Genomic DNA, 136,117 nt, shown 5'->3' on the forward strand with positions numbered 1-136,117 from the left:
ATCGCAACGAAAGGTTGATTTGAGGGCAAAAATACCAAAAAATGAAAGGTAGGGACGTTTTCTACAATGAAACTGAAAGGTAGGGACGTTTTGCGCCAATTATCCATTGGCAATCCCATATAGCTTTCTTGTTTTCCAAGTGATATTTGTGTGTGAGTTTTTGCCTCAGTTTGCTCGTGGACGACCATCTTGGTCTGTATTTGTTTGATAAGTTTGCTTATTTTTTGTTCCACCAGGTCGATTTACCAGGAATTTTATCGATAACCCCCCTCCCTTTGAGTCAAGGTGTTCTCCTTTCTCTTCTACAACAATTGTCTTGCGATATTAGCAAAGAGACACCTCGGAAGCTTACATGGATGCAGGAGATTCTATCTGCCATAAATCCTACTGACCCAATGATTGTGGTGCACATCCGTCCCATATTCGAGCAAGTATATCAAGTATTGAATCACCATCGCAACCTTCCAACCACTAACGGCTCTGAGCTTGCCAAGATTCGCCTGATCATGCATGTCATAAACTCCATGCTCATCATGACCACTAAATGATTACAAGGAAAAGCACCGTGGACTTCTGGAAAATCAAAATATATGTACAAAATTATAGAGAGATTCAAGACAAAGGAACAAGGTGTAAAGCTGAACTTTCTTTTTCGATTTCTTTTGTTTTTCCATTTCTTGCTTGAAATCTGTACAAGACCGAGTGGCCGTTGGGGTTTGTTTTTTCTGTCAGAAATTTGGTTGGATAATGTGCAATTTTTTACTGTATATAACTTTTCCTTTGCAATTTTGTATGAAGTTGTGTTTTTCATTCAGTTTGCAGAATTGCTTCGGGCACTTGGCACTGTGTGCTATTTGCTGAATTGATGAGAAAATGAAAAGCTGGGAGTCGTTTTTATACACTATAAATTTGTCTTCACAGATTATCATATTATAAATATGCAGGCAACACCACCAGCATTGGTCCGTCTCCCACCTCCGGGTTGGGAGAAATCTCGGTTTACCCTGTCGTTACCCGACGTTCAATTCCAAGTCGTAAACTGCCGTCGAATTCTGATCCAACAATGTGGAGTAAGCGTTATGGATCCGACAAAGTCACGGCCATCAGACGAAGTAGAAACTGATGAATTCATGAAATGGGAGGCGGCATCGGGGTGGTACAACTTTGCCAGCATACGGTACGCCGTTTTGATCTCCAATTTTGTCGCATTTTGCTTGACCTTCAAAACCTCGTAAAGGTTCTTCTTGTCCACCACCGCAGCTGAAGACGACGGCGAAAACAAACGTGGCGGCAGTGGGATCGAAAGCTAAAAGAGGATTGAGAAGGAAGGGATAGAAGTGTTTTCTGGTGACCTTTTGTGCCAATATCCCGACTTCTCTCTCTTTAGTCTTTATGCTACTCTTTAAATTGGAAAATTTACTTTCAGGTCACCAACCTTTATGATAAAGAGAAATTGAGTCCTCAATTGTTTTTTAGACCTTAATATCTCCAAAGTTTGTGAGATTAAGCACGTATCTTGCAAAAATTAAACATTGAACATGACAAATTTTCAGTTTTTTTCCTTTGAAGCTACTAAAGGTTAAGACTACCTTTTCTAATTAGATGTGCAGAGGCCATTTTGCGTTCGTATGAAAATGGTGAACTCAAGGTTAATCACTGAATTCTTGGTCAATCGGCTGGTTTCTAGGTAGATTCTGACAAAATGGTTCTAGTGCTGCATATTTTTTGCAAGTATTTGGGATGACGGTAGAAACAAATAGAAAGTTTGGGACCTGCAAGCACCTTTTTGAAAGGTTTGGAATCATGACTGCAATTTTCAAAATGGTTCCCAAATTTTATTCTTTTTTTTTTTTTTATATCCAGGTATCACAGCTTACACTAGATTAAATCCTGGACCCTCAAAACCCTTGCCCCTAGAACCTTGGAGGGGGTAAATCGCGGGTTATGTTTCAACTGGATCACAGGTTCCCCTCACCGCCAGTACATTTCTGCGCACAAGAGATTCTCCCAAATTTTGTTCTTAGGATTATGCTATGTCGTCAATCGTGTTAAGCACTGATTTATGTGGGAATTATATGACATTGAATAATAATTTCATTTAAATACAAAGTCATACGATTCATTTAATTGAGTTTATAAAGTGTAATTACCTAAAATGATGCTCTCAAGTATTACGGTGTTAGATAATGTTATTTAGTGGGGGTGTTTGAGAGCTATTTTTATCTAAAACTGCATTTTAGAATAGTAACTTGATGGAAAGTGTGTGATCGAAAAATAAGGAAAATTTTTTTATTTACGTATAATATTATTTTAATAAAGAATGTGGTTGAAAAAAAAAAGAAAAAAATATATTTTGAAAAAAATGGATAACAAACGGGGCTTTAATGAATAGTGCTGCTTGAACACAGGCTTTTAAAAAGTGTTGCGTTGGTGGCACTTGTGTAGCTCTTTTTTCTTCAAAATGTCAAATGAAATTTTGTCACGTATTCCCTATTTTTAAATCTTGTCATTGAGCAGTATGTGTAACAAGATTGTTTTATAATAATCTTAATTTTGATAATCTATCCTTAGACTACGATAAGATTGAAATACGGTGCGCTATAACTACCGGACACGTGTACACAACATGTTGACACGTGTCGTCCGACATCAATTATAAGAATCAACTGGATTTTCATACAACTCTATCAAAACTAGAAGGCTCAACTAATAATAGACGACTATGGCTGAAGGACAGCAGCTCATAGAGGCCGGTGGCCATCGTCACACCTCCGGAAAAACAGTTCTCTATGCATCACTCGCCGGAGTAGCTATAGGTGGCCCACTTCTCGGCATGATGGGATTCAGTTTCCTTGCAACTATGACGTTGCTTCTAGTAACTTCACCACTGCTAATTTTATTCAGTCCGCTGATATTTGGCGCCGCCTGCGTCGTTGGTTTTGCTCTGTTAGGCTTCGCGATGGCTGGCGCTATGGCGATTGCCGGGATATCGATCGTGTCGTGGGTTTTTCGGTCGCATACTGGCAGAAGGGCTGGGGGGTACCAGGGCGGAAGCGCCGGTAAGTTGTTGGAGGCGGTTGGTGCTGGGAAGGAATGGGGTGGATACTTGCAGCCCAAGAACTTGATGAATCGAGGCTAATCCATTTAATTACGTGAAGAAGTCTTTTTTCCCCTTTTAAATCAGTGATATGTAATATTAATGTTTTTTATATGGTTCTTGTTAGTTTCCTTTTCATTTTGTGGTGCTATAAAATGGACAGTATGAATATGGAACGGTGGAATAAAATTGGATAGAGTTGAGCTTTCGGGATGCCCCTAAACTTTTTTTTTTTTTTTTTTTTTTTTTACATTAATAATTTAATAGCATTTTCAACCACAATTGATTGAGATTGTTCATTTTGATGTTAGAAAGCCAGAATTCAGTTGACGATGAGTGTTACTTTGTTTTTATTTAAAATAAAATGTAAATAAAAGTCAAAGGAAGAAAGAGAAAAAAAAATGGGGACATAAATTAGGGTAGACGAGCCATTGATCGAATCGGACCAACATTGAACCAGGCGGTCTAGTTAGGTTATCTTCTTAATTTAAATTGAATAATGGGTATTGGAATTCAGAATTTAACATATTTTATGTATATCAAGATTTATCCATTGAATAATATTTGGTGTAGAAAATATTGAAACTATGATGAGGACGTTTGAATATATAGCTTTATACTTTTATTACATTGGTCGTGATTTTAGACGTTTTTGTTGACTCGGCTAAAGTTATTAGATTGAACTAAGAAAGTTTTTATTTTACAATCTGAATATGGATTAAATCCAAATTGCTTATGTCAAAATGAGAGTTTTTGAGTTGATCCAAATAGCTATAAAGTAATCCTTCATTTTGAAACAAATGCCACATGGTAAAGTTGGAAGTGGAAATTATAGGAATTCAAGTATCTTTAATACCTCAATTTACAATTAAGAGTTGCAACTTTTTCTTTCAAAAATTAGATATAATTAAAATTCTTAATATTAATAATAATATTATAAAAATTATTTTATATATTTACCCTCACCACAATTTTTCCTTCCAAACCCTAATTATTTTCCAATCTACTCTCTATATTTCACCATTATTCCTTCTCTATACCTTTCACCACCATTAACCACTCTTCTTTCTCTTTACCTTCCATCACTGTCGACGAGGCACTTTTCCTCTACGCTCCACATCGAACACCACAATTTTTCCTTCCAAACCCTAATTATTTTCCAATCTACTCTCTATATTTCACCATTATTCCTTCTCTTTACCTTTCACCACCATTAACCACTCTTCTTTCTCTTTACCTTCCATCACTGTCGACGAGGCACTTTTCCTCTACGCTCCACATCGAACATGGACACCAAGCAAGCAGTGCCGATTATGATTCTTCCTGCTACTCGTGAAGATCCAATACAATGGATGGTAGAGGGTCCATGAGCTTCTGCACCAGCTCGTGCGCCAATTGTGCGCCTCAAAGCACCTTTGTGTAGTTGAATCGGGAAGATGATGTCGCTGTCGAGCACAATGTCCGATGTGATTGCATCGCTGTTTCTTTGTTCGATTTGTTTTGGATGTGCTATTTCTTCCTCCAATCTGCTTTGAGGGTGTTTTTGGCGTGCTTCACTTTTATCTGCTTTAGGTGCTTTAGTGGTATTCTGGTGTCGTTGTGATTTCGTTGGTAGTGTTTGGTTGGTGGTGATGGTGGTTGTGATGTTGGCGACGATGGTGAGATGGTAGTGGTGGTAATGCGAAGGTCGTGGTGCCACAGTGGTGGTGGCTATGGGGTAGTCTTAAGAATGGCTGGAAAATTGATCCTATTTTCCACAATGGCCTTTTCTGTTGAAAGTACTATTTAACCCTTACTATAATTATTTATAAGATGTCCCTGTATCTTTAGAAATTTGTTAATAATGACCTATATTTATATTTTTCAATCTTTTAAATACCTTTAAATATTCTTTATATTTTAGTAGTTCTTCAAAGATTTTAGGCTGATCTTTCTTGGTTATATATTCTCGAACTAATTCTTCTGAAATTTCTTCTTGTATATCTCTATATTTAGTTATAATATCTTCTACTTTTCTTATTTCTCTGCTAGTTCCTACAGAATCAAATCATATATTATTTTTACAATTATAATCTATATCTCTATATATTTCTTCAATTTTTTCTTTGCCAACAGGAAATATATCTTCAAACTTTTCATCTAATTTAAATAAAAACGAAACATCTTTTTCATCTAAAAATAATATGAGATTATTATCATTAGTGGATGTGGATGCTTGTGAATTGTTCATCAGAATAATTAAAGCATAAGCATGTAAAAACAAGTAAATAACTTACAGTAATCAAATGGAAGTAAACAGACTTTCCCTCCAGTATGCTCTTATAGATGCTTTGCATGTACTTAATCAATTTTCTGAATCAAGTAAAGGTTTAAAATATTTTTTGAAATCATTTGGATCCACAACTGCTTCCGCAAAAGGCTTTTCAATTAAGGTTACATTTCTCACTCTAGAGAACTAGTCGTGTTGCCACAGACGCTATCTCACAGTATCCAGAATATCTGTTTTCACCTCTATCCAAACTCTTTTCAAAATCAAATTCTTACTTGGAATGAAATTTTAAAAGATAACTTACACACAAGGTGCTACAATTTTATTAGAAAACCGTCTTTTTCCCCTAAACCATTCATCAAAGACGGGTACTTTGGCATGGCTAACATCCATTCAAAATCAATGTTTTAAAAATCTTTTAAAATCTCTATCTGTACTGCCGAAAAATCATGAGAAATTTAATGAAATCCTTTTATGAAAGTTTTGTTGAACATAACAAACTTTACTTTGATGTTCATAAACTGAAATTGTACATGCTTACAAACTATATTTACATACCTTTGGTACTCACCTTATGAAGTTTAGAACTCCATAAGTGATTACCTTATTACACGCTTTACTATCTTCAAACTATCTAATATTTTTCTGAATACAAGTAGTGTATACAGATTACAAAAGATATCTCTCTAAGATGTGTTTCCTCAGAGTGTTTTGGAGATAAGTTGTTTCGAGATATCTTCCTTCTTCCTCCTTGCCTCCTTTTATAGAAACCTTTGGGAATCTTATCTTGACAGATGTTTTCCACCTTTCTTTGTTAAGTAGTTAAGCCATCTTATCTCCATCGAATTTTCCATTATTTTCTTGCTAGGTGGACCTCTCCTTTTTGAAATCATATGCCTTATTTTTTGAATTTGTCTGCCACTTGTGACAATTGGTGGGGAGTAGTCACAATTATAAAGACTTTTTTTGCACTATCTTCTGTCTTTTAATAGCCACGGTTTTTTTAATAAATTTCTTTATTAAAGTAGTGATAAAGGGCTACTTTTGTCACCATTACTTTTCCATTTTTGAATCAAAGAATTCTGTAGGGAATTCTTCATCATTAAGGGATGCTTGACTCATATCTTCAACTACACAGTATTCACAATGGTGATCACTGTAGTTCCAAAGTAATTTGCATAATTCTTTAGCCATATCTTCCGATTCATGCACTTGGTTAGAAATAATTGCAGATAATAAATGGTCAAGATAACAAATATCTTCTTCCTTGGTGGCCATCCTTGCATTGGAATAGATAATATGATTTTCAGATGGATAAACCCATATTTTTTCATTCTTAGTAATTATCTGAGTTACATGTTCAAATATTTCTTTGTACCCTTTTACTCTTCTGTAGGGCATCATATTTAGAATATCATGAGATCCATTTTTTGCAACCTTTTGATTTGTTGGTAAAAAATGTTGATTTGTAAGTCCCATTTTTATCACATGGAACGATGGATGCATATATTCAAGAACGGGATCCCATTCCATGGTTGTTGAATGGAATCTGATATATATATTTGTTGTCTTGACGACTTCAGTATATCTTTAAACAGCTTTCCTGATATTGGTTGGAAGTTGAGCTATTTTTTTGAGATCTTTGCTAGGATATATAAAAAGTATATTTCCTATTTCAAAACAATTTCGTACCCAGTTGGCTGGTGCTCCTGGATAAAAATTTATCTTGTTGTATTTTGAATAGTGGAGAGTCTTCATCTACTTTCCAATCTCCAGATATCAATCTGATAAAATATTAAAAATAACAATAAAGAGTGTTACTTCTTCATGGTTATCTTTTTTGGAAATTTTTGCTTCATGGCATATCTTAACAATATCTTTTGGATTTATCCTTTCAATAGAAAGTTTAGATTGAGTTTAGCTCTATGAAGAGCTACCTTCTCTTTTGATATCTTGAATATCTTTATTACCAGTAATAGGTTCAAGTTTTCCCTGTGAAGGGGTTCCTGTTGGGAATTTACTTAAACATGCACAGCGAAATTTAACAAATTTCAATTCACATTCAGGATTCAGCTCTGTATTTAGATAAAAACTATGATAAGAAATATACCTTTACTTGTAATTTGCAAACTCCTTCGCGTTATTCCTTTCCAGCAGCTTGAATCTACCTCCCACAGCTGTCCAATTGTCCAACTTCCAATGAAATCCACACAGAGAATAGACTACAACTGCTAGGGTTTCTCTCTTGTGCCAGCATAAATAATGAAAACCTTATGGACCTCAAACCCTAGCTGTGTATATATATAAACCCAAACGGACCCGGTCCGGTCCAATAATTAATTAATCCAATTAATTAAACACAGTTCGTGAATTAATTAATCCAATTAATTAATTCGAGAATATAAATAAAAAATTCAATTAATTAATTTATCCAACGATTGTTAAATTAATCGATTGACAATTTGCAATCTTCCAATTCTCTTTTATGTGCAACCCATTAGGTTCCCGACCACGATACTTAACGTCGTGAAATATTATTTTGATCTAATCAAAATTGATAAATTAATACACCCTTTTAATTTATCGTTAATTCACACTCGCCGTCCCTAATTGACATCTAGCAATGTGTCAGGGCAATACATGTGACGGGAAATGTCACGTGGTATGACAAAACCAAATTCGTTCGTTTACCGTGAAACTATTATCCCTTCGTCAATACGATCCGATCAATTACGAGATATGGAATTGTGTCAATCTCGATCATTGGTCATATCTTTCACTCCACTATTAAGTCAATATAAATTGAAAACTCCTTTTCGACTTATGAGTACACCTTGACCAAGGATTTCATCATCGACTTAATTGAATTGAACGCAGATCATAATCTCCTACTATCTAAGAATGACGAATCCTTTATTGATCAATCACAACCTTCAAACGATTCTTGACGTACCCGAACGATTTCGTATTAGCGGCCCCTTTCAGAGCAACATCCAACACCGTCAAAGTATGACCGTACTCATATAAGGTACCATGACGACCTCAAATCAAAGGACCAATTCCACTGCTGAACATTAGAGATTAGCCACCAACACTCAAATAGTTATCCATGTGGAATCTCTTAGCGGGTCTCCAATGTTTTGTTCTATAACAAAACATCCACGTGTTCGTTTAAGTGTCACCACACTTTAACTCGTGAGATCAGCTACTTATTTCACAAGTAAGAAATGTCACACGTGATGGTCTAACTGTATTAACGATATCCGTATCTCGTTATTACTTACGACCATGGTTTATTCAAGATCCAATTATATGTAATTTGTATCTCACAATCACAACTCCTTATGATTAACAGATTACCTAAAAATTGGATCTTCGGATTCTATTATTTAATATTATTTATTACAAAATTAATTTAAATAAATAATAGATCTCGCCAAAATCAAATGCATTAAATATATTAAAAGCGTTTACAACCTAAATCGATTGGATCTAGGGCATAACACTTACAGTTTTAGGAAAATATGTTAAGTTTCCTCTTATACTTTTAGGAGAGGATCAGAAAGAATATACTAAAAAAATAATTCTATATAAAGATGAATTATATGGAGTAGATCGTTCACCTATTCTATTAGGAATGAACTTTCTTGAGAAATATAGTCCTTATAAAATATGCCAAAGATATTTAAAGATAACAGTTGATGATAACCCAATCATCATATCAAGAATAGATGAAAATATGAAATCATTTTTATCATGGAAAGAGTAATAAGTACTAATCCCATGAGTCCATATATTGAAATTACACTTAATATAAAAAGCTATTGTAGAATTAAATTTCATGCTTACTTAGATACAAGAAGTACAATAAGCTTATGCTTACCAAATGTACTACCATCTGAATACTGAATATACAACTCAAAGAAGATAGTCACCGCTACAACAGCAGGTGGAAATAAGGTAATATACAGTAAATATGCTACGCAAGTACCTTTTCTAATTTCCTTTAGAGAAGTATTTGTTGATACAATATATATGTCAACCACAATTGGATGTGATATTTTATTAGGACAAAATTTCCTATTAAAATATGCAACATTTACACAATATATTGAAAAGTATATGTTCACAATACCTTGTGTATATAAAATATTTACACCTAAAATAAATAAAGCTGTTACAATAGCATATACAGATATAAACCATCAGAGTTCCTCAATCCAGCGTGGTGGATGTTGGAGTACAGAAAAATTTAAACCAGTTACAGTCTTAAAAATGGCACCGAAAAATAGGATTGAAAAACTGAAAAAAGAAATTTATGAAACATATTCCGAAAATCCATTAGAAAAATGGAATACAAATAAAGTAAAGGCAAAGACAGAATTAACCAATCCAGATACTATTGTTAAAGTCAAACCCATGAAATATAGTGTTGATGACCAAAAGAAATTTAAAAACCAGAGAAAAGAATTGCTAGAAGCCAAATTAATTAGGCCTAGTAAAAGTCCACATAGCAGCCCAGCCTTTATGGTTAGAAAACATAGTGAGATAAAAAGAGGAAAAGCCAGAATGGCGATAAATTACAAAAAATTAAATGAAGTTACTAAATTTGATGGATACTACTTGCCAAATAAGAACACCCTTATTAAACAAGTACAGAACAAAAAGATATTTTCAAAATTTGATTGTAAGTCAGGGTTTTGGTACTAACATAATTATAGAAAAAAGTAAACCACTAACTGCATTTAGTACTTCCAATCCTTTAGGACAGTGCAAATGGAATTTAATGCCATTTGGATTAAAAAATGCACCACAAATATTTCAAAGAAGAATGGATGAGGTAATCAAACCAATCACTCATTTCTGTATTGCATATGTAGATGATTTACTTATTCATTCAAATAATATTAATGACCATATTGAACATTTTGAGAAATTTTGTTATATTATGAAAAAACATGGTATTACACTTTCTCAAAAAAAAAGTTGAGATAGCTATAACAGAGATAGAATTTTTAGGATTATTTATAAAGGAGAATTGCAATTGCAATCTCGTATTGGAGAAAAACTTCAAGAATTTTCTGAAAAAATCAAAGATAAGAAACAATTACAAAGCTTCCTTGGTATATTAAATTATGCTAAAAGATTCATTGAAAATTGTGTCAAATTAAAAAATTATTTTCTTCCAAAGTTAAGAAAAAATATTATGTGGTCTTGGGAAGAACGAGATTGTGAAAATATAAGGAAAGTAAAAGAGGAATTAAATGTATTGTCCAAACTTGTAATACCACAAGAAGAAGATTTTTTTATCCTTGAAACTGATGTTTCGAATTATTACGGGGGGCAGTATTAAATGTTAAAAAGAATCATAAAGAATATAAATGTGAAAATGATTGTTCTTATCCTAAGATACTTGCAGGATATACATCAGGAACATTTAAAGAAGTTGAAACAAGGTATGAGATGAACAGAAAAGAACTCATTGCTGTCAAAAGAGGAGTTCAAAAATATGAAGATTATTTATTACCAAAGAAGTTCTTGATCAGAACTGATAATACTCAAGTTAAAGCATTTTTGAAAAATAATGTTGATCCATCTATTACCAATAGATATATTATTAGGATACAAATTTGGTTCTCATATTTCAAATTTGATATTGAATACATAAAAAGTAAAACTAACTTTCTTCCTGATTATCTTAGCAGGGATGAAGTTAGAACAATTAAGGACGAAAGTCCAAATACTTGAGATAAAACTTTCCTATTTGGAAACACAAATTCAACATATCTAAGATAGCCTTCGAGGCAAAAATATATCCCTTGAGGCAGGAGTTATTTGTACCAAGTCTAGTATCCCTTCGCAGGGACTTATGAATACTAGCGCTCTCCCCGAGGATAAAGGGAAAGAAAAGAAGTTACCTGACTTTTATCTGCTCCAGTATCTATGAGGACAAGAAGATTCTTCTTAAATCCTTCTTGATTTACATATCTTGTCTTAATGTAATATTGCGAACTTGATGGTTCAACAATACTTAAATTCTTAAGTCTGCTTATCCTAGAGTCTTGTCTAGAGGGAAATCTTGCAATAAGATTATCACCTTCTAAGCTGACACTATTTTTTCTTATTAATTTTCCTTCAAAATTAATTTCTCTAGCTTGTTTATGGAAATCAAGCATTATTTGCTCTGGTATAGTGACTTCATGTTCTTGGTATTTTCTAGGAGGTATATATTGTGCTAATTCTTCAAAATCTTTATGTATGATAATATTATCAGTTATTTTTCTTAAGTTATTATGATGGCTAGTACTAAAAACAAAAATTGATTTTATGCTTATACTAATAGCCTTACTTCTTCGTAACATTTTAAAGTTTCCAATTCTATAGTATAGATTAAAACTTTGGTCAATATTTTTCATCATTTAATGATATTGCACAATTTGATTTTACTGTAAGTATTATCTTTTGATAGACTAAGTTTCCTACAACTGTTCCTAATAGAGCATCTAGAGGATCTTGTAAGATTCTATTGTCCATACAGTATATTTCTGTTGGTATGTTCATACCTTCTCTAAAGAATCCTTTTATCATTATCTGGACTCCTCCTAATTCAATACATTTTAATTTGTTTCTTACGTTTTCTAAAATTTTGGATAACTTTTGTTTTACCCATTCTTTTGTAATTATAGGAATCCTCGCTTTTCCTATAATATCTTCTATATTGATAGACATTTCTTTATAATTCATACTTATAATTGTTTTATTTACTCTTGGTAAAATTACTAAGAATTCTTGATGGAATACATCTTTTTCTAGTAGGTCTAATATCTTCTTAGTGATTACTGTGTATTTTTTAATATGAAAGGTAATTTCTTGATTTATACCTTCTATAGAGTCTTCAACTTTTTCAGTTGTTTCTATTTCTATTTCTGATTGTTGTATCTCTTGATTCATATATATTATCTCCTCATAATCTTCTTCTGATGAGGATATATTTAATTTATAAATGCTACTGCATTCACTACTTAGATCTTCAAAATATTCAATTGGTTCTATGTCACTATCTTCTTGAAATTTTTCATAAATTCTAAGAGTTTTTATATTCTGTCTATATTTCTTTTTAGGACATTGAGGGGAAATGTGTCCTTCTTCATTACAAATAAAACATCTACATTTCTTGATTTAAAATTTTTATTCCAATTTCTTTTCTTGAAATATTTTTTATGTGGTTTAAAATTCATCTTCTTGAATTTTTTGTAGTTTTTGAATTTTCTTTTATATTTCTTCTTATGGCATCCAAATTGTTCAACTTGGCCATTATCTTTGTAACAACATAATGAATTCTTTCTTATTTTATATGCTTTTTTATTTTCTAAAGCTTCTTTACACCATATGCCTATCATTATTTTTATAAATTCAATTCTACTTTCAAGACTATCTATTTTTACTCCTTCCTCTTCTCCTAGAGGTAATAATTTTTCATATTCTTTTAATAACTTAATTCCCCAAGGGAATGGTAAATTAGTAAAATAAGACCTTAATATAGATTTATTTTCTTGATAATCTCCTTAATTTAGTATATAGTATATTTTTTCGAATTTACATGTTTATCTTTCTAGCTCACACAATCACATATCTTTAAATTTTCCATTGATATCATTCCTTGATTATATTCATCTTGTTTTCTTTTTTCATCATTAAAAGTATACATATCTCGTAAGAATTCTGTTCTTAAGATTTTTTCAAATCTTTTTAATATTTCCTGAATATTTTGTTTATTTAAAGTATTTCTATTATCTAATACTTCAGTTCTTCCTGCTCCATACTTTATTCTTCCTTTAATAATTTCTGGTAATTTTCTCTACCATTTAGAAACAATTCCTCTGAATGTATGTTCAATAAATCCAAAAGCTGTATATGTTTCCCATTTGTTAAATTGTATTGCTAAATCTAGACTTTTCATCCATGTTTCAATAGCTTTATTTTTATCTACACAATCTAGATCTAACCATAAATCTGTAGTATGGATTGGTTCATTATAAGATTTCATTGGGTTTATTTCTTTTATGGATTGTTTTCTTATATTTTCAGTATATCTTTTCTGTGTTTTTCTATATTGGTAAATACCATCCTTATCAGGTATTGGGGTACCATAAGGATAATCTTGTTCTTCATCACTACTGAATTCTACTTTTATATTCTGACTTGAAGATGGATTAGCATTCATCTTTGTATTTTCCATTTTTTCAGTTAATTCTTCTAACTGTTTTTTATATTCTTCATACTCTTCTCCTGTAGATTCTAAGAATTTTTATTCTATTTCTTCTACATCTGTAATCATATATTGTTTTTCTTCATGTTTTTTCCCTTTATTATTTTCCTTTTGTGTTATCCTAAAATCTTGAGGTGGATTAATTATAATCCTATCTTTTCCTTTAAATTTTTTATCTAAAAGAGTGTTTCCTACTTGTAGATTATGTTCTAGATTTTATAATATTTTGTGTATATCCTCAAAACTTTCATTTGTGGTGTTTTTAGGTAAATATGGATAAATAGGTTTTTTTTTTTTTTTTTTTATGTTTTTCAACTTTTTTCAAAAATTCTTCAATTATATTTTTTCATCTACTATATTCATCATAATTTTTGGTTCGTAACATGGCTCTGATACCATTTCGTCGGGTTGTGCAGCGGAGGGGTTAAGATTTTTGAGCCAATTAAAACCTTCATAAGGATTTAAAATATCACAATAGAATTTATAAAATTCACTATTTTTTATTAATACTTTTTCTTCAATAATTATATTTAGTTCTTTAATTCTTCTTCTCAGATTAAGAATTAGTTTATATATATCATTTTCTGTTTTGATTGTACTATTATCTATAGAAACATTTTTATTTTTTAATTTTGGATCTAAATATTCTGTAAAGAAACCGTTTAGATCTTCTTCTAAATATTTTAATTCATTTTCTGTTGCATTTTTTAGATCAGTAAAATTTTGTATAATATTTGGGTTTAAATTTATTAAAGATTTTTTATCTATATTTCTTTGAGGACCTAATTGAAGTTTTTTATACATTGTAGTGGCTTTGGTTGCAAATTCTCAATGAGGTGTATTTTGGGAAAGATTATTGTTAAAAGGCTATTTCTCAGATGATTATATTTTTTGGTCTAATCTTACAAACCTCTCTTGTATTTAGGCTATCTATATGTATTTCCTCGGTGGCTATGCGTGGGATGAGCTGGGAGGGTATCTGTGTCCAATTATTTAATTGATTGTAATCAATAAATTGGTTAATTTATGATCAATAAATAATATGTGATCTAAAAATGATGATTCTGACTCACAATTTATTAAGTTATGATGATAAATAACTTGCCACTACTTAATTTAATAATTTTGTGATTGTTATATAAGTTGACTTATGAAATTTGTGATTTGTGACTAAGAAATAAATTGTAACTTATAAAAAAATTTTATTTTGTGGCTGATGAATAAATTGTGACATAAAATTTTTGATCGAAAAATAATTCGTAATTAATTAATTTGATAATTTGTAATCAAATTGTAAAGAATTGTGACTTTAATATATTTAATTAACAGTATATATAAAAAATAATTCATATTTGATTTTTGAAATTTTGAACTCTGTTTATTGATTTTGAAATGAATAATATTTAATCTCTCCTATATGCAATTTTCCCAAGTTGAAGTCAGATCAGGCCCATCAGGGACATCAATCCATCCTACAATGCCTAGATGGCCAGCTAGTAATGCTTAAAGGGAAATTGACACAAATAGCACTAAATCAGGTTCAAGTTGCGGATTTGTAGTTTTAGCACTACTTTGAGTTATTATGTTGGCAAAATTAACAAGTTCATTTGTATGCTTATATAACATCTTCAAATTCATTTATGGCCTTTTTCTCTCATAAACTGGAAAAGAATTGCACGGTTAACATCATTCAATTGATTCCCCCTTCCTATATTTGTCCCCATCCCCTTATTAGTGAATCTTCTATGTCAAACAAGTTTTAGCCTTATCACGTCGAGTTAGCTCTTCCTTGAAGAGTAAAATGGAAAACACGAGGTTGCCACGAATAAGGAATAGCCTTTGCTCACCTCATGGGAAAAGGTTGGACCCTCGATCGTTTCTGTTGTCTCCAAATCAATACCAAACGTCATATAGAGAGAAATTAGATTTTTGACATAATGAAAAAGACATATACAATTGAATTATAAATATAAACTAGGAGTCTAAACAAACCATGTGCATTTATCTCTCAAAGTACGATGGACGATATTGAATTTTCTTTATTTTAAAAGATACGACCTTGGTCCCAAATCGGTATGGTGGTCCTTGGTGCAATTAGAATTAGTCCCTTTGCCCAAAATTTAGCATATTGAGGCAGGAAAATTAGGGGGCAGAAGGGACTCATTGTGATGTCCCTTTTGAAGCAACTGTATAACATTGGATGTATTCAAATCATTTTGTTTGTTCTCTTGGACTATAGTGTGAATTATATATTATAATTTACCATATGCTTCATATCTATGGCTACACGCTTTATGTTTTCTTTTTCTTTTTCTTTTTTAATTGAAAATTTATATTACAAATCTTGCTAGAACTGCTCGTTTTTCATCTAAAGTTTGTGATTTGGCTTCTTTAAGTAGAATGTCTTTTTGAGTGAGTGCAAAAGTTTGGTTAAAGCAAGAAAATTCTTTAGTCTGGGAAAAAATCTAGGAAATTAATTAGGTGTAATGATGTAAGTCAATTAATCTTAGTGTTTTAAGTTCATATTAGTAATATATTTGGCACATTAAAGAAACATTTAAGCATTCGTCTGGCAAAATTTATAAATCATTAAAATGTCAAGCTTCAATTTTAATCAAACATTCCAGTATACACATAAATATCATCTATAACTTATTTCTATCTATTTATAAATTAAATTATTTAGAATTTTTAAATAACCGAAGGCTAAAATGTTACTTTATTGATCTATCTAGTTTAGTGTAATGAATACTACATAAGATATACTAGAATTAAATGCTACATTAAATATTTAACCTCTTTGTCTTTAGTATTAATTAAGATTAGAGAAATTTTCAATTTTGCTCCAATTAGCAAAATATTCCTAAATTAGCTTTTAGAAAGAATCAAGTTAATCCTCATAGATGCATTACAATTGTGTTCTTAATGACAATCATTTTAATTTATAAATTGTTGAATGACTCTCGTAAGTCGTAACGACATGCTCGACTATAAATATCTTAAGATTAATTTCGTAAAGTTAAGTATTTGAAGTTGGACTTCACTATTTGTACATTCGGGTTGATACCCCCGATGACACTTTCCTCACAAGAGAGGGACCTACAATTATTTTATTATGTGTGGACCCCCTCTCTTGTGAAGGGAGTGTCATCAAAGATGTCAATCCCGAATATACAAATATCTTTATTGTTCGAAGTTTAACCCCCTCGCCTCCCATCCCTGCAAATTCTAACTTTTTTCACAGCGTGAAACCCGAAATGCCATTGTCGGCGACAACTCGTGGGGGCATTTAATCATGAATCATAAACATTCCCAGTAATTAATTATTTTCACTGTGAATTATTACTTAATTATTATACACAACCCAATTAATTCCCTCCAATAGGGACCTGTGAAAGTGATATAGATTCAGCCAAAAATCTCTGTTTTGTCCGGTCTCTTTCATTAATTACCCTACCCCTACTCCAACGCTACCCCTCAAATAATTGTGCGTTTTTATATTAGTTGTTGAATTTTAATCCTTTGACTAAAAATCAAATCTTGAGTAAATTTTGATTAAAAAAATATATGATCGAAAAATCGATAGAAATTGTGGTCACATAGGAGATGTTTGAGCCACATTATTTTGGTAATAATGCATTCTTGAATAGTGTATTGATAGGAAATGTGTGGTTAAGAAAGAAGGAAAATTTTTTGATTTACGTGTAATATTATTTTATTGAAAAATGTATGGTTGAAATGATGTCAAATCACTATTTAAGAATGCATTTTTTGAAATAATGTGGCTCAAAAATGTGCAAGTGAAATTGAATTTGAGAAAATGAGTTTTCAAATATTGGGACCAAACATGGGTTTTATTTCATTTTAGATTAGTCAATTTTACAACAAATGGTTTTAGAGGTTCATGTCCATTAATTTTTTTATTTAACGTAAAAATGGGAATAAAAAATATAGTCGTTATGGATCCCACACAAAAAATAGAAAGTTAAATATGAGGCTTGATATGATATATAAATATCACATTTTTCATTTTAATAGGCAAATAATGGAGAACAAATGAGGGCTTAATAAAAGTTCAGTGATTCGCCCCCTCTAACCCCCTTAACGTGAGAAAAGAAAAAAAAAAACACTAGCTTGTTCTCGGTAAAATTAGAACTAGAATTTAGGTTGATAATCATATTTTTTATCTTCACATTTCATAAGACTCAAAATTTATCACTCACTGAGTCCCTATTTGACCCTCATTTTATGGGAATCACAATTTTTATTAATTTTTTAATCATACATTCATCAAATATTATCAAAATTTGCTAAAAAATAATGTTTAACTAAACCAAATACAAGCTTAATATCACATGTAAAAGCACTACGAAACAAGTCCTCCATTACCCATTTGTGAGTGCAAGCATGGATGAAAATGACTAGATAACCGTAAAAATTAGTGAGCCTACTATGAAAATGACTTGTCTATGTTTTCCTTTTCGTAGGGTCGCAATCTGGAAATCTTGCCGCTCCATGCTACCTTAACCTTTTGTCCCTTACAGTACTGGATCACGTTTCAATGCTTTTTCTGTAGCAAAATATTAAAAAATCTTGGAATTTGTATAAAGCTATATTTTTTTTCCTTTCCCACTCTGCTTCATTTTCGTCTCTTTTTGAGTCAAAACGAAAAAAATAAGTTGCTTTTTTTCTAAAAAAAAAAGGTTTAATTCCAACTTTAAGAGCTCCCACCGCTCCGTTCCTAGAGTTTTTGAGGGAAGTAAATCGCGGGATGTGTCCCAACAGAACAGAGAACAAAAACTGCCTGTATACTGCGCCTACAAGAAGTTACTTTTTTTCTAGCCATTGAGAAGGATGGGTAAAAGGCAAAATAATTTTTCAGAATTGAAGTAAACAAAGGTTAAAGGTATCATTTTAAACCACTTTCCAGTTAAATTAAGAATAACAAATAAGTAAAAGTGGTTCTTCTTTTTCTTTTCTTTTTTTCAAAACATTTACTTTTTAGTTTTTAAATGCATTATAAATAATTATCAATTTTGATCAGTGAGAAATTATTTATGGTGCCAAAAATAAGTAAGAAATTATTTATTAAAACTTATTTTACTAAAGAGTTAATATATAAGTAAGGTAAATTGGCACAAACAACCTTATCTTTCGCATGTTTTGCGCAAAATAACTCAATTCTTCTATTTTGGCACCATAGCTCAATTCAAACAAACATTGTACAAAACGTCCATATCCTTTCAATTTGACGAATTTCACACTTAGATCAAGTGAACAATGTGAAAATTATCCTTGCCGTTAGGAAAAAAAAATAACAAATTTAGTCTCGAAATTTCCAAAAAGTGCAACCAAGTCTTAAAATACTTGCATGAACAACTCGATTCTTTACTTCGTTTGAGTCGTATAGATACGAACACAACTCTTCTCTCTCATGTCCTTTTCTGTTCTTCGTATAACGCAAAACCTTGTAAATCAAATCCATGTATCTATTTTTTACACGCACTCCTTTCCAATTTCGTTTCAGCTGTGGCAGGCACGAGCAAAAAGTTGAAAATGAATGTGAAATATTTTTATAACATTTATAAACCTAGGAAGCGTCGATTGACTAAAACACCTTCTGTAAAAAAATAAAATTCAAAATAAAGTGCCCCAGGGCATAGTCCAGTGGTGCAAAGGACAAGAGTAAGGTTATCTCACGCCTTGTTGGCAGCCGCAGTGTGGAGGTTCGATTCTCAAGACATGGAATTGGACTTCTTGTAGGTGCATGTACATGCAGCTTTTGTTCTCTGACCTATTAGGTCACATCCCGCGATTTACCTCCCTCACAAAGTTTTAGAGACGGGGTGTGAGGGCTCTCACGGTTGGGGTTCAACCTTTTTTTTTTATATATGTAAAATTCAAAATAAAGTGCATTTGTCCTTGCCGCCAAATTTTCTGATGGGAATTCAGATTTCCACTTTTCTGTTTTCTGCTGTTCTTTGTTCACAGTCTAGGGCCCTTATTATTCCTGTTCCTTTTCAATCGAGGGTCCGTTTGAGAGACATTATTTGAAGGGGAAAAAATGATTTATTTATTTTATTTTTTATTTTTTTAGTGGATGTGTTTAAAAAAGCAAGAAAAAATTGTGTGTCCAGTACAAAAATATTTCATTAAAAAAATATAAGATTAAAAATAAGATTAAAAAAATTGATTTTCAAATAATTTTGTGTCAAAGAAAAACTGAATCTAGTCAAAAGATTTCTGTATTCTTCAAGATTCTGCTTTTTATTCTCCAAATGGGATATGTAACTACAACTTTATGGACACAAATGGATTTTCATACCAGAATGATTTGGATCAACTTTAGTCATTGTGCCTTTATCACATATAAAACTTGTTTGGGAGTAATTTTTCGTCTCAAAAAATTAATTTTTTTTATCGTTATTCCACTATTCCAATCATAAAGTTTGACTTCTTCTTTTACAAGTGGCCTCCACTTTTTTCCTAACAGTCACAAAATCAATTATCACAATCACTCCCAAATGGGACTATAATTTTGATCGTTGTATGACATACCAACTAATTATTATATCACATTATTTAAAATGTAAAAAAAGATTTTTAACTCTTTTAATAGACTTTGTCAAAAACAAGCCTGCCCGTGCCTAGTCCGTAGCTGTAAAAAAAGCCTGTTAAGCGCAACGACTTTTATCCTCTGACCTTTTTACCCAAGGGTAAAATGGGTAAAACACTGCCATGCCTTATATTCTTAGAATAATGCTATTTGCAGTAGCTCACTGCGACAGTCGTCCTACGTGGCATACATATGACAAGTGATTATTTGATACTTTAATGAATAAAAAAATTACCATATTAATGTATCAAATAATCACTGTCATGTGTATATCACGTAGAGCGACTACAAATAGCATTACTCAAATTCTTAACAGAGATTCTGACCCCTTCTATTTAATGCCATTTTCACGTCCGCTTTTCTCGGTACCACTAAAAATCAAAATTAAAAAAATAAAAAAGCCACGTAAGAGAAGATAACCGAACAAAGGCTAATGCGAAAAGTAACGTAGAAATGCTGGAAGCTCTACAAATAAAATGTATACAAACTATACATACCCTATATACCTAGTTGTGTATATGAATATGATATAAAAAACATCATCAGATTTTTCTTTTTCATTCGATTTTTTTTTAGGAAAGTTTCTGGCCAACTTTGTAAATTTCCAGGTTTGGGCTGTGTCGTATTCTGCATTTTCAATTCAATGAAGAACAGGGAATCAATGTAATAGGAGGTTTCGATCCGGCTCGTATTGATACCTAGTTTTTTGTAGGTTCCTCTCTTGTTTTTGCGATATTCATACTAATAATGTGATCGATTAATTGTGTGAAAGCGTATGTTTGCGTCGGTTCATGGTTTGGTAGAATTTTTATGATTGAATGTTCTGTGAGATCTGAGGAAAAATTATTGACATTGTAGAATTTTATGTTACCAGGAGTTGGTGATAAACGATAGGGAAGAGAAGGAATGATTATTCCCATACTCTAATTTTACCTGCAATTTGTGTTTGTATTGTTTTATGAATACCTGTGTTTACAAAGTTGTTGTAATTTTGGATTTTTTTGGATGAATATTTGGCAATAAGAAGGGTTTTTAGCTTATTTTTCAACAGACTATGCGATTCTACATATCTGCTGATTTAATTGGATCGTATTAATTGGACAAATGCCAAGATAGTGACAGGAAATATTAGGAGAAAAAAAAATACGTAGATGAACCCAAGAAAGCAAGCAAAGCTTTGAGCATTTGCTGACTACCCGATCTGTTATGGTTTTATTTACCAGAAAAAAGTAGAAGTTTGGAGAATTTAGTTGGATAAAGAGATATGTACTAGCAAAAAGGGAATTTATAACTGTACTTCTGAGGGAAAGTTTTGAGTTCTCTCTTAAATTTCTTGCAAAGCTATTTGGAGAAGATGAAAGAGAAAAATGGAAGAAAGGGACTGTCTGAGCCAATGACTTGAACCATCGTAGATAATCTATTTATGTTTTGCATTATGTAATACCATGAGATACTAAACCACTTATTTCACTGATAATGCAGGGAAACATGTTGGGGAATTGTGTTGCTTCTGCTCAACTTTGAGAGTTTTCTTCTTCCTATAGCCTCCTCCTTCAAAACTTGTTTAAAATGTCAGGTATGTAAATTTATTCTGTAACGTCAGCCAGTAAGCTATATTATCAGCTGCTATTCACTCTCATTTGATACGACTGTAGATAAAATCATTTCTTATCAAAATGAACACTCTTTTTTTTTTCTTTTTTTCTTTTTTTTTTAACAATACAAAGAAATTTGATTATTGTTAATGAATTACATAAATAGGTGATATGTTAGGCCTAGAAGGACTAGAGGCATATGATGAAACCAAGGACAAGAGGTCAGATTTTGAAAACTCTGAAGATGAAAGACGGCGATCCAAAATTGGGGCTTTGAAGAAGAAGGCAATAAACGCTTCAAACAAGTTCACTCATTCTCTTAAGAAAAGGGGGAAAAGGAAAATCGACCACAGGGTTTCTTCAGTTTCCATCGAGGATGTGCGCAGTTCAAGAGAGGAGAGTTCTGTGTATGATCTGCGTCAAAAACTCCTTCACAAGGATTTGTTGCCAGTTAGCCATGATGACTATCATACTTTGTTGAGGTGAATGAGTTTTTCCCCCTTTTTTTTTCTTTTCACCTTAATATCTCCTATCATGTCAGTGTATACATTGAGGTAGGCAAACTTTAATGAATCTCTCACATCAATGGATGCTGGCAGCTGGAATGAGGGCACTTGGCTGTCTTCGCATATGTTAGGCTTTTTGTTTGAGAAAAAATATATGACAAGAAGGAAACTATCAGAAAAATGACAGAAACTTCAATATTTGTTTTATGCATGATCTTATGCAATTGTTTGTTTAGCTGCTAGTGGCATTTGTATTTGTATATTTGTTGCTTGATTTCTAAGTTTATTTCGTCAGGAACCAGCAGTTGAGTCTTGAGCTATTGATTTGTTTTAGGTTTTTGAAAGCAAGAGAGTTTAACATTGAGAAGACCATCCAGATGTGGGAAGAAATGCTTAACTGGAGGAGAGAGTATGGAGCAGATACCATATTGGAGGTAATTTTATGATTATGTTTACAAGTACAAGTACTGGGAAGGGGAGTTCTTAGTAAGTCTTGCATAAGAACTATCATATTTCATTTTCAAGACATGCTTTTATGCCTTCTTTCATCATATATAGATAAAAGTCCTGAGTTTTCAGTAATTCGTCCTTTTAGGGATTCCAAAGTTCTCTTAACTTGCCTCTCTATCGACTGTGATTCTCCAGGACTTTGAATTTGAGGAGCTGGATGAAGTGTTGCAATATTATCCCCAAGGATATCATGGAGTTGATCGGGAAGGCAGACCTGTTTATATTGAAAGGCTTGGGAAAGTTCACCCCAGTAAACTAATGCGCATTACCACAATTGAACGATATTTAAAATATCATGTCCAGGAGTTTGAAAGAACCCTTCAAGAGAAGTTCCCTGCCTGTTCCATTGCTGCAAAAAGACATATATGTTCAACAATCACAATATTGGATGTCCAAGGACTGGTAAGATTTGATTATCTGATTTCCCAAATTGAATTCTTTTTGTTCATACAATTGGTCTTTCGGCAGTTTCTTGTCGGATTTGTGGGTAGTATATTTATCTCTTCACTTTTTGTCAAATTCGACTTCCCACTTTTCTGTGTTTACTTAGTGTACCACTTCATTAAGCTTCGTGTATTATTATTAGAAGATGTCAGAAGAATGCCATTCTGTTGGTTGAGTTGTACATTATCCAGAAGTTTGTTTTGCTCTTTTCTTAATTATTTTCTCCTCATTTATGGTAAGTGGTAACCTATCAGTGTGGTATACAATAATGGCTTGATTTTTTGATTGCAGGGGATAAAGAATTTCACGACAACTGCTGCGAGTCTATTGTCAGCCATGGCCAAAATTGATAATTACTACTATCCTGAGGTATAATTAGGTTGCAAGGGTCGATTCTCTTTTGAAATCATGAACAAAATTTTGGATGCCACAAATAATCTATTTGCCCAATACTTGGCAGACACTCCACCATATGTACATTGTCAATGCTGGCCCTGGCTTCAAGAAGGTGCTTTGGCCTGCAGCACAAAAGTTTTTGGATCCAAAAACTACTGCAAAGATACATGTGAAGGATATGAACTGGCGTTTAATTTTTTCCTTTCTTTTCTGTTTCTTCCGTATTGCAGCTTCAACTGTTCTCGCAATCTATTTACAGGTTTTGGACGCTAAATCTTTGGGGAAACTACTTGAAGTCATTGACCCAAGGTTGAATTCTCTCTTATGTTTTCCTTTAAAGTGTTTCAAAAATAAGACCATCTAATTCCTTGGTCGTTTTCTTCCAGTCAACTGCCAGACTTTTTGGGTGGATCATGCTCTTGCTCTCTCGAGGGAGGTTGCCTTAGGTCTACTAAGGGTCCCTGGGCTGATCCTGAAATTATGAAGGTACTTATAGTATGTACAGTTCTATATAACTGCAAATAGGATTAAATTTCCTGGTTAATCTAACGTAAGATTTTCTGTCCATTTGTAGCTTGTGCATAATGCAGAATCCACGCTTGTTAGGCAGATCACCCGAATAATCAGTGACCAGCAGAAAGTTAACTCTTATATTCAGATACGCCCATTGAAGGTAGTCCGTGTTTAGGCTTTTGACACATTAGTTATACCATCTTTGACTTTTTCTCTGTATCATCAGGGGAGAGGCAGCGATAAATCAACTGTTGAATTAGGATCAGACATCGAAGATTCTTGCACTCCAACAAGACGAAATAGATCTGTGACTTCACGACTGGCCATTGTTCATGAAGACGTAAGTTCAATTCCATGCAATTTGCGACAATCAATTGTCAAAAACTATCTTTCCAATCTATTAAGCTACACAGACTACACATATTCTTTATTCTGTGATGTAACTATACTTCTTTCTTCCCTCCATCTGATTGCATAATCAATTGTCAGGAATAATCTTCCCAACCTATTATGCTACACAAACTACACTTAAGTTCTTTACTGTGTGATATAACTGTATTTCTTCATTCTTCCATTTGAGTCTGTCTCAGCAAGTGCACTTGACACACGCACCCTCCTCTATCCAAGGCATGTGTTGAATCAATGCATCAATTGACGATATTCAACTTATGCAGGCAAAAGCATTGGATCCATGTATCTACTATGATTGTGAGGATCATCTTTGGCCAGTTGATGATGATAGTGACTGCAAGCAAGGAACTGCCAACCTTCTGGACCAGTCTTTTGAATTTGACAATGCAAGATATTTGAAAGCTGATGGGAGAACAAATCTAGAAGGTATTTTGACATTATTATTCTTCTCTTCACCAGTCTCTCTCTCCAACAACCCCCTCCATGGAAAAGGAAAATGAAAATAAGTTTGTGCATTTAAGTAACCTAGGCAATTTAGAAGGGGTAAATGTCTTTTTCTGTTATGAATTTATGGAGACAAAAATCTTGTCTGAATTTTTCTACATTTTAACCAAATTATTTGGTATAGATCCCTGTATTTGGGAATCATATCTGGTGACTGTTTAGCTCTCTCGTACTTCACGTTCTTGGGTTCATATCTGATTTGATTTGTCTTCTAGGTAGTCTGGTATTTTATTGGCTGCACATCATCCAGGAGAAGGTTGTTAAGAAAAGTTTCCTGTATATGGCGAGAGCATTAGTGTCTTTCACGACCAAGCTTTTTGCATTGAGCCCAAATGTTCCCTTTGCATATTGGAGAAGACATGCCGACATTTATCCATCTAATGCAGTGGAAGATGGAACTGAACACTGCAGGCTCTCAACTGTTGATGCTGAAGCTGTAAGTGAAGAAGACAGGGTACTTCCATGCGTACAGCGACTCCAGAGGTTGGAAAGTTTGTTAGAAGAACTCGAACAAAAGCCTGCTGAAATTCCGTTAGAAAAGGAGCAAATGCTACTGCAATCTTTGAACAGGATTAAAACTGTAGAACTTGACCTCGAAAAAACGAAGACGGTAAATTATCAGTTGTATTTACATGATTTGTTCGAAACTTTAAACCTGGAGAAATTGATTTATTCTTGTGTCTGTGGCAGGTATTAAATACTGCAGCTACAAAGCAGCTTGAGATCGCAGAGTTTTTAGAGAATATGCAGGAATCCAGATTTCGCGTAAGTCATTCCTGTAAAAAACGTTTCCTGTTTTTCTGGCTATTTTCTGGTATGTCATGCCTTGTGTTCATACAAAAAAAATTTCTTAGAGCAGCTCTTTTGGCATCCACCTGTCTCTCTTCCCTCTTTTTCACGATTTCGTTTTTGTCCCCACCAAGGTGGCTTCTTAGAATAATTAAGATGATGCAGCACAATATAGAAAATACAAGAATATTAAAAAGAAAAAAATCGCACATAACATAGAGGAATTGAGGAGGATAATCTCAATAAATTTGTATTCAGTAGTCCATAGTCAGTGTAAAACTCAAACCCCTACTCCTATTTATACTTACCATGTTAAATATAGACACATAACATAAAAGAAACAAATCGAACACGTGAAAATTCGCACTAAAAGCATCTAATCTTGGCAAGTCTTCAACATAAATCTCAATCACAAGTTGTTTGTGCTGCTGTTTGGTTTCATGATTCCCAAGTGCACTGCATTTCTATGTTTTTCTTGCAAATCAATTCTAAAAAGCATAAAAATTCCAATCTTTTGTTTTGCAGCAACGAAAGTTATGCTGTTAACTTGTCGATTGTAGAGAGTAGGGAGATCCTGCAACCACTCAATGCATAATATGCCCTTTCGGGAGTCTTTAGCCAATCGTCATGGAAGAAGTGTGTGCAGATCAGCATTTTGTTTCCTCCCTCAGTTTTCCTTTCATTCCACAATCCATGACAAATCTGCCACGCAGCTTAGCAAAATGTTTATCTCAAAGTCTGAGATGGTGTAGAACAGAGAGAGCTTCAGTGTGGATTTTAGTCTTCTTCCTAGTGGAACTATTTGCGGCATTTTTCTTGCTAATTGTCTAATACTCTGTGTAGTTAATGCATAGAGATAGTCAGATGTAAATGGATACTGAAATGAATTTAGGAAGTCTCTTTCCTTTAAATTGAGACTGACACTTGATAATAAACTGATCTATTGACTAAAGTGAGCTCAACCACAGTCGAAAACTTGTGTTCGTATGGGTCGAGTTGGTTGTTTTTATAGAATTACTCGACTCGAGATTATCTCGACTGTGGTTGAATTGGTAGTTATTTAATATCTTCATTATCCTAATGATAAATTGCACTAATTTCTCAAAGCTTGAGGATAAAACGTGACAAATAAAAGGTATGGTTAAGTCTTCTACTTTCCCAAAGGTTAGGGAGGAATAATGCAATTTACCCTTATCCTACTATTATTCCATTTTTATGGGCTTGGGCGGCTTTGGCAGAATGAAAAGCTACTTTAAAAAAATAATAATAATAAATAAATAAATAAATTCGATTCTACAGTGGTGGAAAGTATTTTTTCTGTTTTAGAAAGATAATTAAGTATGGATTGATCAAATATGTCGACTCTCATTAATTCTTAATTATCGATTCTTTGATTTAACCTGAAGGGTAACTCAGTGATCGGGTCTTGGGTTTGTTCCCTAATAGTCACCAATTCAAATACCTTCAGAACCACTGAGGTGAGTACCTAACTGTAAACTTCAAAGTCCCGTGAGTAAGTCAAGGTGCGCGTAAGCTGACCTGAACACCCATGATCATTAAAAAAAAAAAAAGAATTAAGTATTGGTTCATTTCAATTAAGCGATTAAATTTTAATAGAATAATGCTATTTAGTGAGGTCGTAGTCCCAATCTAATTGGCGTTAATGTGATATTAAACGTAAGTAAAATTAAATAACTTATTTAATTTCACCTTTTATTTAGTTTATCATCTCACGCCACTTAAATTAGGGTGGTAACTTCAGTAGAAGTCATTTAATTCCACTTATCATTTGATACCACATCAACGTTATCTAGATTAGGGTTACAACCCCAATGAAAATACATAGTATTATTATTATTTTATCAGTAAATGTGAATTATATTGATAAAAATAATTTACAATTACATAAGGCATATCCGGACTAACATGTCCCATCAAATCCACATACAAGCGCATCGGGCATTCTCGGGCAAAACAAACAAAGACTATAGCATTATTCATATTAATCTAGGTTGAAGTTATTATTATAACGGATCAACGGATTGAAAATTACCAATGACTATGGCAGGTTAAAATTTTTAAGTTGGAATATTATTCCAACATTAAATGATTAATATATTTATTTTTATCCACAGAATACAACTAATAATTAAAAATTATTTTAATTGATTGTTTTTTTTAAAATAAAAAAAAAATCACGGAAGAAAACTGTCAATTAGAAGATAACAATTCAGAGTTTTTTATTCGGTTTTATAATTAAAAGAGTGAAAAATAAAGTATTTTCTATATTTTCAATAAACTTAGTAATATTAATTTTTATTTATTTGATGTTAAAGTTTATGATAGGAAAATATCATCCTTTAAAGAAAATAATGTTTAACAAAAAAATAATAAATAAATTGTAAGGTAATATAGGGTGTGATTTATTGTTTCAATAAACAATACTTTTTGTAACTATTATACAAAATGTAGCGTATTAAAATATAAATATATAAAACACAGTTTCAGCACGGAAATTTCCCTTGTAAAATACAAGTTCAGCAGTTAACCCTTTAATAAAAGTGAGAATATTGTAACTTATAAAATTAATTATAAGTAACTTCTCAAAATTCGGACAAGAAAAACTTTTCTCCGCGTGGAGAATTGGCACCGTGCTATCTGCACTCCATCTGTATCTGTTTCCAGCTCATATTTCTATTACTACATAGTGGTATGGTACATACTTGAAGTTGAAAAACACAGATCTGCATGAGAAGTAGAGGAATTGAACTCCGGTGAGAGTTTATGTAAACGAATTTTGCAGATATTAGTGATTGAATTGCTTATGTGTGCGAATTTTAATTTTAGAGATAGAAATTGATTGATTTAGATCCGAAAAATTATGGGTTTGAGCAATTTCAAGTGTTATTTGATTCTGGCTGTATTTCTCTCCCTCTTCGCTGGCCTCTCTGCTTCTACTTTCATTTCAGGTTTCTCCCTCTGCATAAATATCTATATCTATGTATCTCTGCGAGTTTGTAGACTTCTAACCCCTTTTTTTTTTTTTTTTGGGTTGCTGTAAATGGTGCAGATTCTATTTTTGGATCATCGGGTTCAACTGGAAGGAATCTCCTTCAGGCTAAGAAGTGTATGTTTTTCAGTAATCTTCCTTTTTGTCTCCCTAATTTATCATGAATTTGTCTTCCTTAGAACTTTTTAATTTGAGGTTCTATGTTTTGTGATATAATTCTGAACTCCATGATTATAATATTTAATTTTTCTCGAGAAATTTCCATGAACTTAGTAATGTTAGTTCTTGTTGCCAACAAGAAGTTTTACTACTAATGAACTTGGATTCGATTATATAAAGTTATGAACTATTTTTCATGTAGATGTTCGATCCAAATCGGGTTTTCCATGAAGATCCAATTAAACTAATTCTTTTGCAACAATGTTAGTCATGTTAATTTCGGGGCTAAACCTTCATTTTTGTCATGCTTTCAATCACAATAATGAATATCCTTGATGAGTTCATTTGTGACAAACAGTTTTGAAGTGCTTAAAAAATTTTAAAGAGTTGGAAAATATTAATTATGATGAATTTGAATATTTTTCTTCCATGCTTCTCAAAACAATTCACTTGAATTTTCTGAAAATTCTTTTGAGTGCAAGATTTTGATGAAAGACTCCCAGCATAGTTTCTTTCACATTCTTTTTATTTTTCCTGTAGTTTTGTTAGAGAACCTTTAGTATAAAATGGAACGTGGACCAAAAATTTCGAATTTGAAAAAGTTTCCGTTCGATCCTCTTACTTGATTTTTCGAACCGAGAAAAACTGTTCTGTGTAAAGGTGTTTGATGCAGTCTTGCAGCTGTTATGCAGAGCCACACTTTGGCCTAGTTGTATATCTTGACACTCGGATTTTTAATTTGTCACCTTGACCTTCCAGGCGAATTTTTTGTCATGGCACATATATATATATATATATATATTTCGAAAAGAAGATTTGCTCTCTAACTGAGCCTATAGTTTTGATTTTCGAAGTGTACTACATAAATTGCCTCGTAATTTATGGATAAGTCTTGGTGTACCCACCCCATGTGAGGGGTGTGGATGCACCTATGTACACCAAGAACAACTCGTAATTTATCTGCACACTATTTTCAACACTATGAAATGCTGAAATTATCTCTCTTATAGAAGTCATTAAACTTAAATTATATCTCTAATAGAAGTCTTTAAACTTACTGATATCTATGCAGCTATTATAATTTAGTGTGCTTTACTGATTCTATTCGAGCTCTCTTATGTTGGAACATGATTCTAATTTCGTAGAGGTTTCTCAAGAAGTCTGCATTATCATCTGAAAGTCAGGTTTTGAAAGAAATGTTCATTGAATATTTTCCCTTTGGTTTACAGCTTGCCCAGTCAACTTTGAGTTCCAGAACTACACTATCATCACCAGCAAATGCAAGGGACCACTCTACCCTCCCAGCCTATGTTGTCCTGCTTTCAAAGATTTTGCTTGTCAGTTTGCTGATGATATAAATGATTTAACAAACGAGTGTGCCTCGATCATGTTCAACTACATTAACCTCGAGGGGAAGTATCCACCAGGTTTATTTTCTAGTGAATGCAAGGAAGGGAAGCAAGGGCTCGAATGCCCTGCACTACCACCATCAGAATCACAATCAAAATCAGAGAGATCTAAGGGATGTTGGACAGTAAGCAAACCATTCAGAAGGATGATTCTTGTAGCAGTTTTTCTTGTGTTGCTGCAATTTATGTGAAGTTTTCGCGAAGTAAAATTTATCGGTAAAGTCGAGCCAAAGCCGACATATATGGAACATCCATAAAAGCAAGATTCTTAACTCTGCAAGAAAAACTAATGTATTCACCTTTATTAATTTGCAATAACTGCAAAAAGTTTATCTGTAAAGGCCTTTATTTGCACACTGACACATGATATAATATCTCTAATAAAAGAATCGAACTCCATGTTTATATAATATGGTTTTCGAATATATTATATAATGCTTGAAAATATTTATAGCTGGCATCAAAGAACTCCTTTGTTTCATTAGCTTTTGCAACTTAGTTGACTACAGCAGATGAGGGAAAAGTTTTCACCACATTTGCTTGCGTCTGGACCAATGTCGAAATTGCTTTTTTGTCACGCACCAAGATCCGGTAAAGGTACTCAACTGTATAGAAACAAAAGAAAATTAGATGAAGTGGTTAGACTACACATGCAACTACAATTCAAGTTGATTTGATAAATGCTACCACTGTATTAATTTATCAACAACTACATTAAGCATCAAGATTGAAATGTTGTACTCAGAATAGCGAGCAGCAGCATACATTGCTAACAAGCTTTGCTCCAAACCATGCGGAATCGACGCCATATGGAGGTGGAATAACTCTGATTCCACTGGACATAGATGTTGGGAGATATCCGCGGAGTTCTTTCTCCAATCTTTCTGTTAAAGCAATGAATGATGTCAACAACTTCGCTACAAATTACATGCATCTAATTGAAAATATCGCTCGTTGTTATAATTATTTGAGATTGTTATAGATTCTTCTTCTTACTAATCTAGCAAAACAGACTTTATAGTCTCCATCAACAAATTACAAACAAAATGAGTTGAAGATAGTGGCTCAGACCCGATAATCCTGGCAAGCATGCACTGCCCCCAGCCAATATTACAGTTTTGTACCAATTGTTGTCGCCTGTTAACTCAGCATCTTGGCAGTGATCCATGCATAGTGCCACTGCCTGTTGTAAAGCCATTGCCTGCCTGTAAAAAGACCAGAAGACACAAATTAACCATGATATAAAAGAGCTAAAGGCAATAAACAGGTGTCCACAGCGGATAAACTTCTTACCAATTATTAACATGAAGTCTCCTGAATAGATATTATCCAGAATCTTGAGGTATTACCCTAAATTTATTTTTACATCATCTTAAACTACCATTTATTTCTAAATATATCTAGACGAACAAATACTATAGGAAAGTGCTTCACCAAATCCTGGAAGTTCCGGAATAAGGAGACGTGTACATACATGCCTGCAATCCGAGGCTGGAACAAAATCTCTCCTGTTTGAAACCGTTCCTTTGAAAGTGTGATCCAACCTTCTGATGGAACTCGAAAAGATGCTCGAGTATCTTTGGAAAGTTCAGCTTTGTAATCAAGAGCAACATAGCATAGGTTCTGCGAGTCAATGTAACCAAGAGTATCTCAATCTACAAAGAATTAATATAATAATAAAAAATAAATTCACACAGCCATGTTTTTGAGAATCATTTCTCCCACAGTGACACCCCTCCAAGCAGAAGATACGTTTGGAAGAAAGATTTAACAAGTCATGGCTTCACCAGAGATATGAGACAACAAGGGTTATAGCCAATCAAGATTCTACACAAGTCTAATCAGATCAGATAACCACACAAAACCTTCTCTTCCTCCCATTCCCCTCAAATCCCAGGGAAAACATAGCCAACAAAAAAGGGGCATAGTAAATGTGGTTTACAGAAAAGGAAAATGGATATTTACCTCTTTTAAGGTGCGCACGGTATAGAGCGATTCAAAGTTAACATTATTCTGTTGCATCTGCTCCTTGAGGAATCCCGTAAGTTTCAAAGCTCCAATTCCTATCGCTTCCACACCCACCTTGTGCATAATTTTACCATTTAAAACTGTCAAACAGAAAAACCAAAAAGTTAAGAGTCTTGTTAATCCTAGGAAACTTGAACTTTAAAGGGTACAAATATATTAGTAGAAAAACATGCAAAAATGGAAACAGGCAAAAGATATCTCCCCATGCTTGTTCAATTGCTCAAAAATTACTATATGTAGAAATAACTGATTACGTTGCAATTATCCTTGTTGGATATGAACTTAATCTAATGAGAAAATCATTATAATTTAGGTCTACTAGAGAACATGAAATACTTCTTAAAAACAAGTATTGCATCAAGAAGAAAGAACTTACTCGGAACAATAGAAGTTTGATGGAAACCAATATTCACAACAATTCCCGAAGTGTGTCTTGCCGCAAATAAAGCTAATGTTGCCTGCACCAGTTCAAAAGAAATCATGAGGTAATTAATTATAACACAGCAAAGAAATCATATTGCCAATTTACAGAGACAATTGATCAAATTCACACTTATTTTAAATTGTTGATGTCCTGTCATTTGAACTCAAGCATTAGTGATGGTTATATGCAATAATAGTTAGCTCATTGAATTTCGGAAACATTTTTGAAAACTAAGCTGAAATTTTCCAATGGGGGGCATTGGTGATTTTGCTAGCAATCAGGCTAATCACGCAGCATTCTATAAAGTTTTTGACGTCCTTGCATGAGGTGCACATCCGGGTAGGAGAGGATGATTGTAGCAGGTGGAGGGTGGCACGAAATAGTATTTTCTCTGTTCACACTTATTTTAGATCCTTATTGGAACTTGTGGAGAGTTCATTCCCCTGAAAGAGGATATCGCAATGTAAATTGCCTCCACAAGTGGCATTTTTACTATAAAAGGTTGTGAGAGAGCAGACATTAGCGGTGGATAATCTTCGAAAAAAAAGATGTTATGTTACCGAGTGGTGTTATATATGTAAGAGGGATGGGGAAACTATTGACCACTTGTTCATTCATTGTGATGGTGTTCGTTCGTTGTGGAATTCTGACTTCCCAACATATGAATTAGGTACTGTCAAGGTGTATAGAGGATGTGGAGGAGAAAGCTTCGAGATAAGAATAGCAAGCTTATTTGGGATCTTATCCCAGAATGCATTACATAGTGTGCGTGGACGGAAAAGAACAACTGCTATTTTGCAGATCAAACACTAACGATGAAGCAGTTTAGAGAATTATTTTATCCAACTTGTATATTTGGTTTATTGCTGCGGATACTAATCCGATATAAGGGCCGCCTAATTTCATGTTGTTTCTATTTTGTTTAAATTGATAAAGCACTTCTTGTGTATTATTCTTTGATGAATAAAATTACTTGATTACCTATAAGAACAAATTTATACGAAATAGGCAAATAGAAGTACTAGCTCGTTGAGAGATCTTTTCAAGGAGATATGCCATAGATCATGACATATTAATGTTGCTCATGATAGCGTTCAAGCAAATATGGATATTTTCATGGTCACAAATTCGTAATTCAAAAGATTGGTAATTCCTTTTTAACATGCAATTCAATTTATAGCTTTCAGGAATGCTAATGCAATGATTCCACCAAAGCTTATTAAGAAAGTGACATATAAACACTACCTGATTGATGGCACAAACAGCTGGAACGTTCATATCAAATAATGCAGAGTAGATGGCTTCCTTTAGCTGTCTCCTAGAACCTTTTGCAAACTCAGTATCTGAAACATAATAATAACAGAGAGAAACAAATATCACTACATGTAAAGTTTATCAACCAAACTGTTAACAGAATTGGCCAAAAGTTGAGCTTTGGAAATTTTCTTTGTTATATTTTCTAAAAATTAATTAACCAAAATACTTGCTTAGTTCTATAACTTCCACCTTTGGGATGCAAATCACGGACTTATACATGATTGAAAACAGTCAAAAGGAACATAAAAATTAAAAAAAAAAAAAACAAAATAAATGATTCAAAAGTCTCAAAGTAAAGAGCCAAAGTGGAAATCATTTTCATACACCTTTGAATTCAACGAAATTGATTATACTGAAAAGCATCACATTTTGGACAATAAGTTGACAATCTACAAATGTAACATTTGAGAAAATTATGATGGTACACATGAAAGTCAAGAGTATATGAAGTTGAAGCTAACCATCATAATGGCGAAGCGGTATTGACACAATGATAGGTTGTGTGAATGTTTTCAGCTGCATCCTGCAAATCACAAGAGTCCAAGTAATTAGCAAAGAAACGGAGATGGAAGGTTAAACCTGCAAGTACCAATGGAATATAACAAACACAATTTAATTAGGCTCAACATTTCATGATGAATCTCGCTATATTAGCAAATCACCAAGCTATGCGATTTTATGCAGATTCTTGAGGGAGGTGATTTAAATATGAAATATCAAAACACAAGAAATAGGCTTTTGACATTCTCAAAGGAAAATCTAGATTGTAGTTGAATATGTATAAAGATGCAGGAAACTAAACACTGCATCATTCCGAAAATAGATCAATAACTGCGAATTTTTGTTATAACTGCGAAATACTAGAAGTTGGTGGTGATAGTTATAGAAAGATAAACCTGCTGCAAATTATTGAAAAGAAGTGTCTAAGTCTAGAAGACATCGGAGACTCAATGTTTCCAAATTCCTGCATTGTGAAAGAACTTCAAAATGAATTAAAGATTGAAGACACCAGTTTTGGTCAGAGACCACAGCATTGTTTAACAACAAACAGAAACTCACCAAAAATGTTGCTGAACGCCCAGATGGAGCAGAATACTTGCTCCACCCATATTTGCAATAACCGGAGCCACCTATGATAAAAATAAAAGTGGAGACAAATCGGTCAAATGTAGCAAGTTAAATCTTAGATGGATTAAAGGATTTCAAATCTTTTGACTGGAAGGAAAAAAGAGAGATAATAAATGACCAGAAAGCAGAAGCAGGAGAAAAGAGGTAAAAGAAACGCAAAACCTGCTTTTCCCAGTTTGGAGGAAATATTAGAAATTCTATTGCCTTTCTTATATCTTTCTCATTTTCTTATGGCTGAAGAAATTCACATCATATTTTGTTTGACAAAAATAACAGCCGATATTAAATACAAAGGCAAAAGTCTCTCCTAGCAGAAAAAAGTATGCTGTGTAAATACGAAAGGCAATTTTGTGAAAGTAGTACAAGAACAACAAGCAATGGATACACACCATCAATTATAATAGCTCCAGGAACCTGTACACGTTGACCATAAATGTGCATAAATGACAGATCAGGCGCCTGAGTAGGAAATACTCTGCAATTACATAATGCAGTATTAATGGTCATCGTGCATTTATAATGATCAGCCCCTACACCTGTTCTACTCTTCCCTTTCTATCCCAACAATCAAGTGAGAGTTTCCATTATACAACAGTCAAAATACCAGCATCAAGCCTCATAGTATTAATCATAAGTCAATGGAAACACAAACAAGGCCAAAGCAACAATTGATTGCATAAATGCAATTTTTCTACAGGTAATACTAGTTGAAAATATCATTTTTGAGCAATTACCCTGCCAAAGATTTTGAAAAGAAAAGGAGTAACGAAATAATGGAATAAAGAAGGAAAAATCAATAGCTCAACATATTTGCGATAAGTAATGCTACTTGTATATCATTGTGTACAAATTGATGATGTGGATTATATTAACCGACTTTCTTTTCTTTTCTTTCCTTCTCTTTTTATTTTTCTCTTTCTCTCTTCCACATCATCAATATGTACACAATGATGTACAAATAGCATTACTTTATTCGTGATAATACTTCATTGTTTTTTAAAATATGGCAGACATCAAAATCAGGAAATCATGATCATTGACTACCATGCATTGGTTCTACCATGATCTTTATGAAGTAATCAACAGCTACATAAAATTATTCTTCCTGTGAAATACAAAATATCAACAGTCCAATTCACCTCCTGCCACCTTCTTTGACACCATCATGAGTTAATCCAGCCCATCACCCGAACCACCAAATAATTGTTACAGTCCAAATTAACGCTTGAGTGAATTCATACATATCAAATGGGCATCAAAAGATTAAATGAATTACATCAGTGGTATTGCACATGGGGCATTGGATCTAACGTAGACATTTAAAAAAGTTATTAGGTATGCCACAATGGTTATATTGAAACTTAAAATAATTGGCCACAGTTGTTAAAACAAACATAGTACGAGATCCTAAATATAACTCAATCCTAGAGCAATGAGTTTCAACAGAGTTAAGTTCGCTAAATCGACTTCTTCCTTTATTAAGGCCAATGCCATAATGTAGTTATGGGTCATAATTGGTGAATTTCAAAAAGAACAAGAATCGAAAATTACTTTCAAAGTAATATGATTTAAACAATCATGGGAGTGATAAGAGAGGTTAGGCCGAGTTAAATTAAGTGAAAACATATTATCAATCACTCAATATCATAACCACGTAATTAGGCAATTCAAGTATACAAAAATAGAATCGTAAAATAATATTAAACCCTATGCTTGTAACCAAACTTCTATAATCATATCAATTTCTCGCTAAAAAATGTAAATAAATAAATATAACTTACTGTAGGGGAAAGCCGGAACGCAAGTGAGTTTCGGCAAATAAAATGGAATCCCCAGGCTGCTCCTGGTTCTGTAAAAAATACATCCAAAGCTCGTTATCTGAAACAATATATTTCCACGATTTACAGACGGCTCTGAGCTTGGCCGACTCTTTGGGGCCAAGAATTTTGAGAATTTGGATGAAAATGTCAATGGGAATCCGATCAAATTCCCCAACTGATGAAATCTGAATATACATCATCTGCTGGAAGCGATCGATTTGCGGATTGGAATTGGACCTGGAACTCGAACCCGGCCGGTGGGAAACGGATCCAAAGACCTTCCGAAGCAGCGTAGCCATGAATTTTCAGCGGTGTGTATTTTTTTCCCAGTTGAGTTCTGAATTTTGAGTATTCGTTGGGCGGCATTTTGACTATAGTGGTGTAGACAACGAGCACGTGGCGATTTATTCATGGATATTCTACAATTAACAAGTTTATCCATTGAAATTTGAAAGTATGATTAATTATTTACATGGGTGGTTTTTGTAATATTTTTAAATATGAGGGGGTCTCTTATAATTTTGCACTTGAATTTCGATATCGAAATCAGGAGTAAAATTCTGGAGTTATGAAAATTAGAGTGTGTTGATTGGCTTTATTTTTCATAAAAAAATGTCATTTTTCCATTCATTTTTTTTTTTATATTTGATTGATAATTTTTTCGTGGGAAAATATTTTTCAACGTTTAGTAATGTAATCATATTTTCCTTAAAAATAAGAAAAATATTTTATTTAAGGAAATGATTTTTATTTTTTAAGTTCTCTCTCATCTATTCCCACTCACTCATCTACTTACTAAAGAGTGAAAAAGTATAACATTTTATACGTTAAAATTAAATCAATCAAACACATTTAATTAATAATTTTTATACAAATAAGTTATAGGCAATTCTATTGCCTATAATTTATTTTCTTTCTATAGAAATTATATATTTTCAATCAAACGCACTTTTAGAAATTGATGAGTGTAATTTACTCATCGGACATATACCTCTAAAATATAGTTTTTAGTTTGTTCTTGAGCACTTTTGAGTGTTTTGATATGTTTGTTCACGTTGTTTTGTAGTATGGGTAACTTGGAGAAAATGGTATATTTCGGAGCTTGGAATGGAGCTATGCTGTTGATCACAAGAGTGGGCATGGAATGAAGATGAAAGAAAAGAAAAATAAAGTGGAAAACAGGCTAGAACATGAGGTAAATGAAATGAAGAAAACATATGGGCACCATGATGCCGCAAATGTGCCCAAGAAACTAGCGATGGCAAAAAAATATCCTTTAAAACCAAATATCCGCGGGTTCCCGCCCCCATTTAATTTTTTTTTAAAGATTCAATATTTTAAATGAAAAAATTCAACGAAATTCTATTAATTCTATTAGAAGATGGCAACTAAAATTATCCAAAAAATATGATAAACCTTAGTTTATCAAATATATTTGAATAATTTAACTTTTAAAAATAAATTAATTAATTAAATTTTTTAATAACTATATTATTGTCTCGCTTGAATGAATTGGGACAATAAAATAAATTATCAAAAACAATAAAAAAAAAATTAAACGGGCACATAAATGGATAATGGAGCGGGCAAATGGCTAGGGGGCGGAGGAGCTCAAACTCGCCCCATTGCCAACCTTACAAGAAACAACCCAGGAATCAGCAGAGAGCTAAGCATTGTGCGCCCAACTGGTAGAAGAAACTTGCGGCGCCAGCAAAAGAACCCATTGTGGCGCTACCACCCGAGCGAGAAAATCAAAAAAAAAATTTAGAAATTTTTCGTCCCCAGTTCAACTCCAATTCTTCTTGAAACTTTAAGGGATTATAAATACAAACTAGAATCCTTACTTTAATGGGGAAAAGGGCTCAAGAGGTAAAAGGAGAAGAGATTGATTGAAAGCAAGAACGACACCAATTAGGAGGAGAATTTAAGCGGCAAATCAGTTTTTTTCTTATTCTGTTCTTCTTTGTATCATTTCTATTAGATTGGATTATGTCGTTTCTCTTAATCATGAACTAAAATTTAAATCTAGGGTTTGATATAACCTAACTTGATACATGTTTGGATGCTAATATAGTTTTTTCTCGTTAGTTTAATTGTATTGATTATTGCGCATTGCTTTTAATTACCTGATCAATAGTTGAAAGATTTGATACTTTAAATTTCTATATTCAAGAGAGAGAGATATAGGTGTGATCTAGGAATAACATAACTTAGATTTTGCAGGCTTCAATAAAAATATGAAATCTTTGAAGCTTATCCCATATAAGAATCAAGTACTTGATAATTTTTATATTCTTAATTTAGAATAGAAATATTGGAATTAAAATGTAGAGATATGTTCTATTCGACACTCGATGGAGAGAATATAATTAATCTAATACTATTGCCTATAAATTTAGGAAAATATGATAGAAGTAAATATAAAAGTTGAAAAATATTGTTGATGGTGCGATGAAATCATTCTCTAAGATTTCTCATATTGATAAATCTTTTGTAATTTGTCTTATTTTACTTGAACTGTCGCTAAATCCACATTAGATTAGTATCGAAACATCGATTTTAACTTAATTTTCTAAATAAAGTAAAAGCTAAAATAATTATAGTACTTAATAGAAATTAAATATCAATTCCCGTCGGTTTAATACTCTAATCCCTTCATGTATTAAAAAATGACACCGTACATTTGTCGTATAATTTACATTGTACAAAATGCATAGTAGAAATTAATTAATGAAAAGAAAAGTGAAAAATATACCGAGGGTAATTAGCAAAAAAATACCCCTATTTATTGTAAAAATAGTTCTTCATTTCAAACGTTTCTTATGAAATTGGTAATTTCCGTCATGTTCCGTTAAATCTTTTTTGTGAAATATAGGTACTTTCGCATGAAGTTCCATCATTTTAATTTTGACATTTTATAACTCAAATCAGCATTTCTTTGCACAAAAGGTTCTTATCATCTATTTTCCTCATTAATGTATTGTAAAATGACTAATTTATACTCTTCAAATAAACAAATAGAAAAAATTACATTTAGAGTTCCAAATTTTTCAAAAAATTCAACCGAGTCTGAAGTAAAATAATTTAAAATACTATAAGAAAAGAAAAGAAAATTATCTTCTTCCCAATTGACGCACATATCCCTACCTCCATCCCCTACCCTATGGCGCTACCACCACCATAATAATTAGAAAGATAATGAAAAGTATAGAAAAGGTGAAAAAATAAAAGAATTAAAAACAGGGGGAAAAAAAAGAAAAAAAAAATCAAAATGGTGCTTCTTTCTCATATAAATTTCTTTTGCCTCATACATAAGAATTTATCTATTCTTTAACAAACTCAAAAAGAAATTCAAAATATAATGCAATGAGTTTACATGCGTGGATGTAATCAACAAGAAGAAGATAGAAATAAGGATTTGCTGAAATAGCTAAATTTTTCTATTTGTAATTTTTCTTTTCTTTTTTTATCGTTTAATTATCTTTTTAATTATGCTGGTGATCGTGGTAGTGGGGTTAAGGATGGGCTTAGGGTAGGCGTGTTAATTAGGAAAATAAAATATTTTTCTATTGTCACAATATTTTAAATTAGGAATAATTGCAATAAATAACCTAAATCTTTTAAACATTAGCAGACTTTCTTTAAACATTTGATTTACTGCAATCTCACCCCTAATCTTTTCAAACGTTGCGGGTGAGGTCTCAATTGATGGAAAATATCGAATTTATAGTTAGTTGATAAAAAAATTGAGTTTGATCACATTTTTAATATTTTATAAAGGGCAAAATAGTAACTTTTTATTTACCAAATTAAATAAAAAAAAAAGAAAAAAAGGGGGAAAAATCGTATCTTCTTATGACAATCTGCTGAGCTAATGTTGGATTTTCTACTTCCAATGCTACCGGAGGTGGTGGCGGACCATATCTAGTTTTGAAGTCTCTAGTGGTTTTTTCCCTTCTTCTTTTTTCTTCGGAAGTGGGTTTTTCTCTTCTTCCTTCTTCTCTTTCGTTGCCCCTTCGACTGCCTTTTTCTCTGTCCTTTCCTCTTCTTTCTTCTCCCCCTCAGCTGGCGGTGAAGTGGCAGCACTCCTCCACAAGCGGCGACTCCTCATCTACAAGCACAATTCCCCCTTTAATCTGAGAGAAAACACTTCTCTTCTCCATTGGATAGTAAATCAAAGGCACTTCTTCATCGGATATCTCAAAAGTGCTCCAAGCAATTTTCACTTTTCCAAGAAAAGTGCTTCTTCTCACACTCTTTTATCATTGTACACGTTGAGCTCCAAACATCTCCGACGCCATGGATTCAACATCGTGGACAAAGAATTCTAGATTCTCTCGCCATGAAGGATTGGGATCCCGAAAAATTGGCTTCGTACAGTGCTGTCAGCCCTCAAAATCCACGATCACATGTGCACTGGCCTTGCTTTGGCCATATTTGGGTATCAGATTCTTAGTCAATTTGGGTCAGGGAGGGATATCAGATTAATTTTGAGAATTCATTTTGCAGAACTGATTTGGGAAAATTCGATTTGAGAAGTAAGTACTTGAAGAAGACAATGAATTATGGTGTTGGGTGACTAGAGGGTGAAGGATGACGGGAGAGGTGGTGGTGGCGGTTTTGGTTAGGCTGGGGCTGGGCAGGTTGGAGAAGAGGTGGGAGGAAAAAGATACAAATTTCCCCCCTTTTTTTTCCTTTCTAATTTTTGATTTTTAAATTTAATCAATATAATTATTTAATTTGATAAATAGAAAGTTATTTTTTGCCTTTCATAAAAATATTAAAAATGTGATCGAACTCAATTTTTTGGTCAACTAACAGTAAATTGGATGTTTTCCATCCATTGAGACCTTACCTGCAATGTTTGAAAATATATGGGGTAACGGTTACAACAAATCAAAGGTTTGACGAAAGTCTGCTAACGTTTGAAAGATTTGGGATCTCTGTTGCAATTATCACTTTAAATTATTTCATTTGGGACTCATTTGTATTTTAAAAAAAATATGAAATCTCTAGATGCAATTTTGATACTATTTATTTATTGACTATTTAAAGAGGGGGAGGATAAATTAGTCATCTTACAATGTTTTATTAGAGAAAATGGACAGTAAAGATCTTTTGCGTAAAAAAAGATCGATCTAAGTCTTAAAATATAAAAATTGGAAACAATAAGAATGATTTGTGCAATGATGGCAAGGGATAGAAACTTTTAGAGCTAACTACCTATATATTGATGGACGGATTTAATGGAACATGATGGAAATGACCAACTCCGTAAGAAAGGTTTGAAATAGGGGTGTAAATGTCAAGTTTAAAATGACAATTGAGTACAAATGATAATAATTTTTCTTTTTTTTCCTAATTAAGTAGCTTTTTGCTTCAGTTCCTTACGATTTGGGTCTTCCAAGACTTTATGTATTGGGCTGGTAACCTAATCTTTGGACTGGTTATTGGGATCCAGCCCAACAGTGAAAACAATGCACTAACACCAAATTACCAGCGACGTCAAATCAGACAGAAGATTGAAGGAACGTCTTCAACCTCCGACCAGCATCTCTTGCGACTCTTCTATCCTGTACTTCCATCGACACACTGGACGGCGAACCGAAGATTGTTATTTTTTAACCGGTATCCCACCTTTTGCACCTAAACTTGTCGAACAAAAAGCTCATTTTTTTTCGCTAAAGCGTGTTGTTCTGTGGGTGTTCCTTCGACACTTTACTCTCCAACTCACCGACTTTCCGTGGTCACTTATTCCATTCCATAGGTAAAGATTATTTCTTTTATTTTTATCCATCGTTTGAAGGGGTTGAGAATGTGGGTTTTATGTTTTCGGTGAGATTGATAGAATTTCAATGTATTTACCTTTTGCAATTTTTCTGAGAATTATGTAATTTCACTTAAGAAAATTGTTTAATTGCTTGACGGGAATGATTGAATTTTGATGCATTTTCTTTTCTATAATTTTTTTTTTAATGACAAAATAAAAGTGTGCAGATATTGGGTACTTTTGAGGTTTTAATGAAAATTACGAAACTCAGTTGATTGTTTAGCAATGAAGAACACAATGGCAGTTGTTACTGTTTCTGCACTTTTTCACTCAGGTTTTGATTTGTTTTTCACGGGAATCAAACGAAAGGAATTCATATTTTAACTATTTTTCCACCGACTTGGCTAAAACCATTCAAGTTTAATCTCAATTGTTTTTAATTTTTTCTTCCCTTTTCTTTGCATTTACTGGACTCGACAAACTTGCCGGGTGCATAACTGCCAAAAGGAAAAACTTATAGGGCAGGTTTGATTTAGATTTAGATTTTTCGAGAATAAATTTTGTGAAAATTGATTCTTTTGAAGAATGTATGATTAAAAGTACGGAAATGTTGTTGGTCCATGGGCAAAATCATTTAATTGGGATAATATGTGGTTGAAAATTTGGAAATAATGAATTTTAAAGAATTTGTACGATACGTTAGCTTATGATCCATTTTTGTTCCAATTCTTCTCTGGCCCACTTAAAACCGTCCTCCCATAGCCATTCTCGATATTTGGTGTTATCTCTCTCTGCATATATATATTAGCCTATGAGCATGTGTCAGTAATTTTTTTCTTTTTCTTTTTGGTTATTTTGGAAAACCATTTTTAGTGTTTGTATTTGCCGTAAATTAGGAACGTTGCTATGGCGTTTGAGTTGGATCCTTTGGACGATATATTTGCTGAAGACACTGCGAAAAATGGTAAAAGGAATTCTGTTTGTTTAATATGCTTGCTGCTTTTATGTTTTCTGAGTTGCTAATACGAACGCAAACAAAGCTGCAGCTCGGGTCGGTGGTAAGTTTCAACCTAAGGCAAAGCAGAAACCATCAAGAAAGGGCTCAGCTGCAACCTCGGTTTCTTCCTTACAGCCAGTCCCAACCACTGATGTCATTGAGCACGAATCAAGTGTGATTCTCAAGACCAATAAACATTCAGAGCACTGTGAGATTTTTTTTCCTTTTTTAAATATTAAGTATGTGTGTGTTTGAGCCACATTAAGAATGTATTTTGAAATAGTAGATTGATGGAGAATGTGTGGTTAAAAAATAAGGAAAAGTTTTGAATTTACGTGTAATATTATATTACTGAAAAATGCGTGGTTGAAATGATGTCAAATCACTATTTAAGAATATATTTTTTCCAAATAATGCGGTTCAAACAAGGCCTATATTAGAATCGTTTATCTAATAATGCTATAATTTCAAAAAATTAAGAATAACATTTATAGTTGCACTGGTTTCTTGTATTATAGGTTTCCATCGAGATGATCAAAAGAACTCCATATCTGTCACCCTCTCATCCCAAAATATTGTTACAATAGACAGAGCAAACACCACTGCTGGCTTGGTGTCAGATTCAGATGTTTTCATGCCTGATGGCAATTGTAGTTGGCAATCTAACTTTGACAAATCAGGAGAGGTGGGTTTTTGTTTCTTGCTGATTGGTCTGTTGACTCAATTTGCCTGATGCATACTCTTTTTAATTTCAGAATGGAGACATACTTCTTGGGTTGGAATCACTAGATGATTTTCTTCCTCATGCTACGGCTGATATGGGTGAGCAAGATGCTCCTTTCTTTTGATGCTCTGTATATTCAGTGTTAATGCATATCCTAGCCTATTTAGATAAATGCTCATAACAATACTTGCTGCAGAAACCATTGCAGACGGTTCTACTCCTTCAGAGGCAGCATCAGCTGATGTCCCTTGCACCAAAAATGCAGGACTTCCTATTCCAGTTATTTCCTCTATCAATGCTTCCACCTGTCCTCAACAGTCAGCGGTCCAAGATCCTTTAACTGGTGGGGAACCTATCATTTCAATTAGTTATGATGGTGATCACATGGACAATAGAGTGGTGGAAACAGAGGTGAGGATTTATATATCTTTAGACACCTGGATTTCTCCCTTCACCACGAAGTTGAATACGTATCAGTTGACTAATTTGCATTGCGGGAGTTGGTCAATTGCAGGAGATGGATATCATGGATACTCAAGTTTTGTCTGACTTAGCAACTAGTTTTGGTACATATAAAACTGTTGTGTCTACATTGTAAATCTTGCTCATATGTTATTCTTTAAGATTTGACCTAGCTCTTTGTGACCAGGACGGTGCAGTAGAAAATTTCAACCAAAGCCGAAAATACAGATGCAGAATAAGATACATGAAGCCAGCACTATCAATGCTGATGGATTGGAGTCTGCATCATGTCTACAGGATTCACAGTCGATTCCTTCTGAAATTAATTTTGGGGATAAATGCTCAAATCCTGCATTTTCACAGGATGATATTCTGGATCTTTCAGCTGTGGGATTCACTCATGCTATTCCCTCAGAATCTATGGCTGAACTTATTGTGGATGAGGATCCAATAGATCTCATGGAGACTTCTCAGTTGAATCCTGGCTTCATTAGAGACCATCCAGAGTTTGTTCCAAAAATGCCAGCGGAGCTTGTAAACCATTTTAACTTCTGCAATTAGATGGCACACATGTTTGCTATAACGTGTTATCTGTTCCTTATGATTTATTGATCCACCCTTTTTCTGAATATTATTTGGTTATTTATATATAGAGCCATGCACGGACTAGAAAAAGTAAAGCTCGCACCCCAATTCCTTCTCCAGAGCAGCAAAATGCATCCACATCTGGCCAGGAGAATGAAGCTGGTAGATCTTTGAGGCCACGGAAAAATAAAAGAAATCTATTCCAGCTAGTAGATGAATTTGATGACGAGTTCCATGTTGATGGAGAATTTCCAGCTGAATGCCCTAGCAGTTCTGTTGCAGGTGAGGACAACATTTCTGACAAGAAATTTCAAGTGGAAAATGAATCCCAGAGAAAAAAGGTGAAGAGGAATTCTGTGAAGCCCATTAGTGATAAAGAAAAACCAGCTGGAAAGCAGAAGAAGCCGAATGAAACATTGGATCAGGCAGCAAAATTAAAACCTAAAAAGTTCTCTCACTCTACACTTAAGAGACGACGAGGTATATGCAAGATCTGAGCGTTGAGAGCTGCAGCATATTTTGTTTCCTTTTTAGGTGTTGACCATGAACCTTTTATGGTTTATAGTGGACAAGGTTTTGCTCGAAACTCCTGAGGATGAGATTGACTTCCAAAAGGTGCCTCTTAGGGATTTAATTTTGCTTGCGGAGCACAAGGAGCAGCTGCAGGTATTTTCTGTGTGTGTTTTATAGCAGTAGCTGCATTTGTAGTAACTGTAGCAGCAGCAGCAGTACTACCATTTCTGATATCTCTTGTTCACCATAATGCAGAAAAAAGAGGCAACAACTGGAGTACCCTCTACTAATCAGAGGTAATGAAATTTTCATTAGATATCCCTTGTGTTCAACATATAGCTTTCCTCATCCTTGTTGCAATGACTTTGTTTTTATCTTTTGTTATACTGTTACTAGGATATGCCAAATTGACAATTCCCCCCTATGCCACCAAATTCCAAGCCAGTTCTCTTTGCATTTAGCACAAAAATGTCTATGCAACAAAGAATTTATGATATTTTATGTTGAAGAAAAAACATGTTCTCAATTCTATATCAGGAACTGGTAGTAAGCAGAAACGGATGCTTGAATGAAATGATTGTCACGGGTCCAGTGAGGATTAAGCTAATCGATCAATTTCTGGAGAAATTGTCCATGAGAAATGCAGTATATTGTTTTACATATTGGCGTTGTTAGCTTAAGTAAGATTTAAGCATGTACAAGTCAGAAGATTGCATGTACAGCAGCCATAATGTTGAGACTGTAATTCATTGATCAAACGCTGTAGCAGTCAAGAAAATATCTATTTCGAGTGATAACTTAGTCAATTGAATTCTTGAATTTGCAAGCAATATGTGTTTGATGTATGAAGTTCCTCTTATATTCTACTAACCATAAATACGCATATTCAGTCATAATAGCATCCTGAAGCTTTTACGCCTGTCAATTCTTTGTATCCACTTCTAAACTGGTTTTCCTTGTCTGTCATTCATGCTTGACTATATTTTGGAACAAGATTTAGCCCCCGTTTGGCCCCCATTCTTTCCAAATTTTAATGGTTGAAATAGTGTTTTTTTTTTAAAAAATGTGTGGTTGAAAATGAATGAGAAGTTTTTGATTTTTGTGTAATATTATTTTATGGAAGATTGTGTGGTTGAAAATGAGAGAGAGAAAAAGAATGAAAAAGAGAATGGGGGCCAAACGGGGGCTTAGTGTCAGTAGCCTAATTTTACATTTTAATGATATCTGATTTTAAATATTAGTTGTGCTATGTAGTAATGGTAATCCCTCGGAGAACTATAATGAGGATGAGCCCTTTGCATCTGAACGAGATGGAGAATATGACCGTGAACAAGAAAGCCAAAGGGTTGAAGAAAGCAACATATACTTCAATTATCAGACTTACATGGACAGGACTCCTAGAGTAAGATGGTCAAAACAGGATACAGAGTTGTTCTACGAGGTATATTGTGTTGTTTGTTATATATGTTTGTAGGAGACTAGAGAAAATAATGAAATAAGTCAATTGAACCTAAGGTCTTCTGCCCCATAACGAGTCTTAATTGCTAGTGAGTACCTACTCGGCTATTGAAAAGCTTACCGCCATTTCTGGTGTTGTAGATAAGTAAACTAAAATGCTTCCCCAACTTAGAAATTAGGAAGCTAGGGCATCATGGAAAAGAAAATTCTTCCCATTTATCTTTTCTGATATTGACAGATTTGTACACTTTGCTGCCTAGTTATGGAATCTCTCAATGCCATTCCATACTTCGTCAATAGATCTTGCACCAAAGCTGGTCTTAAATTTGTCAGTAGGGATCTTAATTGTCCGTGACCTTTGATGCTCGGGCTCTTCAAAATAATCAAAGCACACGTGTCGGATACCACGCGACATTGGTATGGGTATGGGATATGTGTCGGATCCTCCAAATTTCAACCGGACACTTCATCGTTTTTGCTTCTCCTTCTTTCTCTCTCTGTAACGGTGGTTTAGGGTTTCGTTGGTATAAAATGAAAATGGGTTTCATATAGTGCTACTTAGTGTTCCACTAGGTCCAAATTGCAATCAAATCTCTATTTCTATTTTATATAATATTTAGTAATTTTCATGATTGAAAATTAAACTCCAAAATTCTATTTTATTGGTCTTAACACATGTTCAATACTCATTTCCTTTTTTTGTTAATAATTTAATTTGGTCTATTCAACTGACATTTTGGATTAGTAAAAAAATTAAAGTTTGAAAGACGTATTCACGTACCTGTATTCAAAATTTGGATTCTTTTTAATCATGTCCTGTACCCTATATTTTAGAAAATAAAAGATATGACACTTAGATATGTACCCGTACCCGAGTCCGAGCATCATAGGCCGACTACTTCCTGGGTTATCATGTTGATAAATCAATTAGACTTTTCACAGCTATTCATTTAAAATATTTTCATTTTGTTTCATTATGTGTATGTGTGATCTATACTGTAACCCTTCAAATTGTAGGCAATACAGCAGTTTGGGACAGACCTTTCTATGATACAACAACTTTTTCCTGGTCGTACCCGCAACCAAGTTAAGCTGAAATACAAAAAGGAAGAACGACAGCATCCGATGAGGCTTCGTGAAGCTCTGACTAACCGTGCTAAAGGTCCATTCATGTGCTACTTATATCTTTGCCTACGAGATTTCACCAGTAAAATGAGTCTGTTTTGTGTTCTCATTTTTTTTGTATTTCAAATGTCTTTAATGAGAGTGATTTATCTTGCAGATCATTCCCATTTTGAAAAGGTTATTGAGCATTTACAACAAATTGCTGCAGAGGAAAAACAGAACAGCAATAAAGACGACTCCATAGATTTGACTGGCAATGAAGATGCTGAGGAGGGAAGTCATGAAGCTAATGTATCGACCTTTCTTATGCATTGTTTTCTTATGCTTTTCCATTTAAAATCTTGTGCCATTTATTTTTATACAGCCCAAGTATGTGGGAAATCTGTGTTTAGTAATTTTCATGTCAAGAACCTGTATTTCTCAGGCCTGTGCACGTGTTGCGTCTTGCTTTCCTGTTCATGTCAATTTTAACCCCAGTGGTTTTTCGAATCAAAATCACATCCCTTAGTGATGAAACTTTCTAGTTTTCTGGAACTTGACGATGCCGTAACTGACACATTTTTAATGGTTTCTGTGCTGTGCAGGAGGAAGAACTGAAGGTGGAACGTGAAGGAGGAGAAAATGAGTATACGGCTCAAGAATTTACGGAAATTCAAAGTCCTGTGAAGTCTTGTGATAGCGAAGATGATTATTATCTATGGAGTCAATACAAGAGTGATATATGACAAGTATTGACAATATTTTTCTATCTTAAATGCTACATAACGCAATTTTTTTTTCTTCGCTTGTGGTTCTTGTTCATGATTTGTAATCAAATGATCTTCGTACATTAGGTCCAAGATCAGAAGGACATTCGAACTCCCAGAAACAGGCTGCCGAGGTGGTTATTCTCTCCTTAAAAGTATTTTTTTTATCAACACCTTTGTTCATCATTCCGTGTCTCCTGGGTGATGGTTGCAAAGATCTGATGTTTACGCATTTTCTTTTTAGACATACCATGTTCCAATGGACTAGAGATGAGCTGTGTGTTCAAATCGATTCAATTGTTTTTGTGGAATTAATATTGACACATCACTGACATTCTTCCTCAGCAAGAGGACTAGAGTCCGATTATAACTTCATGTTAGAATCTTTTACTCACGACTGCTCTTGGATGTTCATGACTGCATGTAAGTACTCTAGTTGATATTTTGTTGTCTTTTGTTCTTTCAAAGATGCAGATTCCCATTCCCTCGAGATGGAATCTGCCTTGCTTCAGCAAGAAGCAATGAGAAGTTATTCAGCTTCAACAGAAGCAGGCACATAATTTAAAGTTTCCTCAGCATACGACGTCCCCATATAACCCGATGGATAAGTTTTTCCAAGTCAATCGTGTCCGAGGGAAAGGCAATGTATTCTTGAAACAATTTTACACTGTCAACTGATTGTTTATAGGTTTAGTCCAGGACTCTATCGGCTGTAGGGTCGTTACTACATTCATGTAACATTTTGTAGGATCTACAAGTATTATTTACTTTTTCACTGCTCATTTTTATGTGTTTATAAACATTACCCATACATACTAAGTCTTCAGTCTCAAGTAATGTGCCAGTTTGGTGGTAGTAATTTATCTGCAGCTTGTAAATTGTTAACTTACTTTGTGATGGTAAATGGTTGATTAGTTCCCCCACAACCCCCACAATAGTATGCCAACATAATATTTTCAGGTTTAGATGCTGGCCAAAAATAAGATAATCTCGAACTTGTATCAATTAATTACTTGAATACGATATCGTTGTTCTCAAATAATATTTGCCCATTCTCCTATGAATTTGAGATGCTTGGAAAGTTGTTGGCAAATGATTTGCAGGATTGCAACAAGCCTTGCAAGGATTTAAACACCAAAATACAAGTGCAATATCCTAGAAAATTTGAAGAACACAAAGAATGAATATGACTTTTAAAGACTTTGATTTTGGAGTAATATGGAACCTTGATATTTTGTAATATTTTGCCTTCAATATGGATCCATTATTTATAGGCACAAGTCACATTTACGAAATAATGCCAAAATATAACCTAAAAGTCATTAAAATTGAACTTACAACAGCCAAAAATCGACCTCAAACGGTCGGATTTTTTGTGCCATGCAACCGCATGGTACAAATTCATGCGGTCGCATGGTTAAACTCAAATCGGGCCTCTAAGTTTCAGTAGGTCCTTGTGCGACCGCAAGGTTATATGCTTGTGCGGTCGCACTGGCCACACTTGGGGCCACCATTTTCAATTTCATTCCAACTTTTACTTCCATTGATTTATTGATATTGAACAACAATTATCAACAATCCCTCACTTGTTCAATATTCAATAAAATCTCATATTCACATAATACGATACTCATGCTTAAAGATTAGATATCTTTCGATTTGAATCTAACCACAGTGTAATTCCTACAAAGGAAAGTCGGAATCAAAGGAAGCGTGTAGCTTTGAACCAGTTATTCCATATGACAATACCGGTAAGAACACACACGAGTACCACATGTTCTCAAATTCATCATAACTCGCTTAGCGCTTTTATGGCCTTGCGCTTATCATTTTCAACAATTTTTTAAGAGAGAAACTCCAACCCTCTATTAAGGCTGCACCACCTTGAAGATTTTTTAGGTAAAATTCTTCCAGTACCTTTGTTACCTTTAGAGGTACTTATATTTTAGCATTGAACTTCATTAAGAGCTTAAAGCTCATCCCTCATTTCAGTAACAACCATCATTAATTTAATTAGGATATGATTATTGTGGATTTTTTAATAGTGCTGCAACCATTCACATATCGAATGATTTGTTGTTACCATTGGAACCCATAAATTACCTTTTGAGTAATGACAGATAGGGTTGCCGTCATTGGTAAACCTTTTTAGTTAAGGAGTTTCAACCCCATCCTACTCGAAGTAGATACTACTAAATCTCTGTTTAGAGGTTTAGTCAAAGAATTCGTCAAATTCTCAATTGACCTTACATAATTTAGGGAAATTATTTTATCCTTAATTAACTTCCTTATATAGTCATGTCTAAGACTCATGTGTCTAGACTTTCCGTTGTATACCTCGTTGTATATTTTTGCTAATGTGGCTTGACTATCACACATGATAGGTATTGAAGAAATGTTCATCGATCCCAAAGGTATCTCATAAAAGAGATTCTTAAGCCACTCTGCTTTTTTCCCGATATTTGATAGGGCTACAAATTCTGATTTCATAGTTGAGTGTGTTATGCATGTTTGTTTCTTTGATTTCCAAGAAACTAAACCTCCTTCTAGAGTGAACACCAAACCTGAGGAGGATTTACTTTCACCCGTGCTAGATATCCAACTAGCCTCGGGAAATCCTTCCAATATTACCGAGAATTTAGTATATTGCAGGCCTAAGTTCTTGATTTTCTTTAAGTATCCAAGAACTCTCACAATGGCCTTCCAATGATTATTACTCGGATTGCTAGTAAACCTGCTAAGTTTACTTTTGGCATAGGCTATGTCCGGTCTTGTGCATTGAACTTCATACATAAGACTTCCCATGACACTAACATATTCAATTGAGCAATTGCCCTTCCATCATTCTTTACAAGTTTTGAACTTGGACCAATCGGGATACTATATTCTTTTATGTTCAAGTGTTTGAACTTGTTTATCACATTCTCAATATAATGTAATTGACTTAGGTGATAACCCCCACTAGTCTTCGTAACTTTGATACCTAAAATGGTATCCACTTTACCAAAAATCCTTCATCTTGAATGTGGAAGATAGAAATCTCTTTTTTGCTTCTATATCGTCCATGTGATTACTTATAATTAACATGTCGTCAATGATAAGTGTGTTTTTACACACTTATTTAGCTCATAAACATGACTTAAACATGAAAAAAGTAGTTGAATTGTGATTTAATCTCGTTAAATTCATGCGATGTAGGTGTTTCTATGGAAAAGATGGAATTCAGAAGAAAAGAGCCGAAAAGGACCAAAACGGAACAAAGCGATATTTCGGGAACCAAAGGTGAAAATATTGGAAAGTTGAGCTAAAGTGCAGAACGAGAGTGAAAATATGCCAAGTATGATATTAAGGACGATACAAGACGATCGGAGGAAGAAAGAAGTAATATTGGACTGAATTGAAGAAAAGTGAAAGATGAAGGACTAAATTGCAATTAATCAAAAGATGAGCCGAGCAAGTGATCAAGGAATCGATTGACCAAAACGTTAATTAGGAGTCAATATTTGATGATGGAACAAAGGAAAGAAAGAAAAGAGGAAACGAAGTTCAGGGACAAAAACAGCAAGGTTAAAAGTTACAACCATGCGGCCTCACAGAAGGTTGCAGGCATTTCATAGAGCCATTTGACTTGAACCATGTGGTCGCATGGTTTAACACCATGCAGCCGCATGGCTATAAAAACCAAAAAAAAAAATTCTAAACTTACGTTTTTAATTGAAACTCTTTCGGGGTTCCGTGAGGACATGATATAAAAGCCAAAATTTATCAGAAATAGGGTAGAACGTCCATGGAGAAGAAAATTATAACTTTTGGAGGCAAGAAACACGATCTTGAAGCCGGTTCCACAAGAATTCAAGCGGGTTTTCAAGGCTTTATTTAAGATTTCAAGAAATTTTCATTCGGATGCTATTCTTTCAATTTATTGATTTCGTTTTTTATTCTATAATTATGAATATTCTAGGCTAGGTTTTCAATTCACTAGGTGATCGATGAACCATTGTTTGTTATTTTAATTCCATATTTCATGAATTTAATATAAAGACTCGTTTGGATAATTTTATTGGTTTATATGCATTGATTTTCTTCCGCAATTAGTGGCCAATGATTGTGTGAGTGTTGATGACTTATTTCTTACATTCGAGAGAAGTGAAATAGGTTTGATAAGGTATAAATCAACATAGGATCTGATATGGGATAGAGATATACCCCTATGCTTTATGCAATTCTCTAATTGTTCACAAAATCACATGCATTCTTGTATATTTGTATCATCCATAGAGATATAGGCTGGTGGTGTGCAAGAATAGGTCTAATATATATTGAGAGAATATGTTGGATAGATTTAAGAACATTGAATTGGCATATTTCCATCGGGTTATTAATTTTATGAAATTAGGGTTTTTATAGCTTCAATTGGGGATTCGTGATCCTAGTGACTTTATTTTGATTCATTTCCATAAATTAACTTTTCAATTTGCATAATTTTATTTACTAGAGTGTTTGAGTCGTTTAATTAGATAAATTTCGAGATTAGGGTTTCTAATTGAGAAATTAGGGTTTTTAATTGAAATTAGGGCCTTTTGCATTTGGACCATATTTTCACTCAATTAGATTTGGTTAAGGCTAGATTATATAGAATTGAACTACTCAATCTCTGTGGGACAATATTCGGACTTTTAAAAATCCACTTTATTACTTGTTACGATTCGTACACTTGCGATAGTTTTAAATCGAAAGAATTATTTCGTGAACAGCCAACATATAAACATATAAATGTCACATAATCATGATACACTTTAGAATATAAATATCTATCTACGCTATTATGTTTAAATCTGAATGATGTTATAGCTAAGTCAAACTTCTCATGTCATTTATAAGGTGTCTGCTTCAAACCATATAAAAATTTTACTAACTTGCATACCATATGTTCATTTCCAGGTAGAACGAACCCTTCGGGTTGCTCCATATAGACCTCCTTATCGAAATCCCCATTTAAGAATGCCGTCTTGACATCCATTTGATGAACATGCAAGTCATATATTGAGGCCAATGCGAATAATATCCTAATCGATGTTATTCTCGCTACCGGTGCATAAGTGTCAAAATAGCCGATTCCTTCCTTTTGTCGATATTCTTTTGCTACTAATCTAATTTTGAAAGTATTTAGAGAGCCATCAACATTATATTTCCTCCTAAATACCCATTTACATCCAATAGGTTTGGATCCCTATGGTAGATCGACAAGTTCCCAAGTTTTATTAGACATTATCGAATCCATTTAATCTTTAATTGCATCTTTCCAAAAAATGCTATCATGAGAAGCCATAGCTTCTTTATAGGTTTTAGGGTCGGTTTCCACTTGTAGAACAAAATGAATTATTCTTACAACATTCAACTCATTTCCTTCTACTAAGTAAAAGGAGATAAGTTGAGAATCAATTTCATCTGGTCCCAAAGACTTCTCAACTCGAGTTCTCTTGCTTCTTCGTGGTTCACTAGATTCGTCAACATTTTTAGAAGACATTTCATCACGTGTTCCATTTGAGATAGGGATGTTTTCAATATTTTCCTTTAATTCATTATCCGACGATAACAAATTTTCAAAGAACTCTACATCACTTAATTCGATAATCACATTGATCTCCAAGTTTAGCAATCTATAAGATTTGCTATTATTAGCATATCCAACAAAAGCACATTTAATGCCTCTTGGACCGAATTTGGTCCTATTAGGATTTGTGTTCTTGCAATACTTTGAAGTATCCAATGTTCGATTTTCTTCATTTCCACAATTCATAGGGAGAAACCTTTGTATGTTTAGAAGGAATTCTATTGAGTATCCTACATGCACTTAATAAAGCGTTACCCCATAAATTAAACGGAAACTTAGCAAATATAAGCATGTCATTAATCATTTCTATTAAAGTTCTATTCTTCCTTTCAGCCAAACCGTTTTGTTCAGGTGTCCTATGTGCAGAACATTGGTGAATTATGTCATGTTGTTCACAATATAAATTAAATTCACTAGAGAAGTATTCATCACCTCTATCGCTTTTTAAGGTCTTTATTTTCTTATTTAAGTGATTTTCAACTTCATTTTTATAGGTCTTAAACAAATCAAAGGCCTTATATTTATGTTTCATCAAATAAACATAAGTATATCTTGGGCAATCATCAATAAATGTTATGAAATATCTATTTCCACCTCTTGTTAGCATGTCATTCAATTCACATATATCGAAATGAATTAATTCTAATATACTAGAAGTCCTCTTAACGCTTCGATAAGGCTTTTCAACCATTTTTGCTTCTACACATGTTTTGCATTTAATGGCATCATTTTCATCATATGAAATTAAGTCACAATTTCTCATGCGTTTCATGGTACTTTTATCTATGTGACCTAATCTAGCATGTCAAAAGAAAATAAATCAATCATGTAAACAAAATCAACTTTATTTATTTCATTGTTAATAGTACAAAATTTGACATTTCCTTCACATAAATAGCCCTTTCCAACAAATTTCCTGCTAAGTGATAATACAAGTTTACCGTACTCAAAGACACTTTTAATGCTCGATTTTCCCAAAATATTTTCACTCACTAAGTTCCTATTAATATCTAGAACATGTAGTATATTTGTGAGAGTAACATTTTTCCCAGAAGTGAAGATAAATTCTACACTTCCTTTTCCAATTACTTTGGACCGCATCTCATTACCCATTTGGATCTCTTGGTCTCCATTCACTTCATTGTATGTTTTGAACATAGATTTGTCATATGATACATGCACCGTGACACAAGTATCATATCGTCAGTCAGGAACCTTTCCCTTAATTGCATTTATTTCGCTTACGGTGGCCACAATCTTATTTTGTTGGATGGAATTCACTTTACCCTCGGAGTCGTTGTATTTCCTGTGTCTACAATCTTTTGCATAGTGTCCAGATTTCTCACAAACAAAGCATCCTCCTTTGGTCTTCTTCTTGAATTTATTAAGGTTCCTTGAAGGCTTCCTTTTGTTGGATTTTGTTGGCGGTTCGAAATTTTCTACAGCATTTACTTTGGAAGTGCCCTCATGAGAAGCACTTTTATCACGTATTCTCGACTCTTCCTCAATCCGAAAATATTTTTGCAGTTGTTCCAAAGAATAATCTTCGGAACTATGCATTATCTTCTTCCGGTATCCTTTGCAAGTTCCGGGAAATTTGGCAATTATAGCCCTCACTTGAAAGGTCTTTGGTATTTCAATTTTCACCGCCTTCAACTTATTGACAATTACTCGCATTTCATGTATTTTGGGAAGAAGGGGAATATTCTCTAAAAATTTAAAATCGAAGTACTTAAAAATTAAAAATTTCTTTATACCTTCTTCTTCCGCTTTGTACTTGTTTTTGAGCACATCCCAAATTTCTTTTGTTGAAGTTATGTTTGTATATAAGTCATACAAACGATCCGATAATGCGTTGAGGATGTGACCGCGACATATTAACTCATCTTCTTGGCGCTTTTGTCTTTCATTCCTCACCGCTTCGATTTCTCCATTTGTTGGTTCCGATAGTGGCGCCAATTCTAAATCTAGGATGTAGAAGATCTTTAGTGCGGTGAGAAGAAACTTCAATTTGTCTTTCCATCGATTGTAGTTCGTTCCATCATACCGATCTAACCGCACCAAATCTTGATTCATGAGTTTGATTGTCGCCAACGTTGTCTCGCTTTCCATTGCAGAAGTATCGTTTGAGATTGTTGGAGAAAATTCACCGGATTGGAGTAGAGATCACAAAATATGAACCGAAAATGCCAAAAACAAGATAATCTCGAACTTGTATCAATGAATGGCTTGAACACGATATCGTTGTCCTGAAATAATATTTGCCCATTCTCCTATGAATTTGAGATGTTTCGAAGGTTGTTGGCAAATGATTTGCAGGATTATAACAAGTCTTGCAATGATTTAAACACTAAATTACAAGTGCAAAATCCTAGAAAACTTGAAGAACACAAATAATGAATATGGCTTTCAAAGACTTTGATTTTTTATTTTGAAAGTAATATGGAACCTTGATATTTTGTAATATTTTGCCTTCAATATGGATCCACTATCTATAGGCATAAGCCACATGTACGAAATGGTGCCAAAATATAACCCAAAAGTCACCAAAATTGAACTTACAACGGCCTAAAACCGACCTCAAACGGTTGGATTTTTTGTACCATGTGACTACATGGTACAAATCTATGCGGTCACAAGGTTAAACTCAAATCGGGCCTCTAAGTTTCGGTAGGTCCTTGTGCGACCGCAAGGTTATATGCTTGTATGGTCGCACAGGCCGCACTCGGGGCCATCATTTTCAATTTCATTCCAACTTCTACTTCCATTGATTTATTGATGTTGAACAACAATTCTCAACAGGCGATACACGTGTTATTACCTAATGGTTTTTTTAATTTTTTTTTCTTTTGAATTTGTTGTCTTTTTTACTCATTTAAAAATACGAGGGATTAGTAAATCCTTTTATGCCCTCTAATAAAATTATTGAACGAAAATCATAATTAGGGATTCAATATGTTAATTAATAAAATTTTGAAGAGAAGAATATGACCAAAAAAATTTAAGAGATATAAATGTAGTAATGAATAAAGGGTAGATTTTAATTACAATTAAAATATGATGATATAAACAAAATTTGTGGGGCGAACATAATTAATAACCCTTGAAAATATATTTAATTGTAGTGAATATAAGGAATAGATCATGAGGAAATTACTCAAAACCCTAGTATAAAAATCTTGAATTCTAAAATCAGGGGGAACTTTCAGTTTTCAAAAATCATATTTTTTATTTCAATTAATTTTTTTAAATAAAAGAAAATATGTACACTCCAATACACACAAACCCTAATTAATTCCCACTCTCTCTCTCTCTCTCTACATTTCTCCAACAATCCAGTTGCCTTCCTCTATTGTGGTGTGACAGTGTGGTGGTGGTGGTGGTGGATCTGGCGGTGAGGTGCGGCGATGGGTTGTGGCGCAAAGTGGTGTTGATGGTGGCGAAGCAAATCTACAACCTGCGTGGGCGAAGTGGTGTTTTGTGTGGTGGTGGTAATGATGTTTGTGTGGTGGCGGCTGATAGTGTCGGATTTGGTGGTTGTGGTGATTGATGGTATATCTGGCGATGGTGGGTTGCAATTCAAAGTGGTGTTTTGTGGGGGGTGGTGGTGATGGTGTGTTCCTTGTGTGGTGGTGAATCTGACGATTGTGGTGATGGTGGTAGATTTGGCAGTATGGTGCGGTGGTAGCACAGGTGGTTGATGGCTGGTATGGTGCGATAGTTGTGGTGATTTTGGTCATTAATAGTGTGATGGTGGCAACTTACATGTTTTGAAGGTGGCGGTGGCGGTAGACGACGATGGTGCTGTTGGAGCAGTGGTTGTTTGGTGGTGGTCACATATTAATTGGTTGGTTGTGTCCATTAAATTGATTCATTTGTGACCAATAAACAATGTATAACCAATAAAAATAATAAATTGTGACCAAGAAATAATGTGTGGCCAAAAAATTTAATAATTTTTTACTATTTAATAAGTTGTGACATATAATATTTGTAATCTGTGACCTATAATTAATTATGACGTATAAATTTTTTATCTGACCGATGAACAAATTATGACCTGAAAAATTTTGGAATTGTGATCATAAAATAATTTGTGATATTAGAAAATTCTGATTTGTGATCGAAAAATAATACGCTACTAATTAAATTGTAAATCTATGATCAAATTGTATGGATATATGACTTTAGTATATTTAATTAATTAAATTATAAATAAATTTTAATGAATATCTAATTTTAGAAATTTGAAACTTTTATTTTTACTTTTAAAATGGGCAACAGTCATCCTTATCCTTATGAAATTTTCCCACAGATCATTATGCACATATACAACAAAGGAATGGCCCAATTGTAGTCACCCTGATCCATCACGCATTGTCCCGTTTTGAATGGTAAACCTTGTCGTACTTGCCCCTAAATCTCCTAACACGTTCTAAATTTTTTTTATTTAATTATTATATTTTTTTTAACTTAAAAACGATATTAATAAGCAATTAATTAATTAAATTAAATAGTAGATGTGAATTTTATGTTCCTGCCCTTCCAAAGTCTCTGATGGGACGGGAATGGTAATAGGCTAAGAGCCCCTCCTCTTCATCCCACTTGTATTTTAGCATTAGGTAGGTTGAAAACATAATCACCGTTGTAGATCTAAAGCTAAAAATTCTTCTTAGTTTCTTTTTCTATTAAAAATTTCAGATTAATTTCAACTCATTGTTTTCTAACTGAGAAATTAATTTCAGAAAAATGTGATTAAGATAAAATCACTTTATACAAAAAGATAAAAACATGAACTTTTTAAAATTATAACGTTGGTCACTTAAACAAAGGTCTATTAGAAAATCTGACGAGAATGTGACATGCTAACAACAAAAATGAAATTTTCCTCATGTACAGAAGTAGGGTTCACAGAACCCGACTAGGTAACTAACAAAAGTGGGTCCACCTGAATAAAAAATGGCCAAAAATTAACCCACCCCTCATTATTTGTGACTTGTAAAGCACTCGTGAAAAGCACCCCTATCCGCCAATCATCACTCAACAAAAATTGTGTGAGAATAAAGCTAAGGTTTGTGTTGTTGCATATTTGATTCCACTTGTTTAAACTATTACAAGTTGAAACAAAGGCTTTAATTGAAGCTCTTTCAAAATCCTAATGGTCGATAAGTAAGGTATATCTATGGTTTGTAACACTACCTAGCAATATTAAAATGAGTGAGGTCTTTTCAAACAGAGAAAAATCAACAAAATTTTGAAAGATATACACTTCATATAATCTTTACAATATGAATGAACACAGAAATTTCGCTCTACACAAACCCATTGGTTCTTTCTCCATTCTTAGCAGACCTTTTCTGTACGTCTGCATCATAATGTGCAAAGGCAGCATCTAAAGCCTGCATCAAGCAAGTTTTTAATGTAAACCGTGGCTACAGAAATATCTACTTATGAGTAAGGCCTGCATAAAAAGAAACATGTTATGAATTAATTGAGAGTTAGCTAACAAAACCTGAAGCATTGGATGGACAAGGAAACTTCATGCCGGAAATCTGACTGCACAGATTCCTTAATTTCCTGGAATTTGATAAAAAGATACGAAATATTACACACGTATACGGGAAACAATTGTACATACCGCTGATAACAAAAGATACCTGTAGCTTCGGATATACTTGTGACAAGGCATCTTACAATCTGGTTACCTGTGAACGAGTAAACTGTTTTAAGATAATCAACAGAATCTGAAGTAGCATTTCAAGTGGAATTGCCTTAATATAGTCAAGCAAGCAATATTTACAATGTAATCAGCAATTTTATGCAATTTCTGTATTGAAGATCAATAAAGGTCGCCAATAGAGGTGGAAATGTTTTTTTTCTAGAAACTGAATTTTTTTCAGAAGGTTTTAAGTGTTGCTTACTGTCATCATTTTCAAACATGAAAAAAAGGGCATAATTACCTTTGTATAAAGATACTTTGTTGTAATTGGATATGATGACCAGAAATGTTTCAATAATTCCTGGATAGACGTCCAATGCTACAAAATAACAACTACATTTAGGAAACATCATTAAAGAGTAACATACCAGAAATGACCATGGAAGCACTACATGTGTTCGATCAAGTACCAAGTATTTGTGTGCACTCACATGTAAGAGATCCTCTCTAGTAACTTTTGGCAAACTATCCAATACGCTCTCATGTGGGTTCTTTCCAAGATGGTATTTGGTGCTCGATATATTCTGGGTCAAGCCACTGAGAACCTATATAATAGTAAGCAGTTTTGTTTTCCAGAATAAACATTCAAATGCCCACAACATATTTTCAAGTAAATTACATCATTAGAAGTTTATACCCACACAAAATATACATGTGAAAATGTAATACCGTAAAAGCAACTTCTGGATTTGTGATTGGTTCACTCAACCCCCTGACTCTAATCTCAGATACAAGTTCCCTTAAAGAACCATAGGCTTCAAGTGGGCTTACATTACATTTTAATGTCTTCAGACCAGAACCAGTATCTCCTAACGCCTTTAATGCATTAGCTTGCTGAGAATCGAAGTAGTCCCCAGGATCCTGTTTAAAAAGTAAGACTTAAGATGATCAACAGCATTGTTTTTCTTTTTAAATTTTCCTGAGTGTCACTTTATCAATAAACTTAGATGACATATATTATTGATATACCACTGCAAGTAAAAAGTAAAATAAAATAAAATGCAATACTCAAACCTTAATACAGAGGTGAGCAACTGCAGGGTCTCGAGGCCCCTGAAGATCATCCATCTCGGCAATTCGAGAGATCCTGTGTGAGAGATCTATTTCTGAATTCCCTTCAGATGCTTCATTTGCCAACTCAGCTGCAAAGATAGTAGAAAATCAGTTGCTCTATCTTTTTAGTTTCACAAGTAAAATAATAGCATACATATTGCCATTAGTGAGGGAAAGAAGCCCTCCTCTGACCTTGTTTTGTACGAGCAAGTGCTTCAGCCACAGACCTTGTGTCTCCAAGCTCAACATCTATTCTCAGATTGTAAAAACAAAAACAAAAACAAAAGCCATTAGCCTGTCATACATTACACTTATGCCACAAATATTTGTGTTAAAAATAATTCTCAAGCAATCCTCAAGCTCTTAACAAGAATTCATAATTAACTATTATTATTTTTACTTTTCTATTTATTCCACCGGCCTACATTGGTTAACAAGGGATGGACATTGAAATTGCAATAGAAGTCAATAGAGAACCTGCTTTTATTGGATTATTTCTTACGAATTTGAGACTAGATAAATAGCTTATGTATCAAACATGTATGGCGGAGAATTAAAATTCGGGAAGGAGGTAACGTATGAACCATCACCATCTGCTACATACAATTACATCTCCCCCCTTCCCCCACACCATGCACACACATGCGCTTGTGAACACGAACAATTAAATGCAAGCAACAGACACCATCATGTTGAAACTTTGACATTCAGCATGAATTACAAGACCACTAGCCAATGTGACAACTCCCATCCCGTGACATAAACTAGTTAATCTGCTCTGTTACCAGCAATAAAAAAAAAAGGGAAAGAAGATCAGAAAATAGACCACCAAGCCACACAACAGAATGGTGTTTGAATAGCATGAACTCTTCATTGTAGTAACATAAGCCAGCTTTGGCAGATAATCTCAAACCCCTAGGCTTCATGTAGAGACTGTACTCTTTTAAACAAAGTTAATTCGTCAACAAAATGTATCGCTTCTTCAAAATGAAAAGCTTCATCTATTTGATGAATATGCCTTAGGTTTACAGAAGGACCAACCTACAACTCTTCCTTGAAGAACAACTGCAGCATGCTGGTTGAGATCTTGCGAGAAATATCTTCTGTATGGCTCATATTGCGAGTCTAAAACATCCTTGCTCTCTTCACGAAGTAACCCATGATCCTATATGCCACAGAAGCATAACTTTAAGTGAACAGAAAATGCAAAATCCTTATTAAATAGGCTGTAAACACCGAAGTGCAATCTAACATAAGACCCTGTGAATGAATGTGATGTTTTCCAAAGAGCAGTTCAGGACTACAATATCCATAAAGGGAATGGAGTTGAAATCACAAAGAATAATGTCATTAACACCAATGACCTATGTTTATAAACACATTAGTTGGATACCAGTTACTCTCTATATTATAATAATAAATATCAAGAACAAAGTGAATGAATCTAGCAAAATTTGTTAACGAACCCAAAAATATAAGACTGCAGTATATAGATGACCAAACATACCAGGAGATGCAAGTAGTCATCGCCTACATCAGCTTCCATGTCCAAAGTGGGATCAACACGCCTGATCTGGAAGAAGAAATGATGTGGAAAACAAGTTCAAGATTCCAGTATGAGTTTGTTAACTTATGGAAAATAATAAGTGCACACTTCAAGTGTAAATCACCTTTCTACGAGCTTCATTTGCCAACATGTCATCTTGCTTCAGAAAAATGGCAAGCTCCTCATCTTCAGCAGCCTCAGCTGCAGCGGCAACTACATTTTTGGTACTGTGAAGATATTCCGCTCTTGAATATTTGGTCCAGAATTCCTTTTCTGACATCTGTATTGAAAACATTTCATTGTCAGGGATTTCTAATGGCTATGGAAGTTCTTCTATGGAGGTTCCGACAAGTAACAGTACACCTTGTATATAATGATCTATAATGCATCTAAATACTATCCTTCAAGTTGTCGCACTTCAATATAGATTTAAACGTCTAAAGATGATACTTCTTAGAAGTTTATCATACATTTAGTTTCAATAAATATCTTTCATGTCATTATATACCCTTAAACAAATATCCTATCTTGATATAACTTAAGTGACTTGACTAAACTCATTGTTTTCTTCAAAAAAATAATAACAATAATAACTCACAATTTTCATGTATTGTGAAGACTCGTGCGTAACCCATTCTTACTATTTAAGTGACACAAAACTATATTAGTATATACAGTAGCGTTCCAACATAGAGAACATTGTCTTTCAAGGTTCTGTCAACCAAATGGATCAAGAAAAGGGGGTGTAATTGTACAATTTCAAAATCATGTGGGGCCAACTACCATTTATTTAAACATCGGGGAGTTCATTTGATTTTTATTACCATTGCTGCAACAAGCAATTATTTTCACTCAGTAAAAGACAGCAAAAGGTTCAAGGAAATTATATAAAGCCTAATGGAATCCAGTATTAAGCACTATAAAATCAAGGAATCCAATTGAAAATAAACATAATATTGACAATCATCATAATTATAATCATGGTCACATAGGCAAGCTGATAGGATATAAATGCGCTGAGGAAATATGTGAGGACAGAACTTTCCAAGAAAGGAAATCAAATGTTGATATTCTACCCTACCTTGATAGGAACACACTTCAAATATGCTTGGCGAACAGCCGGTTTCTCAGCAAATATCTGCAGTAAATTTTAGGGTGTCAACAAGGCTGACAATTGACAATATGAGATATACATACATCCAGTCAACTAACAATACATAAAAGAAAAATAATGTTTTCAACTACAAATTACTCTAGTGGAGTGAGATTTGTTCTTCCATATTTAGGCTTTACTTATGGAAAGACAAGGTGAGTCAAAACATTATTGGATGGTAGCTTGAAGTAATGCATAAGTCTCTGAATGAAAATAGTTTAAATGGTTGGTACTTCCTAATAAGCCATCCAGGGCACAAAGTTGCACAATGGCTCTGTCATTTCAGTGGGAAAAGTTGAAAAGATATGAAAAAATTCGTTGGAAAACAATAAACTTACTGGTTGTTTGGCTCTTCAAAGACATGCATGTATTAATGTTGAAGACCTTGGGAGTTTTGGATGGTTATAAATATCGTTTAGAGATTTCTTGGAAAGAATTAAATTCGTGTTTTCCCCCAAAGTTTTCTTTCATTTGGGCCACTTCCCTTGTAACAATCACCATATCAGTTAAAACTTAAAAGGACTATCCCATATAAAGTCTAGCACTGAAAATAGCTAAAAAATCGTTTATTGTTATCTATGTTAACAGACTAACTTAATCAAAAGGAAGTCATTTATCTGGTTCACAAAATTTGAATAAAGGAAGTGTACCTGAAGAATAATCTCTGGAGTCAAGTTGAATGTAACTCTGTTAGACTGGAAATACAACAAATAGAGACATGGCTATCAGGTTGCATGTTGAACAATTAAAGACCAGTAAAGAAATCTCAGTTTGTGTCACAAACAGATTAAAGCAAACTTCAAAAGGACTTTGGGGGGTTTTTTGGTAACATGCATGTTTCCTGTTCTTCTCTGTTTTAAAACTTTGAAGACATTAAAAAATGACTTCAAGTTGTTGTTTCAATTTATAATCAGTCGTTTAAAATCAGATGCAAAATGGTTGAGTTCAAAAAAAAAAGAAGAAGAAGCAAAAATGGCTGAAAGGACCACAAACAGAAAAAGGAGCTTTGCATTACTTCAGAAATACCTATATTTTAATGTTCATCAAACATATTAGGATGTTAAATCTTATGGCTACCCAAAAAGGGGTTCCAACTTCCATCTTTATCACTGCCCCCAAACAATCACAACACTGCTGATCTTCTCCCATCAACCACGACAATCATGAGTCCTCTTCATGCAGTTTCCTTACAAACAGCCAAATCTTCACGCCATCAATGTTGTTGGAATCACTGACACCTATGATACCACTGTCTCATCATCAGCCCCCCCACCCCCAGTCACAGCAAACCACCACAGCCAGGACTGAAAAAACCCACAAACCACCATCCAGAAATGCATGCAATATGATGTCAAATCATCGCCAGAAAAGGTTGAACCAAATTCTGGAGAGCCCAGCACATTGAGATGCACATTTCCCTTTGTTAGACACCTCCACCAATTCGCTAACTCTTGGTGCTTCTTTCCTCTAACTTTTTCGTACATATTGAGTTACAAGTCTGAATCACTTTCGAATAGTGAAATAGATAACATCCAAAATTACTGAAAAACCTTTTTGTTTTGGTTAATATATGAACCAAACAACTTTTTCCTCAAAATTGTAAGTTTATCTCTGTGTTACTGAATATGAGACCGGAAACAGATGAATTATCCAGCAGGCACTACAAATAACATTCCACGTTGAAAAGCATGGGCCATAACACAGACAATGCAGCCTCACAGCACCATCAAGATAGGCCCTTCTGCTGTCCACAGGAATTTGAATGGAATCTAAACCTCAACACATGCACACCAAAACCAAATTCCATCTCTCATGGGACTAGGGTCTTGCATTCAGGAGTCAGGACCATAAAATTCACCTGGATCAAACAAATCCAGTTATGTTGACAAACAATAAGGGAGCTTTCTTATACCTGACCATCCGATAAGGGTTTCACACTCCACATTTCATTTTTTAAGGCCACATGCTGCTTTGGCATTCTTCTGTCATTCTGATCCAGTAATTTCTGCACTTCAATAATGAATTGATATTATTTATCATATAATTCTATCAGTAGCTTTAGACCTACTAAATGCAGAGCATGTCTGTCGTTTTCAATTTTTAAAAGCCAGCAGTTAATTAAAAGTTTCTATAATGATATGTCAACCAAATTGAAACCATTTATCTCAAACAGTTTACAGAAAATTTGCCTGTATAATGCTCTTCCAATGTGTTCTCCAGAACTGATAGAATTTAGTGTGTGCGTATTGTGTCATTAATTATCTAACTTTCTCAAATATTTATCAAACAACTTTGCTCCAAAATAGAAACATGTGAAAGCTGTCCTCTGGGAAACGCTAATTATTATTTAGTTGAAAAAACTAGGATGGAAACAAGGCAGGATAAGCGACAATTGTTTCATTTTTTCATTATTTTTCTTGCAAACAATTGAAATAGACCCTGACGTTCAAACTGCAGTAGCTAACCTTCCTTGTGGCCCAAAATTCAGCCTCTGTCAAGATACCTCCAATAACAAATTGTTTATGAAGCATCTGCAATTCGCTGCCAGTTATAGTATCTAGTTATACAACCTGTAGGTGAGATTTAAAGTAAAAAACCTATCTATAACGAATTCAGAACAAAATAATCCAACAAACTACAAAGATCAACTGAATTGCACAGTGGTAACCTCATAGAAGGAATATCAGCCTTTTATGTTCATCATTTGTAAGAGAAAATATAGGGTTGAAAAGGCAGCCAAGAAATTGGAATATAACAAAATCTTAAGTGGCACCAAACTTGACTTCCAAGCACAAACTCCAAAAGAACTATTTAGCTTCTATTTAAATATTGAAATAAACTATAGAGGATTAAAGTAATCAATTTGATGCACAAGATATTTTATTTGACGACGACTTGAAAGAATGCACTGAACATTTTGTCCATTGAGAAGCTAGTTGGTTTGAATGATAGGTGATGCAGCACCAATAGGAATACCCAATGAAGAATGAGAAAACCAATCAATAGGAATAAGAAATCAAGGGAAGGGGTGACAGAATAAGAAAACAATAGAAGAGGAAGAAGAATAATGGAAGAAGAGAGGGAAAATTGCCACAAGCCACCAAATACTTTTATTCAATCATCAACTGAAGGAAATTACATGGCAAATTAGATTTAAATAGTAAAAACAAAATTTTAACTAGAACGGGCTTGGACCAATACAAGCTCAATTACATAAATAAGAATTCAAAAAAATAAAAAAATCCAACTAAAAATAAATAAAAATAGATGTCCTCATCAACTCTCTCGGGGTGGGAGAAAAACTCAACCCTATCAAGTGGATAAATCACGAGAGACTGCAGTCAATCCCCCAATTAGAAGCTACGTAGTTGGGCAAGTCTCTTCCGACGTCTGTAAAAATGTGTCGATAGAAATCTGAATCTAGTGTCCTCACGAACCCCCCTGAGTGGATGGGAGACGATATGGGCCAAGGAAGATCCTGCTAACTCCAATACCAAATTTGATGTAGCACCAATAGGAACACCCAATAGAGAATGAGAAAACCAATCGACAGGAATAATAAATCAAGGGAAGAGATGACAGAATAAGAAAATAATAGAAGAGAGAGAAGAATAATAGAATAAGAGAGGGAAAATTGTCACAAGCCACCAAATACTTTTATTCAATCATAAACTGAAGGAAATTACATGAAAGTTGTCGATGGGAGGGGATTTGAGGGAGTGCCGGTGAAGATGCAGCGTTGCTGGCGCTGGCGCTGGCGGTGGAGTGATAGGTATGAATTGGAATTGGGTTGTGGAAGATAGAGATGGGATGGGCCGTAGGGTTGGTGTTTGGGGAGTGGGCCTAAATAATGGGTTGATGTTTTATTTGGGCAAGAAAGAAACTTAGTAATGGGCTAAGTGAATCGGGGTTTGGGTCAATTGAGATTTGAATGAATATTGGGCTTGAGTAACGGGTTAAAGATTTGGAGAAAAGAAAATTGACCCCAACTAAGTATTGCATTGGGCTGTTATGTATTAGGACTAGGGTAAGGAACATCAACTTAATTGCAGCAAATTAAATTCGAGGCGGCAGTAGTTTCTTTTTTTTTTTAAACTGTAGAAAATACTAAACTGTTAAATTCTTTTCGCTCATGCTGTTCCAACAAATTTTGGGAAGGAAATAGGAAGAAATTTTGGAGTGTAGGAAAGAAATTACCCAAGTTTCGACTCTGATACCAAATTTGATGCAGCACCAATGTGAATATCTAATGGAGAATGAGAAAACCAATCAATAGGAATAAGAAATCAAGAGAAGAGATGACAGAATAAGAAAACAATAAAAGAGGGAGAAAAATAATTGAAGAAGAGAGGGAAAATTGCCACAAGCCACCAAATACTTTTATTCAATCATCAACCGAAGGAAATTACATGGCAAATTAGATTTAACTAGTAAAAACAAAATCCTAACTAGAACGGGTCTTGGCCAATACAAGCCCAATTACATAAATAAGAATCCAAAACAAAAATAAAGTGCAACTAGAAATAAATAAAAATAAATGTCCTCATCAATAAGCCTAAACAGCCGTCTGCAAATTGCTCACAATTTATTTGTCTCCAAATCAGCAATTTCACATCATAACGTCGAGATAACTGTGTATTAACTAACCTGACTAGCTCTCATGGAGCCAATGTCATAGTTAGAAAAACTCCTATCCACGTAATACTATATGTATCTATAGATTGTGGAGGCACTATCTTATGACCAACTCAGTTGCAACGAGATTTAAGTGCATCATGAGATAATAAAATAGTCAAATTAAAACAGCAACATATGGATAGCGGTAGCCTTTGTACCACACTTGAATGAGATTTGAAAAAATTATTCCAGCCACTGAAAGATGTATGGACTGTGCAGCAAATCATAAGTGGCCAAGTCACAATTTGTAATTAAATATTAGAAAGAAAATTTACTTGTCCTCCTGCAGTAGCTTTATCCGATACTCCATTTCTGCCGTGCTAAGCTGCTCGCCCTGAAGTGGAGCAGCAGGCTTCTCAGAGGTAGCTTTCCCTGTTTCACCATGAAAGGCAATAGCTGCAGCTGTTCACAAGTCACCAGATACAATATCTTTAGGTACGTTAGCCCCTTATTTCCTTGAGAACATAAATTTGAAAAAATAATCCAACATAGATACACTATGTTCCTCGATTCCCTGAGAACATAAGTTGAAAAAAAACAATCCAGCATAGATACACCATGTTCCATTTTTATCAACTTTGGTCTGAGCATTCACCCCAGTCACCGGGTCATTAGTTCAAGCAACAGTTCATTGTGCGGTGTAAAGCAAAATAAAAGATATTTACATATTATAATGTAATAAATTAACAATAATTTTTAAAAAGTTAAGTCATATCATAAGATCAAAATGTTTATGCGAGATAAGTCTTAAGTAATCAAAAGACAAAATACTCGAAACTAGCTTTTGTTTTTTCAAAGCAAATTAGAGATATGATATAAGTTTTTTCTCTTTCACACTCCCCTCTTTCTGTCAAGGAAATTTCGTTCATTCCGAATTTAGATTTGATTCTAATCTTTAAAATATAGAAATTAACCAATATCATAGCCACCAAGTTAGCCTATGTTTTCAACCAGCCATCAAGTTAGCCTATGTTTTCAACCAGTTTAGCCGGTTCTGGCTGGCTCTTGACTGATTTAGCCTATGTTTGGTTCATGTTTATAAAGGGTTTGTGAATACTCGTGTCTTTTTTATCCACACATTTCGAGGAGCCACGAGTACTACTCACTTCTATACCACTCATTTCTAACTATTTATTTATAATGTAAATCGTTTATAAACACTTCAAACATGCTTTTAATTGTAAACCAGTCCATTCAATCTACCTAGACCAGCCTTGGGTTCACTTTTCAGGTCGGACCCACTAGTCCAGTGATTCAGTATGGTTTCAGTAACTACCATTTGTCCTATACATTCTTAATTTGAAGATTTTGAGCTAAAATTAGAATGGTGATCTACATGTAATGACCACATTTATGTTAATAATCAGCTTTTGCAAAGCAGCACGTGGTATAAATTTCATAGGCCAAGAAAATCTCAAACATGCTCACTAGGTGGCAGACTTGTTATCTAAAATGTAACTAGTGGCACATCAAAAATCCCACTAAAGTCAAAATTAAGATAAAGGAGATAATTAATGTCAAATATAAAGTCAAAATCCTAGGTCGAATATAAGCAAATGGATAAGAAAAATAGAAAGAAAAGCCGCAAAACCTTCACGTGAGATTATTTGAATCCAACACAAAGCATGGTGATATCCAAGTTCAACCAAAGGTGGTGAATAACTAATGGCTGTGATAGTGACTTACCCACAAATTCTCGGAAAATATCACGATCAGCAAAACTATCAAACTCTAATATGTAATTTCCACCCTGAAATAAAGCAGAACTATGCTTGTTAATTGCACAGAAACTAGGCAGCAGAAAATACATTGCTCGTGTTGAAGGATATTTGCGGAAAGTTTTGCAAGCACGTATCAGCTTAGTCCACAACTTCATACATGTTCTTGAGTAAGATTAAGAAGGGCCTGCCCACTGGAACCCTCCTTGGTAAATTTATGCCCTGAAAAAATGGAGATAATAGCAAAGATATCAATAAAAGCTCTACAACAGAAATATAACAAAGAATTTGAATAATAAAGGAGAATTGTAGACACTCCAGAAGACTGGTCATTTATTTTCTCCTTCTTTGGTCTACCTATAATTTTCAGGGCAGTTATGGAGTACGAAAGAGGTCAGATAAAATAGAAAAATTACTTTTGTAAAGAAATCGACTCGCCAAACTGAACTATATTAGTCACTGATGCTTATTTTATTTCAAATAACATCAACTGCAACCCTTAACACATGGAATTATAATTAAGAAGAATCTACGTATATCCTGGTAGAGAAGGGAAAGGTAGAAGAAAAGGCACCTTTAATCGTCCTAAACTCAACATTTAACTTTCTGGACGAATTTGGATCATTTGGCATGAAAACAAATCTTTCCCTGGTCTGCAACGAGCAACAGATAGAACCAGATTAATACATAAGCTGCATTTTTTACTAATTAATAGCTCTGGTTCTTAAGCCACTGTTTGACAAAACTCTTTTTTAACATTCTCATTTTCAACCACGCATTCAACCAATAAAATATTAAGCATGTAATCCCAAAACTTTTCCATACTTTTTAACTGCACATTCCATCAAAAGGGCTAACAATAATCCATCAATCACCAAATAGACACCATCACAGCTCTGTTTTTCCAAAAGAATTAATATAAAAACATGAAAAATCACCAAATTTGATTGCACAGCACAGTGGAATCGATGGTGAAAGATGCAAGAAATCATTGATCAGTCTTGCATTACTGGTGCATTTGATTTATAGTGTACGCAACTATCAGGGTATACTCAATCCAGCAGATAATAATCCAGCAAAATAATTCAGGAGAACGAGCCATACTGACATCGAAAATAAGTTGGAAGCTGAAACACCGATATGAGAATACGCGTGCTCAGTTTATTACCATTTTGAGGACGCCAGGAACTCCGGGGTCCTTGACCGAAGACTTATACTTGGCACGCTTCATCACCTGCCCATCCGCCATGTTTGATAGCTCAAGTATAGGCAATCAAAACACAAATACTCGAATCGTTACTAAAATAATCGATTATAATAGTATATTTATCCTGTTTATTATGAACTCAGCTTGAACGATCTAAGGCAACACCGAATTAGTTAGTTCTAGCCCCTGTTTGATTCTCATTAACGAGGGGAATAATAATTTTTAGAAAAAATGAGTGGTTGAAAAAGAATGAAAAGTTTTCGATTTACGTGTAATATTATTTTATGGAAGATTTTGTGGTTGAAAATAGGAGAAAAAAAATGTAATGTAATGTAATTTAATTTAATGGGGATCAAATAGGGGCTTAATGCACGCAAAGATCTAGTGCTAGTTTGGATGCGATTTTGTTAATTGATTTTTTGATCGTCAGTATAAAGAGAATAATTTAAAAATTCGGTCAACTAACGGTCAAATTAACAGTTTCCATCCATTTCGACTTCCAGTTCGAGTTTTTGAAAGATTTGGTATCGTGGACGGTACAAACTAAAAGTTTGGGTAAAGTCTGTTAATAAACGAAAAGTTTGGTACCTCGACTACAATTTTCTCTAAATTTTATTATCGCAATCAAACGCACCATAAATATTAAATGACTATTTTACCTTCTTAAATATGTTAAATTAGGATAAGTCGTTTGACTTTCGATCAACTTACATATTTTTATGAAACCGTTAGATGTCATTCTATTGCACATTTATCAAAAATATGTGAAATGTATCTGCCACGGTATACATTTTTTTGAAAGGATTGAGACTTTTGGTACAAAATTTCCTCAGTTTTATATCAATTCAAATATCTTGACTATATTACTTCTATGCCAATTTTACTGCATTATTAGTATGATAATTTTTTATTCATAATTTATACAAATTTGAATATTTTTATTGATAATATTGATATTTTATTTTCTTCTTCAAGTTTTTCGTAAAAGAGAAAAAAGAAGAAGAATTAAAATAAAAATCAAAACGAAAAATTTAAAGATTATACATGAATACTTGAAAATTTGTAAATTGCAAAATGGAATAAACATGACCACAACGTAAAATATATAAGAAATACATTTTAAGCTGCGAAATAATAAATAATATCACATAATAATTTATTTATTTATTGAAAAATTACTCATTGAACATAACTTATTTATTAGAAAATTAATGATATTCATTGATCTCTCCGTTCAATAATGTAAAAACTAAATAAAATCAAATGAAGTTTTTGTTATTATTTCAACATTACCAATTTATTGGAATTTATTTACAAATCTTCAAGTTGTACTGTTGTAGTTTAAAGAAAATGAAGATCATAAACTTATAAAAATTATTTATCATCTTTTAAAAAACATTTAATAAAACATCACGAGTTTTTAATAATTACATTTTAAAGAATAAAAATTTAATTTAATTTAATATGTAATGTGTTGTATAATTCATTAAACAATGTGTGATTTCTTATTTGTTATTATCTCTTCAAACTCATTTTGATTATACATTCTATTAAGAAATACTATTGCCCATGGATTCACATTTTTTTCTTAACTTTTAACCATAATTGTTTAAAAAAAAAATTATAAAAAGAATCTCCAAGTAAAAAATGTAATTGCAATAAGGAGGGTGTTAATTTTCCTTTTCTTAAATATCTAACTTAGACTCTATTTGATGGCCATTATTTGACAAAAATAAATTAGACTCTATTTGATGGCCATTATTTGACAAAAATAAAATTTTAAATAGTGAATATTTGAAAATTTTGTTATTAAAAAGTAGAAAATTTTTGAATTTAAGTGGAAAATATTTTATTATGTAAATCTATAATGGAAATGAGTATGTTGAATAAAAAATTTTGAAATAATGATTATCGAGTTAATTGTTCCAATGGTTACTGAACTTAAGTTTATGTCTTTGACTGGTCACTAAATTTTAAAATGTCGAGTTTTGGCCACTGAACTTAGGTACATATTTTTGATTGATTACTAAACTTTAAAATATTGAATTTTGACCACTGAACTTTGAAAAATATCCAGTTTTGGTCATTGAACTTAATTCAATATCTTTGATTGCTCACTGAAATTTAAATTGTCGAGTTTTGACCACCAAATTTTGAAAAATGTCGTACATTACTCATTGGACTTTGAAAAATATTGTGCAATACTCACTGAACTTTGAAAAATGTTGTACATTATTCACTGTAAATTCAATATTTTTCAAAATTCAACAGTTATGCTAGTGAGTAACGTAAAACATATTCCAAAATTCAATGATTAAATCTCGACATTTTAAATCTCAGTGAGTAATCGAAGATATGGACCTAAATTCAGTGATCAAAACTCTATATTTTAAAGTTCAGTGACCAATCAAATACCCATCTTAAGTTCAGTAATCAAAACTTGACATTTTTCAAAGTTTAGTGACCAAAACTCGACATTTTAAAGTTTTGTGGCCAATCAAAGATATGGACCTAAGTTCAGTGACCATTGGAACAATTAAATCGACTTAAATTGAACAAAAAATTAATCAACTAATATTTTGTTTGAAGGTCTCATTTTTTATGAATTAATTGTTTCAATGGTTACTGAATTTAGATCCACATCTTTGATTGGTAGCTGAAATTTAAAATGTCGAATTTTGGTCACTAAATTTAGCACCTATTTGGCCCCCATTAATTTTCATTCTATTTCATTTTTCTTTCTTCTATTATCAATCATACAATCTTTCATAAAATAATATTACACGTAAATCAAACAAATTTCATTCTTTTTCAATCACTCATTTTAAAAAAAAAATTATTTCACCCATTTTCTAGAACAAACGAGCTCAGATTCATGTCTTCGATTGCTCATTGAAATTTAAAATATCGAGTTTTGGCCATTGAATTTTGAAAAATATTATACAATGAAGACATGAATCTAAATTCAATGATCAAAATTATTTATTTTAATCTTCGTAATCGATAAAGACATACACCTACGTACGTTCAGTGACCATTAACTCTATTTTTGACATTTTTTTTTAATTTTTGGAAGACGGGTCTTTCTTAAAATAAAAATAAATAAGTTGAACCCCAACTTTGAGGACCCTCATCGACCCACCTCTGGAGCATTATGGGGGAGGTAAATCGTGCCTCAACAGGCCAGAAAACAAGAGTTTGCGCGTACACTGGTACACACAAAGAGTTCAGTTCCACATCTCAAGAATCAAACCCTCAAATTACGATTGTCAATAAGGTTGAGACCATAGTTATAAAATCTGGACCGGACCGGCCGATTCAGTCCAGAAACCGCTGAATCGGACCCAGGTCCGGTCCGAGCTCATTGAATTTAAAACGGGACAGGTAACCCGACTTCAACCCGGTTGGACCGTCGGTTTTTAAACAAACCCGTGCACCAATTTTTCGTGAGCCGACCGGTTAAGTAATTACAAGGACTCCCTTCAATAAACTTTCCCCAATCCCGTTTCTACCCCAATTCTTAGAAATTAGGGATTCTTCATGCTTGCGAAATCAATCAACTCGGTTGCCGTCTCCATTTTCTTGCAATTCGACCACTCCCAAAAGTCCAAATACCCATGTTTGAGTTTTAAGAGATGGAACTCGAAGAGCAGGTCAGTCTATTTGATTTTTTTCTACAAAACTCGACCAAAATTGATTTTATAGTTAAGCTAAATTTCTGAATCCCCCATATATGTGTTCTTCTGTTTTTTTTTTTTTTTGTTCAAATATATTACAATAAGAAATTATTGTCTTGTTTATTTCGTTGGTCGTGGTGATGGGAAATAGGCTTTTCATTTCTGTGGTTAATTCCAAAATTGTCACTGGGTTTAGTTTGAGCTTGCATGAATTGATTTTGCTTCTGGTTGAGTTTCATGACAAGTTAATTCCAAAGTGGTCACTGGGTTTAGTTTGGGTTTGCATGAATTTATTATGCTTCTGGTTGAGTTTTCATGACAAGTTAAATGATAACAGAGTTCCAATTTTCATGAATATAGAATAATGAAGTGGTGGACTTCTGATATCTATATTAGTGTCAAAGATAAATCAAATTTACATGAGAATTTTTGTTAGATAATACGAAAATAAAAATTGAAATGTGAGGTCTAACAATCATGAATACGAGGAATGAATGTTAGACCAGATTCTTGCCAATGAGAGAAGGGCATGTAGTGGGTGGAAATTCTTTATCGTTTAATTACTCTCTCTTTCATTTCAACCATTACTGATGCCTGCATGAATGTTCTTCTATATTTGAACCATCACATAGCTACCAATTATTTCTTCGATTATGAATTTTGTGTTAGAGAAGTCAGGCAGCCAACTATTTCCTTCTTGTGATAACTATGCTTGGAATATTAATCTCTATGGTAATTGTTTAATGGATGAGCAAGAGCATGCTGTATGAATCTGCCAGAGTTAGATTCATTTCCATTTTTCTCTTGCCTTTTTCTTTCGGTGAAGCTGGAGTTCATGAGTATGCTGTTACATACTGTGATGTTATAACTTTTATGTTAATTGTCGTGATGTTTTAATTTGAGGCGAGGTCCCAGTGAGAATGAGTTCCTATAATTCTATTTCATTATGAACAGTAAGTAGGTGTATTGATGGTTGTAGTTTGAGCTTTCATTAATTTATTATGCTTCTTGTTGAGTTACATGACATGACATTTATCCAATTGTTGCATTATTTCGTATATGTATTGTAGAGTTATTTGGAGATCAAATTAGAAAAAAACTAACCGTTAACTTGAAATTAATAATCTTTTCTGACTTTAGTCTAATAACTCATTAATACATATACATAGAAAAGTCCTAGATGTATTGATGTCTGTTGAGATTGACGTCGTATGTCAAGTCTTATGAAATTGCCTCAACTTCATGTACATTTCCTTGATGTTAATAAGAAATTGCTTGAGTTGCCTATGTTCATTAATTTTTCAATGGTGAACAAGCATGATGTATAGTTTTTTTTCCTTTGTACAGTTCACTGGTGACAATAGTACACCGCATAGTTCATCTCCACCAAAGAATCGTGCTAGAGGAAAAACAGATATTGTACGGGGTCATTGTAAAGAGATATTAGAAGCTAGTAATAATGGAAAAAAAAACAAAAAAAAAACTCGTTTGCTTGTATTGTGGAAAGACTTTCGCCGGAGGTGGTATCAATCGAGTCAAACAACACTTAGCGGGAATGAAAGGTGACGTTAATTCATGTCGTAAAGTACCTCCGGGTGTTAGATTCAAAATGAAAGAAAACTTGGACATCTTTGCTGCAAAGAAGCGTAAAACTCAAGAAATTCTTGATGCGTGTAACCCACATAGTTCTTACTATCGGGAAAAAGAAGAGCAAATGTATAGAGATTTGGGTGATGATGACGATGTTCAAGAAATCATCCCTCCTAATTCTAAAGGAAAGGGTACAGTTGTTGTGAAAAATGAAAGAAAGGAAAGGGGAATTAAACACTTAAAGCAACAAAATGGAATTGGTTCTTACTTCATTCCAAGAACAGGTCCTGGTAACCAACCTACTATCAAAAGCGTTCTTCAGAGCAAAGAAGCAATAAAAAAGTGTGATCTTACTCTATCGAAGTGGATGATTGATTCATGTATTCCTTTCAATGCTGTAAATTCTGTGTATTATCAACAAAGTATAGATGACATAGCTAGCATGGGCCCTGGCTATAAAGGTCCAAACTTTCACAGTCTTCGAGGTTATTTGTTGGCTAAAAATGTCAAGGAGGTGCAGAATTACATTGAAAGCTATCATTCAACATGGAAGGCTACAAGTTGTACAATTATGGCAGACGGTTGGACAGATCAATGTAGAATAACTCTCATTAATTTTTTAGTTTATTGTCCAAAAGGAACAATATTCTTAAAATCCGTAGATGCTTCAAATGAATCAAAATATGCTAACATGTTGTACAAATTATTTCGAGATGTTGTGTTATTTGTAGGTTCGGAATTTGTGGTCCATATAGTGACAGACAACGCTGCAAATTATGTTACCGCTGGTAGGTTATTGGAACAAGAGTTTCAAACATTATTTTGGTCTCCATGTGCAGCTCATTGCATTAATCTAATGTTTCATGATATTGGTAAGCTTGATGAAGTTATTAATATCGTATCTCAGGCATCAAAAATCACAAAATACATATACAATCATTGTTACTCATTGCATTTGATGAGAAAGTTTACTGGAGGAAAAGAAATACTTCGACCTGCTCCCACTCATTTTGCCACCAATTTTATTGCTTTACAAAGCATTTTGATCCAAAAGGATCCATTAAGAGCAATGGTAACATCTAGAGAGTGGACATTATCAGCATATGCAAAAGAAAGTAAAGGAAAAAGATTCGTTGATGATGTACTTGATCCAGTATTTTGGAAAGAGTGCGCTACTATTGTGCAGCTCATTGAGCCCTTTGTTCGTGTTCTACGCATTGTTGATAGTGACGAAAAGCCTTCAATGGGCTACTTGTATGAAGCTATTCATGTGGCAAAAAGTGAGATGGAACGCAGATTTCAAAGAAGGAAAAATAGAATTGCTCCTTATTTACAAATTATTCAGAACCGATGGAATAGTCAATTGCGTAAGAATCTTCATGCTGCTGGATATTGGTTAAATCCTTCTTTTCAATATGATAATCTTGATATGGAAAATCATAAACAAACTATTTCAGGACTTTTAGATTTAATTGAGAGATATGCTTACGATCAACCCGATTTAAGAAGTAAATTGACGGGTGAAATGAAACTATTTAGGCAAGCACAAGGTGATTTTAGACGTTTATCTGCTGTAACTGATCGCCATAAAATGGCTCCTGGTAAAATTTTATCCTCATATTATGTACTTTGTTATATTATATAACTCAAAATTTTAGTTTATATAACGTCCATTTATTTTATTTTTATTTTTTAATACAGATGAATGGTGAATGTGTTATGGTAATAGTGTACCAAACCTACAAACACTTCCAATTCGAGTATTAAGTCAAACATGTAGTTCTTCAGGATGTGAGAGAAATTGGAGCATGTTCGAACACATTCATTCAAAAAGAGAAATAGACTCGAGCATCAATGGCTTAATGATCTTGTTTATGTTCACTACAATTTACTATTGCAACAACGATAATATTATGTCAATAATTGTTTTCATCATATTGTGATTTATTTGATTTTAAGATTTTGCATTCTTCTGCTAGAATAATATTTGATTATTTATAAAATGGATTATACACTTTGTACAGGAATTATTTCAAGAGTCGAAATTATGATCCTATCGACTTTGAAAAGTTTGGCATCTATGGTAATTGGGTGTTAGAGGAAGAGCCACCAACTTTGGTAGAAGATGAGTTGGAGGTATTTCGTCGTGAATTGGGTGCATGTACTATACAAAGTGACATAAATGACGATAATTGTTCGATTAATGCTAATGTTTCTTCTTCATATGAAAGTATATATGATGTAACATTGAATTTTAAAACTTTTTTCCAGATGAATTACATTTTGATGATCTTGATCTTGATGATTGTGAAAATTTTGGCAACGGCAATGAAAATACAAGTGATACAAACAATGGAAACGATGATTTTAGCATGACTGAGACTCCGTCATTTATATAAGGCGAAGGAATTGAAGAATTTATATCCGAGACCTCAGCATAGATGCGCTCCAACTCTTCTTAATTAAGAAAATATTGATTTATCTCAAATAATTTAATTTGTCGACATGTTCTTTATCCACAAATGACTTTTAAATGATGGTTTTAATTTTGCAAGCATATTTGTATAACATATGAAGCTATCTTGTTTAATTTTGTTAGATAAAGTCTTTTTTTTTTGTTATTTTAATCGTTTTAAATGCATATTTGATTAGACATGATTTAGAGTTTGTGTTATTTGGGATACATATTGATCTTTAGTTAACAAAATGATACGAGATGAATTAGTTATTTGTAGAAAATGGTAAAATTTTATTGTTCAATGAAAATATTTAATAATATATTTGATAGATATTGACCTGTCGGTTGAACCACCGGGTCACCGGTTGAACCACTAACCCATTGACCCGGATGTTCAGGTCAAGTCCGACAACCATGATTGGACTACCTCCCTCGTACTTTAAAGTACTGAAATTATGCCTCGTGGGGCAAGGGTCTTTCTTATTTCACGCTTTGGGGGTGGGAAACGTGGCGTGGTGGCAGAAGCCGACTCATTATCTGCAATGTTGAAGCTGCTTTCATGGCGTCGCTCAATCCTTCAACCTCAGCTCTCAAACACCAATATTACTCATTTTCCGTCTTCATTTTATCTCATTATCTCTCGTTTCATCAGCCACTGTCCACATGAAGAGGACCTTTACGACCCCCAATTTTCCCCGACAAATTTCAACAAAAATAAGAACAAACCTAAAAATACTCAAGGAAGAAAGCTTTCAAAAAAAGATACCAAACAGTTAACGGAAAATAATGCCAATAATTTTACGGTGAAAGCCGATTTGCCATTTGATTTCATGTACTCTTACTCGGAGAACAGCCCCGGTGTTGAGCCCATTGGGTTCCGCGAGCCTGCTAGATTCTCTCCATTCGGGCCTGGTCGGATTGAGCGGAAGTGGACTGGGACTTGCGCTCCGGCTCAGGTGAAGGTGGATTTGGACAAATTGGACGAGGAGAGGAAAAGGGTCCTTGGAGAACCGTTGTCGGAGGAGGAAATTGTGGAGCTCGTAGAGAAGTATCGTCACAGTGATTGCTCGCGTCAAATCAATTTGGGTATAATCGTCTGTTCATACGAACTTTCTTACTACCCTGTCTGGATTTTTACAAGAATTTTATATGCACCGAGTAGTTCTGAAATGTAGAATTAAATATGAATCATTTGTAGCATATTGGCATTTCATTTGTTCGCTGTGTAGAAGATTGCTCTGTGTAGATTCTAATACAAATGCATTCTGGATTGTGTAAACTCTCCATGATCATGGAAACATATGCTTCAGTATGGATGTCGAAATAAGAGCATTGGCAATGAAAAACTGTAGTTTTGTGCTGCCAAATGTCTAGAGTCTTTCATGACATTGAAGCTTTAAATGGGCTTGACATGTCAGGACTTGGCTGGGGCAAAGCTTGTTCAACAACAACTCGAGAATTAACTAGCCAAGCTTGAAATTTGAGCTGTAAACTTTTTGGCCTGGCTCATTTTAGTCAAACTATCAAGTACGATAATAGCAAACTAAAGTTGCTTGAGCTCAAAAGGGGGTTTGGTTAATAAAAGCCCATTCAAGAACAACTCAAAAACAAAAAGACCCAAGCTTTAGCAATACATTAGTTTCCCTTATATAACCGAAAGCTTTGTTAAAGATACTTGAAAAACATTCTCAACACAGAAATGCAAGCATACCTTTTTGCTTCTTGTCTTCTTACTCTTTTAGCATAACGTTTGAACTTCTACATAATTGATAACATTTCATTTATAAAACTCGAAGTTCGTGTCATGAGTTCTCTGAACAGTGGGATTATGCATCTCCAAGGCTATCATGGACCTCCTGCACAGCTTCTGACCTTCATCGCTATCGTCCTATTGATAAATACTTGACTTAAGAGACTGATATACGAGTTCCTAAATGCTTGTCCAGTTATTTTGTATTATTCATTTCAAAAGCTGTCAGAAACATCTATTTTTACCTTCTCTTCATCAGAATCATACAATGATTAGTCAATATGCCCAAGCAAGCTTGGCAATAGTTCACTTGGGTGGTCAATCTGCTGAGGCAATGTTTCCAAAAGAAAAAGATGAAATTCTCTCTTTCTAAGAGATTAAACTCAATAGAAAAATATTCGAAGCATCTTTTTTTGCTTTGAAGTTCACGATTAAAAAAAAAGGAACTAGAGCTTATCTATTCCACTACTCTCTTTTGCATCAGTCCTCATTTCTTTTGTTTCCTTTTGACATATAACATATAAATGATGCAATTGCTGATTTGCATCGCATAAGGGCGCCACAATACCTTATGCTTTAAGACTATAAGGCATGGCTATGGTTGCTCTGGCTATTGAAATCTATAGCATCACCTGTAACAACTATGGCTTGGATACATGATTACTGATAAAAATACATAATTATTCCTTGGGAACTATTGAGAAAAATTTTACAAGTATATGTTGTCAGATCTGACTGCTTTGTAATCATGGAACATTGTGAGATCTATTCAGGTCTGACATCTTTGAAGAGTGTGAATATTGTAATTATTGGTTTGAAGCATTTTAGATTTTCAAGAAAGAAATGTTTGTAATGCTAGGAAAGGGAGGAGTTACACACAACACGCTTGAAGACTTCCACAATCACTGGAAAAGGGCTGAAGCTGTGAGGATTAAATGCTTGGGAGTGCCAACTCTTGACATGGACAACATTTGTTATCATCTTGAGGTTTGGTGTCTGAAAACTGGCTGTTTCTATTGTAATTATTAAAAACTCTTTTTTCTTGGTGCTTCTTAGCTGATGTGGATTGCAGTGTCTCATTACAGGACAAAACCGGTGGGATAATTATATACCGAAATATCAACATCCTCCTCCTATTTCGAGGTCGAAACTATGACCCCAAAAATCGACCAGTCATTCCTCTTATGTTGTGGAAACCATATGCTCCAATCTATCCAAAACTCGTGAAGAATGTTGCAGATGGTCTCCCATTTGAGGAAACTAAGGAGATGCGAAACAAAGGGCTTAACTCTCCTCCTTTAATGAAACTCAGTAAGTGATATGGTATTTATGTCTGAGAGCATGTTTGGCTAGGCTTAAGTAAATTTAAGTTACATAAGTTTGTTTTAAAATAAATAATTTTTAATGATTGGTAAAGGGAAGGGCTGGACCAAAATTAACCTGGCCTCTATAGATGATAAGGATCCTGTTGCTCTAAGTTTTCCATTAGATCCAGAGCAACAAACAAAATGGAATGGCACATATAACTTGTCTCAAATTTATTAGGAATACTACTTAAAGTATGTTTGGGAGTTTGTAATATTGGTTTAAATTATAAATAGATAAAAATCAGTGATGGATGAGTGGGTAGTAATTGTGGGTCCACAGAATATGTGGATAAAAATTTGTTTGACTGACTGTGAACTGATTTTGAACATGTGCCAAACAAGGGCTTAGTTTATTGTTGGTGGTGGTGAAAGTTGGAAAGTAAGTACTTATTTTCAAACTAATGCAAAAATTACTTTCATAAAAGGTACCTTTTTCTATACTAAAAAATGAGAAAATATTAATACATTTTGGCTACAAACGACTCTTTGATTTGCTAACAGTAATTACCTAATTTTGCATCTTCTTTCTGCAGCTAGGAATGGTGTATATGTAAATGTGGTGGAAAGGGTGAGAACAGCATTTGAGACTGAAGAAGTGGTGAGGTTAGATTGTACCCACGTGGGAACAAGTGACTGTAAAAAGATTGGCGTCAAATTACGAGTATGACTTCCCCCTACTCACAATCAAAGTTTCAATCTTTTTGGAATTATTGTTGTCTAAATTATATGCCATACCCCAGGAGGATGTTCTGATTCTTTTGCTTCCGCTTTCTTGTTTCTTCAAAGCAGGATCTTGTTCCTTGTGTTCCAATCCTATTCAAGGATGAACAGATCATACTCTGGAAGGGAAAGAAAGATCAAGAATAGAACTTATTGATGGAGCTGGATTTCTATTCCTTGAATAGGATTAAAAAAACATTTATGGATTGCTCCAATTGGGAATTTCGGGCAGGAAAGGGTGGCTAGCTGCAGTTTCAAACTTAGTTTCGGACTATTGCCTACTGGTTAGTTAAAACTTGCTGTCCAGTGTAGAATGAGCAGACAATAGCCTCCAGGAGAAAGATGATGAGACTTTTTTTGGTTTGTCGTCTATATTCAGTGCAGTCTACATTTTCGGTGCAACTTGAGAAAGCCGGCTAAAAAATTTGAAAATAAACCAAGGAAAAACCCTTTCGATTTTATTAAATGGAAAGATGTACACAAGACACTTGGTTGTTCGTGCAAGAGTTGGAAATTTTTCCTTATATGACTTTTCATTCATCAGGTCGAAGTCGTAGGGTAAGCCATTTATTGGCCCCGGCATCACTTTGGGGTGCACATATTAGATAAGATTGCTATGAACTAAGCCTTGCTGCTTGATAATGGAAAATTGGTCTCTGTTTTTACAGTTTTATTCTGATTGAAATGAAAAATATCAGTGAAGTTCTGATGCTCTTATCTTCTGGTGTTCTTTTCCTTTGTTCCACGAGGTACATAATATACTATTTCTTGCATCCTTGTAGAGAATGACACTTGATTTTCCATATACATATTCGCAAATGTTATCAAAATTATTCACATCAGCAGAATGTGAATTGAGGACTTCGACTATAATTTTGTTTTGTGAGGTGGTTAATATTTGAAACAACTAAATCTTAAATTTCATTCATGATAGCATTTTGTTCAACAAAGTATTATGCACTCAAACCTTGTCTGCCCTATGCACATTGTTGGTGGTTCTCGGACCTGCATAACCAGACCCATTTCCCTGTATAGCATAATCCTTTGGAAAGTGCATGTCTGATAACAATACTAACAGGAAAAAGAACATACAGCCCAGGGACGGAAAAAGCCGTGCATACCTAGAAGATTTTAGAGTAATTGAGCACTAAAAAATGCATATAACAATGGAAAGGTAAGATTGTAAAGCAAAACAGATTTCACACAAAATATTCAACGGAGAGAGTGTTTTTATGGCTGGCTGTCGTTTCTTCCTATCATTTGAACATGTGGAGCTATGTCATTTTCATCTGTGATGGGAACGCAATGTCCTGGCTTGAGAACAACACCCCTCAAAGTAGTATTGGAGTTGCCAATTCTAACATTAAGAATATAACCAGCAGCAAAGGTGGCCTCAACAACACCAGTCACTGCCTGACCCACCATATTTTCATTTACATCTATTCTATCCACTTCAATGGGACGGATTCCTTTCGCTCCATCAAAACCAGGTGGTCCAAGTGCAGTTTTAACTTGCTTCAGGTTTGGATCTTTCCGAGGGCGGCCACGCCCCCGCTTCAGTGGCAGAACTGAAGAGGCACCAGAGTTGTCACCTTGGATAGCTTGATTCATTTTCAGAAATTACTGCTAGCTGATGACTAATGCTCGTTTAGATCTTTGGCCCTGCAAACAAATAAATCAACAAATTAGGGATTTTACCTCATCTTCACCTTCCCAGGGGATGATGATTTTAGGTAGTAGTAACAGTAAATCTCATAACGAAGGAAATGAATTCACGTATTTTCATTTATTCAGTTAAACAAACAAATTACGCTTCGAAAGCAAAAAATGCATCTAAGTTATATTTGAGGATTCAACATTAGCTACTGTTACTTGGGGATAAGACTGAGTTATGAAACTCTCGCATCGAAAAATACTATAAGAACAATATGAAATGTGCAAAATAGAAACTAATCTGAATTGACCTTTTGAAACTTGATCTTGTGCAATTTTTAACTGCCTTTGTCCACCTAATCATATTTATGCAGATTTGCACAGTAGGTGTGGGATCGACATAAAAATCAAATTAAAAGGAAAAAAAACACAAACAGAAAGAAACATATATACAACAAAAGTTTACAGATCTAGACCATAATGAAAAATGGCAGACCTGAACGCTAGGGATAAAAAAAAAAAAAACCTCGGAACACTGATGGATTCTTTTTGGGTAAAAAAATAAGCTGAGGAAGGAGCAACGTTGATCCCTATATAAGTTGTGGAAGGAGCAACGTTGTCTACATTTACAGAAACAGAGACAAAAACATGGTCATTAACAGAAAGAAGTGTGGTAAATGGAGGAAATTATCGTGACTTGAGGCTAGAGCAAGTATAATTTGTGCTCAAGGTTAAAAAAATGACGTGCTTTCATAATAACTCGAAACATCCATATAGAGCATACAAATATACAAATAGGAACAATGACCTTCTACTCAATCTTTATCTGCCAAGTCGTTATACCTTTATATATCATTTACTCCGATGATACAATCTCAAACAGATTTGTAAAAGACAGAAAGTGGTACTCAGCACCACAGAATTACATGATTTCTGACCAAGATGGTAATGCCACGGTAGACTTTGATGACTTTTATGTCGACGGCATTCTCATTTAAATCTAGAGGCACGTATCACTGTTAGTACACCTCATTTTATTTAAAAGGAATTACTCCTTGAAAAGTTTATGCTACTTGATCTACAAATATTTACCTTGACCATGGACAATTGCTTCAACCCATTTTAAATTTTAAACCTTTCAAGTTCAAAGTTTTCAAACACACCATTACCTCTAAAGTCAATAAGTAAATTGGCATGCTACAAGTCACAGAGCAAAGAAGGAGAGAAAGAAACTGCTATTCCAGATTGCCAAGTTGTCAACAGCAGCTGGGTTGTTGGGCGGAACTCTTAGAAATTGTCTATGACCAGCCCACTCTTGGATTAATGAAGTATATACATCAATGTCAAAAGTTAAGTGACCCAGGAGATAAAACTAGAAGTGCATTAAAATTAAATAACGTGACAAGGTAAAAGAACTTTCTAGGAAAACATGAGGCGTATTATTATTTGTTAGTAATTGCAATCTAGAGAACCATGTGAATATCTATGAGGTGAAGAATATGGAGGAAGTAATAGAATTTATACTAAAGCATGCAAAAATATTAACCGTAGTCATCAGAATCTGAAAACCATAACCACAATAATACATATCAACAAAATTAACATAACCTGGAATGCATTCATTTGCACAAACCTGAGAATCTTTCAGTTTAACTCTAGCAATGACAACAGCAGCTGCTTCTCTGAAATAAGTGACCTCAATTGCAGTACCACGCCTTTAATTGCAAATATGTTAGGCATCAAGAGAATAGATAAGTATCCAAAGCAAAATTCAAAGCATTATCTTCTAAAATTTAGACAGAGGAATTGCCAAAAAGATGAAAAACACAACTGAAGCAAACACAGAACTGGCTGAATTTTTATGATGAGCATAGAAAAATGTGTTTCTATCCTGGATACTTGTCACATAATTAAAGTATCCATGAGTTGAAATATTTTAGTTCTAGAGCATCCAACATAGAAATTCATGTCTATTGAATGTTTTACATATAAAATGAGTAATATTCAAACTACCAGTAACACTCATATGGTTGACTGGAAGAGTTTCCAATTTATTCAAGCTCTTAAAAGAAACATATTTTTTCTGAATAAGCCACATCTCTCATCAGCCCCTTTATGAATTGGAATTGGAAATAAGAAGAGAAATGGCATCACAGAGGTTTTTTATTTAAATATAATAATATTGACTAATTCATATCACTAAGGCACTAAAATACGCATCATGTTACTTATAAAATAGATCACTACAACTAAAAGTTTCATCTATTAGCATTTCAATAGCTCATTCAAAATATACGAAAGAACCTAGATACTTCTCCACTCTCCTCTTAGCACCTAAAGAGATGAAACTGAAAGTTTCCATAAATTTGCAAAATAACATGACTGAAGTGTGCAAATTAATTTTAGAAATTAATAACTAACTAAAAATGAGAGGTGAGAATAATTTAAAGACTTTACTTTGAGAAGAATGTCTACGAGATCGCAAAGTAATTTTTTTTTTATAAAGCTTCAGTAGTGCACGAGAGTAACATAAAGAAACATAGAATAGAAGGATACAGAGTAAAGATTGTTGTGAACTAATAGAATGAGTTTCCAGAGGTTAGAAGGGCAGTAATGATATTTCTCAATGATGGCAAAGTTAATGATACATTGATACTATTGCTATGTGTCAAAACTTCCCTGATGAAGTGACAAGGCAGTGAACAGGATTTAATGACATTTATTCAATTTTTGGCGAAGTTAACGATGCTTTTACTACATGCCAAAATTTCCGTGATAAAGTCCAATCATCGCCAAAAAACGGTTGTACCAAATTCTGGAGAGTCCAGCACATTGAGATGCACATTACCTTTGCTAGACATATCCACGAATCACATAACTCGTGATGCTTCTTTCTTTTCATTTTTTGTACATTTTGAGTTATTGAGGGGAGTGAGTTGCTTTTGAATAGGGAAATTTGCGGAAAATAGATAATATCAACAATTAGCGAAAAACCTTTTTGTCTGTGGTTTGTATGCAAACCAAACAAGTTCATCCTCCCAAAAAATGTAAATTATCTGTTTTATTGAATATGAGACCAAAAACAAATGAGTTATCCAGCAGGCCCTTTGAGTAACATTCCACATAGAAAAGCATGGGCCAAAACACAGACTGTGCAGCCTAACAGCACCACCAAATTAGGCCTTTCTGTTGCCCATAGAAAATTTGAATAGAATCTAAACTGTGACACATAACACACCAAACAAAATTCCGTCTCATCATGGGACTAGGGCCTTACATTCGGAACCATAAAATTCACCCGGATCAATCAAACTCAGTTATGTTAATCGCTAAAAAATGGAGCTTTTCAAGGGACAATCACAGAGAATATTACACAGACCCAAACATGCAAACATAACGATATACGCATATGCACACGAGCACACACACACACAGTGACAAGGGAGCTCTTTCTTGTACCTGACAATCTGATAAGGGCTTCACAGTTCACATTTTGTTTTTTAAGGCCACATGCTGCTTAGGCCTTCTTCTGACATTCTGATCTGTAATTCACTAAAGAATTATGATTATTTATCATATATTTTCGATCAGTAGCTCTAGATCAACTAAATGCAGAGTTTGCTCTATCCTTTTCAATTTTTCAAACTAGCGGTTTGGTAACATTTGCCAAAATGATGTGTCAAACAAAATTGGAAACCATTTACAGAAAAAAGGTTTACACAACACTTGCCTGCATAATGCTCTCAATGAGTTTACAAGAACTGTCAGAATTTCGTACGTTTTTATCGTGTTATTAATTATCTAACTTCCTCAAACATTTATCAAACAACTTTATCCCAAAAAGAAAATTGAGGAAAAGCTATTCTGGAAACAGATAATTATGAGATATGTTGAAAAAATAAGGACGAAACACGGCAGAATAAATGATAATTGTTTCATTTTTTCATTATTTTTTCTTTGGAACAATCAATATAGACCCCGAAGTTCAAAATCCATTTCTAACCTTCTTTGTCACCCAAATTTCAGCCTCTGTTAGCATACCTCCAATTATAAAATGCTTGTGAAGCCTCTGCAATTCTCTCCCAGTCACATTATTTAGTTACACAACCTATAGGTGGGATTTAGCCCCCGTTTGAGTTTTTTTGGGGAGAAAATGAATTTTGGAATAATGAACTTTTGGAAAATGTGTGGTTAAAAAGTAGGAAAAAGTTTTGGATTTACGTGCAAAATATTTTATCGTGAGAATATGTGGTTGAAAATGAATTTGAGAAGAAAAAAGGTCTCTTTTAATGGTTGTCAACAGGGACTTAAAGTAAAGAACCTATATAAGGAAAACAGAACAAAACAATCCAACAAACTGTAAAGATCAACTGAACTGCATGGTTTTAAATTCTATTCTCACAGAAGGAACATCAGGTTTTTTTTTTTTTCTTTTTTTTTAAAGAGAAATATATGGTTGTAAAGGGAGGTGAGAAATTGGAAGTAGCACCAAATATAACTTCCAAACACCAACTTCAAAAAAGCAATTTAGCTTATACTTTAGGCTCCTGTTTGAGCTCCATTTCTTTAGAATAGATATTGTAAAAAGTAAATGTAGGTAAAAGTTTTGAGTTTACATGCAAAATTATCTTAGGAGACTGTGTGGTTGAAAATAAGTTTGAGGAAAAATGAATTTTAAAGAATGAGGCTCAAATAGGGGCTAAATATTGAATATAATAGTAGTATAAAGGATTAAAATAATTAATAAGATTCACATGGTATTTTATTTGAAAGCGACTCAACAGAAAGCACCGAAATTTTGTCCAGTGAGAAACTAGTTGGCTTGAATGATAGGTCAAAATACCCGTCCCCAACTTCGTCATTTCTTTATGTCTTCAAATCATATTAGTTCAATTGCAATTTCAAATCATAACATCCAATAACTGCATATTAACCAACCTGACTTGCTCCTATGGAGCCAAGGTCATAAAGTCAGAAAAACTTCTTTCGACATAATTCTACATGCATCTATGAGATCGGAAGATCACAACGCTATGACCTAAGTCAGTTGCAATGAGATTCAAGGCATTGTGAGATAATAAAATAGTCAAATTCAAGAAGCAACATAGGTATATCAGTGACCTTTCCTCCACACATAAATGAGATTTGAAAATATGATTCCAGCCACTGAAAGATGTGTGCACCATGCAGCAAAGCATAGGTGGCCAAGTCACATTTATAATTAAATATATGAATGTATAATTACTTGTCCTCCTGCAGTAGCTTTATATGATGTTCCATTTCTGCTGTGCTAACTGTTCATCCTGAAGTGGAGCACATCAGGCTATTCAGATGTAGCTTTTCCAGATTTTCCATGAAATATGCAATAGCTGAGTCTGGTCACGAAACACCAGATACAATATCTTTAGGTACATGAGCCCCTTACTTCCCTGAGAAAATAAATGTGAAAAAATAATCCAATACAGATTCACTATGTTCCATAATTATCAAATCCGGCCTGGACATTGACCAAGGTCATTGGTTTGACCAGCATTTTATTATGAGGTGTAAATCTAAATATAAAATAATTGATATAATGTAATGAATTAACAATAATTTATAAAAGTAATGTCACATCATAATATCAAATGTGATACATGATTTAAGTAAGTAATCAAAAGACAATATGGTCAAACTTTCTTGCTTTTGTTTTTGCAAATCAAATTAGAGGTATATTATAAGTTTTTCCTCTTTCATATTCCACTTATTGTGTCAAAAATTTCATTCCTTACGAATTTAAATTTGACTCTAGACTTTAAAAGATGAATAATGATCAATGAAGTAGCCATAGTAGAATAAGACAATATATTATTTATACTTTTCCAAAATTTTGGAAAACATTGTCCAAATACATATTGTAGTTGAGGCCATACACCACTAATAAGCAGCCTAACGGACAAGAGCTTACAATGTAACCTGGAGGTTCCAGATTCGAATTCATTTATAAATTTGGAACAAACCGATTCAATTCACGAAATGCATAGGCAGTTAAACTCCAAAAGGTTCTTCCCAGCTAATATGTATTGACATCCTCCATGCACATGTGAGTCGGTTTCCTACATGTGTTGGACACAGATGCAACACCAAAACATCGCCAACATGTATTGGTAATGTCCGTGGTGTATCCAAATTATTTTTGATTTTGTATAGTTCGACACATTGCCAACGTGACGAGAAATATATACGCCACAGGTGACATGTCCAAAAAATATTTTTAAAAAATCCCAGAAATTAGTAGCCACCTTTCCTCCGCACACAACTATCATTCAATTAGGGTATACTCGATCCTGTAGATATTAGCCCAACAAAATAATTCACAGCGAAAATGCCATACTGACATCGAAAATAAGTGGGAAGCTAAAGCGCCGATATAGAGTGCAAATACTCTGATTATTACCGTTTTGAGTAGGCCAGCAACGCCGGGATTTCGACAGAAGGCTTATACTTGGCACGCTTCATCGCCTGCCCATCCGCCACTCTTGACAGCTCAAGTGTAGGCAAATAACAATTCAAATACTCAATTCGGAACTGAATTAATAGATAAGAATAGTAAAATGATCGCCTTCATAACGAATTCAAATTGGATTATCGGCGTGAAATGGCTTTCTGAAGGTATCTGGAGAAAGGACCAGTGAATTGGAAAAATGGAACAATGTCTATTTGTACCATTTTGTCCAGTCCTATTCTTAGGGCCAGTCCTGTGCGATTGTGTGGGTCGAGGCGAAGTCAAAAAAATCGCCCAAAAATCAAAGTAAATGTAAAATTTAACTTGTATGTAATTTATTGTCAAATTAAAATTTAACATTAAAACAACAAACAAATATTTCAATCATCTCACAATTAATGAAAAATTATTTTCCTTTTCCTTCTTTCAATATTAAAAGGCAAAAAAAAAACTTTGGACCAAAATAGACCCTCTATGTTTTTGGACCCGAGGCACGAGCCTCATTTGCCCGACCATAGGATCGACTCTGCTTATTATTCCCATGCAACAATATTCTAGATAGAAATCTTATTACGCTTCCAATTTAAATTTAAATGTAAATAGTCAACTAAAATCGATAATTGAACCAGAACATTTTTGTTTCTCGATAATTAGAACCGAAGCAAAGCAGCTAGTTAGACCAAAATTTTGATTCAAGTCAAGTTGTCCTGACTAAAAATGTTCAACTTTAAATGACAGATACCTGGATAATTATCAATCAGGCAAAATTGAATTGTTATGGGGCATTTGTTTTCCATTTTTGTAAAAATAAAAATAAAAAATATAGCCATCACCGACTCCACACAAAAGATAGAAATTCAAATTTGGTGATTTGATGTGATGAATAACGATCATATTTTTCATTTTAATAGAAGAAAGAATGGAAAACAAACAGAAATATTCACACAGTCACTGCATTTATATGTACATTACGAAAAATTGTGGATCTTTTAACTATTTGAAAGAGTTGAATATGATAAAACAATGTTCATCAGATTTGATATACAATGTTGTCAAAACTCATAAAATTTAAAAACAGGAATAGTAAATACGTAACTCGTCCTCTGGAGAATGAGTGGAGCCTTCGCAAAAGATAATTAAATTTGTTGTCTATATTTTTGCTTGGTATTCTTTTCTTTGTTCCTTGTGGGACACAATTCACTAATTCTTGTACACTTGTAGAAAATCAACAGATGTGAATCAAGGGCTTCGACTATATAATTTTGGTGGTTCTTCGACTCTGCATAACCAGAATCATTTCACCGTCTAGCATCTCTTTCAACGCAGAAGTTAACGACAATAATAACAAGAAAGTGGTCATTTACCTGGGAAGGGAAAGCAGTGCACACCTATGAGATTTTACGAGTAATTGAGCACAAAACAAGCATGAAAAATCAAAAGGAGGAGATTGTAAAGCAAAACAGAAATAAAACGAAATATTCCATAAAACATGCACAAAAAGATCAAGGGGAGGAGATTGTAAGCATAACAGCGAAAAAACAAAATATTCAACGGAGGAAGGGTCTATAAGATTAAAAAACACCTATGTAACTAAAGACCATTTTAAATATTCTTGTGTTTGAGAAAAACTTCCCCTGTTGTGGCTTTCGAGTCTCCAAGTCATAAACTAAACCCTTCTGTAATCTTAAGTAGTGCACTAGAAATTGTTGGAAGTACGACATATAGGAGATCACGGGCATACTTTTGACTTGGCTCATTCTTTTGGATCAGTTTCAGCACTCTTAGATTCATGAAACTCAACTTCTGAAGCAGAAGATGCAGAAGTTGGATGTTCAGGTACGGGAAGGGGAATCTCCTTCATATTTTCCTGTAAAGCCTTGAATAAAGCATATCCCATTTAGGATTTATACATAAATATCTGTGTGTAAATAAACTAATGAGATGTTTATATAAGATGAGGCAACATCTTACCTGCAAAAGTTCAGTCATCCTTCCAGTTCCATAATTGTACAGCGGTGTCGAGACAGATGCAGTTTGTGGGGGCACAGTTGAGAAGGATTCATTGACACCATAATCTTCAGGTGAAGGTTCCCATGTATCCTCTTCATTTTTTTTGTGAACCTCTGAAGATCTTGAAGAGCCTGCCATTTGTAACTCTATTGATTCCATGCCTTTTTCTCCTTTTTCAACCTCAGGCGTGCACTCTTCTGATGAAGCATTTTCATGCTGGACACTTTCTTGCGCAGCTTGGTGCCCAAATTGGGGTTGTACGGCAATTGGAATCTGGCCAGCAGGTATAGATTGAACAGGTGGCAACATAGCTAATGGTTCAACCGTCTCCACATCTTTATCTTCCAAAAACAACATAGGAGCAGCTTGGGATGCACCAGAAGACATTTGGCTGGAAGTTGGCAGCCCACCCGATGGATTGACAGGTTGCAATACAACAGGAACCACAGTGCCCCTCACGCCCACTGGAGGAACAGAAGAAACTACCTTCGGAGATGTGTATTTGCGTTTTGCGCCTACTGTACCAGCTGCCTGAATTGCAAGTTTCTGGGCACGTGACCAAGGATGGTTTGAAGCTGAGAAAGGTATATCATTTCTTCTGATCATTTGAACATGTGGGGCTATGTCATTTTCAGCTGTAACGGGAACATAATGTCCTGGCTTGAAAACAATACCTCTCAAAGTTGTATTGGAGTTGCCGATTCTAACAGTGAGCACATAGCCAGCATCAAAAGTGGCCTCAACAACCCCAGTCACTGCCTGGCCAACCATATTGTCATTTCCATCTACTCTATCCACCTTATGGGGACGGTGGTTTCCTTGCGCTCCTGCAAAACCAGGAGGTCCACGTGCAGTTTTAACACGCTTTAAGTTTGGATCTTTCCTAGGGCGGCCACGTCCCCGCTTCGCTGCTGGTACTGAAGGAGCACTACAATCGTCCCCTTGGAAAACTTGATTCATGTTCAGAATTACTGCTAGCTGACAACAACGCTTGTATAGATCTTTGGCCCTGCAAACAAATAAACCAACAAATTAAAAATTTTACCGCATCTTCACCTTCCTAACGTATGATGGTTCTAGGTAGCTCTAACAGTAAATTGCATAAATTGGAAGTGAATTCACCTATTTTCATTTATTCAGATAAAACAAACAAATTTAACTCCAAAAGCAAAGAATGCATCTAAGTCACTTTTGAAGATTCAACATTAGCTAATGCACCTTGGGGCTGAGACTACACATGTTAGATATGAAACTCAGCACAAGAATAACAACGAAAAGTTCATTGGGAATCGTCAAAAAATACTACAAGAACAATATGACCTGCACAAACAGAGTAGCAAACTAATCTGAATCAACATTTCAGCAACTTGATTTTGTAATTTTAAAGTGCCTCTATCCACCTAATCATAAAATCAAATTAAAAAGAAAATAACACAAACAGAAAGAAACATATATACAACAAAAATTTAAAGATCTAGACCATAACAAATAAAATGGCAGACGTATATGCTAGGGATAAAAAAATAAAACTCAGGTAGTGCTGATTGATTCTTTCTGGGTAAAAAGATAAGCTGAGGGAGGAGCAACGTTGAACCCTACATACATTTACAGAAACAGAAACAAAACATGGCTATTAACAGAAGTGTGGTAAATGGAGAAAATCATCTAGACTTGTATATAATGTTGAACACAAGGTTGTCAAAGTAATGATGCCATCATCATGACTCAAACCAAACCATCCATATAGAGCATATAAATATAAAAATAGGAACAATGACCTTTTACTCCATCTTTATTTGCCAAGGCATTATACTTTTTTAATATCATTTACTCCAACAATGATCTGATTGAGATTTACACAATCTTAAACAGATAATGAAAATGATAGAAAGCGCAACAGATTACTCGTCACCCACAGAATTACATGATTTCTGATAAAAATAATAACACCAAGGTAAACCTTGATGACTTCCTGTCTACGGCATTGTCATTTAAGTCTAGAGGCTCGTACTATTTTTATTTACATCTCATTGATCCATCGTGATAAATGCGGCTAAGATTTCCCATACCAGACAAGATGGACATTAAATAGGAGCTATTTTCATCTTCTATTCATTTACAAATAAGAACACAACTTCAATATGATATCAAATAGAAAAGTAGTGCAAGAAGAAGCTGACTAACATATATAAAACAAAATTCTCATGTTCTTGTTCATTATAAAATAACAATCCCTATCTTAGAAAAGTAGGTTGAGCCTCAAATACTGAAATCAACAACTCATAAAAACGACTAAATTCCAATCAACATACAACTAAAAGTACTGATTAAAACTGTCTCAATTTCAATTGGTATCATAGCCGAACAACAAAGCAAGAAGCAAATTCTAACAATGGTGCAACAACTCGATTGCATAAAAATTGTTGAGTTTTTGCAAGATGAATGAAATATCAAGACAATGGGGTGCGAACTTGAATTCACCACAAAAAAGTGGCCACGATATCAAACATAATAAATCGTCATGATACGAAAATATTTTGACCCAAGCAATGAATTTGTCCAATGAAAGCAAGCTATTCTGTTCGCTAAAGATTCTATAATTGGAACTTGTACTCCAAAAGAATAGGGATGTCAATAGGAAGGGTTCAGGATGAGGTGGCATTTCGTGCCCCCTGTGAAATTTCTCCGTGTTCCACTTAAGCCGAGCCATGCCGGGACACTTATTTGGTCCATTTACTGTCTCGTTTACATATATTTTTTTATTGTTTAAATGATACTAAACGAGATATGCATCTTCGCCTTGAGCCCGATTCCAGGCAAGGTCTCTTGCCCCCCAACATGAGGAATTCCCCTCCCATTTAGGTCGAGGCCCCACGGATCTCCGATCAACTGGTTTTATTGCCATCCCTACTAAAGAAGCATAATGCCATATGTTTGCATTTGTTTCATCAGTGCAATAGCTCATTTTGATGGTGGTACAAAAGAAAATAGAAATAATCTTAAATGCTAAGAGCTACCAATGTTGATTTTCCAGAGAACTTCTAATGTTCATTGTCAAGATTAAGATTCATGCCAAGTTTCAGTCTCATGAAGCCATTACGAAACTTGTGTTCTTAAATGTACACAAAATTACGAAGAGATGTTGCCTTCATGAGAAACCATCCATATAGAGCATATGAATGGTTGATAAGTGGGTAGTACTAGTGAGTTCTACGAAATGTGTGGATAATGACCAAAAGTGCATATAATCTAAAGACTAGTCAAACACAGGATTAACCAGTATGTAGGTTACCTTTTAACTTGTATTACTTGCCTAATTTTACCGCTATACTTCTTTAATATAATTTACTACAGCAATAATCTGTTTAAGATTTCATACAGTCTCAAACAGATATTGAACATGATAGGTAGCAGCACACAACAAATTACATGGTCTGTGAGCAAAATGATAAACTGCATGGTAAACTTTGATGAGTAATATGGCTATGACATTATTGTTTCAATGTACAAGCATGCGTTTTGTGAAGTAACAAAAAGAATAATAAAACAGGTGAAAATTTGGGTTCAAGAAATTGAAAATTAAATAAGAGAGTAGTGCTACAACCTAAAGAAGCAAAATTTGGTACACGCTGAAACTCTCTTGACAAGGGTATGGGGCACACTGCCAAGAGTGTGTCCCACCACCATTCTGTGCAACTGCTGAGGGCCTGAGGCGTGTCAAAATTCAGCTTATATAGAAACTTATTTAAAAAAACTTGGCATGTACAGACCACAGTTAACTTAATTCATGGGAAATTACAAAATGTAACAGTATTGCAGCTTTTTCACCTGACGTACCCATTAGCTCATAGTAATAAAGGTGGTAAGACTTCCTATTTGAGATAACATGAGCATTAAATAGGAGATATTTTAGTTTATCTTCTATTCTTTTCTAAGTAAGAATGCAGGTTCAAAATGGCATAAAATGAAAGAGTGGTGCAAGAAGAAACTGACTCGTACATAGAAAACAAAATACTTGTGTTCTCTTTTGTTCTTTATACGATTAACAAGCCCTATCTTTCTTCTTCATGGACAAGTAGGCTGAGGCTCAAAGACTTCATATCACAGCACATAGACAATTCTAAAAGCACCTAAATTTCAATCAACAAAAATACTAAGAACAACAAAGTTTCAATCAACATGCACCAAATAATAGTAACTAAAAAGGCCTAATTTTCAATCGATATGCAACAAAATATACTAACTAAAAAAGAACTAAAACTAAAACTAAAAACGCCTAAATTTCAATTAACATGCAACAAAAAAGAACTAAAACTAAAAACGCCTAAATTTCAGGGAAAAAAAAGGATTATAACACCCAAATCCGCACCAACAAATTATAGTAAAAAAAACCTTCTGATACTTCACAGAAACGAAGTTTGATCCTTTTACAATAACACAGCAACTTTTTGCAGAAAAAGTGATTATATAACCAAAATTACAAAATAAACGTAGTGAAAGGGTGAGATTGCAGGTATGACGAAGATGAAAGAGCAATAGATTAAAGCAAAATTAAGAAAATAATAACTAAATAAAAATCAGAATTTGATGATAATTGAAAACTTTACCTTCGAAGAGTTACTGAGCGATTGCGGGGGTAATTACTATTTAAGATAAAGATTAAATACAGTGAGAGGGTAATTAAGAACCCTAGAATGGTTGAGTACAGAATACACAGTGTTGACAGATGGTGAATTAATTGAAAGAGGTTTTGGGAAGTTAGAGGGTTGAATCGCCACCCAACTTTATAAACTGCCCATCATAATCCAAACAATGTTTTATCTAGTTGCCTAATTTTATATAATATTAAACTCTTATTTGAATCACGTTAGAAAGAAAATATATTTTTAAATAGTATATTGATGAAAAATATATGATTAAAAAAAATGAAAAATTTTAAATTTACGTGTAATATTATTCTTTTCACTATTATTCACTACTTTTGAAAGAGACATTTAAAAGAGATAAAACTGTGATTTTATATTATATATACAATAAATTTAAAAACTTATTTTTAAAAAATTAAAATAAAAACTTTTTCTAAATAAAATAAAAACTTATTTTAAAGAGATGTTACTTAAAAAATAAATTAAAACATATTTTTTTAAAAATGTTTTAAAATAAGATAATAACTTATTTAAAAAAAAGTTACTTAAAAAATAAAATAAAATTTTTTAAAATGAAATAAAAACATATTTTAAAAAAAGTTTTTAAAATAAAATAAAAACTTATTTTAAAAAGTCACTAAGAAAAATAAAATTAAATAAACACTTATTTTAAAAAAAAAGCTTTTTAAATTAAGAAAAACTTTTATTTTTATTTTTTAAAAATTTATTTTACATATATTATGCAGAGTTATTGTTTTACCCTTTTTAAAATTAGTGAAAATGATTAAAAGAAGTGATGTGATTATGGTGAAATATTATATGAAATTAGGTGACTATGATGAAATAAAATCAAATTATATCATGATGACGCTAAATATAAAGTTGGTTGATCATTGGTGAAATTAACCCAAGTCAGAAGGATATTAATAATGGGTTATGTTATGCATACATCATGGTGTCTATAACGGTGTCCATTTCCCTCACATGGAGGGAGACACATTTCGAATAAAATATAATTTATCCAAAGTGAGTTCCCTTTTATGTAAGGATGGTGGACACCTTTATGGACCACATTCTGTAGGAGTAACATTTTCCATTAATAATTATATTTTCTTAATTAATGGCAAAGTTAATTGTGCTCCGAAATTCAAGGAATTAAAAATTAATAGAATTTGTAGTATTGTGCTTAAAGCATCTTCAATATGTTCTTTAAACATGATATGGTCTTTATTTTAAAGAGTCGACCCTTAAAATCATGCTCTAAGAGAATCTTAAAATTAATATTTTAATTTGAAATGTTTTCAATTTTCAATGTAGGAAAATAATAAAATACTTTAAAGAAAACTAATAGAAATAAAAGAACAATTTCAACAAAAGTCTCAAACCTTTGAAACACGAGTATATTTTTTTCAAACATTTGATTTGTTGCAGCCGTTATCCTAACCTTTCAAACGTTACAGGTGAAATCCTTTTGGACAATTTCTATCCACAATTCTATCGGTTGAACAATAATTTTTAACTTTGAACATTTTTGATATTTTAGAAATGAGCAAAAGAGTAACTTTTCTAATTATCAAATTAAATAAAAAAAACACACACACACAAATCATCTTCTTCCTCTCACCCCTCACTCACCCCTGCTTCAAACCCAAAATTCACTCCAACCTCATTAAAGAATGGATAATTGGCTAATTGGCTTCCTGCAAAACGCTTGGACATTGTATTCCATGATAGCCAATTGGACATTGTACCGGCGTGTAAAATGGCAGCACATGGTCCAGCAACCTAAGCTTCTTTCACCAAATCTTCTAATTGGGTTTTTCTCACTACTTTATTGGCCCAATCATATTATACATTCAGGCTCAAATCTAGGTTCAAATTCAAATGAGACACGTATCGACACATAATTGGACAATTTGAAAAATTAAAATAAAAACACTCAATCATTTTCTGATACATCAATATGTCTGCACTCCCCTATTTTTAAACCTCGATAAATGGCTTTATTCTTATTGGTCAAAGGTGAAGTGCATTGGTCAAATTTGTATGTTGCTTCATCCACCTAATATTATGAACACTTGTATTTAGACAATGGAAACGAACAAAAAGACCCACATCTTGCCCATGAAACAAATACAAAGAATTAAAAGCATATTGCCAAAAAAATGGACGCGGGTATAAACGGGGGAGTGATGAAATGTTAAGATTTATTACATAAATTAAAGGTTTTTCTTAAATTTTCATTTTTTGGATCGATGGTTTGAAGGGTTGATTTGGTTGCAGTCAGGCAATTTCATTCATCTTACGAGTGCTTTGATTTAGGAGCATGACTCTTGATTGATGTGGAGGTGGAGACGACGGTGATGGGTGGATTTTTGGTTTGAGGGAGAGGTGGGGGTAGGAGAGGCGTGAGAGGAAGAAGACGATTTGTGTGTGTTTTTTTTTATTTTTATTTTTAATTATTTAATGTGATAGATAAAAAGTTATACTTTTGTCCATTTTTAAAATATTAAATATGTTATCAAAGTTAAATTTTTGATCAACTAACAGCATTGAAGATGGAAACTATCCAAAAAAACTTCACCTGTAATATTTGAAAATGTTAGAGGTAACAACTGCAACAAATCAAATGTTTGATAAAATCTTGCTAGTGTTTCAAATGCTTGGGATTTTTGCTGTAATTATCACTAAAATAAAATATAGAGAACAATAATAATTTTTTTAGAGTAATAAAAATAAATGTTAAATTTGAAAAGCTTGTTGAAGTACTTCAAAACTCAACTATTTGAAAATGTAAAAGATCAAAGAGAGTCGTATTGTTAATAAAAAAATAACACGTTGACATAAATAAGATGTTTATAATTTTGAATCGACTCATTTTTGGGTCTAAACTAGTTGGTTTTTAAATGAATTTTTAATGAGTTTTAAATTTTGATTTTGTTGTATGCATTAGTGGTTTCAAATTGAAGAAATCATCCGATTAAATTATTATTAATCGTTTATTTGGCAAAAAAATTAGGAAAAATTGCAATAGAAACTCCAAATCTTTGAAATATTAGTAGACTTTCCCCAAACCTTTGATTTGTTGTGGCCGTCACCTTTAACCTTTGATTTGTTACAACCATCACCCTTAATATTTTCAAATGTTGCAGATGAAGCCCTTTTAGATGGTTTCCATCCAAGATTTCATCAGTTGATCAAAAATTTAACTTTAACCACATTTTTAATATTTTAAAAGGGGTAAAAGAGTAATTTTCGATTTATTCTCTTAAAATAATTAATCTAAAATATAAAAAATAAAAAACGCACACTCATCTTCTTCACCCACCCCCACCTCAAACCCAAAATCCATCCTACCGTCGCCACATCCACCTCCACGACAACCTGCTACTGGCCACCATTATCCACTCCATCACCAAACGCCGTCCAACCACCCAACCCCCAAAAATGTAGAAATTTCCAATTTCAAACCCCAAAAATCGTGCTTTTTTGTAGTTGAATGAATGGATTGAAGCTATATCTACTATTTTTTTAGATTTTGATAAGTTGATGCTGTTGGTACCCGTACTACTACCCCCTCACCACTGTCGCCTCTCCCGATCGAAGCATTTTCTCCGACGTCACCACATTTCAGAAAATAATATTTCAAAATATTTTTATATAATATTTATATAATGATATTAGCTCATTGCCTGCTGTTAATAGCTAAATAGTGGGGTAATTGCAGAAGAAAAAACTGTGGTAAACAAGTAAATAAGTTGGATTTCTTGGGGAAAATGAATGGAGTCTTTGGCAATTTGAAGATTGACGTGATACAGCAAGATTGGTTTTATGTTAGTGAAAGATTTGTCAAAAAAATTGAGAGAAACGGCTTGTTGGGTAGTGATTATGGTGGTCGGTATCAGGTGGTTGTGGAGGTGGTGTTGGTAGGGTGGATTTTGGGTTGAGGTTGGGTGGGGGTGGGTGAAGAAGACGAGTGTGTGTTTTTTATTTTTTTATTTCTTATTTTTTAAATTAATTATTTTTAGTAGAATAAATGGAAAGTTACTTGTTTACCCTGTTTTAAAATATTAAAAATGTGATCAAAGTTAAATTTCTTGTCAACTGACGGAATTTTGGATAGAAACCGTCCAAAAAGGCTTCACCTACAACGTTTGAAAATGTTAGGGGTAATGGTTGCAACGAATCAAAGGTTAGAAGTAACAGCTGCAACAAATCAAAAGTTTGGAAAAAGCCTGTTAATATTTTAAAGGTTTGGAGCTTCTACTGTAATTTTTCCAAAAAATTATTAAATTAAAATTGCGAATCATATGAAATGGGTGAAGAAAAGTGGGTAAAATTTATGAATCCTACTAAATATTTAAATAAGAATAGAATTTAATATTTTATAAATAATTTTTTTGTCAAACATGAATGTGCACGGCACCAATTAGCTACCACTTAAGAAATTGAATAGGCGGACAAAAAAAATTTAGAAAAAATTAAAAAAGGAGAGAGAAAACAAATAAAAAGGAAAGAGAAAAAAGAAAAATAAATAATATATATATAGAAGAATTCTAACATACTTCCATTTGAAAGAATCAATCCACAAGAAAAGCTTCAACAAGACGATTCTATATTTGCATGCGATATGATTGTCCATTTAAATCATGACACCTCCATGTCTAATGTGGTAAAAGAGTAACAAAGTGAGTGTGCAACGCCAACGTATCGCGACTTGATTGGCTTGAAGTTTGGATGTCGTGATTTTAAAGAATGATTCTATCACGTGTATATATTGGATCTTGTCATTGAAGCTTTTTTCCCATCCCAACCAAAATAACCCGACATCTTACCCCATGTCTGCACCTTAGGTAGTTATTGCCATCACCACACCGTTAAGGATTTTCAAGAAGTGCGGATTTAGAATTAAAATATGTTTGTATATCATTCCATTTAATTATTATTATTTATAAATATGTTTCACTTTTCGAAAACATAAATTTTTAATACAATAAAAATAATTATGGACTGACTTGAAAATTCAAGGAGAGGATTGTGTTCCTCGTTCCTGAATGGTAAATAATGTGAGACAATGTGCGTTAAAATCTCAGGACGCAACTGAAATTTGTGAGAAGCAATATGAATTCAGGTTCTTTTAATGCGGATAGTACATAAGTTAACGGCTAGGACACATAGGTTGGATCGTTACATGACCATTTGGGCCGACGATTTGTAACTAACAAAAATTTGATTTTTCCAGCAAGAACCCGTGCAATAAAAATAGTGAGTATATTATATTTATATTTGAAGAGTAATAGGTAAATGACACAGGGAAATGAGTTGATTTCGATGAAGAAGCTGATAAGTTGATTTTGGCAGAAATTTGTGCAGAAAAGACGACGATAAGGATGGTTATGGTTTATGGCATGGGTGCATGATGATCTAGTTATTTTCCAGTGTCAAGTTAGATCGGGGGTGGGATGAGGTTAAGAAGAAGATAAGTTTTATATTATCTTTTTTACTTTTTATTTTATTAAATTAAATTTTAACTTACTTTACGTGTAAATGCAAGTTAACCTTTTAAGATTAGTTAAAGCCAAATTTCTAGGCCAACTAACGGTTTTATGGATAGAAATCCATTTATTTGTCCTTATGAGGTAATGAAATGAAAGGTTTGAAATCATGGTTGTTACAAACGAAAGATTTGGATAAAGTTTGCAAAAAAGAAAAGATTTTGGACCGCAGCTGCAATTATACTTAATTATAATATATATTACTATTTTTATTTTAAAATTATGAAGTAGTTAATCGTTAATTCCAATTTTCGTTCAACTAGTCAATTTCTGAACCGGTTTTACAATATTGCCATTACCCGTTGTAGAGATTCGGATCCCGCCGTTAAACCCAAGCTTTAACCCGACCCATTTCCATAAATGTCCATTTTAAACTTTATCCTGACCAATTCCAATATGCATATAAGAAATGAACAGCTGCACATCTCCTGAGAATCTGAGATTCTTTCAATTTGCAGCACAATTCGAAAAATCTCAATCCTTTCCATTAATTGCTAATAAAAATCATTGTAATGAAATTAATCCTATAATAAACTGGCTCTTTTCTAAAGATCCCGATTTCGCTTTATCTTTTTTGCTATTTATCTTCAGGGCAAAGCATTCTTTGCACGTTACCTAGATCCAAAATTCTCCCAGCTTTAACTTTCATTCTGCAAATTTTACGGGTACCACTCTGATGAATTATCTGTTTTTTCGTTTACCGAAGGATTGTTAATTAAGTTTTTATTGGGGGAGGGCCGAGGGATTACAATTTCATTTCTTTTAGTTTGAAACGCCATTGGAGTTCTATATGGTTCTCTGGGTTATCTAAATTCTAATTATAAGCTGGAAAGCATGTTTTATGGTTGTCCTGGAAATTATTTATTTAGGTATTGAAGTTACTTAATATCACCGTGTTTCCACTTATTTGATTCAATGATTGTGCATTTTTATTGTTTTTCTTCTAGAGATTACAGTTTCATTTCTTTTAGCATCGAATGTCATCAGGGCTCTTTTTGATTTTTCGGTTTATCTAGACTCTAGTTATAAGCTGAAAAGTATGCTTTACCCTTTAACTGAACATGATTTATTTTTCTTTGATTTACTTATTATTGAAGTGTTGACACTTAGTTGATTCAGCGATTGTGTATAATTGTTTATCATGAATATCACTCATTCAACCTGTTACTTTCTTATAGCCAATGATTTGTTCTTTTAATAATGAGTCATTGATTCTTTTCCTTGTGAACCAGCTATCAATCATGAATCTTCATAAACTGTACATCTCCTACTGATGATTTTCAAATAACCATTCATTAAATTTGTGATAGTTTCAGGTGTTAAACAATGGAAGGTATTATAGTTAGGAGAGTTATCCCTTCCGATAACTGTTGCCTCTTTAATGCTGTTGGGTGAGCTTTTAATCTTTATTTATTTTAGCCTGTGAAAAAGGAAAAAAGTTTGTATTCCAAAATTATCTCAGTCAAAATTTGGAGAATTTACATATGTACTTAGTAATTAACTTATCGTGTGCAGTTATGTCATGGACCACGACAAAAATAAAGCACCTGAGCTAAGACAGGTTATAAATTGTATTTTGTTATGTATGCAAAATAATTAATTATAAATTGTAATTTGTTATGTATGCAAGATAATTAATTCTTAGATCATGCCACTTGTAATTCATTCAACGTGCTGATGCTTTTAATGCTAAAACTAGTTTTTGAGATTCAAGTTACGGAGAGGATGAAATTTTTTTATGAATTTATAGCTTTTATTCTCAGCATCAATACAAGAGTTTTTAAATTTGAGAAGAGAAAATGAATAAAAGAAATATCTGTTTCTTTTTGGATTGGGGAGTACGAGGAATGACTATGCAACTCCAAAGCTCAGAATACTTAAATTGAGCATGTCTGCTGTCAAATGGGTCTAGTCCTTTTTTTTGTCCTTTCATTAAGCTTGGCATTTTATATTTTTATTTAGGTTATAGCTGCAACTGTGGCCAGTGATCCAGAAAAATTTTCTGAAGCATTCCTTGGAAAGCCTAATGAAGAGTATTGTGCATGGATTCTTGACCCAGAGAAATGGGGAGGTAAGTGTTCCATATAGACGAACTACGTATCAATGCTGAGGCAGCTGTGTTGAGAATGCAATTTTCTTGTCTACTTCCTCGTTTTGGTATTGAAGTGTTTATATCATAGGTTGGGAGTCCACACATTTTTCTATACAGAATTTGTACGTTGGATCCATTACTTTGTTTATTGTCACGAAGTGTAATATAATACGATAATGTTTACCTCTTACGGTTTTACAATATTTATACCCTCTACTTTTGTTCATTTTTTTTGCTCTCTTTTCTTTTTCTTCATTTTCCTAGTGAAATAATACTATGGAATGTTTGAACAAACAACAATCTTCAGCTTTTCTAAGTGCAATTTCTTTTTTATCCATCAACAAAAGCAGTTGCTTGCGTCTTTTCTCATCTGCCGTCCTTTGGTCTGTAATTTGTTGCTTTTATGAGCAAATAATCGCATAAAAGTTCACGACAATGACTTAAACTGATATTGGCCTTTTAGCTTGCCAAAACTGCTTTCCACATGGTTAACTTTGTTGGATCTCCATCACGTCTCTCTCTCATCTGTGCCCATAATCAGAGATCCAACTGGGGTATTTTGGAGATAACCGTGAAGCACTTTAATATTTCCTTTGACTGTTCACTATCAATTGCATGCTCGTGTCAAAAATCAGTGATTATTTGGGGGAATTTTTTCCAGTATTGGAAATTGAGAATAACGTATCGAAATGTAAGAAGCTTTTCTTCTAATGTAACTGACTTTGAGAGCAATTCAAATTTATATTTTTATCAAATAAGTTTGCCTTTAAATCTTTTATGAACAGGAAAGTAGTTGGAACAGGGATTACTGGACACCTTGAATCGATTCGAAGGTCTATCTTTGAGGAGATTAAAATTTCTATACTTGCTAGCAACTGGCTCGATGCCATCATTCTTAACCTTTAATGGCATCTTGGTGATGATCATGTTTAAGTTCTTACAAAATTATCTCAATATTTGTTGAGAAAATTCCTTTTCTTCAGTCCACAGCGATGACACTTGTTTTCTGTTGGGCCAGAGCCTCTTGGATTGCATCAACATTGTGCCTACATAGGGTTATTTGTTACAGTATTGCACAATGAATATCAAAGTGTGTTAATTCATCTGCATAGTTGAACTCTCTTTGTTTTTTTTTATCTTAAGGTGGCATTGAGCTTGCAATACTGGCTGAGTATTATGGGCGTGAGATTGCAGCATATGATATACAAACCACCAGATGTGATTTGTATGGACAGGTTGAGTTGAATGTCTCTTCAAAATTCTTTATAATATCGTTTTGGATTTCTTACTATTTTTTAATCTTCCTTCTTTGGGATTTTAATAACAGGGAAAAAACTACCGCGAAAGAGTTATGCTGATCTATGATGGACTGCATTATGATGCTTTAGCTGTATGTCGTTTCCCCTCTCAACTCCAACCCCGACCCCACCACCACCACTCACTTATGCCACCAATACGCACCCCATCAAAACAACCCCCTCCCTCTTGACATTATTTGTGTGTGTCCAAGAGTCTGACTGTGTGAATGTTTATAAGTTATTACATTCTTATATGACCTAATTAGAAATCGATCAAGAAGTGGGTCCATTTGTGGAAAACTAACATGCTACCAGCCTATGCTTTTGGACTAGCCATGTATACGAGCTTATAAAATTTAATAGATGTTGACATTCTGATAGAATACGAACCAGACAGTTAATCTGTAAGTTAGGGGACGGAAAAAAGTGAGTAATGATTTGATAGCAACATTTTTAAGTACTTCAAGAGGTAAAGAGAGCAGATGGCATGAGTGAGAGTTTTCCAAATGTGAAACATCAGTATAACTTGAGTCTGGCGTCTATAATTTCTGGTTTTCAAATTATATAGATTGTACTTGTTTGTTAAGAATGATACGCTGTCTACCTTTCAACAGATGTCTCCTGCCGAAGGAGCTCCAGAAGAGTTTGATCAGACGATATTTCCTGTGCAAGTGGACCGGACCGTGGGGCCAGCCGAGAGACTCGTCCTTAATTTGGTTAAAGACCAGCAAAGGTATCTCAATATATTTCTTTTTAGTAGTTGCTTGATAGAAACTACTAAATAACCCAATCATTCTTACTCCAAAATTTTGAGTGTAAATTGTTATTGGAATGACACTGTTATTATCCCCGGTTGTGTCTCTTTCATTTCATCTGTTTCTGTTATGTTGGTTCTTTATAGTCATTTTAATAGCATTTTGCAACCTTTGCAGGAAAAGGAGTTATACTGACACTGCTAACTTCACTTTGCGATGCGGTGTCTGCCAAATTGGAGTTATTGGCCAGAAGGTTTTAAGCCCTTCATCTTTTCCTTTCTTACATCGTGTTTGCCTAAGCTTAAAAAGTCAACCGATTAAAAAATTTACTTATAAATCAATATCTAAAAGCATGTTTGGAACATATTTATATATGGTTTAAATTATAAATAAATGAAAATAAGCATGTTGCTAAGTAGTATTTTTTTAAATATCTCGAAATATGTGAATAATAAGTCAGTATTTGAGTCCCATTTTTATCAAAACTCCTTTTCAACTATATAGTTTCCTACAAAATTTTTTTATACATAAATTCATAATTTACTTTTTAATCACATTCTTCAAAAATCACTATTACAAAATTTATTTTTCTCGAAAAAATTAAGCTTAAACAAGGGCTAAGTAGCTTGAGTGTTTAACAAAAAGTTTATAAACATGAGCCAAACATGAGCCTTTCATAACGAATCAATTTCTTTATGGTCATAGTTGAAGATACTAAGCAATGAGTTTGTTTGGAGATTAAGCAACTTTTTTTACTTTAAAAAGTAAGGAAAAAGTAACACGTAGGACCTGTTTGGTGCCGATTATGAGAATTGATTTTTTGACCGTTAGTTTGAAATGTGAGTAAAAAAGTCAAGAATAACGATTGACTATGGTAAATAATGGTCAAAAATTTGATTTTTTTGCTTGAAAAATCAGAATCAAATGGAGGCTTAAATAAACAAAAAGTGACTTCAGAGTAATTCTACTTTTTTTAAGCATAGCCATATGGGCTCTCAATCCCATCATCAAAATTTTCAAGTTTTTACAATTCTTCTCGTTATATTCGCGTTTAACTTCGCAGGAAGCAGTGGAGCATGCACAAGCAACAGGCCATGTGAACTTCCAGGAATATAAATGATTTATCCGTTGCCATAAACCTGCAATGTTGTTTCAGCAAGTTTGACACTGTGTCGTGTTTTGTGGAAGAAGAAAACATTTAGATTCGTTGCATTTTCTGATTCCTTGTGTTTGTTGTAATATTGAAGAATTTTTGGATTTGAAAAGGATACGTGTAGACAATTGAATGCAAACTTCTTTGTTTTAAGGTATTATTGAGTCCTAGGCTTAATCCGACAGCCAAATAGGAATATGCTTCAACCTGATCATTAGAATCTAGTATCAGGTACGTTTTAGTTCAGATCTTCTCATTCAAAATCTACAGAGATGAAGCCACAACCCCTCAAGTAAAAGCCATGTCTAGAGCTTATATTAACTTAAAACTGCACCAAATGAATTTGGACACAAGCACTGTGAGATGCTATTGTAGAGCAGCTATGCACTCGATTTCGACCCTTGCATCCAATGGTAGTGCTGCCACCTGGTAAGTTGAACGAGCCGGTGGAGGCAATGGAAAATCTGCCACACAAGTTACCCAAGTTGTACTAAATTTAAAACTACATGTAGCTACGAAATAGTTTTCAGCTAAATACAGTTTAGCACAATGGTTGAAAGAAGGAAAATTGTCAACCCGACATTTTGATGGACGCGTGCAAATTGTTCAAATGATAAACAATACTTTAGTTTCTAGTCCCAATAAACTTGGGGTTGGTTGTGAATCGTCTTTTGCCATTTCATTTAATGTTGAACTTCCTCCTCTAATACCTCTAAAGAAGTCAAAGATTTTACCAACACCTCGAGGCTCAGGCCAACTCCTCTAGTATGTTCTAATAGTAGCAAAACCGTGGATTTCTTTGGAATTATGCAAGACATAGCCCATACAGCTATGCAGTGGTCGTAGATGTAATTCATTGCAAACTTAAATAGCATTGGAATTCATAATGAAGAAAAAGTCACAACGATTTTAACAAAGAACAAAAACTATCATAGAGTAGTAGCTTAGAATGAAGCTCATGCCATCTCCAGAAATTCAAAATATAATTATTACATAGAGATTACATTTCTAGAAATCCAACAACCATCAAAACAGACTTTTTTGTGCAGATCTACTAACATTTATAGGTTCAACTATTTACCATTTTTGTGCAGATCTGCTAACATAGAGATTCGTATTTTTACATGATTCACTATTTACTTCTCCTATATATGTTCTCATTATTCTATCCTTCCAAATCCCAAATGACAGCAGCTTACCCAAGCTGCTAAATCCATTAATCTATATGTAATTCGGCTCAACATGAGTATATAAGCTCTTTCAGTTACTAAAATCTTGCACAATTTTCCAATTTCCATTTTCCTTTAATAATAATATAACTGGTACTAAATAACAAAAAGGGGGAACTGAATTGGATAAAATTTTCTGGAAATAGAATGTTTCAAAGGGTAACACCTTTTGCTATTGCGTGTGACATAAAGAAATCAGCTATGCGTGTTACTCTACCAAAGGTTTCTGGTAATTTAATGAAGACACTAGCCTAAGAAGGCTTCCACTCTTATATTCTTTGTAAATTCTCATAATGGATTTTTATAACCCATATTCAGGTTCGTTCATCCTGTAACCACGAAATGAGTTGACAGTATTTTCATGGAGTATTTAAATCTCAAATCTATATGAACAATACAGTTGACTTCAATTCTGTGAACTTACATTTAGCATAGATCTCATTTACTTTCTCGAAGTCTTTGAGATCAGCCAACCTGTGAAGAAACATGACATAGTGTCAACTGTGAAACCCAAAATCATTCTAATGATGAAATGCGTATTAGTGCAAGTTTCATGTGTCTGCCTGCATGCAAGAGAGAAAGAGAGATGCTCAAAGAATTCAAATTCAACAAGATCACGCACATGATTGTTGTTTTGACCACCGAGGAATAGCTGGCACCGCTTGCTTTAAGTATCTCACCCATATTCTTAAGAACCTAGAAATACATGCACGCTCTTAAACATGTCAGTACGCCATTCACCTTGTGATCAGAAACTAACTAATGCTTAGTTTTTTTGCTCTCATTGTTGCTATTCTTTCTGACATATTCTTTAAAAGAGAATTACAAGAGGAGTGCAAATATCAGAAATACCTGCTCAGTTTGATCCTCTACACTATCTGAGACAAACTTCCCTGTCTACACTTAAATCTTGAAAATTAGTTTACAACCACCATAGTATATTATGTAGTATATGCAAAATTAAATATGAAAATATTTCATAATATGTGATCTAAAATGTCAAACCTCTGGAATTAGCCCAAGAACCCCAGACACGAAAAGCATATTGTTTGCTTTAATGGCTTGAGAATATGGCCCCAATGCTGCTGGAGCCTTTTCTGTTTGAATGGCTTCCTTTATGCCTAAGTTCATTTAGATAATGGTATGAGCATCATGCACCACAAGGCAAAGACATAAAGAAATGACAAAAATGAATTGCATATCTTAGAGAAGGTCTTTTCCTTGAATTGAAAGAAATTAGATTACCCCAATACCAAATACAAGTCAGTAACATAAAGGGCTAAATTACACTGACGGGAAAAAGGCACAAGTTACATTACTTGCATTTGTCAACTCTTCCTTCTGAAAGAAATCAATTGGATTATTAAAAATAAAAAAGAAAGTAGATTGTGTTGGCTTTTGTACATCATGAAGAATCAATACCGGTTACTGAAAACAATCCTAAGAGCAGTGGTAGCCACCCCAATCCCTTTTCTCAAGAGGGTATATGCAGCATTGGCATTGAACTGGCAGCATATTACTGTTTCTTTATGAATGATCATACAACAAAGTCATCTAAAAGCCCACTTGGCAAGACTTTGGAAAGTCAAAAGCTGCTCCTGGCATTAAGAAGCTGCTTTTGAACATGTTTTCGATAATCTTCTGGAAATACTTTATCAACTCCAAATAACAAAAAAAGACAAGTATACAATGTGATCAGCACTGCAACTTTCATAAATCAATTCACATTCATAGTCACGAATCATTACCTCTCAAGTGTAGAATTGAACTGCTTTCACTTTGAGGCACATCTATAGTATAATATAGCAACACATATCTTCTACTTTATCTACTAAGCATATAGCACTATTCACTAAGCAAATTGGCTAGTTTAGTGCATATTCATCTCAATTAGTAGTCATAAACGACTCAACTTCCGCGGTTGAAACAGAGAGTGATGTAATCTATATTCAACAATTTCAGAAATACAGAAATTAGTTATAATTCGCAACTTAATTATACCAATTTTCATTTTGAAGTTCTATTTTTTTAATTACAGTCCGTTTAAAAGCAATTAGACAGTCCTGGAACAAGCAGCAACCAATAATCACGCGGTACAATACTTTAATGCAGCATTTCAGTTCAAACGGCCGAATTCTTTTCTGTTTCACCAACACATTTCAAATAAATTGAACTGAAATCCAAAGGAGCGAGAATGAGTGGAAACTCACTGGCAGTGGAATCAGTAGAAATGCCTAAGGATGCGAAGGGCGTCGATGAAGATGCCGAGGCAGGGCGGCGCATGTTAACGGCGGCCAAGGATACGAAGCCGACACCTGCGGCTAATGGAAGCCGATACGTAGTGTGCCAATATCGATCGCCGGCATTTGGAAGATCCTTGCAGCGGCGGACCAAGCCATGAGTCGTTCTACTTGCAGCGACCTGTATTTTTCAATGGCGATATTTCTATGGCCGGCGTCTACTTTTATTCTAAAAAGAATCTTTTTGTGTGTGGTTTAAATTCTTTGATCACCATTCAACTTTATTTTAAGAATTCGTTTGATTGTAAAAATGGAATTGAATTGCCTAGAAAATGAATTTCAGGTAATTGAATTGGCTAGAATTATTTTTCTGAAAATTGTAAATTATTGTGTTTGATTGATATAATTTTTCACGTGAAAAATGTTGAAATAAAAATATTTTTTAATATTCGTTTGGTTTTATTTTATATGAAAATTGTCAATTAAAGGGAAATATTCTTTTTACAATAATTTTTAGAATTGATTTCCATTACCAAAAAAAAAAGATGAAAAAAATAAAAATAATAATCATTATAGTAGGGTGGAATTTGAATTCTCACCATATATGGTGAGAATTCAAATTCCACTAAAACAAGGAAAATTTCAAGTTCCAAGAAATCCAAGAAATGCAATTCCATGGAAAATATAAGGTATCAAACATCAAAAGTTGAAATTTTCAATTCCAATTCCATCATTCTTTTTTCCATTTCCATGCTATCAAACACTTCCTAATTGTTATCATGGTCACTCAATTGATTTTGTTTTAACACGATCATCCAATTTTATACTTAACGTCACTTAGACAATTCAATTTGATTTTATTTCATTATAACCACATAAGTTTATATAATATTTCACAATAACCATCAATTTTATATAACGTTCACTATGACTAACCAATTTTTTTCACCATATTCACTAATTTTAAAAGGGTAAAATAGTATCTTTGCATTATATATAAAATAAATTCAAAAAATAAAATAAAAATAAAAACTTATTTTAAAAATGTTACTTAAAAAATAAAATAAAAACTTATCTAAAAAAATTACTTTAAAAAATAAAATAAAAACTTGTTACAAAGGGGCAGCTCAGCAAAATAATATAAAATAAAAAGTTATTTAAAAAAAGTTCCTTTAAAAAAATAATAAAAACTTATTTTGAAAAAAAAAGTTACTTAAAAAAATAAAATAAAATAAAAGATTATTTTAAGAATTATTTTTTAAAAATTTATTTTGTACTAGTTAAAGTTGAATGTGAATTGCACGTTATTCTAAAATATTGTATAAGTGATGTAAAAGTAATATTTGGTACGAATTTGTTGGAAGATTTGATGAGTCTCGGACGAATTAAAGAATATAAAATTTACCATAGAAATTTAAGAGAAGAAAATTGTATTCAAATTGTACTCTCAAAACTTAATTTCTGTAATTTAAATTTTTTGTAATGATGATGTACTATAAATGAAGAAACTTTTTATATTACATTTGATACATAAAAAATAATTGTTAACACATACATTTAAACACTCATTAAAATTTTTAGATATATAAATATGAATAAATTCATCTCTAATAACTCTAGATTTATGTAATTCAAGATTTATTAAGTGAAAATTCATTAAATATTGATTAATGTGAATGTTAATTAATTGAAAGAATTAGTAACACAAATTTCATACATCACAATAATTATGTGGTATATGTTATATGTCGAAAAACGAAAAGTAAGGTGTTATTGAAATAATTAAATTGAAGGAGGTTAAAATTGTCCAAAAAATGATTCTCTTTTGATGTGATATTTTAATATATTATAGATTATAGATAGATATATAATATAAAGTTGTCATCTTACCCCTTTTAAAATTAGTGAAAATGGTGAAAAGAAATTGGGTGATTACAATGAAATGTTATATGAAATTAGGTGACTATGGCGAAACATTATATGAAATTAGTTGGTCATGGTGAAATAAAATTTAATTAGGTGGCCATTGTAACACTAAGTACAAAGTTGGATGGCTGAAATCAAATCAATTTGGATGGCGATGATGACATTAAGAGTGTGTTTGATTGATATAGAAAATATCACCTAGAAAAGAAAATATTTTCCATCTTTTATGGAAAATAAAAATCACCTCTACCCAAGGAAAATGTTTTCCTTAAAAACAAGGAAAATTAGGCATATTTTCAAAAGTTGGAAAATGTTTTTCATGGAAAAAATAGCAATCAAACACTCTAAGTAGGAATTTGGGTGAAAAACTGATATTTTTCATGGAAAATAAATGTAATCAAACACACCCTAAGGGTTCTTTTGATTGAAACGAATTCCATGAAAAATGTCATATCTGAGAAATTCGTTTTTTACTTTGACTGTTTGATACGAAAGTGGAAATGAAATTCGAATTTCAAAGTACATGCACTTAAAGTATGTTTTTGGCAAATTCCTATAGTTTTGGTTAGGGGCGGACCCACATGGGGTCATGTGGGGTCAAATGAGCCCACAGTTTTCTGGATTTTTTTTTTTTTTGTGCTGAAAACTTAATTTTTTGTCCCAAAAAATCCAAATCCTAAATTTATATCCATATCCATTATTTAGTCCATAAATATATCATATAATCCACTGATTTCTTCCCAAAGTGCAAATATCGAACATGAACAGCAAACAATCGATTTTTCCTTTTTGTTTATGATATGTTGTTCAAAAAAAAAATTTGACCCCACAATTTGAATGGTCTGGGTCCGCCCCTGGTTTTGGTAGTTCTTTATTTTTCAACTTACATAAAATTGATTTGTCTTTTTCATATTTACAATCAAACGGACTCTAATTATAAAGTTGGATGGTCATGGTTGAATTTAACCCCTATTTATACATTTCCTAGGTGTTAAAAAAAAAAAAGTTACGTTTTCTAAAAACAGTTTTTGTTATCCGCTCCCACTATCAGTGCTCATTCTTTAAAGTAAATCTTTTAGAATCCATTTGGCAATATTTTTGAAAAGTCAAAAGGTAGTTTATGGAACTAAAAATGTGCATTCGAACACGATCAAATAACTTTTTTTTAAAGTAAAAGAAGTTTTAGCGTAAGTTCGACTGAGATAGTTTTTTTCAAGAAGTTTTTTTACGAGGAACAAAAGCAAAAATCCAGTCAAATTTACCTTAATTGCTTCACTTATATGATAAGTAGCTAAAAACTGCGCATTTAAGCATATAGCCAAACACATTGCCTACAAATTTTTTTGTTTGTCAAGATTCAGAAAGCTCGCCCGAAGAGGCACATAAACTAAAATGTATGTGTTTCGCGCGGGTTAAGTCGCTAACAATTAAAAAGGATCAGACGATTGTGTAAGGGACGAAACCTCTTGAGACAAAGTCCCAAAAGGGGTGTTCTTTTATTGGCGATGAACTTTACAATTGGGAATGAAAAACAACGTACCTCCAAGGGGCGCAAGCACACGAGTTACAGAAAGAAGAGTGTTTAAGTCTAAAAGCTAAGGAAATGAAAATTACATATTCTCTGTTCGAGAGTTTTGGATTCGGTCCTTTCCTTCTATGTTCTTTCTTCCTTTTATACCTCATAGACGATCTCTTTGCGATTAACTACTCTAAAAACTGTTTGATCGTCCTATAACTACCCACTTTCTTCGTAGTGGCCATTTTGTCATGAAACTGCCTTTTAACTGCTGCCATTACCTTTCATCGTTCAACCGCTTTCGATTGAATTCCTTAAGTCGTGGAACGGATAGGGCTACTTTAACAACTGCCTTGATAACTGAATTTCTTGATAACCACGATGCGTTATGTCTGTTGATACCTTGGGCGACTTGAATGTTTGGGCGAGAATAGAATAACAGCTCTGGGCGACCGTATGACACTCTATTCGTTCAGATTCTGGGCGACTTGCAAACTTGGGCGATGGCGTTACTGCATTCTTGGGCCCCCTTATTTGGGCATTCACCTTGATTCGTTCGATTGGATTTCGTTCTTTGGGCTATCTGATTTGGGGATCTTCCAATTGGGCTTTACTCCTTGGGCTGTTCGATTTGGGCTGAATTTTTATGTGTCAACAATTAACCCCCAATATGGCAGAATTAATAATAATTATTGAATTTTGCCATATTCACTTCATGTTTCCAACAACGTTCGAAGTTCCCAAAAATTTCAATCATTGTTTCCTTCTATAATTTGAAAAGGTGCGTCGTTTTGCAAACCCTTATAAACTCTAAACACGCCATTTCACTGCTACCAAACCACGCCTCATATTTTTTGCGTCTCTTTCACGATTCACTGTTCATCTTTTGCTTCCTTGTTACGTAACCCTGAAAAGTGTCGTTCCTTCTCCAATGGCTGCTTCACAATCTCAGGCTAGCGACTCCTTTAGTTTTGATGACTTTCAGAAACTTCTGAGTCGTCCATACATAACCCCAAGTTTTCTCACACCCGCTGACGTTGGACGTAATGAGTTCTATTTGGGTCCTTTCTTCAACAATGCAGAGGCAGTTGAACAGGCGGCGGTGGGTCAGCTATTTCCCTGCACTCAGGGTCCTCCATTCCTGAATTCTCTACCGCTGGGGCCACTTCGCGAAAGAGGTATTCGCACTTGGCCTGAATCTGATGTCGCTTTTCGTAGGTGGCATGCTCGCCTTGTGGGCCATGGTCCTACTAAGGCACTTTTTGATAGCGCTAGGATTTCTGATTTGTTAGAGGTCTCTATTCGCCCCCTACTTTTGATTCAGCGCTCTTTTCGATTGCTTTTAGTTTTTGGTCCCCTGAGTATAACACCTTTATTTTTCCTCTTGGCTCCATGTCTATTACGTTAAGGGATGTTGGGGCCCTGGTGAATTTACCACCTTTGGGCGATACCATTTTCCCGGGTATCTTAGTTTCTGGTGGCGCCCCACAGTTTGGTAAAAACTATACCGACTCTTATTCAAGCCTGCAGACCCTCTACAATCATTCAAGTGCTGAGCCTACCCATACTGAGCAAGTGGCCTTCCTTTTAGTTTGGCTTTGTAAATATGTGTTGTGCGTGCCAAGTATAAAGCCTTCTTTGAGTTATTTACCCATAGCGCACGAATTGGCGCGTGGCAGGCCTTTGAATTTATGTTCTTCGTTTTTGGCTGCCCTTTATAGAGGTATGGCCTCTCTTCAAGCTCAATTGAAGAATGGTGCATCTCCCACTGGCAGTGGACCTCTTTGGTTTACTCAACTGTGGTTGAGATCCTATTTTCCATCGCTTGGTGCTCCATCCATTTCTTGTCCTTCTGCTAGCTGTTACAGGTTAGCTATGGAGCCCCTAACTCATGTAAATATGTCCAGAAGGGACATTTTTTCTTTCTTTTATTCTTTAGATTCAATCTCTTCCTTTTTTCCATTTCCTCCTTTCTTGACTCCAAACTATGTACATCCCCCTTCCACTATGGATAGCGCGAGCACCTCTCTGCTTATTTGGATCCAGTTTTTAACCGGGAGGAAGCTTTTCCATGATATCTTAACTGGGACCAATGCCAAAGCGGGGGTAGAAATTTATGCTCCCCAATTTTTTGCTCGCCAGCTTGGTTTTGGCCAAACTTGGCCTGTTCCTCTTTGCTACTCGAAGAACTTAATTGACCATTTTCATACCATTAATAAGGCGGAAGCAGAGGCTATAAACGCTCGCAACCTCCATTTATCAAGCCACTTTTCATTAGCTCCTTTTAATTCTTGTCATGCCACTCACCCTCTTTTTGAACAACTCTGGCCATCGGTGAAGCGCAGATTATTTGCAACTGAGGCCAATCGTGCCTTTCATTCATTAGACCAACCGAGTATTTCTTCTCCTCCTCCTGTTTTGGTCACTCCTTTGTCTATTCGAAGCCCCTCTCCTTCTCGTCGCACTAAACAATTGGCTCGTCCATCTTCTTCTTTCCCTGCCAGGCCTACTACGGCCAAGAGTGCTCCAAGCCGCAAACGGCCAGCCTCAGCATCTTCCATTTTGGAGGATGATGTTGATGATGATGATGCCCCTCTTATCGTCAGGAGGAAGGTAATTAAATTGGTCTATTTACAAATATGCTTTCCCACATTTGAAACTTTTCTGTGTATTGATGATCTTTTGGACTTTTCAGAAAAGCTCAGCCTCTCCTTCAAAGGTTTTGGCATCGACAACTCCTGCTCCATCATCCTCTATTGAGGCTACTTCATCCAAACCGGTTGATGAGGGGACCATGCTTAAAGATACATCTTCAGTCATGGATGAGCCACCTTCTTCCCAGGGCGTCGACCTCCCAAACATCGAAGCAGAAGGTAATTCAGTTTTTTGATGTCTTACCTTTGCTTGTGCTATTGGTTTCTGATTTGTTGCTCTTGAGCTTTGCAGATACTCCTATGAGTCCGCCCGTTGTGGCAACATCTTCTCGCTCGGACAAGGGGAAGTCCTCACGAATGGATGAGTCGTTGGTGGCAAGCTTGGCTGAGGGCGCGCCATCTTCTACGATTATCGACGAGGTAGTTTTTTGTTTCGCTTCTATTTCCACCTTGTTCGTTGTAGTGAGGATTTTCAATATTGGCAGTCTTCTTTGCAGGATGCTGACAGGATTGTGCGTTCTATCCAAAACTTGTTCGCTTCCTGGGGGCAGGTCCAAATGCCTCGTCCTGCTCCATCTGATTGTCCTGCTACTTCTTCAGAAGAGGATTTGAAGTTCTTGAAGGAGTTGGTATTTGAGTACGTATCCTTCATGGATATGGACATTGGGAGGGCTAGTGCCGCTAGACACAAGGATGAATTTGAGCACTTGAGTGCGAAGTTGGAGCAAGCACTGACACTTCCGTCGCTCAATCTTTCTGCCGACTTTAAAGCGACGTTGAAGGTCATTCACTCCGAGGTCCTTTCTATGCTGGCCAAGAATGCTGAACTAAAGGCCAAGCGTACTCAATATCTTCGAGCCGTAGCTGAGAAAGAGTCTTTGCGCATGGAGATCAACAAGGCTAAGGACGAGTTGCAAGAAATCTCTTCCGAAGTGATGATTGAAGACTCTTTGATGGTTAACTTGGCTGCTCAGATGAGGGAACTTCAAACCAAAATGGACGATTGCAGGGCGAGGATGGCTGCTAAAAAGCGCAACGCCTCCAAGGGAATTGAGCGAACTAAATCTTTAGTCGAGCAGTACAAGAAGTTGGAAGTTGATGAAGATGACGTCGCGGCTGAATTGAACATCACTTCCTCTCGACAGAACGAGGATTGGGAAAAACTTAGGGAACGAATTCGTTCCTTATGGGGTAGACTGTAATTAAGACATACGATGTCTTTTTTCTTTTGTAATTCGATTTTTCTCTTTGTAGCTTTGTTCATTATTAATGAACATTAACTTCTTGTGCATTTATTTGACGTTTATTTTTTAGTCATCAATTCTTTAAGCACTTAACTGCTTTGTACTAAGAATCTTGTCCATTACCTTTTGATATTCCCACTACTGTTCCCAAGACTTAGGGCTATTTAATTCGGTTTATTAGACAGAAATGTGGCTGTTCATATTCCGTCTCTTCATCTTCACCCCCCCATAAATGTTTCGCATTTTTCATCCTCTATCTTCATCTCTTCATTTTCTTATTCGAAACCAATTTACTGTCATTTCTTGGCATTCTGACGATCAATCTGATCAAAAAATGGACTGTTTAGTCCGTCCACCTTATAATTACCTTGACGTCACCTTTGGTATGGGAGGTATAAGAAATATTTTCTGGCCAGCAGCGAAGTTCTTTCCTGCAAAATTCTTCCCATCGTCTCTTTGTTCTTCACAAGGAGTAAATGATGGGAGGCAATTTTTGGACTGCTTGTGGGCCACTTTGCTTGCTGAGAGTGCTTCTCAGCTTGCCTGCTGAGAGTGTTTCTCAGCCTCGCCATTGCAGCGATGCATTTAGGAAGGTGGCGAGGCCAGTACACCCTCTCACTCGTCAACCCCACCTTTGCAGCGATGCATTTAGGAAGGCGGCGTGAAGCTTACTCAGCGATCAACTGGGAGATCATCTTACTTTAGTTGTATTTTGTAACACATCCATTATTTGTATCTTTTGTATTCTTGTAATGAACGTTTGATAATAAAGAACTTTATTCGAACGTATTTCGCTCTATCTTTATTATCTTTTGATCGTCCAGAATGTTTGGTTATATTTTTATCTGTTCACATTCCCATAAAGAAGGAACATATTTTTTCAAATATTTGCCGTTAATGAATCTTACGTGCTTGGTGCCGTCTAAATCTTCCAAGTGGTACGCTCCATTAGGCAACACACTGTTTATTTTGTATGGTCCTTCCCAATTGGGCGACCACTTCCCGTACTTTGGATCCTTGGTATCCAAAGGGAGTATTGTTTTCCAAACTAGTTCACCCAGGCTGAACGACTTGGCTATGAATTTTTTATTATAAAACTTAGCCATTCTTTGCTTTTGAACTTGCAACCTATCTAAAACGTCCAACTTCAATTCGTCTAAACTCAATAAATTTTGAACTAGTGATTCGGCATACTCATCATCATTTAATTTATGTTGCAAGCACACTTGAATCGATTGCGCGTTGATTTCCATAGGCAAAACGGCCTTCTGTCCATAAACAAGTTGGAAAGGGGTAACATTGGTACTTGACCGAGGTGATGTTCTATAAGCCCATAAGGTTTTGTTCAAACATTCGTGCCAATTTCTGGCGTTTTCGTCTATCATCTTTCTAATGATATTTTTCAGACTCTTGTTAGAAGATTCTGCTTGTCCATTGGATTGAGCGTAGTACGGTGTGAAGTTTACTAATTTAACCCCAAATTCGCTCAAAAATTTGTTCACTTGATCCCCATTCAAAGATGTTCCATGATCTACCATTAAAGTTTGTGGAATTCCAAACCTATAAATAATGTGATCACGGATAAACTCTATAACATTCTTCTGGGTGATCTCTTTCAAAGGTACCGCTTCTACCCATTTGGTGAAATAGTCTGTTGCAACTATAACAAAAGTATGTTGCTTGGACGATGGGGGGTAGATCTTCCCTATTAGATCTATCGCCCAACCTTTGAACGGCCAAGGCTTAATAATAGGTGTCATTTCTCGTGCTGGCGCCCTTTGTATTGGACCATGCTTTTAGCATACTAAACAACTTTTTGCATACTGAACGCATAGTTCTCCCATCTTTGGCAAAAAATATCCACTCCTAATAATTAACCATCTCATCCTTTGACCAGCTTGATGAGCTCCACATATCCCTTCGTGCACTTCAGTCATAATCGTCTTGGCTTCTTGCAAACTTACACACTTTAGTAATACACCATCAGAGCGCTTCTTAAACAACTCTTCATCTATTAGTGTGTAATTCAGCAAACATAGCTTCGTTTTCCTACTAATCCCTCCATTAGGTTCTCTAAGGAACCCTTTAATCTCTGTTCTCCAATCTACTGCATCTCCATCTTGTATACAGTGAAGTTCAATTTTTCTTGCCCTTCTTTGAGTTACGGGCAATATGGTTCCATACTCACAAGTAGACTTCCAATCCAAGATTTTAGAGTACCCTGAAGCCATTTGGGCCAACTCATTCGCCACGTCGTTATATATCCTATTAACGCATTGAAGTTCTACTTGGTCGAATTCCTCTAATAACTCTTGGGCGATCTCATATTGACTTATAATGGAATCACTTTGGCATTTAAAATCACCGATCAATTGATGTATCACCAATTGATAATCGCCCTTAACGATCATATTTCTTACTCCCATATCTATCATTAGTTCTAGGCCTACAATCAAGGCTTCATATTCGGCCTGATTGTTGGTGCACATTCTGTCAAAGGTGAATGCAAACTTGTAGCAAATCCCTAAAGGATTAATCAATGATACTCCTACTCCTGCACCTTTAGAAGTTTTTGACCCATCGAAATACAATACCCAAGGTTTTAATTCGAACGAATTGATTTCTAATTCGATTTCTTCAGGCATGTCAAGGCATGGATGATAGCCTAGAAAGTTAGCCAAAACTTGATTTTTGACTGCCTTTTGAGGTATATATTGTATTTCGAACTCTGATAAAGATAGTGTCCAAAGGCTACCCTTTGGTGTAAAATAGGGCGCGAGAACATATAATTAACTAAATTTACTTTAGAAATTAAGTAAAAGGTTACAGGCCGTAAATAAGCCCTTAATTTTGTACATGTGAAATACAGTGCAAGACACAATTTCTCAACAGCGGAGTAATTATATTCACATTTCGTTAACCGTCTACTTAAGTAGTAAATTGCCCTTTCTTCACCAAATTGGTCTTCCTGTACGACCATTCCAGCTATTGATTCTTTTTCAGCCGATACATACACTTTCATTGGCCATCCTTGGATTGATGACACCAACACTGGTGGACTTGATAGATATGTCTTCAGGCATTCAAAAGCCTTTTGATGTTCTTCTTTCCAGACGAATTCGTCCTGATTTTTCAGCTTTAATAGCGGTGAAAAGACTTTAATTCGCCCTGCACAGTTAGAAATAAAGCGTCTTAAAAAAATTATTTGGCCTAGAAACATTTCCAACTCCTTTTTGTTGCTAGGTGGTTTGGCTTCTAAGATAGCCTTCGCTTTATTTTTATCAAGTTCAATCCCTCTCTTGTGCACCAAGAAACCAAGAAAGTTCCCTGCATTAACACCAAATGCACACTTCAAGGGATTCAACTTTAGTTTATACTGCCTCATTCGTTCAAACGAACATCTTAATTGTTCGAAATGGTTCTCTTCTTTAATGGACTTGACTACTATGTCGTCTACACACACCTCAACAAACTTGCCTATCATATCATGAAAGATTAAATTCATTGCCCTTTGATAAGTTGCCCCTGCATTTTTTAGGCCTAAAGGCATAACTACCCATTCAAAACATCCTAGGGACCCAGGGCATCTAAAGGCAGTTTTGTGTATGTCTTCTTCAGCTATATAAATTTGATTGTATCCTGAATACCCGTCCATGAAAGAATACATGACATGTCCGGCAGTTGAATCTACTAAAGAATCCACCGTGGGCATTGGATACTCATCTTTGGGTGTAGCTATGTTTAAATTTCTAAAGTCTATACACACCCTTAGCTTACCATTCTTTTTTAGTACTGGCACAATATTCGACAACCATTCAACATATCTGGCTGTTCTTATAAAACCTGTTTTCAATAATCGCTCTATCTCTTTCTTAATCTCAGGGAGTACATTAGGAGCAAAACGCCTAGGAGGATGCCTATGAGGTTTAAAATTAGGCTTAGTTGGTAACCTGTGTTCCACCAAGTCTCTATCTAAACCAGGCATTTGTTCATATTCCCAAGCAAAACAATCTTTGTACTCTTTTAACAAAGCGATTAATTTATTACTAACCTCTTGGTCGAGCATCTGGCTGATGAACGTTGGGTGATCTTCTACTTCATCGCCAATATTTACTTTGATCAGAGGGTCTTGTACTTGAGCGTATCCAGGTTTGGCAATCTGCATCACTTCGTCATCCAGTTCTTTTGTAAGTACTTCCTCTTCCAAACAGTCCACCTTGTTGACTTCTCGACCAATACTTTGCTCTAACTCGAACACTGCCAACTTGTCTTTCAGCGCTTTTAGGGCAGTCTCTTCCTTTGCTTTGTTATTGCATTCTTTGTTGAAAGCCATCAGTCTGGCTTTGAAGGCCTAAATATCGGCCATTTGTTTTTGTAACTCAGAATCCATTCAAGATTTCTTGATTATTCTTTGCCAATCACTGGCTCTTCCAGTGCCACCATATTTGGCCTCATCTGTTTGAACATCTCAGTGAGTGCGTCCACTGAGAATGGTTCTTCGCTTTGCGCGACAACTTGAGTTTCTTCCCCGTCTTGTACCACTCTGACAGGTCCATAGTTTCCTTCGTACATGAACTTTTCCACCGAGTTTGCTTCTGCGACAAAAGGCCTATGATCGGCCTGTACCACCTCTACTTCGCCTTTGTCATTCCAAAAAATCAGGCATTGATGGAGCGACGAGGGTATACAGCGACTTCCGTGTATCAAATCTCTTCCTAGGAGCACGTTGTAACTAGTAGGACCATCTATTACAAAGAAGACAATGGTCCTAGTAGTCGTACCTATAGTTATGTCTAATGGCATAACTCCCTTAGCTGAAGTTGCTCCTCCATTGAAGCTAGTGAGGATGACTTCTGTAGGAATCATATCACCCTCTGTCTTTGCGAACTTTCTCATCATCCTAGATGGAATCGTGTTTATAGCCGCTCCATTGTCGACAAGCACTTTTGCCACTGGGACGCCGTTAACTAGAGCTTTAACGTATAACGGCCTCAAGTGTTTAGTCAATTTCATGACTGGACGTTTAAAAATAACCTTTTCGGCAGCCTCTATTTCTACCTCTTGCTTGTTTTCTGTCGAATTATCCCCTTGTGACAAGTCGACGTGCAGTATATTACGTCGACCCTCTGTCCTCTGAACTTCCTTCTTACTTTTTTCTAATGCTTCCTCATCAGTTATCCAACCTGTGGGAGGGGGCATTATTCTTGGAGGTGACCCATACTTTTCAGAGCGAGGTACTCTCTTCTTCCTTTTGGGTGTCCCGTACAGTACGTAGAAATCGAAAGGACGCCCAGATGGCTCCCCCAACAAGTCTACTTCGCGAACTCCCTCTTGATGTAGTTGCTTGAACAGAGTATTGCGCGATACTCCTCTCTTTTTCCTTTCTGCTTCTAGGTCGATTTCTTCTTCAATGTCCGTCATCCCATCGTCTTCTTCGTCGTTGTAGGCCTCTCCAGAAGTCTGGCCTTCTTCACATATCAACACGCAGGCTTCTCCTTCGTTGTCCTCCCCCTCTTCTTCCTTTTCCTTATTCTTGAATTCATTGGCCAGTAGGTAATTATTGGCCACGACAGGAGGCAATGTACCGAATTGGATAGCAAGGGGCTGATCTGGGTCTTCTTCATCCCTCTTGTCCCTCTCAAACCTTGATCTCCCAGAAGAGGTTTCTTTACTACCTTTGAGGACGTTTTGATTAGCTACCTTGAGTAGTATAGGCGCTTTAGGATGTGGCATTTCTTGTTGCTGCCTCATCATCCGTCCGTAGTTTCGTTGGAAACGCCTTTGTTGGGTCCTAGTCATCTCATCGAAGGGTATTGCCCTTCCTGCACTATACTGGAATGAATGCCATACATTTGGCCGGCAAGGTTGCGGCCTAAATGTTCTTCCAGTATCTGCTGGTCTGAACTGCCTTTCAAAAGGCGGTCCTCTATAGAATGATGTATCTCGCCCTCTACCAGGCTGAATGTTTGGGAAGAAAACAGGGCGATGAGGATGCTGCCATGTCCCTGGTTTCTCCGTGTTTCCATTTAATTCCCTTTTACACCTTGCACACGGGACGTCTTCGTCCTTTTTTGGTTCTTTTCCTTTGATTCGTTCAAAGACGCTGGGATGTGGTCTAGGATCTTCTTCTCCGTCATCTACGACCAACTTGAATTTTGGTAACTTGTTCTTGAATCCAGATATTACCATGTTTACTCCAAGTGGCTGTGGGAAAGGATTCTCGTCCACTGCCATCTTTTTCTTATCATCGAATGTAATTCGTCCTGATTCAATAGCATCCTGCAATACATGACGGAAAACCAAGCAATTGTTAGTCAAATGTGACCATGCATTATGCCATTTACAATATTTTTTACCCTTAATTTGTTCAGGGTTTGGCAATTTGTGCTTATCGCTCAATCTTATCTGCTTATCCCTATATAATTTGTCGAATATAAGGTCAGCTTTGGTCACATCGAACGAGAACGTTCTAGCCTTTATGTTTCCATCCTTTATGGGCTCATCTTTGCCCGTTGGTCTAGGCTTGGCCATTATGGGACAAGTATATGTATCCCCTTTGACCAATTCGGCCAAACACATTTCGGCCTGATCGTATGACTCGTCGTCGATGGTATGAACGTCGAAATTCGGGTCTTTGTAATAAGTCCTTTTACTAGAATTTTTCATCTGTTCCTCTTCTCTTATCAGTCGCTCATACCTAATCACATTTGCACTCAACTGGAAAAGGTCAGGGAATTCTTTGTCTTGGAACTTCTTTTTTAAATCAAAGCTCAAGCAGCCTTGAGCGATTTTGACAAATTCCTTTTCGGGCAGAGGTACAAAACACTTGCTTCTTGCTGTTTTGAACCTTTGGAGAAAACNCTTTGCAATGTGAATCGCCCTATGTGTTCTAGAGTAGACACCTCTCCTAAACCGGTAAACAGTGAGAATTCTGGCATTTTGTATCATCTAGGCCATGGATATGCTTGATCTACCCAATCAGGATATGGCTTTGTGTACGTCGGCCTAATGACGGGACGCACCCCAAAAGCCATCTGATCCTGTACGATTTCAATAATCTGATTCCTCAACATGACGTTGGGGTCATATGGAATCCCTACAGGTTGGTTAACCGGTTGGTTTGCATGAGGCCTGATGTTTGATCCTTGATTGGCAACAAAGTTACCATGATTAGGGCCATTACCATTAGCCTGAACATCTACTCCCTCATTACCACGTGGAATATTCTGTCCATTGTTTAGGACATTATCTCTCACGTTTGGATTACCCCCCAAGTTAGGCATACCACTACCATTATTTTGATTTGGTACTGTAGTACCCCCTTGGTTTGAAGTAGAGGGACCAGAAAGTGGTTCTACCCCTTGACTCGGATTGGGAACTGAAGGATTATGTCCTCCAATTGTCCTAATTTGAAAGTGACTTGTAAGAGGTATAGCCGGTTGACATATTTGGCCCACTAACTTGTTCATTGTTTCATTCAACGTTTTTAGTTGTTTGGCCATGTTGTCATAGTGTACATTCCCATTTTGTGTAAATCTTTCCATATTATGAATACTTCGAAGATTTACCTGTTCAACGACGTCTTGCGTGAGTTCTCCGAGTAATGCACGCATGGTTCGAGGACTCAACTCCGTCATTGGTTCGTAACAACTGTTACTGCTTTGATTTTGTCCATCTGTTCGTGGAGAGGCATGCTGCTCCTCATATCGCTCGATTACAGACTGGATTCCTCCCTGACTTGCTCCTTCCTTGTCGGATCTCTGAGGCATATTGTTTCACCTTTTGTACTTTCAACACCTAACACCACTGTCCCACCGAGCGTGCCAAATTGTTTCGCGCGGGTTAAGTCGCTAACAATTAAAAAGGATCAGACGATTGTGTAAGGAACGAAACCTCTTGAGACAAAGTCCCAAAAATGGGTGTTCTTTTATTGGCGATGAACTTTACAATTGGGAATGAAAAACAACGTGCCTCCAAGGGGCGCAAGCACACGAGTTACAGAAAGAAGAGTGTTTAAGTCTAAAAGCTAAGGAAATGAAAATTACATATTCTCTGTTCGAGAGTTTTGGATTCGATCCTTTCCTTCTATGTTATTTCTCCCTTTTATACCTCATAGACGATCTCTTTGCGATTAACTACTCTAAAAACTGCTTGATCGTCCTATAACTACCCACTTTCTTCGTAGTGGCCATTTTGTCATGAAACTGCCTTTTAACTGCTGTCATTACCTTTCATCGTTCAACCGCTTTCGATTGAATTCCTTGAGTCGTGGAACGTGATAGGGCTACTTTAACAACTGCCTTGATAACTGAATTTCTTGATAACCACGATGCGTTATGTCTGTTGATACCTTGGGCGACTTGAAGGTTTGAGCGAGAATAGAATAACAGCTTTGGGCGACCGTATGACACTCTATTCGTTCAGATTCTGGGCGACTTGCAAACTTGGGCGATGGCGTTACCGCATTCTTGGGCCCCCTTATTTGGGCCTTCACCTTGATTCGTTCGATTGGATTTCGTTTTTTGGGCTATCTGATTTGGGGATCCTCCAATTGGGCTTTACTCTTTGGGCTGTTCGATTTGGGCTGAACTTTTATATGTCAACAGTATGTAAACGACACATCATACTGTACAATCGTCTACAATAATACGAATCGAACGGGTTATAAAGCATTATCTATATACTTGGTATTTACGGATCCAGTTTGGCCAAAAGTTTTCTTATTAAAGAGAGATCAAATTCTTTATGCTCATACAGTAGTTACAATAATAATCAACTGTGATTTGCCCACTTCCCTGTTTCTTCTTCTTTTAATTGCATTCAAACTTCATTTCTACACAATGGACAGGTACCCCGCCGGAAAAGCCAGTCATCTATGCAGTGCAGGTGAAAGGAATGTCCACAGATTGGTAGCATTTTTGCACATTCCCCATCCCTGAAATCCTACATCCGAGACATAGAAAGAGAGATTTATATTAACAAAACTCGATGAATATTAAATAATCATCAATTGTATGTCACAAAATTGACAACGGCTCGTGAGTAATACACTGGTCAAATATGGACTAACATTTTTGATATGCTACATGGAAGGTCTCGCTTCTTGATGTACAAAATATATGTAATTTGTAAAGTTCAATCATATCGGATGAATTACATTTGGGACCGAGCTAAGGGAACACAATTATTGATATACGGGATGACCGAACACACACTCCTCGGAGATCGGACATTATTTAATTCACGTGTCAGGAATATGGATTTCCTTTTTTTTTTTTTTTTTTTTTTTTTTTTTTGAGTATTATTGTTATTGTTTATTTGAATTAAAGGGTAAAACTGTCTTTTCACGCCAATTTAACGACAGTGTTGGACAAAAACCATCATCATCGACCACTTCTTGCAAAACCGAGGAGCTTAGTGTAGAGAGAAAAAAAACTAAGCGGACAAAAGTGCAACGGGCTATAGATCTAATCTATTCAATTTTAGACTTTTTAGTGCTTGTTTGGGATAACTTAAAAAAGTTGAAATTAAAGTGGAAAATTAATTTTAACCAGGGACCCAAATTTTTTCACCATGCATTTAATCAATTTATATCAAAATCTTAGTCATACAATCCCTTATTGACTAATCTTAGTGCAACAGAGAACTCACCTGTAAGCAAATTGCACAAATTTTCTCTTGTGGCAATGTGTTCCTCTGTGCAGAATAAAATGTGTAATGTGGTAACTTCTTGATTATATCCTGAGGTAATCCTCTGGTTGCATTGACATCAAAAATGTCTGAAATCTCCAATAAAGTTGTATCTATATTGCTAATCTGAAGCATAAAAATAATCTCATTAATTATAAGTGGCAGCTAAATAAGCTGACAACAAACTGAAAAAAAGCCATTTATTTACACCTGCCATTGATAGGCTTTGAACACTGCAGGGCTCACCCATTCCATAAAGATCTTTCCATTCATTAGACTGCAGATTAGTGCAACCTGAAAAGTGATCCCCTGTTAATGAGCAAATTGTTTCTACTAATTTTAGAAAAAAAGTAAAAGTTACTTTGTGAATTACTTACTTTTTTAATAAAAAGGTTTTTTAAATTTTCAAAGCAAGTATCTAAACGAAAAAATTGACGTGGTAGTTTAGACATTTATCGACTAGACTGTAACATCGTCTTTTTCAATAGTCAAACTGACACACATAAAGACTCGATTGGAATAATGTTTAATGTCAGTGACTAAATATTGTTAGATGTCCATGATCATGAAAGTGACATGGTATCAATAGCATGTTAGAACTTCAAAATGTTATAAGAAAGTTTTAAGATAGGTAAGTTATGAAAACAAGTAAGAAATAAATTCCAAAATAAGTAATGTTAAAACCTTGGAAAATGGCTCTCCATCAACTATAAGATCCATCAATTGGACGGCTGTGATGGCCCCTGCCACCATGCCGATCCCGATTCCATGCAGTAGACCGGTTTCTGTAGTCTGGCCTTTGATTCCTCCTGTAACTGCTCCAATGGTAGCACCACCTAAATTGCCAAGAATGTGAAATTTTGATACTAAAATTATTTCAAGACAAGGATCTTGTGGATTAAATTCTAAATCCCTCTTTGCAATTGCAATAATAATTAAAAAGATACATAGTGCATATTTGGTTTGGATTAAAATCTAATTTTAATTTAAATCAATGTCAAATAATCAATATTAACCACATTTCATGGGTTTCACAACTTTTAAATCACACATTTCAAAAACATCTATCACAATCTACTAAAAAATTTAATTTAAATCTCCATCAAACATTCTCATAATAATTCAGTCCGTCCAAGAGTGAAATCCAATCGTAGTAAGTTTTCACTTTCTGGATTTTTCGTCACACCCCATAAATTGTACCCCATAAGGGAATGTTTTTACAATTAGAAACATGCTACATGAATGGATTTAGTTATATAATTTAAAATAGGGGGATACGTGTCATTTTTCCATTTGATAGTTAGGAAAAAAAAGTCAGGTGCTGCCAGTACCACATGTCACCAAAACCTGCCATTTTCCATGTTTGAGTAGCTTTATTCTTAAAATTACAACTTAACAAGAACATTTAGGACAATGAACAAACACTTCACCTGCCTTTCTTCGTACGTCTTTTATCGCACCCGATATAGTTTAACCCAACATACCAAATATATCACAAAATTGTAAGAAATTATTCAGTTCCATTCTTTTGAAAAAATGTATTTTTTAACAGTGTTTTGATATCATTTTAAACACACATTATTCAATAAAATAATATTACACGTAAATTCAAAACTTTTTCTTATGTTTTAACCACACATTTTTCATCAATACACTATTCAAAAATTCATTCTTTCCCAAAAAATGGGGCTCAAACAAGGGCTATATATATATATAATGGAAATTCGCATACCTAAAGCAAAAATACATGTAACTAGAGCTGTGGTAATTTTCTTCACCAGTACAAACAGAAGCCCAGATTCTGTAGAAACCGAAGAAAAGATAGAGCAAAACCACCTCTTCATCACTGTATAGAAGATCATTATACGTACAGAAAACTGTGTATCTGAGAAATCCTTGGGGAATATGTGTAACGTTTCAAGTACTAACAAGCATTTATAGAAGCAGAAGAAGTGCATTAAATTGGGGATGAGAAGAAGAACTACCACACACCTGCTCGTTAATGCAGAGTTTTTTAGCCATTAAGGCAACAAACCTTCTGTTCAAAGCTGCTTGTTTGGTTAGTTTAGGAAAAAAAATGTGTAATTACTTTTAAGTGCACTTTTGTCAATAAGCATGCCAATATTATTTTAAAAATTGGCTAGGATACCGGGAAATACCTCAAATTGACCTAAATAAAGGAAGGATTTTCCAAAATAGTCTTTGACTTTTCTAAACATTTTGAACTACCTAAAACACCCTTAAACAAATATTAAAAAACAACCCTTTATCTAATATAAATCTTCTATTTAAGTCATTAAAAAATTAACAAATAATTTTTCTAAAAATTTTTGAGAATTATTAATGACTAATTATAAAATAGAAAAACTCAAATATAAGAGAGGACCATATAATATAAAAAAGGTTGTTAAAAATAAAAAAGAAATTAAGTTTGAAAAAAAAATTGATAAGATAGGATATCAAGAACAATTATATGCATCACAAGAAATATTAAAATGCTTCAAAGAAAACTTATTAGAAAATTTTGCTAAAAGAATTGTTAGAACAATAATTATAAAAGATATACAAGATATCATAGATAAATTGGAAAAAAGGAAGAAAAATATTTCAAAATATGATATACCTTTTAGAACAGATATAGATATGATAACAGATATTGATATTATAAATTCTCAGACATTATTAGACTTTGAAGAATTACTTAAAAATCTATAAGAAGGCAAATAAAAAATAGATTAGTCCTTATCTTAAGATTTTATTTTAACAGTAAAATAAAAGAGTTTTTGGAATATAAAAAGTTTAGATTCATGATTATTAGATTTTTAGATTATTAGATTTTTGTTCGCTCATAGTAGCACCCCCACAGTTGGTATCAGAGCCATAGAGATCAAGAGAGAAAATATAAAAAATAAAATTATGATTTTAGAAATTATTGAAACTTATAAAAATAGACTAAGGTACCAGGTAAAATATAGTTCTAACATAGAAGGTTATATAGAAGAAGATAATATAGTTGGAACATATAGTAAAGATATAAATGAAGTTTTAAAAATTTTTAGAGTAATTAAAAATTTACCTTTAGAATTAAAAGAGAAAATAATTAAAAAGATATTATTTGAAGAATATAAGCATATATATATATATTAAGAGTAATCCAGAGGGAAATAGATTTTATAATAATCTGAAATTACTATGGAAATCATAAAAATAAATAATTATTATCAATGTATTGAAGAAAAGGGGAAAAAACTAAAAATATTTTAGAAAGGAAGTTAGAAAGAATAAGATTAATAAATAATAAAATTTTAGATGAATTATTAATACCGGGAGAAATAACTAAAATTCAAGAAAAACAAATATTAAAATTAAAACAAGAAATGTATAAAGAAAAAGCAAAGTATTATGAAAAATTAAAAGAGATAACAAATCTTGAAGTTATAAAACAAAAATATGATAAAATAATAAAAGAGTGTAAAAATGCTGAGTGTATAGTATTTTATTATTGTCAATCAAAAAATCGATAAAATGTCAATCAGTGAACATATGGAAGAATTAAAACATCTAATAAGAACATTAATAAATGATGTACAAGAAATTAAGAATGAAATAAAAGAAGCTAGAAATGATATAAATATATTGAAACTTGAAGTCAGAAAATTAAAAGAAAATGAAGAAAAGAATAATAGAGTAGATAAAAAATTTATAGAAAAAGAAATAACGAGAATAGGGAAAAAACATATTGATAGGAAAAATATAATAATAGAAACAGGAAGCATGGATGATGAGTTCAGAAAAAATATATTACCTAAAATAATAGAAAAAGAAGAATCTAGAGAAAAAATATTAGGTAAACAAAAAATTGAAGAAATTCAGGACAAAGAAGATGAATGAAGAATTAGATTTACTTATAGATAATTTTGATCATTTAAGTTTAGAAAGTATAGATGATGAATATCAAATCTTAATGAATATTGGAGGAGGACCTAATCCCGTAGGAACCTCTAAACAAGAATCAATAGATCCAGATGAAAGCTATGCTCCAATGTATAATAAACCATATAGGCAATTTTATGATAAAATAAGAGATAAACAACCGTCCAAAGGAAATAAATACAGTAATAGATTTGAATTAAATAATAATTATGATAAACCTGTTAATCATGGAGGAATAAAATTAGACTTAAATTGCAAAATAGATACTAAGAAAGCCTTAATAACTTGGGCAGACTCAATAATATTATTCTTTTTATATAATAAAGATGATACATGGGAAAATACTGAAAGAAGAATAGATTTTTTAATTGCATCTTTTGAAGGAAATGTTAGAAATTGGTGGGAAGGAATTAGTAGTGATACAAAATCATTAATAAAAAGAAATGTACAAACAGAAATAATAAAGTCAGATAAACTAGGAATAGAAAGATTGGTAGAATATATTGCAGATGAATTTTTAGGAGAAAATTGGTTAAGAAATTATGAAGAGGAAGCAATACGAGAAAAAGATAATGCAAGAGTTAAGTTAATTAATCTAACAATTTGTGATATGTGTAAAATTAAAGAATATACTTGTGAATTCAAGGAATATTATTATATTCAATTTTATAGTAATGAGAATCAAGAAGTATATCAAGATATGTATTATAATAAATTACCAGGTTCATGGGGGATATATTTTAAAATAGAATTTGAAAAATATACTAAAGAAAATATAGGAATACCTAGAACACTAGGATTAAGAATAAAATTCTTATTTGAAAGACTTGCATATATATGCCAACAAAGATAATTATTGAAAAAATCAGGAAAATTAACTAGAATATGTTGTGAAGATATGGAAAAACCTATAAGATGGGAATATAATTCAGAAAAAAATAAAAGAAAATATAAAAATAGGAAGTTTAAAAAATATAGAAATTTTAAGAAAAAATACATAAAACCTGGAAGGAAATATTATAAAAGGAAAAATAATATACAGAAAAATAAACCTTATAAGAAAGATAAAAAACAATGTAAGTGTTGAAATTGTGGAGAAATAAGTTATATAAGCCCTGATTGTACAAAGAAAAAAGTAAGAATATTACAAAATGATTATTTTGAAATAGAAAGCAAATTAAGTGAAATATCTGATATTGAAAATTATAATAATCAAGAAATATTTATAAGTGAAGTAGATTCAGAAGATTATGGATCAGAATCTGAATAGAGAAATTGAAGAAATAGAAAATAATAACATAGAAATCCAAAAATATGAGAGAATAGAAGGTTATGGATTAAAAGTAACTTTTGATAGTAATAAATTTAAGAAAATACAAAAGTTATCCTTAGATTTAAAAATAGGAAAATGGGAAATTCTAGATAGAATATGGAGAAGAGAAAGAATAGTAATAAATGAATACCATAAGATTGAAAAAACTATAGATGTTAGAACTACTCAAGGAACACATAAAATAAACCTTTTAACAAAAAATACAGTATCAGAATTATTATCAAAAATAAGTAAAAAGCATAGTGAAAAGATCCAATATGTTTATTTAGCAGGAATACAAATAATGTTTAAATCCTTATTTAGAGAAGGAATAGATTCACCATTAACTATAAGTTTACATGATGGAAGAATTATAAATTTAGAAGATGGTCATTTAGGAACTATAGAAGGAAACTTAGCATATCAAAAGTTAATATTTACTTGTTACCCAAAATACTGTGTCTCATTAAAAGATAAAAACTTTAATGAAGTTTTAGGATTACATTTCAAATTACATAGAAATGATATAATGGAACCAGGAGATCAAATTATGACTATGGAATATAGAGCATTATATACATTTACCAATTCTAATTATGGGAATATTTATTCCAATAAACCATATATAGAAATTCATAAAGAATGTAAAGATATTAGTAAAATAGTGGAACCAAACAAACAAATAAATCTTATCCCAGAAGAATATGAATTTAATATAACTAAAAATAAGACTGAAATAACAGAGTTAAGAGAAGAAGAAGACTATAAAATAACATTTCATAATGGAAGGTTGATAAAGAAATCAAAAAGTCTTAAACTACCAAATAAAAAGGAATATTTGGGAGAAACTAGTGGTATAAAAGAAATAAAACCTCATGGAAATA

The 136,117-nt window shown here is 34.0% G+C and overlaps 14 protein-coding genes and 1 pseudogene across 45 annotated transcripts in view; 8 read left to right on the forward strand and 7 right to left on the reverse strand.

The window, feature by feature from the left end:
• LOC111402447 (enhancer of mRNA-decapping protein 4-like) overlaps nt 1–1,465 on the forward strand; it is a 15,866-nt gene extending 14,401 nt beyond the window's left edge. The window contains exons 12-13 of one of the 4 annotated variants that reach the window (XR_002704257.1): nt 237–630; nt 945–1,079. Coding sequence is in view for 3 of the 4 variants with exons in the window: in XM_023030747.1 (XP_022886515.1) it covers nt 237–548 (312 nt within the window). In the remaining variant the exon portion in view is untranslated. Of the gene's footprint in view, nt 1–236; nt 798–944 lie in introns of those variants that run through there. The other 3 variants (XM_023030749.1, XM_023030748.1, XM_023030747.1) reach the window with 3 other exon arrangements.
• A 1,211-nt stretch (nt 1,466–2,676) lies between these two features.
• On the forward strand, nt 2,677–3,305 carry LOC111402449 (oleosin 20.3 kDa). The gene has a single exon (XM_023030751.1). It carries the CDS (start codon nt 2,723–2,725, stop codon nt 3,137–3,139), a length of 417 nt encoding a protein of 138 aa, XP_022886519.1. The 5' UTR covers nt 2,677–2,722; the 3' UTR covers nt 3,140–3,305.
• A 17,326-nt stretch (nt 3,306–20,631) lies between these two features.
• On the forward strand, nt 20,632–26,894 carry LOC111402450 (phosphatidylinositol/phosphatidylcholine transfer protein SFH13-like). 9 transcript variants are annotated; one of them, XM_023030759.1, is made up of 15 exons: nt 20,738–20,959; nt 21,734–21,827; nt 22,013–22,328; nt 22,648–22,786; nt 22,998–23,264; nt 23,598–23,675; nt 23,767–23,871; nt 23,962–24,011; nt 24,089–24,188; nt 24,277–24,375; nt 24,442–24,555; nt 24,890–25,052; nt 25,346–25,740; nt 25,821–25,895; nt 26,445–26,871. In XM_023030759.1, the coding sequence occupies exons 2-15, from the start codon at nt 21,821–21,823 to the stop codon at nt 26,463–26,465; spliced, it is 1,929 nt and encodes a 642-aa protein (XP_022886527.1). In that variant the 5' UTR covers nt 20,738–20,959; nt 21,734–21,820; the 3' UTR covers nt 26,466–26,871. The 9 variants fall into 9 exon arrangements, 8 of the variants coding, with proteins under 8 accessions (XP_022886521.1, XP_022886524.1, XP_022886520.1 ...); XM_023030760.1 differs by having other exon boundaries at nt 20,739–20,959; nt 22,687–22,786; XM_023030753.1 differs by lacking the exon at nt 20,738–20,959 and adding an exon at nt 20,632–20,729 and having other exon boundaries at nt 23,767–24,011.
• A 1,613-nt stretch (nt 26,895–28,507) lies between these two features.
• Nucleotides 28,508–30,837, forward strand: LOC111402453 (GPI-anchored protein LLG1-like). Of its 2 annotated transcripts, XM_023030764.1 has the most exons (4): nt 28,508–28,693; nt 28,789–28,888; nt 28,990–29,046; nt 30,318–30,837. In XM_023030764.1, exons 2-4 carry the CDS (start codon nt 28,801–28,803, stop codon nt 30,686–30,688), a joined length of 516 nt encoding a protein of 171 aa, XP_022886532.1. In that variant the 5' UTR covers nt 28,508–28,693; nt 28,789–28,800; the 3' UTR covers nt 30,689–30,837. The 2 variants fall into 2 exon arrangements, with proteins under 2 accessions (XP_022886532.1, XP_022886531.1); XM_023030763.1 differs by having other exon boundaries at nt 28,509–28,888.
• LOC111402452 (actin-related protein 8) lies at nt 30,780–37,585 on the reverse strand. Of its 3 annotated transcripts, none has more exons than XM_023030762.1 (12): nt 37,176–37,582; nt 35,784–35,869; nt 35,326–35,396; nt 35,163–35,230; nt 34,728–34,789; nt 34,195–34,292; nt 32,902–32,983; nt 32,463–32,605; nt 31,972–32,120; nt 31,569–31,702; nt 31,239–31,381; nt 30,780–31,102 (listed from the first exon to the last, which is right to left on the reverse strand). In XM_023030762.1, exons 1-11 carry the CDS (start codon nt 37,511–37,513, stop codon nt 31,239–31,241), a joined length of 1,374 nt encoding a protein of 457 aa, XP_022886530.1. In that variant the 5' UTR covers nt 37,514–37,582; the 3' UTR covers nt 30,780–31,102. The 3 variants fall into 3 exon arrangements, 2 of the variants coding, with proteins under 2 accessions (XP_022886530.1, XP_022886529.1); XM_023030761.1 differs by having other exon boundaries at nt 31,263–31,381; nt 37,176–37,579; XR_002704259.1 differs by lacking the exon at nt 30,780–31,102 and having other exon boundaries at nt 31,263–31,381; nt 31,976–32,120; nt 37,176–37,585.
• A 5,102-nt stretch (nt 37,586–42,687) lies between these two features.
• Nucleotides 42,688–50,479, forward strand: LOC111402454. 6 transcript variants are annotated; one of them, XM_023030766.1, is made up of 18 exons: nt 42,688–42,981; nt 43,881–43,948; nt 44,025–44,189; nt 44,500–44,666; nt 44,737–44,803; nt 44,902–45,116; nt 45,220–45,271; nt 45,355–45,701; nt 45,821–46,232; nt 46,318–46,418; nt 46,521–46,561; nt 47,520–47,706; nt 48,741–48,885; nt 49,006–49,139; nt 49,433–49,576; nt 49,682–49,728; nt 49,839–49,970; nt 50,063–50,479. In XM_023030766.1, exons 2-15 carry the CDS (start codon nt 43,891–43,893, stop codon nt 49,571–49,573), a joined length of 2,232 nt encoding a protein of 743 aa, XP_022886534.1. In that variant the 5' UTR covers nt 42,688–42,981; nt 43,881–43,890; the 3' UTR covers nt 49,574–49,576; nt 49,682–49,728; nt 49,839–49,970; nt 50,063–50,479. The 6 variants fall into 6 exon arrangements, with proteins under 6 accessions (XP_022886534.1, XP_022886535.1, XP_022886533.1 ...); XM_023030767.1 differs by having other exon boundaries at nt 50,069–50,479; XM_023030765.1 differs by lacking the exon at nt 49,839–49,970.
• Nucleotides 50,480–56,411: 5,932 nt separating this feature from the next.
• On the reverse strand, nt 56,412–57,320 carry LOC111400723. The gene is made up of 2 exons (XM_023028112.1): nt 56,966–57,320; nt 56,412–56,917 (listed from the first exon to the last, which is right to left on the reverse strand). The coding sequence occupies exons 1-2, from the start codon at nt 57,318–57,320 to the stop codon at nt 56,412–56,414; spliced, it is 861 nt and encodes a 286-aa protein (XP_022883880.1).
• A 2,943-nt stretch (nt 57,321–60,263) lies between these two features.
• Nucleotides 60,264–72,469, reverse strand: LOC111402456 (probable RNA polymerase II transcription factor B subunit 1-1). 2 transcript variants are annotated; one of them, XM_023030772.1, is made up of 20 exons: nt 72,243–72,469; nt 71,649–71,727; nt 71,235–71,296; nt 71,043–71,106; nt 69,632–69,758; nt 67,145–67,220; nt 66,592–66,684; nt 65,330–65,374; nt 64,608–64,664; nt 63,651–63,806; nt 63,488–63,553; nt 63,022–63,145; nt 62,173–62,229; nt 61,942–62,069; nt 61,597–61,788; nt 61,338–61,472; nt 61,169–61,246; nt 60,866–60,913; nt 60,721–60,785; nt 60,264–60,607 (listed from the first exon to the last, which is right to left on the reverse strand). In XM_023030772.1, exons 1-18 carry the CDS (start codon nt 72,321–72,323, stop codon nt 60,899–60,901), a joined length of 1,635 nt encoding a protein of 544 aa, XP_022886540.1. In that variant the 5' UTR covers nt 72,324–72,469; the 3' UTR covers nt 60,264–60,607; nt 60,721–60,785; nt 60,866–60,898. The 2 variants fall into 2 exon arrangements, with proteins under 2 accessions (XP_022886540.1, XP_022886541.1); XM_023030773.1 differs by having other exon boundaries at nt 61,359–61,472; nt 72,243–72,468.
• A 5,044-nt stretch (nt 72,470–77,513) lies between these two features.
• LOC111400724 lies at nt 77,514–79,947 on the forward strand. The gene is made up of 5 exons (XM_023028114.1): nt 77,514–78,129; nt 78,280–79,149; nt 79,250–79,256; nt 79,573–79,709; nt 79,820–79,947. The coding sequence occupies exons 1-5, from the start codon at nt 77,514–77,516 to the stop codon at nt 79,945–79,947; spliced, it is 1,758 nt and encodes a 585-aa protein (XP_022883882.1).
• Nucleotides 79,948–80,461: 514 nt separating this feature from the next.
• On the forward strand, nt 80,462–84,560 carry LOC111400725 (CRS2-associated factor 2, mitochondrial). The gene is made up of 5 exons (XM_023028115.1): nt 80,462–81,092; nt 82,616–82,743; nt 82,842–83,067; nt 83,657–83,784; nt 83,913–84,560. The coding sequence occupies exons 1-5, from the start codon at nt 80,462–80,464 to the stop codon at nt 83,988–83,990; spliced, it is 1,191 nt and encodes a 396-aa protein (XP_022883883.1). The 3' UTR covers nt 83,991–84,560.
• Nucleotides 84,561–84,853: 293 nt separating this feature from the next.
• On the reverse strand, nt 84,854–92,285 carry LOC111402457. Of its 6 annotated transcripts, none has more exons than XR_002704262.1 (5): nt 91,933–92,251; nt 90,742–90,925; nt 88,956–89,048; nt 87,130–87,211; nt 84,854–85,505 (listed from the first exon to the last, which is right to left on the reverse strand). XR_002704262.1 is itself a non-coding variant. In XM_023030774.1 (2 exons), exon 2 carries the CDS (start codon nt 85,452–85,454, stop codon nt 85,074–85,076), a length of 381 nt encoding a protein of 126 aa, XP_022886542.1. In that variant the 5' UTR covers nt 85,455–85,505; nt 87,130–88,948; the 3' UTR covers nt 84,854–85,073. The 6 variants fall into 6 exon arrangements, 2 of the variants coding, with proteins under 2 accessions (XP_022886542.1, XP_022886543.1); XR_002704261.1 differs by having other exon boundaries at nt 88,956–89,038; nt 91,933–92,249; XR_002704263.1 differs by having other exon boundaries at nt 88,956–90,871; nt 91,933–92,285.
• Nucleotides 92,286–92,944: 659 nt separating this feature from the next.
• On the reverse strand, nt 92,945–98,794 carry LOC111402458. Of its 6 annotated transcripts, none has more exons than XM_023030776.1 (5): nt 98,598–98,794; nt 97,595–97,697; nt 93,952–94,999; nt 93,722–93,856; nt 92,945–93,344 (listed from the first exon to the last, which is right to left on the reverse strand). In XM_023030776.1, the coding sequence occupies exons 2-4, from the start codon at nt 97,675–97,677 to the stop codon at nt 93,734–93,736; spliced, it is 1,254 nt and encodes a 417-aa protein (XP_022886544.1). In that variant the 5' UTR covers nt 97,678–97,697; nt 98,598–98,794; the 3' UTR covers nt 92,945–93,344; nt 93,722–93,733. The 6 variants fall into 6 exon arrangements, 2 of the variants coding, with proteins under 2 accessions (XP_022886544.1, XP_022886545.1); XM_023030777.1 differs by having other exon boundaries at nt 92,945–93,342; nt 93,719–93,856; XR_002704265.1 differs by having other exon boundaries at nt 92,949–93,259; nt 93,345–93,847.
• A 5,785-nt stretch (nt 98,795–104,579) lies between these two features.
• LOC111402460 (ubiquitin thioesterase OTU1-like) lies at nt 104,580–109,646 on the forward strand. Of its 2 annotated transcripts, none has more exons than XM_023030779.1 (9): nt 104,580–104,856; nt 105,508–105,582; nt 105,707–105,752; nt 106,154–106,262; nt 107,427–107,518; nt 107,611–107,673; nt 108,196–108,314; nt 108,514–108,589; nt 109,400–109,646. In XM_023030779.1, the coding sequence occupies exons 2-9, from the start codon at nt 105,518–105,520 to the stop codon at nt 109,454–109,456; spliced, it is 627 nt and encodes a 208-aa protein (XP_022886547.1). In that variant the 5' UTR covers nt 104,580–104,856; nt 105,508–105,517; the 3' UTR covers nt 109,457–109,646. The 2 variants fall into 2 exon arrangements, with proteins under 2 accessions (XP_022886547.1, XP_022886546.1); XM_023030778.1 differs by having other exon boundaries at nt 104,583–104,856; nt 105,502–105,582.
• Nucleotides 109,618–113,209, reverse strand: LOC111402461 (annotated as a pseudogene).
• A 15,909-nt stretch (nt 113,210–129,118) lies between these two features.
• Nucleotides 129,119–132,010, reverse strand: LOC111400726 (NEP1-interacting protein 1-like). The gene is made up of 6 exons (XM_023028116.1): nt 131,981–132,010; nt 131,721–131,883; nt 130,673–130,824; nt 130,199–130,282; nt 129,950–130,114; nt 129,119–129,241 (listed from the first exon to the last, which is right to left on the reverse strand). The coding sequence occupies exons 1-6, from the start codon at nt 132,008–132,010 to the stop codon at nt 129,119–129,121; spliced, it is 717 nt and encodes a 238-aa protein (XP_022883884.1).
• Nucleotides 132,011–136,117: the final 4,107 nt, after the last annotated feature.

Source organism: Olea europaea, chromosome 10 (assembly GCF_002742605.1).
Source record: "Olea europaea var. sylvestris chromosome 10, O_europaea_v1, whole genome shotgun sequence".
In the NCBI taxonomy this organism is placed as follows: Eukaryota; Viridiplantae; Streptophyta; class Magnoliopsida; order Lamiales; family Oleaceae; genus Olea; species Olea europaea.

Excerpts from the sequence above, each read along its gene's own strand:
- LOC111402449 (XM_023030751.1), top strand. The coding sequence starts at position 2,723 with ATGGCTGAAGGACAGCAGCTCATAGAGGCCGGTGGCCATCGTCACACC.
- LOC111402450 (XM_023030753.1), top strand. Across the intron at positions 22,787-22,997 it reads GAGCAGATACCATATTGGAG|GACTTTGAATTTGAGGAGCT; the intron begins GTAATTTTATGA and ends GTGATTCTCCAG. Across the intron at positions 24,376-24,441 it reads TTCAGATACGCCCATTGAAG|GGGAGAGGCAGCGATAAATC; the intron begins GTAGTCCGTGTT and ends CTGTATCATCAG.
- LOC111402453 (XM_023030764.1), top strand. The coding sequence starts at position 28,801 with ATGGGTTTGAGCAATTTCAAGTGTTATTTGATTCTGGCTGTATTTCTC. Across the intron at positions 28,889-28,989 it reads TGCTTCTACTTTCATTTCAG|ATTCTATTTTTGGATCATCG; the intron begins GTTTCTCCCTCT and ends TAAATGGTGCAG. Across the intron at positions 29,047-30,317 it reads TCTCCTTCAGGCTAAGAAGT|CTTGCCCAGTCAACTTTGAG; the intron begins GTATGTTTTTCA and ends TTTGGTTTACAG.
- LOC111402452 (XM_023030761.1), bottom strand. The coding sequence starts at position 37,513 with ATGGCTACGCTGCTTCGGAAGGTCTTTGGATCCGTTTCCCACCGGCCG. Across the intron at positions 35,870-37,175 it reads CGTTCCGGCTTTCCCCTACA|AGTATTTCCTACTCAGGCGC; the intron begins GTAAGTTATATT and ends ATGTAATTGCAG. Across the intron at positions 34,790-35,162 it reads TTTTCAATAATTTGCAGCAG|GATGCAGCTGAAAACATTCA; the intron begins GTTTATCTTTCT and ends TGTGATTTGCAG.
- LOC111402454 (XM_023030766.1), top strand. The coding sequence starts at position 43,891 with ATGGCGTTTGAGTTGGATCCTTTGGACGATATATTTGCTGAAGACACT. Across the intron at positions 46,419-46,520 it reads AGCACAAGGAGCAGCTGCAG|AAAAAAGAGGCAACAACTGG; the intron begins GTATTTTCTGTG and ends ACCATAATGCAG. Across the intron at positions 46,562-47,519 it reads GTACCCTCTACTAATCAGAG|TAATGGTAATCCCTCGGAGA; the intron begins GTAATGAAATTT and ends TGTGCTATGTAG.
- LOC111400723 (XM_023028112.1), bottom strand. The coding sequence starts at position 57,320 with ATGGAAAGCGAGACAACGTTGGCGACAATCAAACTCATGAATCAAGAT. Across the intron at positions 56,918-56,965 it reads GTACAAAGCGGAAGAAGAAG|AGAATATTCCCCTTCTTCCC; the intron begins GTATAAAGAAAT and ends TTAAATTTTTAG.
- LOC111402456 (XM_023030772.1), bottom strand. The coding sequence starts at position 72,323 with ATGGCGGATGGGCAGGTGATGAAGCGTGCCAAGTATAAGTCTTCGGTC. Across the intron at positions 71,297-71,648 it reads TGAGTTTAGGACGATTAAAG|GGCATAAATTTACCAAGGAG; the intron begins GTGCCTTTTCTT and ends CCATTTTTTCAG. Across the intron at positions 69,759-71,042 it reads TATTTTCCGAGAATTTGTGG|CTGCAGCTATTGCCTTTCAT; the intron begins GTAAGTCACTAT and ends ACTTGTGAACAG.
- LOC111400724 (XM_023028114.1), top strand. The coding sequence starts at position 77,514 with ATGAAAGGTGACGTTAATTCATGTCGTAAAGTACCTCCGGGTGTTAGA. Across the intron at positions 78,130-78,279 it reads TTGTACAATTATGGCAGACG|GTTCGGAATTTGTGGTCCAT; the intron begins GTTGGACAGATC and ends TGTTATTTGTAG. Across the intron at positions 79,710-79,819 it reads TCGTCGTGAATTGGGTGCAT|ATGAATTACATTTTGATGAT; the intron begins GTACTATACAAA and ends ACTTTTTTCCAG.
- LOC111400725 (XM_023028115.1), top strand. The coding sequence starts at position 80,462 with ATGCCTCGTGGGGCAAGGGTCTTTCTTATTTCACGCTTTGGGGGTGGG. Across the intron at positions 81,093-82,615 it reads CTCGCGTCAAATCAATTTGG|GAAAGGGAGGAGTTACACAC; the intron begins GTATAATCGTCT and ends TTGTAATGCTAG. Across the intron at positions 82,744-82,841 it reads ACATTTGTTATCATCTTGAG|GACAAAACCGGTGGGATAAT; the intron begins GTTTGGTGTCTG and ends GTCTCATTACAG.
- LOC111402457 (XM_023030774.1), bottom strand. The coding sequence starts at position 85,454 with ATGAATCAAGCTATCCAAGGTGACAACTCTGGTGCCTCTTCAGTTCTG.
- LOC111402458 (XM_023030776.1), bottom strand. The coding sequence starts at position 97,677 with ATGGTGGTGGGACACACTCTTGGCAGTGTGCCCCATACCCTTGTCAAG. Across the intron at positions 95,000-97,594 it reads ACCAAATTTTGCTTCTTTAG|GGCCAAAGATCTATACAAGC; the intron begins GTTGTAGCACTA and ends ATTTGTTTGCAG. Across the intron at positions 93,857-93,951 it reads GGATGACTGAACTTTTGCAG|GCTTTACAGGAAAATATGAA; the intron begins GTAAGATGTTGC and ends GCTTTATTCAAG.
- LOC111402460 (XM_023030779.1), top strand. The coding sequence starts at position 105,518 with ATGGAAGGTATTATAGTTAGGAGAGTTATCCCTTCCGATAACTGTTGC. Across the intron at positions 105,753-106,153 it reads AAGCACCTGAGCTAAGACAG|GTTATAGCTGCAACTGTGGC; the intron begins GTTATAAATTGT and ends ATTTTTATTTAG. Across the intron at positions 108,315-108,513 it reads TTGGTTAAAGACCAGCAAAG|GAAAAGGAGTTATACTGACA; the intron begins GTATCTCAATAT and ends CAACCTTTGCAG.
- LOC111400726 (XM_023028116.1), bottom strand. The coding sequence starts at position 132,010 with ATGGCTAAAAAACTCTGCATTAACGAGCAG. Across the intron at positions 130,825-131,720 it reads TACATGTATTTTTGCTTTAG|GTGGTGCTACCATTGGAGCA; the intron begins GTATGCGAATTT and ends TTGGCAATTTAG. Across the intron at positions 130,115-130,198 it reads TCAAAGCCTATCAATGGCAG|ATTAGCAATATAGATACAAC; the intron begins GTGTAAATAAAT and ends TTTATGCTTCAG.